General features: G+C 48.9%; 12 protein-coding genes and 1 non-coding gene across 13 annotated transcripts; 7 read left to right on the forward strand and 6 right to left on the reverse strand.

Moving 5' to 3' along the window:
• Positions 1–12,923: 12,923 nt before the first annotated feature.
• On the reverse strand, positions 12,924–14,751 carry EI90DRAFT_3226658 (uncharacterized protein; the record flags this gene model as incomplete). Its single annotated transcript, XM_039066488.1, has 3 exons — positions 12,924–13,610; positions 13,662–14,532; positions 14,563–14,751. 3 exons carry the CDS (start codon positions 14,749–14,751, stop codon positions 13,111–13,113), a joined length of 1,560 nt encoding a protein of 519 aa, XP_038913261.1. The 3' UTR covers positions 12,924–13,110.
• Positions 14,752–22,910: 8,159 nt separating this feature from the next.
• Positions 22,911–22,983, forward strand: EI90DRAFT_t179. Its single transcript has one exon. It is a non-coding gene; the product is annotated as a tRNA-Thr (tRNA).
• A 27,127-nt stretch (positions 22,984–50,110) lies between these two features.
• EI90DRAFT_3068796 (uncharacterized protein) lies at positions 50,111–50,688 on the reverse strand (the record flags this gene model as incomplete). Its single annotated transcript, XM_039061115.1, has 1 exon — positions 50,111–50,688. A coding segment is annotated over exon 1 (272 nt), but the record flags the coding sequence as incomplete, so codon positions are not given.
• A 707-nt stretch (positions 50,689–51,395) lies between these two features.
• EI90DRAFT_1856131 (uncharacterized protein) lies at positions 51,396–52,167 on the forward strand. The gene is made up of 3 exons (XM_039052270.1): positions 51,396–51,813; positions 51,872–52,042; positions 52,124–52,167. Exons 1-3 carry the CDS (start codon positions 51,657–51,659, stop codon positions 52,129–52,131), a joined length of 336 nt encoding a protein of 111 aa, XP_038913263.1. The 5' UTR covers positions 51,396–51,656; the 3' UTR covers positions 52,132–52,167.
• Positions 52,168–54,388: 2,221 nt separating this feature from the next.
• EI90DRAFT_1856435 (uncharacterized protein) lies at positions 54,389–55,562 on the forward strand. Its single transcript, XM_039052271.1, has one exon. The coding sequence runs from the start codon at positions 54,622–54,624 to the stop codon at positions 55,516–55,518; it is 897 nt and encodes a 298-aa protein (XP_038913264.1). The 5' UTR covers positions 54,389–54,621; the 3' UTR covers positions 55,519–55,562.
• Positions 55,563–55,704: 142 nt separating this feature from the next.
• EI90DRAFT_3127456 (uncharacterized protein) lies at positions 55,705–57,153 on the reverse strand (the record flags this gene model as incomplete). Its single annotated transcript, XM_039064015.1, has 8 exons — positions 55,705–55,898; positions 55,972–56,173; positions 56,234–56,248; positions 56,319–56,327; positions 56,388–56,555; positions 56,612–56,696; positions 56,747–56,898; positions 56,962–57,153. 8 exons carry the CDS (start codon positions 57,151–57,153, stop codon positions 55,705–55,707), a joined length of 1,017 nt encoding a protein of 338 aa, XP_038913265.1.
• Positions 57,154–57,740: 587 nt separating this feature from the next.
• On the reverse strand, positions 57,741–58,556 carry EI90DRAFT_3068811 (uncharacterized protein). The gene is made up of 2 exons (XM_039061116.1): positions 58,302–58,556; positions 57,741–58,207 (listed from the first exon to the last, which is right to left on the reverse strand). Exons 1-2 carry the CDS (start codon positions 58,341–58,343, stop codon positions 57,863–57,865), a joined length of 387 nt encoding a protein of 128 aa, XP_038913266.1. The 5' UTR covers positions 58,344–58,556; the 3' UTR covers positions 57,741–57,862.
• An 827-nt stretch (positions 58,557–59,383) lies between these two features.
• EI90DRAFT_1856685 (uncharacterized protein) lies at positions 59,384–61,167 on the reverse strand. The gene is made up of 17 exons (XM_039052272.1): positions 61,166–61,167; positions 60,963–61,109; positions 60,885–60,912; positions 60,782–60,814; positions 60,699–60,730; positions 60,617–60,641; positions 60,543–60,554; positions 60,465–60,480; positions 60,339–60,408; positions 60,210–60,280; positions 60,096–60,155; positions 60,009–60,036; positions 59,909–59,959; positions 59,812–59,849; positions 59,673–59,760; positions 59,550–59,625; positions 59,384–59,493 (listed from the first exon to the last, which is right to left on the reverse strand). Exons 2-17 carry the CDS (start codon positions 60,963–60,965, stop codon positions 59,444–59,446), a joined length of 681 nt encoding a protein of 226 aa, XP_038913267.1. The 5' UTR covers positions 60,966–61,109; positions 61,166–61,167; the 3' UTR covers positions 59,384–59,443.
• A 3,440-nt stretch (positions 61,168–64,607) lies between these two features.
• EI90DRAFT_3068823 (50S ribosomal protein L33) lies at positions 64,608–65,227 on the forward strand. Its single transcript, XM_039061117.1, has 4 exons — positions 64,608–64,676; positions 64,755–64,785; positions 64,876–64,982; positions 65,056–65,227. Exons 2-4 carry the CDS (start codon positions 64,763–64,765, stop codon positions 65,094–65,096), a joined length of 171 nt encoding a protein of 56 aa, XP_038913268.1. The 5' UTR covers positions 64,608–64,676; positions 64,755–64,762; the 3' UTR covers positions 65,097–65,227.
• A 78-nt stretch (positions 65,228–65,305) lies between these two features.
• EI90DRAFT_3068824 (uncharacterized protein) lies at positions 65,306–66,985 on the reverse strand. The gene is given in 8 exon segments (XM_039061118.1): positions 65,306–65,620; positions 65,698–65,831; positions 65,941–66,076; positions 66,156–66,255; positions 66,326–66,423; positions 66,528–66,589; positions 66,650–66,905; positions 66,916–66,985. The coding sequence occupies 7 exon segments, from the start codon at positions 66,675–66,677 to the stop codon at positions 65,411–65,413; spliced, it is 768 nt and encodes a 255-aa protein (XP_038913269.1). The 5' UTR covers positions 66,678–66,905; positions 66,916–66,985; the 3' UTR covers positions 65,306–65,410.
• Positions 66,914–68,780, forward strand: EI90DRAFT_3068826 (armadillo-type protein). Its single transcript, XM_039061119.1, has 4 exons — positions 66,914–67,716; positions 67,791–67,994; positions 68,087–68,336; positions 68,412–68,780. Exons 1-4 carry the CDS (start codon positions 67,085–67,087, stop codon positions 68,454–68,456), a joined length of 1,131 nt encoding a protein of 376 aa, XP_038913270.1. The 5' UTR covers positions 66,914–67,084; the 3' UTR covers positions 68,457–68,780.
• Positions 68,781–69,191: 411 nt separating this feature from the next.
• Positions 69,192–70,787, forward strand: EI90DRAFT_1857188 (uncharacterized protein). Its single transcript, XM_039052273.1, has 3 exons — positions 69,192–69,380; positions 69,443–69,738; positions 69,915–70,787. Exons 1-3 carry the CDS (start codon positions 69,363–69,365, stop codon positions 70,726–70,728), a joined length of 1,128 nt encoding a protein of 375 aa, XP_038913271.1. The 5' UTR covers positions 69,192–69,362; the 3' UTR covers positions 70,729–70,787.
• Positions 70,788–100,694: 29,907 nt separating this feature from the next.
• Positions 100,695–105,607, forward strand: EI90DRAFT_3018382 (uncharacterized protein; the record flags this gene model as incomplete). The annotated part of the gene is made up of 16 exons (XM_039057225.1): positions 100,695–100,914; positions 100,971–101,331; positions 101,385–101,518; positions 101,570–101,761; positions 101,934–102,011; positions 102,062–102,893; positions 102,948–102,990; positions 103,046–103,382; positions 103,444–103,531; positions 103,652–103,807; positions 103,857–103,992; positions 104,175–104,208; positions 104,253–104,435; positions 104,487–105,249; positions 105,305–105,368; positions 105,419–105,607. 16 exons carry the CDS (start codon positions 100,695–100,697, stop codon positions 105,605–105,607), a joined length of 3,810 nt encoding a protein of 1,269 aa, XP_038913272.1.
• Between the last annotated feature and the right edge of the window lie 35,618 nt (positions 105,608–141,225).

Below are 141,225 nucleotides of genomic sequence, written 5' to 3' on the forward strand. Positions count from 1 at the left end.
GATCGAGTTTGCCAGCAAGGAGCCATTGTGTCTCCTCATCGGTCCCTTCATAACCTAGCCACTTGACCAGGTAGAGCAACTTGTTGCGTCTACGTCGGTCGATCTTGGAGTCAAGTATCTCCTCCATCTTGAACTCCATCTCGCCTTTGATTTCTATGGGAGGCGGAGGTGGCTGGTGGTGGTTCAGAATGACGTTTGGGATGGAGGGTTCGATCTGCGAGACATGGAATACTGGGTGAATGGTTCACATGTTTTCCGGCAGGTGGAGAGTGAGGGAGTGAGTTCCAACGCGGGCAATGATCTCGAATGGGCCGAGGTTTTTCTTGGAGAGCTTCTTGGAAGGTCGGGTGGAGCGGAAATACTTGGCCTTTACATAGACTGAGGTTCCTACCTCGAAAGCTGGGGCAGGACTCCGACAGGAGTCTGCCAGGCCCTGATAACGGATCTGAGTGAGGTGCATTTCCTCGCGAAGGAAGTGATGGAGGGAGTCGAGATCTACAGAGTACTCCTGGGCACGCACTGATGTTAGGTCTCACTCCAGGTGAACGGTGATGTTCGGATGGTAGCCTTTGTTGGCGAAGAACGGAGAGACGCCTGTGGTGGCATTCGGAGCGTTGTTGTATGCGAACTCTGTGAGAGGTAGGAGTTCGGACCAATTGTCCTGCTGGTAGTTACTGTAGATGCACAGGTACTGCTCGAGCATCTGGTTCATCTGTTCGGTCTGACCGTCTCCTTCCGGATGATAACCGGAGGTGAAGTGGAGGTGGATGTCAAGTGTCAGAGACCAGATTCGAGACGAAGGAATGTCTCCGTAACGGAGGGCTTTGGCCTCAGCGACTTCTGCCAAGAGCGCTGTGCCTAGTGACACGTCCGTGCCCTAACTTACTGACTGGCAATTAGAACCTAGGGGGGTAACTCTAGTTGATTTTACTACTGGGGTGTAACCTATGTACAAGTGGGATATATATATATGGTTACAGCGGAGACGAGTCCGCAATTGGCGGAGCCGAACAGAGCGGAGCTAATGGGGTTTAACATTAGCCGACTGAATATTACTGACGAGTCGGTTCGTGGGGTTAGCAGAAAGGCAGGCGATAACCCAGAAACGGAAAGGAGGGATAGGCCCGAAGGTGGGCTCTGCAGGGCAGGCAAGTGTATTGCCCAGCGGAGGTGGGGGTGCGCTAGCGGACGTTGGAGCTGTCCGGAAGTCTTCGGGGCTCCGTACTTAGGGAGGCGTAGGTAATAAATTGAAATGAGGGGGTGGTGACCATCGAGGGGTACCGAGAGGATTGCGGAATACGGGGGCTCCGAGGTTGGTGAGGGAGGAGCGGAGTTAGAACGGAGGGATCGGAGGGACCGGAAGTCGATGGCCGGGGATGGATATGACATCGAGGGCCTTACCAAGTGAACGGAAAAAATGAGAGACAAACTCCGGACCCCTGTCGGAGGTGACGTGGGAAGGGACTCCATGCTTGGAGAACACATGGAGGAGGAAGAGCTTGGCCAGTTCTGGAGAGGTGATGGTATCATGGGTAGGAATGAAAATGCACTGTTTGGACAGGCGGTCCATGATGACCAAGATGGAAGTGAATCTGGAAGAGGAGGGTAGCTGTTCGATGAAATCCATGGAGATGGAGTTCCAAGGACGTTCAGGGATGGGGAGTTGTTTGAGCAAGCCATAAGGCTTATGATGGGGTGTTAGAACCGGGCGGAACAGACGACTCCGGAGTGGAATCGGAGATTTAGCGTGGAGGGACCTTGGCCTCAGCGACTCAAGCGGAGCGCTGTGCCATTGCTGTTTGTCCATTTGGTCCTTAATTTCACAGTAGGTGAGCAGGAAGTCTCTAGGGGGCATTTCAGGTCGATTTCGGACTAAACCAAAACGAGTATGTACAAGCGCCGATATATATAATGGAAGGGGCAAAAGCACAAGGAGAACAAAGGGTAACCGAATCGGAACGAAGGCGTCCGAACAGGAACAAAGGGTAGAAGGAGCGGAGTGGTACCGAAGGTCATAAGACAGGACCTGTGATATGTCCGAAAGGAGGTAGGGGGGCGAGGCCCAGAGGGGCAGGAGGATGAGGGGAAGTGGGGATGATGACTAACTGGCTAGAATAGGAAGAAGCAGTAGTCCAAATAGGGATGAGGGGAAAACGCGAGAAATACATTACAAGCGGTGAGAGTGCTGAAGGCGATCTGCGAAGCTCGGGGGTTGCGGAGCTTATGGAGGTTACGGAGGCGGGGTTGAAAGTCCGAGGGATATTGGCAATGGTGTTTACGTAGTATGAGGTCACCAATGCAATGGACTAAGACCGAGGTGGAGTCAAAGTCCGAGGTAGGGACTATGACGGAGGCTCGGAGCAAGGTACGAGTGGTGTCTGAGTGCGAAGTACGGAACAGCGATGGAAGGTCATAACTTGGCGGAAGGGTGGCGCGAGGGGTGGTGTTCGGTCCGAGATGAGTATCGGAGCGGACAGAGATGGGGTCGAAGAGGTAAGGAGGAGGTGTGTTGCCAGGACCGAGGTGAGTATCGGAACGGCAGCGGTAGGTTATGACTCCGGAGGTGAAGAGGGTGGAGGTCCGGAAGTCGGGTCGGGGTCGGGTATGCACGGATATGACAGGGGGACTTTGGCACAGGCACAAGAAGTGCAGGAGGACACATAGCTCTTGACAAAGTTACGGATGCCTGGCCAGGTATACTCATGACGTACTAGATCCAGAGTCCGGTTTTGACCGAAGTGTCCAGAAAGTTGGTGGTCGTGTTTGTCTCGCAAAACATGGAGACGGAGATCGTTGGAATCCGGAACGTAAATGCAGTTGTCCAGCCTTAACAGGCCTTCAGCATCAACGGACCAGTGGGAATTGGGGAGGTTGGGGGAAGCGAGATGAGAAGAGATTGTGGTATCGGAGGAGAGGGAGGCTAGAATGTCTCGATGGAGAGCCTCTGTGTCGATGAGTATGGCTGCTTGGATTACTGTGGCAGCTAGGAACGTGGCTCGTAAGGATGCAGTGAGCTGCTCCAAAGTGAAGACCGGTCAGAAGTTCTGTGGATTGACGCAAGCGTAGTCCATATCCCCTTCTTTGGGAGAGATGTCCCAGCGTCTAGTCAACGCATCTGGTTTTACTCCGAGTCTTCTGGGATGGAATCGGACAGTCATGTGGAACTGGGAGAGGAACTCTGACTAGCAGGCTTGCCGCCGGGTCAAGAGTTTGGTGGTGGAAAAATACTCGAGGTTCTTGTGGTCAGTGACGACGTCGATTGGAGTTCCTGAACCTTCAAGGTAGTGACGCCACGATCAGAACGCATCGTGGATGGCGAGCAGTTCCTTATCGTGGGTATCATAATTGAGCTCCGGCACCAAGAGTGTTCTAGAGTGGAAAGCGATGGGGCGAATCTCTCTGTCATCACAACGGATGGACAGGATTCCGGAGATTGTGTAATTGGAGGCATCGGTTTCTACAATGAGGGGGGCATCGGGTACCCAATGTGTCAGGATGGGAGCAGAAGTGAAGGCTTCTTTCAAGGTGTTGAAAGCAGAGCGACAGTCATCAGAGAATAACCAGGGGGTTCCTTTACGCGTAAGGCATGTCAAGGGGACCACAATGTCGGAGTATTGGTGGATGAAACGCCAATAGAAGTTAGCGAAGCCAAGGAAGGACTGGACATCCTTGACTTTACGGGGCTCAGGCCAATCTTGGATGGCTTTAACCTTCTCGATGGACATGGTGAGTCCAGAGGGAGAAAGGCAGTATCCGAGATATTCCATAGTGTCCGTATGAAATTCGCATTTCTGTGGATTGGCATATAGGCTGTGTTTGCGGAGTCTCCTAAGAACTTCTTGGACATGCTCCTGGTGTGAAGCCATGTCTTCCGAGTAGGTAAGGATGTCGTCTAGGTAGACTACCACAGAAACATCCAAGAGGTCAGCAAAGATCATGTTGACAAATCGCTGGAAGGCTGTGGGTGCATTCGTGAGACCGAATGGCATGACAAGCCACTCGTAGGAGCCATAGTGCGTGTGGAAGGAAGTCTTCCATTCGTCGCCTGCTGCAATGCGAACCAGGTGGTAAGCATGCCGGAGGTTGAGTCTGGTATAGACTGTGGCACGGCTAGGGGCGTCAAGGAGGTCTGAGATGTGGGGAAGTGGGTAGTGATCCTTTTTGGTGATCTTGTTCAGCCCTCGGAAGTCAACACAAAGACGGAGGGATCCGTCCTTCTTGTGGACGAAGAGGACCGGTGCCACGTGAGCGGAAGTTGCAGGATGAATGAACCCGGAGGCTAGGTGTTCGTCTAAGAATGCCTGGAGAGCCTCGAGTTCCAAAGTAGAGAGAGAGTACATAGTACCTGTCAGGGGACGACTCCCAGGTCCCCATGACCCTCCCCTATGGTCCACAGTCTCTGGTCTGGCCAGCCCTGTCCAGGGCACAATCCTACTGTGGGTCAGAGATGGTATATAGAAGAGAGGCAAGTATATACAACTTGCCTACTGTGGGTCAGAGATGAGAAGGAAGTTAACTTCTCATCTTCCCACAGTGGCCACAATAGATCGAAAACTTCCGGAGATATCCGGAAATCACATGAGACCTGAGACCCGAGGTCTGGGCCATCCGGCCGCACTGAGTGTCCGGCACAGGGCATGCATGGGAAGTGCAACAGCCAGGTGCGGGCGCGGGTGCAGGTGTGAGTGCAGGTGTGGATGCGGGTATGGGCTAGGTCAGGGTGTATGCCCTGACACTACCCAAGGGTGGTGAAGTGCCTTCCTCAAGGTTGATCTTCAGGTCATGCTCACAGTGCAGTGCCAGCGTCAAGGCTTTGCTCTTACTGAACACATCTGCGAACTCGTGATACTCCTTCGGAACAGCCGAGAGGTCAACGGAATCGGTGTGGGATGAGGCAGCCCTCAAGCAGCTGTCCTCGGAAGGGATGGTTAGGCTGAAGGATACCAATCCTTCAAGTCGACAAGCCTTCACGAATGCAGAACAGCTGATGAACTTGATAGATGGTAATGGAGGAATGGGAGCCTGTGACCGAGGTGCCGGCAAAACACCAGATGGTTGGACGCTGGATGACAGCAATGGTACCGGAGAAGATGGGGGAGAGCTCGGAGTAACTGTCTTGGTAGGTTCGGAAGTTCGGAATGTAATACTGCTTGAGACCCAGTCAATCAACAGATTGTAGCAGGTAAGCCAGTTGTGTCCTAGGATTAGGGAACATGATCCATCCAGCGATGTTGTCATATCCGTGCATATCTGATCCCGACCCGACTCCCAGACCTCCTCCTTCACCACCTCCGGAGTCCTACCCTACCGCTGTCCATTCCAATATTCACCTTCGGTCCTGACACCACACCTCCTCTCACCCCCCATGCCACCTCCACTCCTCCGTCCCTCTCCTGTCCTATCTCCATCCACTCCAATACTCACCTCGGACCGAACACCACTCCTCTCGCCACCCTCCTCCTACTCCTCCTCCCACTCCTCCGCTTCCTCCCCACAATACCTCCACCCTTCTGTCACCCTCCTACTCTTCTCCCATCCGCTCTGATACTCACCTTCGGACCTGACACCTTTTCCTCTCCTCCACACCTTTCCTCCTTCCTCCTTCCTCTCTCTCCCCTCTGGCCCCTCTTCCATTGACCCCCCGCCAAGTTATGACCTTCTGCCGCTGTCCCGTACTTCGTACTCAGACACCGCTCGTACCTTTGCTCCAAGCCTCCATCATAGCTCCTACCTCGGACTTTGACTCCACCTTGGCCTTAGTCCATTGCATTGGTGACCTCATACTACGTAAACACCATTGCCAATATTCCTCAGACTTTCAACCCTGCCTCCATAAGCTCCGTAAGCTCCGCAACCTCCGAGCTCCACGGATCACCTTCAGCACTTTCACCACTTGTAATGTATCTCTCGCGTTTTCCCCTCATCCCTATTTGGACTGCTGCTTCTTCCCATTCTAGCCAGTTAGTCATCATCCCCACTTCCCCTCATCCTCCTGCCCCACTGGGCCTCGCCCTCCTTACCTCCTTTCGGACGTACCACAGGTTCTGCCTTATGACCTTCGGTACCGCTCCGCTTTGGTCTTCCCTTTGTTCCCATTCGGACACCTTCATTCCGATTTGGATCCCCTTTGTTTCCTTGTGCTTTTGCCCTCCCATTATATATATCGGCGCCTGTACATACTTGTTTTAGGCCTTAGTCTAAAATCGACCTGAAATGCCCCCTAGAGACTTCCTGCTCACCTCCTATGAAATTAAGGACCAAATGGACAAACAGCAATGGCACAGCACTCCGCTTGAGTCGCTGAGGCCAAGGTCCCTCCTTGCTAAGTCTCCAGTTCCCCTCCGGAATCGTCTGCCCTCGCCCAGTTCTAACAGATGTGACAAAGAAAGTCATGGGGGTGATGTTTCTGGAAGCGAAGCGGAGGGGAATATCAACGGCACAGGTTATGATTGAGTTGGTGCTACCATTGAATAGGCATAGTTGTAGGGGTTTTATCTGATATGTCTTCAAGGCCAACTTCTTTATGAATGTGTCATTGATGAAGCAGTCTGAAGACCCAGAGTCTATGAGTGTGGGTACGTTCTCATAGGTGTGGAAGAGTTTATTATGTGTCCTATCATTGGACGGAGGAGAAGAGAAAGAAGAGAAACAGAAAGAGGTGGATCGATCTACGGAAGTAGTCGGAGGGGGCAGAGGAGAGAGTGGTACATCAGCAACACTATCTACAATGGGTAGAACATTAACTGAAGGGTCAACATTGAGAGGAGAAAATAGACCATTTGAAAGAGAAAACAAAACAGGAATATGGAGGGAGGATAAGTCGGAGATGGAAGACGCATTTAAACGCACTTCTTTGAGTGCACGGAGGGAAGAATCGCAACCCCCGGTCTGTGCGGAGTCCACAGGGGTGCGGACTAATTTTTTGCTTCTGCAGAAGCGGATCCTTGCTCCTCAGTCTGGGCCAAATGGGCCTTAGATGCGCAAGAAGAAGACTTGGGACAGTCCTTGACCATGTGGCCAGACTGACTGCAGAACATACAAAGTTTCTCGTTGAGATGACGCTTACACTCTTGTGGCGTGAGCTTGCCGTTGTCTCCGAGTTTTGATGAAAGGTCCGGTTTAGCGGAGCTGGCCTCGGACTTCTTATTGTCCTTCAGAGGCTTGCTACCGGAAGCAGAGTTGAAAGAGGAGGAGGAAGGAATGGGGTTGGAACGAGAAGCGGTGGTGGACTTGTTGAAAATGTTAGAGGAGGAGGGTTTCACATGACATGTCACTTCGGATTTATGCTCCCAATAGTGCACATCGAAAGTTTGTGACAAGGTGCGAAGTTCCGAAAGAGTAGAAGGTTTACCTACTCTGGCAATATCATCCTTGATACGTTCCGGCAATCCGTTATAGAAAAAACAATGAAGCATGGCTTCTCCGTAACCATGAAGTTGAGAGGTGTGTCGGTTGAACTCGACGATGTACTTATTGATGTGGTGCCCATCCTTCATGTCCAGGGTCATTAGTTGAACTTCGGCATCGCCCACAGGATTGTGAGGACCGAAGTTCGTTTGGCTCGAACCAATCGAGGGCCGTTCCCTTGAGGTAGGACTGCATGAAGATGACCTTGGCGCAGTTGCTAGCAAAAGCGAGGGATGGTCCTGGAAATTCAGTTTGCATTGGACCAGAAATACTCGGAGTTCTCGGGATCTTTTCCGTCGAACTGTTCAGGCTCACGGACCTTGGTCCGGAGAGCGGAGGATGGTGGACGTGGTGGACGTTCGGTGTGACGAGCCAAACTGGCGATGGCTTGGGCTAGTTGTGCAATAGCCACATTGGGGATGGGTTCGGCATCGTCGGCAGTTGGGACAGTGGGGATGGGAGGATCAGCAGGAGGAGGATCAATGAAGTTGGGGACCTCGGAACCGAGTCCAAAGAAGTGAATGGGGTCTATGGGTTGTTCTGTGGTGTCTCCGAAATCGGAATCTGCAACTGGTGATCGATTCCTAACGGGACGCATGATCGGAGTCGACAGGAGAGGAGTTTCTAGATTAGAAAAGCTGCGAAACTCAACTGGGTTTCTCACCAATTGACTAGGACCAGGCTGTGAGGGTTCTGGGGACGGTGAGGCAGAGTTGGGAACTAATGTGCATAGTTGCAAACGAGTGCAGGGGGCTTTTGGTGCCATACAAGATGTGTACTAGTCAGGGAGTAATAAAATACTGTCAGAGACCAGATCGAGACGAAGGAATGTCTCTGTGGCAGAGGGCTTCGGCCTCAGCGACTTATGCCAGGAGTGCTGTGCCAAGTAACATGTCCATGCCCTAACTTACTAACTGGCAACCAGAACTAAAAGGGGGTAAACTCTAGTCGATTTTATTACTGAGGTGTAACCTATGTACAAGTTGAGTATATATAGTTACAACGAGGGCGGGCCCGTAAATGGCGGGGCCAAGTGGAGTGGAGCTAACGGAGTTAAACATTAGCCGATTGAATATTACCGATGAGTCGGGTTATGGGGTTAGCAGGATGGTAGGCGATAACCCAGAAACGGAAAGGGGGGATAGGCCCGAAAGGTGGACTTGCAGGGCAAGCGAGTGTATTGCCCAGCGGAGGTGGGAGTGTGCTAGTGGACATCGGAGCTGTCCAGAAGCCTTCAGGGCTCCGTACTTAGGGAGGTGTAGGTAATAAATTGAAAAGAGGGGGTGGTGACCATCGAGGGATACTGAGGTGATTGTGGAATATGGGAGCTCCAAGGTTAGTGAAGAAGGAGTGGAGGTAGTCCGGAGAGATCGGAGGGTCCGGAGGTCGATGGCCGTGGATGGATATGACAATTGGGTTCAAAAGCTGGCTTTTGCTTGTAAGGAACAAACTCTTCAGAATGTTGAAAATATCCACCTTTTTATATGTGAAATCTTGCTGCTTCAGGCTGTACTCTGGAAGACAAAGACGTGGTGGTATGTCTCTTCGTGGTTCATGGAGGTGGCATGGATCTGGCTCAAGCTCAAGGTGACCTTGTATCAGCTACTTGGGAGATTTAGCAAAATCAACTGATGGCTGTGATTTATTGTAAGGCCAGTTGGGGTGCTGGCCTGGGTTGACTCAATCCTCAGAATGTCGAGATCTAGGCTGTATGGAGCTTATGATTCAACATCGGGGTGAGGGTAAAGAGTGAAGAACCCTTTACCTGAGCCCGAGCCATACATATGTAAATACAGTTATTTTACATTGTATACAAAGAATAAAGAACAAATAAAGAAAGTGCGCAAAGCACACATCACCACTCTACCACCCATCCTGTTATAGAGATGGACTAGATTCTTATGGTCCGTGACTGCAAGTAGGTAGGTTGTCTCTGCCCTCCTTCATTATATTTCTCTGTCAAACTCCATGCCAAGCTTTCCCACTGGGTTTTGGTGCTGGCTGGGGGAATTGTTAAGTTTCAAGGGACTTCCCTTGACCATTGAGACTTTGATATTAGATAGAAACCAGTCATATGACATGTAAAGGCAAATGCCGAGGATGTTGATCATTATCGAATACATAACCCACAAACCTTGTACCGCAATTGTAACATCCTCACCATTGTGCCACCACTGTAAACTCAACCTGTAACCTCAGAACCATGTCCACCTCCCTATTCATCCTCTCCATGACAAAACCACAACGAGGAGGGCATTCCCACACCCAACCTCCTGCTGCCTGCTCCCACCAGTCCACCAGGTGGTTGAGCAGTCACTCCCATCCAACCAGAAGTTCCCTATCAGGAACTGTAGCCTATCCCACCTCCTTAGGAGAGGGATATGGTCCAGGCAGCTCCAGGATGCCTGGCCACACACCTGCGGGTCCCACTTCCCACGGTCACTCACTACCGTGCACTGGTCCACCAGCCCGCTTTCCCCAACAACTCCTGCTACCAGTACGCTCCCATGAGTGCCAAGTCACCGATAGCCACCAACTGGGTGACTCCCTTTGGGAGTCCCAGTATCCCATGCTACCAGTATGCTCCATTGAGCACCAAGTCACCGCTAGCCAACCACTCCCAGCACACCCGCTACCGGCACGCTCCCAGGAGCGCCAAGTCCCCGTTAGCAGACAGCCAGGTGGCTCCCTCAAGGAGCCCATGTCATACTCGCTACCGGTACGCTCCCAGGAGCGCCAAGTTACTGTTGGCCAACCCACAGGTTGTACTTCCAGACACTCATCCCATTCCACTCTCCCTCCGATGGCTACGCAGCCACCTCCATTAGTGAGCCGAATGGCTCAGGTTGGGTTCCCCAGAACCCATTCCTGTAACACATCCCTTACAATTTATCCTGCTCACACCCAGATCCCAGTTGTTAAATTTTCAAGTGCCCCTGCGGTTTCCAGTTTCTCAAAGGGGATTCCTTGAGTATGAGCTGAGATGACACAGTAAACCACGCACTCACTGAGTTGGGCAGCCATTTGGTAGAGGGTTTGGGACATTAGGGTGATGTGGTGCTTCACCTCTGGAGTAGTATGTTTGGTAATGAGTTGATGCATGGAGGTCCAGAGCCAAGCAGTATGTTTATGTGGTTCATCAGTGCTGCAGTCTTCATCAATGAACACCAACAGGGAACGCAGAATGGCAGTGCAGCGCTAGTGTGCTATGTTGCAATACAATCCTAACTGTATTGAAAATAAAAAATCCCCAAAATTTGATCATTTTCGAGCTGATTTCTGACAAACATATTGATACCCCATTCACTTGGAAATTGACAGATTCCCTCAAAAACGCAGTATTGTATATTACCTTACAGCTATTGTCTGTTGGAGTTACAACGATGCGTGACTCACTAACCAAACTCACATGATCTTACTTTTCGTTTCCGTTGTATTGATACCGTGACTGCATTGTATATAGGTAATTGTTTGGGTCTACTTTCCTTTTCTCCTCAGTTCTTCATTAACGGAGACTGAGGTTAGTATCATTGTTTTTAGTTAGTTGTTACATTACTTACTCTGTACTCTTCTGTACTATAGCTCCCGCTTTAGGTTAGTATTAACCGTAGTAATTCAGTTCTTCATTAACGGAGACTGAGCTCCCGCTTTAGCCCTCCTATTATTGTCACTAGGTAATATATTAGTTCTCGCGCATATTGCTTGAGACTGAGCTATTGTCACTAGAGCAAGCGGTTATTCCGTTAGTCCCTTGGTCCTGCCATGCGTCATGAATACAAATCCAGAGGGTAGTACACTACCTACCCCGACTTCATGTTATTTGGAGGTCCGAGGAGTGATGTGAACTGGAATCTGACATGAAGTTCAATTTTAAGCGCCGAGTTCCGCTTTGTCTGGCAACTTCCGACTGAATGAGTCGGTGCCGCCACTCTCCTTTGGGGAACCACGCTTACGATGTTTCTGACGCACATAGGGAAGAATGCAACATAACAGTATCACTCACAAAGGTGCAAGACGGACGCGGAGAGAAAAACAGCGAATCCCAGCACGAATCTGAGCGGTGAATCGTGCTCCCGAGTGTCTCACACACGCCTTTTCGCTCCTTCAGTCTTTTCTGACGCACTGGTTCCCCCACCAGGGTGTTAGGGAGAATACTCCTGAGGGATCGTTATACAAGAAAGCTATGGATTGACTTCCAACCGCCAGAATTGCCAACACGTTCCACATACAATTCCTTGCGTACAAATTCCAACATACACCCCTCATCCCGCTCTCAGGCACCGTCGGTAAATTCCACATTAACCATACAATGGAGTTTCTACGCGTCAGTTACTAGACTGTTACTACTTCTCCTACTCAGCTGTTCAGTATTGAGGAGGCCTTCGCCGGAAGACACGCCGAGGAACATTTGAAAGAGCGTTTTTCTCGTAGGTTCTGGGGCAACATGACTGTATTCGTTAGTTCCGATTTATGGATTCCTATGGTCGAATTGTATGTCCGTGACGAAAGGTAAGATCAGGCCTCAGAATTTGGGTAAACTTATCGCAACTTGAGATTGCATTGTGAGCCCTGGTGGAAAATCGGAGATTTCTTGGAGGCTTCTCGGAGAATTCCGTTTGCGGGTAGACAAGGATTCTCAGAGCTAAGAATATGCTGTGCGCTTGCAATCCCTCTTGGTGCCATTGGTAGCTTCCGTGAGAGGGGTATTTGATTGCCATCAGACCAACGTTGCAGTTGCAGCCTTGGCCTGTTGGACCTATATGGCTATAGATGCTGCGGGTGGCGTCGATACGCAAAAGTCCGAGCTTCCCCTGAGATACTCGTAACCTGACGGACGCCCTTGACTCGCTCATCTCCAGTACTACGAAATGAGGCAAATGGACCCTTCATCTTGTGGTCACATAACCGCATAAGGAACATCCTGAAGATTCCCCATTGATAAGTTGCTTGGTGAACTCGTGCCCGTTCCTCTGCCTTTCCATCGTGCAGACCATGGGTTGGTCGGAAGTCAGTTCATCCTCTGATTTGTGTCGACAAATGATTATAACTTGGCCCGCTTACTAGGATCGATTTGTGTCGCCTCCTCCAGCATTCCTAGTTTGCAGGGCCTGCATAGAAATCCTTTGCGACCCTGTATTCGTACGTGCATTGGTCAACATCTGTCACCAACGTTTAGAGTGTCCATTGAACTCCTATAGATCTGCTCTGAGTTCCACCTCATCTGTTGTGGATGCTTCCATGCTCCCCACCACTGTCCAATTTGCCGTCGAGTCATTCACCACAATGATCGTCCTCAGATGGACATCAAGATTTCAAGACTTATCGACTCGCTTGTTATTCGATGTTCCAGCTGGAAAGAAGGATGCGACTGGACCGGCAGCATCCGTGTCGAGAGCTGTCACCCTCCTAACGTCGGTTTTATACGTACACTGTGTTAACACCTCCCTTTCCCTATTGTAGTGTGGTTTTCGGGGAATAAAGTGCCAAAACCAGGTAGGTAAGGGGATCCATAGACACTGCCAATGCGATAAGCCTGCATGAGGAAGAGGCAAACCTAAACAGCGGTCCACCAGTCAAGGCACCCATAGAGAAAGGAGCGTGACGGGAGAAGAAGTCGCATAAGAAGAAAAAGGAACGAGACATCTCCGCCTTTGACCGCCTGGCCTGCATCCCCAATGTCGTTCTGGATTGATGTCATGATGCCTAGGCCCTGACCGGGTAGAGGTAGGCATTGGGAAAGTGCGCCTTGATACGCTCATCAAAGAGCCAGTAGAAGGGCGTCGCATACGTGACGTCAGTGGTCTCTGTCAGGCCGGTTCCGCCGGTGAGAATGCCGCCGATACGTCCCTGGCCATCAAATATGATGGCGCCAGAATCGCCAGGGGCGGAGAATGCGCCGGACTTGTCGTACGGAAGGATTGCCCACTCCATGGATGTCTGGTGAGGGCCGTTCTCGAAGTACTCGCGCACACAGGACATGATGCCGGTAGCACGGCCAGTGGTCACGCCGGTGGCGCAACCGCTCTTGATGACGAGGAGGCAAGGCTCGTTGTCTGCGTCTAGCATTTGCGGGTGGCGCAGCTCGTCTTCCCCGATGATGCCCTGAAGCGGCAAGAGGCGGTTAGACGGGTATTTGAAGGTGGTGTTGGCCGAGGGGTTGGGGTACATCCGTGAGGTAAAGTTGTGCACCGGAATCTCTGTGCCTAGGTATAGCAGTTAGACAGACGGCCCTAGTGAGATAGATCAAAACGTGCCTAGATCTACAACATTGCCTTTAAAGTTGTCCCAGTCGATCTTGTTGCAGTCAAGCTCGATGAGAGCCCAATCCTCGGTGTAACGTTTGGCACCTGCACCAACGGTAATAGGAGGCGAGTAGGCGACGTGTCCTAAAACGCGCAGGCTCTCTTCGCTCCAGTACTTTGTGGCCTTGTCGTGGAAATGGTTAAGGGCTTCGATCGTCGCTTCCGCTTCCTTCAACTTGCCCTGAATCACCTCCTCCTCCTGCTCCTCGTCGCCGCCACCTTGCAAGTCCTGAAGCTGCTGGTTGTAATAGTCGACCATGATCTTGTGTTCCCCTATCTTGACCATGGTGGACTTGAGCATCGTCTGGAAGGCCTTGGGGCCGGGGAGGATGACTTCGCGACGAGGCTGGCTGGTCCACTTGCGGTTGTACAGCTCGTTAAACCCTGCATTTGGTGGGAAGACGACGTGGCGGGTGGTGAGAATGTAGACCTTCTCGCTGTCACGGCCTTGGGAGATGTAGAGAGCTCCAGTGCCCTCGGCGTACGAGGTGGCTCGGGCAGCGAGCGGCAGACCGAGTGCAGGGGTGATGAGACCGCAAACGCTGGTGGTTGGGTTTGTGGAGGAGACGTATTTGAGGAGTTTAGGACCGACCGACCTGATGAGAATGGATTCCCTAAACTCAACTTCGACGTCGGTGAGCTGGGACGACTCGAGGAGTTGCAGGCAACCGACGGCGGCGGTGTGGGCGTCCTCGCCGGAGAGAGACTGGGGCACCACCCCGATCCATAGAACGACGGGACCGGGGGTCTCCCCGACCTTGGCGAAGCGCACGACGTCGACGCTCGTCCACGTGATCTGCTCGGAATCGAGATAGTCGCAGACCTTTGGGCCCAAGTCGCCCCAGACGTGTACAATCCCGTGATTGAAGACTGGCTTGAGCTCCTTTAGCTCGCGGTACGCCTCAGGACCGGTGGGCGGTTTCCAGGGTGTGGTGCTCGTACGGTAGACTAAGACGGGGCTAGAGAGCAAGCCTGCGTAGTAGAATCTGGCCTCCAGCTTGGAGACAGAGTAAGGGGGCGAAGAGGAGGAAGTGGTGTCCATGGAGTCATCGGCGAAGCTCTGGTCGTAAAAGAGGGTCTTGGATGTTGGAGTAACAACGACCCGTGACTTACCCTCTTACATCCGTATTCACCTCGTGACACAATGTATATAATTACCTTGTCACTTTCCAGCCTGGTATTCCTTAGCGTTTTTCCCACCCTCTTTATATTCCCGCTACTCTGCAGGGGGTCTTGTAAATTTCTCGGTGCCGAACTGAATGCAAAATACGACGGGGTCCTCTATTATTGCTAATGGCTTCATAACTTAGGGTCCTTGTGAGGTCTCAGTGGGGTAGCTCAGCACACAGAGCCATAAGTGATACAAAGGTGTGTATTTTACGGTGTGTGTAAGCAGTTAACAGAAGTTACCGCCTACTCACGTGACTGTATATCATTTAAATGCCTGGGAAACGTTTCATGGCGTTTTTTTACAACAACTACCCAACAGCCGATGAGAATACATTGGTCAGATGTGGTGGTACTTTATGTGTTATATGAGACAGATTTTTGACGATTTTGATGCTGTAGGAAGCATTTATGACACATTTATTAAGTTATTAAAAACATATTCAGAGCATTTGAGGGGTATAAAAATGCATTCAATAATATCAAAAAATGCCATAAACAATTTATCACAATGTTTAGATGCCAAATTTCACATTTAAACGTCAAATTTTGGTGTTTTAAATGTCAAGTCTCATGTTTTTGATCGATCTCGCGATTTTCCAACGTGTAATTACATATGGCTCGGGGTTCAGGGCTATTGCCCTGACATTCTCCCCCCTTGCATTGCATTTGCAATGCATACATGGTCATGGTTAATGATGAAGAGAATAGAATTAAAAAAAAGAGTTACATTGAGTTTGGGAATATCAATGAGTGTTTTATTGTTGCCACTTTAAAGTGGACGATTTATACATGTTGGTGAGAGAAATTGAGAGAATAAATGGGTGTGGGGCCATCACTTTGAAGTGAACAGCGATACATGGGTATCGCAAAGGGGAAAGTAGGGCTCCTAGTGGATTGGATAACACTCGGATATCTGCAGATTTATCTGAAAATCGGCAGATGCAGATTTGGCTTTTGACAGGATAATATCTGCAGTTTCTAATCTGCGGATGGGTGGATTATCAACGGATCTATTGTTGCTACTGTTCTAGATACCCCTCCCATGTTTCTATATTTTCTTCCAATTTTTTCAAGTCTTATTTGACCACCCAGGCCTGTTATTCCCAAATTAGGCATTTGACCTCCAAGTTTTCCACCATTCTCCCCATATTTCCATCAGTTCTCCACCAATATGGACAAATTTGGGATTGTTAGAAAGCTCTCGTCAAGGACAATTCTGACAAAATGCAACTTTGGAACATTTTATCTACAATCCACAGTTGATCCACAGTTGATCCACATATCCGCGGATTCCGGATACGGATTTTATTTCAAACCTCTAAAAATCCGTGGATTCTGATCCGGATCCGATCTGATCTGATCTGCTAGGAGCCATAGGGGAAAGTGATGAAGAGAAGGAGTTTTTTGAAAGTAAATTTCGACCCAAAGATTATATGTCTTTGGTGTTCCTCCTCACTTGTTCTGTGAGGGTTTGTGTGTAAATGGTGTTTACACACGAGCAGTGGTGGATGTGGGCTTGACGAAGTGTCAGGGTTCAGCACCCTGCCTTAGGGTGCCCTGGACTCCCCACCTACTTTACTCCCTTTATTCTTTGATTGTTGCCTTGTTGTTGCCTTTGTGTGTTGTGTACATGCACATACAGGATAGCATGGGAACTTTCTGAGCGAGCAGCTCACCCAGAATGTTCCCACAGGTCACAGCCACAATTTTGGGCAAGCAACTTGCCCAGAACATTCCCATGCTTACTGGGCACTGCCACCTGGATGTTCCCTCTGGGTCACACTACACAACTCTAGGAGCTGTATAGTTGTGGGCATGTGACCCATTCCTTTATATAGCAACCATGCGGGGAGATGAGACCTTTACCCTTCTTCTCATCTCATGCCCCACATAGGCAAGTGTACATATTCTCTTCCTTTTACCATACATCTCATGCCCCGCATAGTGTGAGGACAGGTTAGATGGGGGTTGAGGTCAGGGAGCCTCCGAGTCCAAGGCCGGGCCCTGACATGAAGTAGAGATTTCCGCAATTGTTACTTGTGGTTCCTTGCATACAATATTGTGTGTGAGGCCTTGAGTTGGGGGAAGGTGTTTTCACAGTGAAGGAGAGAACTGTCATATCTGTGCATATCCAATCCCGACCCGACTCCCGGACCTCCTTCCTTCACCACCTCCGGAGTCCTACCCTACCGCTGTTCGTTCCGATATTCACCTTCGGTCCTGACACCACACCTCCTCTCACCCCCCCATGCCACCTCCACTCCTCTGTCCCTCTCCTGCCCTATCTCCATCCGCTCCGACACTCACCTCGGACTGAACACCACTCCTCTCGCCACCCTCCTACTTGTCAGGGTTCAGCACCCTGCCTTAGGGTGCCCCGGACTCCCCACCTACTTTACCCCCTTTTATTCTTTGACTGTTGCCTTGTTGTTGCCTTTGTGTGTTGTGTACACACGCGCGCACGGGATAGCGTGGGAACTTTCTGAGCGAGCAGCTCGCCCAGAATGTTCCCACGGGTCACAGCCACAGTTCTGGGCAAGCAACTCGCCCAGAACGTTCCCACGCTTACTGGGCACTGCCACCTGGATGTTCCCTCTGGGTCACACTACACAACTCTAGGAGCTGTATAGTTGTGGGCATGTGACCCATTCCTTTATATAGCAACCATGCGGGGAGATGAGACCTTTACCCTTCTTCTCATCTCATGCCCCGCATAGGCAAGTGTATATATTATCCTTCCTTTTACTATACATCTCATGCCCCGCATAGTGCAAGGACAGGTTAGATGGGGGCTGAGGTCAGGGAGCCTCCGAGTCCGAGGCCGGGCCCTGACACTACTCTCCTCCTGTCCGCTCCGATACTCACCTTTGGACCTGACACCTTTCCTCTCCTCCACACCTTACCTCCTTCCTCCTTCCTCTCTCTTCCCTCTGGCCCTCTTCCATCGACCCCCCACCAAGTTATGACCTTCCACCACTGTCCCGTACTTCGTACTCGAACACCGCTTGTACCTTTGCTCCAAGCCTCCATCATAGCTCCTACCTTGGACTTTGACTCCACCTCAGCCTTAGTCCATTGCATTGGTGACCTCATACTATGTAAACACCATTGCCAATATCCCTTGGACTTTCAACCCTGCCTCCGCAACCTCCATAAGCTCCGCAACCTCCGAGCTCCATGGATCACCTTTGGCACTTTTGCCGCTTGTAATTGTCAGGGCACACCCACCTGACCCAGCTCCACCCGGCCCAACCTGACCCGGTACCCCGCCGCTCCACCCTCCCTTACCTCCTCCCCCTTTCCCTTCTTCCCCCTCATCCTCCCCTCCTCAGTTTCTCCTTATCTTACTTCTTCTTTATTCTCCCTTTATTCTACATGGACGACTTTCTCTGTATCAATGTACAATTGACCCATCTGCAGCGCGCCCACCATGTACCCGGCCCGGGCACCTCGGGCGACCTCCTGCTGTGCCCAGCACGCGTGCCTGCACTGGATACCCTCGGGATCTCCCACGGAGACACCCGGATGGTTACGGCTGTGTGCGAGGGTGACGTGGCACCCGTCATGTGATCCAAGCCGCATGTATATAAACGAACCTGAAGTGGGAACCGAAGAAGTAGCCTTCTTCTCAACCTTCCACTTCAGTCTAAGTGGCCAGGGACCACTGTCCCGCATCGGGCCTGTCAGTACGCATGCCCAATCCGCCCCCCGCCAGGCTCTCGGTCCCGGACGCTATACCTGGACCCCCTCGACCCCGGACGAGTCCCTGACAGTAATGTATCTCTCGCGTTTTCCCCTCATCCCTATTTGGACTGCTGCTTCTTCCCATTCTAGCCAGTTAGTCATCATCCCCACTTCCCCTCATCCTCCTGCCCCTCTGGGCCTTGCCCTCCTTACCTCCTTTCAGACGTACCACAGGTTCTGCCTTATGACCTTCGGTACCACTCCGCTTTGGTCTTCCCTTTGTTCCTGTTTGGATGCCTTCGTTCCGATTCAGATCCCCTTTGTTTCCTTGTGCTTTTGCCCTCTTGTTATATATATATCAGTGCCTGTACATACTCGTTTTAGGCCTTAGTCTAAAATCGACCTGAAATGCCCCCTAGAGACTTCCTGCTCGCCCCCTATGAAATTAAGGACCAAATGGACAAACAGCAATGGCACAGTGCTCCACTTGAGTTGCTGAGGCCAAGGTCCCTCCTTGCTAAGTCTCCGGTTCCCCTCCAGAATTGTCCACCCTCACCCAGTTCTAACAAGAACAAAGGAAGGTCAGTTGGGAGGTTCAAATGAGACCACCACCAAGCTGTTCCCTGGTTCTTTAGTTAGGATGGGGAAGTGTACTAGTAATATTTGTTGTATTTATAGTACCGATCCGAGTGTTTTGGCTAATTCTATTTTATGGGTTAGTCTAAAAGTTTCTGAGAATTGACTTACAGATAAACAAAGCCCTGTGGAGCTGTTCCTCTATTGTAATTTCTCAATTTGTCTGGGTGTAATTCTGTGTAGGATTGTTTAATTTGGATTTTAACTTGAATTAAATCTTCTACTTGGTGAATTTTCAAAGATTCTACTCAGTTAATGGGTTTAGATTGTGTCTGAAGTGTCCCTTGAGTTTGTTTTATTTTTGTCTTATTTTATTGCTTGTTTTAACAGTAGCAAAATAACTGTTTTGTGTTTACACTTTGAAATCTGGAGTGTTAACCAGCTCTCCTGTTGAAATATTTACTTAATATTTCTCTCCCTAATTGCTGCCTTTTACTACAGTGGCAATCTTAACTGTATATCACTTTTTTGTGCTGGAGTGACAACCAGAAATGCTTGAGAAAAATAATACTCTATTTTGTTACTTCTCTGAGGGGGGGCGAAAAGTTGCAGAAAGGGTCTCCCTTTTATACTCCTTGGGTTGCCTTCCTTTTTCACACTCTACCTTGTATTTACAGGATTTATTTACAGTGTATTTTCCTCAAACTGAATAAAAATGAATTTCTCATGCTATAGTTCTACTGTGCTCAGCTGTGCTGAACTGCGGCTCTACTGTGGTCAGACTGTGCCTAGAATCCTTATTGTCCTTCCTCACCTAAGCTATTTTAATGGTTCAATTAGAACTTGACTGCACTGCATTTGTCGCAGTTTTCTATTTCAAATTCCTCCTATTTACCATTAAGTTCGCTATGACTCGGTCATTCTGAATTCAAACTTCACATTACTATGCGTATGGCTGCACTGAGACCTTCAGCTGATTTATTCTATTTTTATCCAGTAACATTTAGTTGAAATGAGACTTGAAATGATAAATGAGTGAATTATTCAGGTTTAGAACTGAAAGAAAAAGTTGCTGGTAGTAAAGAATTGTTCAAACGAATGTGTTATAGCTCTCTGCTTCATTAGTATACCGTTCCCTAAAATTCCTGCCATGGTCTGTCATAGTTTAATGGTTTTCATGGATTTCGTCCATCTCCCCTGATTCCCCTTTGTATTATTGCATCCTAGTCCTTCATATGTATTGTTCGTTGTTATAATAGGTCGTCCTCGAAGATATCATATTTTTATGTATTTTATTTGGGGCTCTGGACATCTAGAAGCTGTCTTCCCACGTGTTTTCAGGTTTCTAACTTCATGTCCTTGTATCTCATTCATTTCTGAATGGTTTTTCACGTTCTCGGCATCATAAATTTTCATTTATTCCCACCTTTCCAATGGTACCAAAGTTGTACTCTATTTCTCGGTATTCGTCGAGTTAGCAAAAGTTCACATGCACATTCAGTATTCACATGTGTTGTTCCCATACTCGTTTGTATGTGGGCGCTGTTTCTGTTTAATTTTTCGGAATTTATTGTATGTGTGGGTGTTTGTATCCTTAATATGGGCTTCCATGATTTATTTCAGATTTTTCCCTCATGATCTAAGGTTGTTTTGTACTTTCCATGCTTTGTTTTGACCGGGGTCTTCCTTATTTGGACAGAAATTGGTCTTCACGATCTGCTGAAGTGCAGATCTCAGTTCCGACAGCTGGTTCCCTTTGCATCGCCACCCTCACATGTCTTTAAGCATGATGCGGATTTCTATATTCCCATCGTTGGTGTAACTTCACAACAGCTGGACCGTTTGAAACTTTGCATAACTATTTCCATGTAAATTTCGTTGTGTGTTTTAAACATGGATCCTACGTGAACTTCATCTTTTCCCTGAGCCATGACTTTGATGTTGCTCATCCCGTTATTGAATATCTCATTGATGCGTGAACCTTTTATTATGAAAATTTGGGTGGATTAAGATTAGATCCCTTCCTTTCTAATGGGCTATCAAGCTCGTCTCAGTCGTTACTGCTTGTTCTTTGCACTTGCCTTTTAAATGTTGTCCTCATTTTCTGAGAGTTTCAGTCATATCTCCATCGTTTATGGGTAGTTTTCCCTGTAATTACTTTCATTGGGTCCGTTTGGAAGACATCTACATTTCCTATTATAAACACAAACTGAATTTTGCATTGGTTCCTAAGGAATCCTTGTTCCGTGGTACTTCCATCCTCAGCTACATGTGCGGGCGTGGGAAGGTAGTTTCCATGGAGGTTCTCTGGTTGGTTTTATAGTCAAATCTTGCCTGATTGTCCTAGTTCCTTGTTTAATATTTGCTATAAACTCCCCCAAGCATTCTGTCTTGTTGGTGCTAAGCTTGAAGTATTTTTACTAATTTTCTTTCTTCCAATTTATCATATGTAGTCATAATAATTCGTTAAAATTTGTTAAAATTCAGGTTCTTCTATTTTCTCATATCTACTTGTCATATGGGGTTTTTGTGATTTATCTGGCATATTTCCATAATGAGTTTTCATAGGGTGACCATTATTTCTCCTACAACGGGCGCCTCAATGGTGTATTACTGTGTCACTTTCCCTTTCCTCAAGGGTAGAGTTATTGCCCCGGAGGAGGGTTTCCTCCAGGTTGTTCATCTGGACATCTGATTGCTGCGTCGGATGCGATGGCATAGCCTGAGCTACATTGTCAAACTGTGGGCTTGACGAAGTGGGTGCTTCCTGGGTGGGAGTGGGTTGTTGCATTCCTGAGCTACTTGGCTCAGGTGTAGAGTACGGTAAGTTTACCGTTCTTCCCATGGGGAAGGGTGGTCACTGGCCTGTTTGTCCAGCACAGAGACTTGCATCTCTTTCCCAGTATTTGGAAGCTTTCGCTTCCCGCTCTGCAGTTCTTGTGGCGCATTCCTCAGGGGTCCTGAGTGGTTTGAACTGGGACTTGATATAGGCAGCTTTGCCTAGACTTTCCCAGGAGATTTTTCCCTTATTCTCTGGGGAATTGTACTCCTCCATGAGTCTTGCAATACTTGGGAGTCCCAAGAAGTATTTCTCAGTTTCCTTTGCTTTTTCATGAAGGACTCTGTGTACCTTGCTGCTTTTAAAGGCGGCTTCAGCCTGTTCGTACCAGTGTATGAATTCTTTCCCACTCACACTTGTCCACCAAGCGTATGCAGCGTTGTGCACCGCTTCTGACCCCACTATTCTCCTCATGGGGAAGTTGGGGTCGATTGTTACGTTGACTGGGGCTTTGACTTTACCGAACTTGTTGAGTTCAGTGGTCTCATATAGCATGTGGACACTTCCCTGCAGGGTAGCTTGCCAATAGGGTGCTGAGGTACTCAGCAGCCTGCTGCCTCTGGCAGTGGTCCCCATTTTGGGGTCTGCTGTTGGTTGCCCACCGCTCTCCCTCTTCCCCTTGACATGGGTTTGCCCTTCTGAGGGTGGGCCCTTATGCAACCCAGACAGGGTTGCCTGCCCACGGGGTGGTGGGATATTTGATGCCCTGGCACCATATCCCCTCCCCCTGACCTGGGAGGCCCCCATCATGATGGGTTTGGCAGTGAGGTCTGCCAGTGCATGTGCCTCTTTGAGCTCGTGTTTTAGTAATTCGATCTCCCTCTTTTGGAGATTGACTTCTCTCTGTGTCTTTCAGAGAGGTGAAGATGCCCTTGGCATCTCTTCGTGCTCTATTGTACTTGCACCTGTTAGAAACCACCTCCGCCTAATGTGGGCATTTAGTGTAATGGTAACACACTCTTGGTACCTATGCAGGGTTCTGCGGTTCAACTCCCAGAATGTCCATATTTTAGCATTTAGGTTCCCAAGACCATGTGTACAAATTCCAACAGCACCTCCAATGGGCGCAATTATCACAGGCATCATCTGACACCCTCAAGTTATCAGACCATGCCCGTTTGGATGGCCTGGACGAGGAGCTGCTGTTGCTCCCTCGTCTCCCTCCTATTGTCATATCCATGCATACCTGACCCCGACCTGACTTCCGGACCTCCACCCTCTTCACCTCCGGAGTCATAACCTACCGCTGCCGTTCCGATACTCACCTTCGGTCTTGGCAACACACCCCTCCTCTTACCTCTCCGACCCTTTCTCCGTCCGTTCCGATACTCATCTCGGACCGAACATCACCCCACTCGCCACCCTTCCTACAACTCCGCTCCCCCCTCACAACACCTCCACCCTCCCGTCATCCCCCTACGCTTCCCCCGTCCGTTCCGATACTCACCTTCGGACCTGACTACTCTCCTTTCCGCCACTCCCTCTTCCTTACCTGTCCCCTCTCTCCTCCTTCCGTTACCCTTCCGCCAAGTTATGACCGTCCACCGCTGCTCCGTACTTCACACTCGGACACCGTTCGTACCTTACTCCGAGCCTCCGTCATAGTCCCTACCTCGGACTTTGACTCCACCTCGGTCTTAGTCCATTGCATTGGTGACCTCATACTACGTAAACACCATTGCCAATATTCCTCGGACTTCCAACCCCGCCTCCGTAAGCTCCGTAAGCTCCGCAACCCCCGAGCTTCGCGGACCGCCTCCGGCACTCTCGCCGTTTTGTAATGTATTTCTCGCAATTCCCCCTCATCCCTATTTGGACTACTGCTTCCTTCTATTCTAGCCAGTTAGTCATCACCCCCACTTCCCCTCATCCTCCTGCCCCTCTGGGCCTCGCCCTCTCTACCTCCTTTCGGACGTATCACAGGTCTTGCCCTGTGACCTTCGGTACCGCTCCGCTCCCTTCACCCTTTGTTCCCCTTGTGCTTTTGCCCCTTCTTTATATATATCGGCGCTTGTACATACTTGTCTGGTTTCAGTCCGAAATCGACCTGAAATGCCCCCAAGAGACTTCCTGCTCACCTACTGTGAAATTAAGGACCAAATGGACAAACAGCAATGGCACAGCGCTCCGCTTGAGTCGCTGAGGCCAAGGTCCCTCCACGCTAAGTCTCCGATTCCACTCCGGAGTCGTCCGTTTCCGCCCCGTTCTAACACCTATGAGGGACTTCATCTCTTTCAGCTCCTGACAGAGTTGACCTGTCTGAGCACTACTGCTGATGCGATGGCTGATTCCCAGCCTGCATTTGGCTGAGGTGTTGTTGGACCTGGGCCAAATTGGCCGATCCAGGGGGTGATCTGGCCAGGGAAGTTCCCTGGGGAGTATGCCTGGGGCTGCAGCAGCAAATGCTGCCCCTGGAATGGCGCTTGTTGTGCCATTGGTGCAGTTTGCACCACATGTGGTTGTTGATTTGCGGCACTCATTTATACTGTGTGCATCGTATGTATAGTCCATGGTGCTTATCTGCACCTGGTGTTGTTGTTGTTCCGGGGAGCCTTGCTCCCTGGGTTGTCGTATCTCGATGTCCAGTGGTTTGTTCAGATCAAATCGAGGGTTGCCTCCCCCAGAGAACGACATTTTCGTTGTTTTGTTTCTCATGGTGGTGGGAGGGGTTTAGGTTTTTGCGTGCATGGGATTTGCTGCAAGTGTGTGTGGTTTTACACGTGAGCCTGTGGTTCATGTGATCTAGGTAAGTTACTCCTAGCCCATGTGATGTCCAGCACATGGTGTGGCTGTCCGGGCGAGTTGCTCGCCCAGAATCTTCCCACGCTCTTGGCTGTGGGCAATCGCCCTTCAGCTTCACTTCTTCTGCCTCCGTTTTTGGGGGTGTAGTGATGCTGAGAGTTCCCTATCTTCTTTGATAGGGAGATTTTCTGGTTCCCTCACATTTTGTAGTGTGAGGTACTTGTCCAAGTGTTGCAATTTCCTAGGGGTTCCCATGTGGTGTCCCCTAGCTCCCATTTGACCTTAAACCAGAGTTTGTCATGAACCCATGCATGGTTTAGGATTTCACAAACTACTGCTTTGCGATCGGGGTCTTCCCCAAAATCGTAAAATATGTTTACTTCCCTATTTGGGAAGATTTCTTGGTCATTTGGCTTGTGAGGCACAAGCCAGGATACGTGGAATCTTGGGTGGACTCCACATTGTTCAAGTTGTGGTGGCAACTTGAGGACGTAGTTTGACATCTCTGGAAATGTTTCCAGAATTTCATAAGGCCCTATGTACAGGGGCTTTAGTTTACCTGCCCTCCCTTTGGGTAGGTTCAACTTATCCATGGATAAGTATGCAAGCTCACCTTTTCTCAAAGGTGGGTCTGGGCATCTTTTCTTATTCACCTGGATTGTTTGGGCAGCATGATTGTGTATTATCGCATCGTGTGCTGCCATGAGGTTTTCCTTCGCCTTTTGGGCAAAGTCATTCACTCCTGGGTAGTCTGAGGGTGGTGCTGTTAGGCACATCTTTGGCATGTGGCCATAGATTAATTTGAACAGGGTGAATCCTGTCAATGTGTTCGAGCTTGCATTGATTGCAAATTCTGCCATTGACAGCTTCGCTGCCCAGTCGCGTTGATCTGGTCTGACCATCGCATGTAGTATCTGTACTACTTTTTGTACCATTCTTTCCCCTTGGCCATCGCCTTGCAGGTGGAATGCAGTTGTGTATTTCAATTGCACACCGAGTATTCAGTGTAATTTGCACCAAAATTTTGATGTGAATTTCGAGTCTCGATCTGATATGATTGAGTGTGGTAGACCATGAAGTCTTACAACTTCACAAAGGAATATGAATGCTAGTTCCAACGTGTTCATTGTTGTTTTTATTGGAATCAGGTGGACATTGGACGTCAACCTGCAGATGACTACCCAGAGGTAATTATATCCCAGGCTTGTTGGGAATGGACCTGTGAAGTCCATGGCTATTGACGACCACGGTGTTTCCAGGGTTGTGTTAGACACTGGTCCGGGGTCGGCACCGAAGGTTGCCATTGCGGGCCACTATAGGCCGCGATGGCCGTGATGCCTCAGACAAGGCCCAAGGGTAGGGCATTTGGCCTCAGCGACTCTAAAGGAGCGCTGTGCCCCCTAGTTGTCTCTTGGCCCTCATTTCAGACTTACTGGGGTTGCCTTGTTGGGGTCAGGACTTAGAGGTCGTGGTCACATCGATATTAGAGCTAAAGTACTATAATGTAGTATACAGGATATATATAGGAGGAAGAAATGAATGGAAGCGGACCCGGGCCGAAGGCCGAAGGGTCCGGAAGCAAACAAGGATAAGGAGCGGGGTTGGCCGCATAGCGGCCGGCAATGACCGAGGGTCAAAACAAACAATAACAGATAAATAAAGGAAAGAGCATAGGGCCGCGATAGCGGCGATGGTATCGTAGCGGTGCTGGACTCGGAGTTGGGCCAGAGTCGGGTGCAGGGATGATAGTGGCCCTGTAGGGGCCGAGTGGGCAGGGTAGAGGAGTCGCACTGGGCACGGTGCCGGAGGCGGACTCAGGGTGGGGAGGTTGGTGCAGCAGCGGGGGAGTCGGCCAAGTGTAGGGGAGCCTAGGGGCAAGCAGGGAAGTGAGCAGGGAGTCCTCAGGGAGGATAGGGCTGAGGTTGGGGCTCGCGCTCACGCTCGCATAGCGGTAACGGGCTCGGGCGGCATCGGGACGGTGTAAGGGGGCAAGGGATCTACCACCCTAACGAGAAAGAGAGGGGGCCACAGAGTTGGGAATGCTCAGGGGAGGTTCGGATTATGAGGAAGGGGGGAGGAGAAATGGTCCGGGTGCGATGTGATAAAAATGATAATCTCGTAAATCTCACTAGAAATCAAACAGATGGGAACTCTGTCCCTGCACTATGTCTTGAGCCTCTTTGGCTTCGTATTCGCCACTGTGGGTGCTGGTAACGTCTGCTAGAACTTCATGTTCTTGTTGGGAGCACCTCTCTGTTTTTGGGGGAGTCCTCTTTGTAAATACAGGGAAGAGGCAGTTATAAATATGAAAAAGGTATGCGTGGAAATCCGAATGATCCGACGGGTTTAGGACGGCAACAGATCCACAAGGAACAAGTAAGAAAAAAAGTAATATCAAAGAAATATTGATGTTGTTAAGGAAATAAAGAACCATGGCGATCGCCTCAACCGCTGAACCAAATCCGTCGCTAGTAACATCGTTCGACTCGTGTTAACAAGGGCTTTCCAACGATACCAAATTCGTCCGGATCGGTGGAGAATTGATGGAGATACAGAGGCAGCGGTGGAATATGCGGGTGACAGTCGCCCAATTTGGAAACTGATGGTTGTCGTGGTCAGGAATGGTTTGAAAAAATCATAAAAAATATGTAAAATGTGGAAGGGGTATTTGGAACAGTGGTAGATGTGTTTTGGAAGTGGGGTGCTTGATGAGAGTGGTAGAATCGCGATAATCGGCTCGTTTGCGTGGTACTGGCTGTGCCCGCCTACAACGGGTGGGGAGCGGGCCGGAATGCACAGCCGTGACAGGTTGGGAGTGGGTGAAGCAGTCCAGGATTTCTCCTGGTGCTTTCTTTGTTGTCTGACAGGTTCCACAAGACCTGCAGAACTTGTGGGTGTCCTTCCTTTCGTAGTTCCCTTTTGGGACTACTATTTGAGTTGTCCCTCCTTCTCCAAGTCAGGTTATTAGCCCATCTTTTATGGAGAAGTTTTTGAAATTCCCAGGGTTCTCTAGGATTTCCCAGTGGATCTGGCTTTGGGTGTATCCAGATTTTATTGCCTCAATGAGGTCTTTTCCTTCAAATTGTTTTCGAAGGTTCTCTTCTGGAATTATTATTTCTTCCAGGTTTTGGGCATTCCCCCCTAGAGTTTCCTCTAGGTTGTCACTCCCCCCTAGAGCTTCCTCTAGGGCATTTCTCATGCATATTGCTGCAAGTCTCTTTTTCTCTAAGTTTTTACTCAGAGTACTGCTTAGCAGCAGTTCTTCATATTCCTCAACTCTGTCAGGGATAATGTCTTCTGCATTTTTATCCAGATGGATATCCGCTGACATGTAGTCATTGAAATGCAGATCCTCGTCAGTTGACGAGTTGTAGTACCATGAAAGTGCATCTGCCACTTTGTTTTTGTGGCCTTCCACATATTTTATTTCGCAATTGAAGCTTGCGAAGAAGGCTTGCCATCTCAGGTGTCTACCTGAGTTGTGGTTTTTGGCTTTGAAATATTTCAAAGCTTTGTGATCCATGATTACTGTGAATTCACAGCCTCCCATGAGATCATCTTGCCATCTCATGAGTGCCTTGAGGATGCCCAGGGCCTCGAGTTCGTAGGCAAAGTACCTACGTTGTGTGTTGGTGAACTTCTTGGACATGAATGCAGCTGGGCGGCAGGTCTGCCACTTTTTGCCTTGTCCAATTAGTGCACCCATGCCTGCTGGGCATGTGTCTGTTATGACCCAGACATGGAGTTTACTCCTCTCTTCTTCCAAGAGGTTTTCTGGTGGATTCCACTGGACAGGCTTCAGAATCAGAGCCCTGCAAGTGAGATGTTTAATCTCATCAAAGCATTTCTGGTGGAGTGGTGTACACCTGAATGTCTGCTTGTTTGAGCAGATTGTTTGCAGTGGCCCTGTGTAGCCACTGACATTTGGCATGAATATTGATAGATATTCTACCATTCAGGAATCTTAGGACTCCTGTGTGGTCTACTGGCTCTCGCCAGTTGCAGATTTTTCTGCTTGAGCGTGGATGCCTTGTTCGTCCATGCAGCTTCCTAGAACGTCTAGGATTGGAGTGAATGGCTGGAATTTTTTCTGGCTTATATAAAACTTTGCCCCCTTGAGGTGAGTAAACAACCACAATAATGCTTTATTGTGGTTCTCCACTGAGCTTGTGCTAGTGAATATATCATCGAACCAGACGTGTAGGCATATGCCTACTTCTCCTCGTAGTTCCCAGGTCAATGTGTGCTGGAAAGTACAGGGAGCATTGCAGTCTCCTTGCTGCATCGTGTTTGAGTTGTACATCCCATGGGGCGTAGAGAACATTGTCTGGATCCACACATATTTGTTCATATGCTGAAAGAGGGCTCGCAGCTCTCTATGCCAACACAGCTTGTGGGGGACAACTCTCCCTAAACTCTACTTTCTCCACTAAACTCGCTACGTTCTTGATCCTTAACTCCAGTGTGGGTTCTCTGGGATTTTGTCAGGGTTCAGCACCCTGCCTTAGGGTGCCCCAGACTCCCCACCTACTTTACCCCCTTTTATTCTTTGACTGTTGCCTTGTTGTTGCCTTTGTGTGTTGTGTACACGCGCGCGCACGGGATAGCGTGGGAACTTTCTGAGCGAGCAGCTTGCCCAGAATGTTCCCACGGGTCACAGCCACAGTTCTGGGTGAGCAACTCGCCCAGAACATTCCCACGCTTACTGGGCACTGCCACCTGGATGTTCCCTCTGGGTCACACTACACAACTCTAGGAGCTGTATAGTTGTGGGCATGTGACCCATTCCTTTATATAGCAACCATGCAGGGAGATGAGACCTTTACCCTTCTTCTCATCTCATGCCCCGCATAGGCAAGTGTATATATTATCTTTCCTTTTACTATACATCTCATGCCCCGCATAGTGTGAGGACAGGTTAGATGGGGGTTGAGGTCAGGGAGCCTCCGAGTCCGAGGCCGGGCCCTGACAGATTTCCGCAAGGTCCAGGCTCAACAAATCCACTACCCACTTGTTGCAGGCTAGATTGTTGCCCTTATTCCTACTGTTGGAATTCCACTCACTCACACCCACTCTAGTGCATCCTAGCACCTTAGAGAAATTGGGGGAGGGGAGAACTTCTTTTCAAAAACCCAGTATGTACAAGATTATATCTAATAATTATTTTTAGAAAGAATAGATGGCGAATATTGGTTCCATATGGCACCTGGATACCTTATTAGGCAAATAATAAAAAGGGTAACAGCAGCAATAAAAGAATATCAATCAATGATGGCAAAATATGAAAATATAAGAAAATAAGCGATTTCTCAATGGATTTACAGAATTAAGAGCTGAAATTGGAAATGTGACTGAATAGAACTATTATGCGGCCAATGAGCATTTTTACCGATTTATTAGACGCCGTGGGAACGAGTGAGGCTGGAATTTTGGGTTGCCGCTTGAGATTCCCATGCCTGCACATGCTTGTGACCTGCTGTGCCTAACCTGTCCAATGCAGAACTCCATCAATTATCCACCGTTTGGGACGTTCTTGATATCATCGGAACCGTACGAATTAGCACTATTTTTAGGTACCAAATCCGTACCAAGTCATCGTGTGAATGAAAGTAGATTTCTGAATGTTGGAAGCGGGTATCTGAGCCGGCTCTGTGCATGGGCGATTATCCCACCTGCAACACATCCGACATATTGATCTTGGATCAGTTGCATGTCTGGCATTGGTGTGACATTGAGGATCGTGTTCGAATTACAATTTCTTGTGTCAATTACCATGCACAAAGATCCATCTGCTTTGCAGATGCATAGTAGCAGGCATGCTTGCTCACTGCTCACAGGATACCACCATCCTGCTTTTACATAGCGATCTATTTTGGTCGCTAGTGCTTCCTGCAGTGCTGCAGGACATCTCAGGGTGTTTTCCCAAAATTTCTTGTTTGGATCCTTTAACAGGATTCGATGGTTCACCTCCCTCAAGGGAGGCATTTCTAATGGCACTGGTGCCATTATGGTTTCAAATTTCTCTCTCCACCACTCCCTGAGTGTTTCAAATTCATGGAGAGTCCTTCCAGATGTGGTACGTCTGGAAGTTCTAGTCCTTCTGGACTAGGATTGGGCCAACCTTCAGGGTACTTTCTTTCGATTACCCTGAGGTGTGTTTTAGTCTCGCCTCCCTGTCAGGGGGCTTCTTTTTTGGCTGTTCTTGAGCCCTTGCTCGAGTTTTCCACCCATGTGATCTCATCACATGGTCTTCACTGGTTCCAAGGGTGTCTATGTTACCCTTGTTCACCGTTCTCACTTTGTGGGACCGGAAGTCTAAACTTACCTGGTTGTTGTTTAACCAGGGGGTGTCGAATATGGCATCATATCTATCAATGTTAATTACATCAAAGTAGTGTTTTTCTACGTGGCTGTTGATCTCAACCTCCACATTTGTTCCGAACAGGATCTGTGATCTTGTTCCTTTCATCCCTTGAAGGATGACTGGGTTCTCCAATTGGAGAATTGGGATATGGACCGCATGGATGAAGTCCGGCAATATAGCATCCATTTCAGTTCCACTGTTAAATAGCGTGTAGGCTTTTACACCTGCTATTTTTATGTGAGCTGTCAGCATTCTCTTTGTTGAGAGCAGTCTGTTTGCAGGGTATTTTCCCACGTCTTTTGAGATGTGGAATTTTGCATCAAACAAGGGGGTTTGGGTTTCGTTGGACTTTTGGTCCTTCTTCCCTTTCTCCTTGTTTTCCTTGGGTACTTTGGTGTATTTCCCCAAGGCATCTTTTCTTGGTGCTTCCACCAAGGCTTCAGCAACTTTCTCATCTGCTGTGTTTTCTAACTGGCACGCTACGGCCAGTTTGATTGTATAATTTATGTCATCATGATCAATGACTGACATTGGGCCCATCCTTATGGTCCCGACATTAACTTCCTCACCCTCTGAGTTGGGTGAGTATTGAGGTCCCTTGTATGGGTCCTCTACTTCGAAGCTTGATGCTCCAGAGTCACCAGAGTTGTTCTCTGGTTTTTCATCTGATGAGTCTTCTGACTCTTCTTCTGATGCATTTACAATCTCCATGGTGGCTATGCGCCTTGGTTTTTCATCGCTCATTGCATTATGTTTTGGGCAATCTTTTGTTTGCCCTATTTTGCCACATTTGCCACAAATTGGGACTGACTTTTGGTCAGTTTTCCTTGAATTTTTCGAGGATATATCCTCTTTCCATCTGGATTTTGGCTCTTCAGCCTTCTTTCCTGATGGGAGAGCTCTACTGCAGCCCATGGTTGCCGTGGTGGTTGTTCGGGTATAATATCCCGATTTGTAGGCTGAAGACATCTTCAGCCCATCGATTATCTTGTCTACACAAGATATTGCTTTTAACATCTCCTCATTTGAGGAGAAGTCTGCTCTGATTCTGTCATGAGCAATCATTTCCCTCTTCCATTCGAGGGGAATGTTGTTTAAAAACCTGGTGTTGAAGGATGCCTGGTCTGGCAGCATCACCATCTGGGACGCTGCTTCAGACAGTTCTAAGTAGAACTGTTTTAGGCCTTTTTCCACTTCATATTTAACGTTGCAGTATTTCTTTGTCACATTCAATGCAGCAGAGGCTTTGATGAAAGTTCTCATCAGTATGTTGATAACTTCGAGGAACATGCCCTCGTCTCCTCTGAGGAGAGTTTTGTCTCAGAGTCCTATTCCAAGGTCAAATGCAGGTCCCCCTAATCCGCAAATCAAGCAGTCCAGATTGTTAGAACTAGTGGATTCGGACAACTCCGGAGTGGAATCGGAGACTTAGTGTGGAAGGACCTCGGCCTCAGCGACTCAGGTGGAGCGCTGTGCCATTGCTGGTTGTCCTAGGGGTCCTAATTTCGGATCTAGCAGAGGGAAAGTCTCTTGGGGGGAATTCAGGTTGATTTTGGACTGAGGTTACAAGTTACTAGGTACATTGTATATAAGGAGGGGTCCAGAATCAAAAGGAACAAGGGTAGGATGAAAGGAGACAAAGGGAGATGGAAAGAGGAACAACACTGAGGGTCAAGTGTTTGACTCAATGGTGTTTCCCAAAGGAGGAATGAAGGGCCAAGGCCCAAGGAGGAAGGAAGGAGGATGGGAGTGGGGAATGGCCAGCTGACTGAATAGAAAGGAAGCAGCAGCCCAAATAGGAATGAGGGAGAATAGCGGAATTGAATAGGACAGTGCAATAGTTGCAAGGTCCGAGGTAAGTCCAGAAAGTCCGAACTTGGAAGTTAAACTCCGGAATATTGGCAAACATAATTAAATGAAATGAGCTAACCAATACAATGGGTATAAGCAGAGGTGGGGTCAAAGTCCGAGGTCGGAGCTAAGACCAGAGGTTCCAGAGACAGAGACGTGAAATGGGATTCCGGAGCGGAGGTCCGGAGTCAGGGGCATAGGTGTTGCGTGCTTGTCTGGGAGGTGTCGAGGTTGAGGTCGGACCCGGAATGTTCCGGAGTCGGACTGAAGGTGGTGTTGGAGCCGGAGGTGGGATAACCTCTTGGAAGTCAGCAAGGAGGAGGTGGCAGAAGGGAAGTAGGACTCTGGAAGTCAGGTTCGGAGTTCCGGGAGCCCGGAGTGGAGGTTGGGATTGTATGGATATGACACAGATGAACTTTGTCAAATTGGGAACCTTTGCATCCTCATGAGGCAAGGAATCCCAGTAGTTCTGTGAACCACTGCCAGAATGACTCCATGTCATTCTCCCCTGACCATTTCTTGTCAGGGAAAGCCGGCCCATTCTTTAGAGCTTCAGGCTTCACTCCCTCTGGGTAGGGAGTGAGTATTCTCACTTCAGCCATTCTTATGGCCTTTTCTCCAGGTACTCCTCTTGCTCCCCTGCCTTCATGGGGTCACTATCCAATGGAGATCTCTCCTTTGGGGGGGTTTTCGCTGGAGGGATTTTCCTTGCAGTGTTTCTTTAGTTTCGGGCGATCTCGCCTGGAGTTGTATCTGGATTCTCTCATTGTTTTGAGAGTGTGTGGTTGTGTTACCTCTCTGTTCGAGAGGTTCATCGAAGGTGGATGTTTGGCCAAACCTTTGGTATGTGCCGATTCTCCTCCTGATTTCTGAACAGTGCCTTCTTTCAGCATTGTCTTCTCCTATCCTTGGGAGAAGGATCTCCTTAGTGTCTCTGTTGAGTTGCTGATGATACTCCAGTGTACTTTCACTGGTTGTTCTTTTCATGAATTTTTCACGAGTTCTGGTTTTGTCCTGGCCCGTGGCCCAGGGATATTTTTTTGTTTCCTCACTATTTTGTGAGAAGTTTATTTCCTTCAGCAAGTCTGTCTGCTCGCTGATTTTGTCAGTCAACCTGTCAATTGTGTTGGCCATTCTTTCTAGAGTTATCTCTAGACAAGCCATGCTATTATGGCTCATTTCCTTGATCTTTTTTTGGATCGAGTTTATCACGTTTATTATGTGCAATTCCTGGTTTTCCAGGAGGAAATTTGGCTGGGCAAGCAGTGACTCTCCCCAGTTGACATTGCCGCTTCTGGGGGTTCCAGAAGGGGTTCTTGGAGTAAAAACTCCATGCTCACTTTGTTTAGGCAAGGCCATTGTGGAGGGTCCTTCCCTTTCATAGAGGGGTCTGTTCGCTGGTTTTTCCTTACTTTTCTGTAAGGCTTCCTCAGCGAACTCCCTCATTCCGGTTCGCCTCCTCTTCATGATCTTGGAGACCTCCTCCGAGGTTGGCAACCTTGCCTTGTCTGGCATGGCATGGGGTAGTGTAAACAGCGGAAATTCTTTTGGAGCTTCCATGCTCTGGGAGATCCTGCTCTCAGGGCATTTCTTTGCACCTTCCCAGGCTTTTAGCCTGAGAAGAAGTTGGTCTTCATTTTCCGTCCTCCATTCAGATGGAACCTGGAACAAGTCCAGTAGTTTTTCAGATAGCCGATGCAGAGGTTCTTGTCAGGGCACACCTGCCTGACCCAGCTCCACCTGGGCCCACCTGGGCCCACCTCACCCACTCCCCCATTACCCATCCTTCTCCCTCCTCCTTCCTCCCTCTTCTCCTTCTTCTCTTTCTCTCTTTCCTCTTTCTCTTCTGTTTCATTCTCCCTTTCTGTTTATTCTTTCTATTTACATGGACCACTTTCCTTTGTATCATTGTACTGTTAACCCGTCCGGCTCAGACACCCCAGATGGCTTCCTGCTATGCCCAGCATGTGCACCTGCAGCAGACGCTCTCAGGATCCCCTGTGGGGACACCTGGATGGCTGCGGCTCTCTCCAAGGATGACGTGGCACCCATCATGTGACCCAAGCTGCATGTACATAAATGTACCTGAAGTGGGAACTGAAGAAGTGTCAGGGGACGACTCCCGGGTCCCCATGACCCTCCCCTATGGTCCACAGCCCTGAGGTGTAACCAGCCCTATCCAGGGCACAACCTACTGTGGGTAAGAAGATGAGAAGGAAGCTAACTTCTCATCTTCCCACAGTGGCCACAATATCAGCAAAACTTCCGGGGATACCCGGAAGTCACATGAAGGGGTAGGAACCGGGCCTGGAGCATGCGGCGTGCGGAGCGTGCGCACATGTGGGAAGTGCGGCAGGTGGAAGCGGGTCCAGATGCGGGTCCGGGTCCGGGCTAGTCAGGGTGTGTGCCCTGACAAGAAGTAACCTTCTTCTCACATTTTCCACTTCAGTCTAAGTGGCCAGGGACTGCAGTCCCGCGTCGGGCCTGTCAGCATGCATGCCCACTTTGCTCCCTGAGAGGGTCCTTCTGCCAGGCGTTACATCTGGGCCCCCTCCACCCTGGACGCGTCCCTGACAGTTCTTCCCTCTGTTTCCCTTTGTCTGCCTTTGGGGCTTGACTTGGGGACATGGGGGAGGACTCCAGGGGATAGTGGGGCCCTGGAGTTTCCTGCAACTCTATCCAATCAGCTTTTCAGGCTGATTGTTCAGTGCTTACACATTTGTCGTGCAAGTCAATCACCTCCTGAGGAGGTGAGAGATCTTCCCCAGCTTGGGTGAGATCAATGTGATGTGGAGTTCTAGGGGTATTGGGCCCCGCACTTACTCCACGTAAGTTTTCAAAACCTTCAGGGACCAGCCCTGAGGTGGTTGCTCTCTCTGGATTGTTAATGGGCCCCACTGAGATGTCGGATACCATTGATTAGTTGGGTATCCGCATCTGCAGGCTTCACCCTTAAATACATGCGTGAGTGGCAACAGTGATACGTGAGAGAGACAAAAGGAAATGAACTACAAAGGTAACTGGACGCTTTGTGGTCCAGTACCAAGTTGCAGGAGCGCTCCGACGCCTCTCCCAAAGCTCAATTTGTCCGGTCCGAGCTCTTCCAATCTGGCAGTGACGTACCGGGTGGATTACTGCCCCTGACCGCTTGTGGCGTTGGACTGCTAACTTCAACACGGATTGTGTTGATCCTCATCATCGTCTGATGATGGCTGTTGATTTGAATCTCCCATGATGGGAGATTGCAGTTTCTTTATAAACTGCTCGTTTTTCTTTATCATTGCTGCAGATGCGACCTTGCCCTTGTGGGCATGTTTAGGCACCATCAGCGCTTGTCAGGGCCCGGCCCTCGTTCCGTGATGGGCCCAAGGGGATCCTCCGAGTCGCTGGGGTATCTAGTCCCAGTCCGAGGTCTTCGAACTCACTGAGGGGGCTAGCCCCAGCCTTCACAGGAAATGAGTTGAGAAGAAGGGTAACCTTCTCAACCTCCTGTGAAGCCGCTACAACTGGGAGCCGGGAACTATACAGTTTTTGGCTCTTTGCCGACTTTCCATAATTGGCACCCCCCCGTGGGAAGATTCTGGGCGAGCTGCTCGCCCAGAATCTTCCCACGGTTGTGGCTGTGATGGTTTCTGGGCGAGTAACTCGCCCAGAACGTTCCCATGGTTTGCATGCATGCGGGATTGTGGAACAGTGAAGGGAAAAATAGGAGAAAATGGCGGAAGGGTACCTGAGGGTGTGTGGGGTCAGGGGCTGTGCCCTGACAGCGCTACCAAGTCAAGTTGCTAAGATTTGATAGATTTGGTGGGTTGTGTTGTAAAACACACCTCATACACTTAAAAAAGTGTGAGGTCTCAGTGGGGTAGCTCAGCACACAGAGCCATAAGTGATACAAAGGTGTGTATTTTACAGTGTGTGTAAGCAGTTAATGGAAGTTACCGCTTACTCACGTGACTATTATGTACCTTGTAATTACTGTACATATGGCTCAGGGTTCAGGGCTATTGCCCTGACAGATGCTCCATGTTGATCGAAAGTGCTGATGTCGACCAGGTATCTTCTTGAGTCATGGGGGAGGGAATGGTGTGACAGAAATGTCCTTCTGGATCCCAATGTGGATGGGAGAAGATTGTGGGACTGACTTCATGAAAGGTATCTTACTAGTTTGGGGATGGTAACGTTCCGTTCCCCCGTTCGCCTCAGGCCTCAGAAGTCCGTCTAAGTATATGCTTGATTTGGCTGTATATTAATGGGGTAGAAGTAAAGGCTGATCCGCCTTTTACAGCTACCCCGAGGGTTTATATACAATCTTATACATTCTCAGCACAAATAAATAGAGAAGCTTCCGCGACGCTAAATTAGCGTTGCAACATAATTATTACACAACACAACATCAACTGATGTTGTGGGCGGAATATAGACATGGGCCGGGGCCTCACATCCTCCTCCCTTGCAATACTAGATCGCAGACAGGGTACTAGCATATATACACAAGGGGAAAGCAAGCATTTTAAAGAAATAAATTTTTAACGTTCTACATACAAAGGATGTATGCAAACGGGGGCACACTCATTGCAGGAGGCTATAATAGTAGTTTGTAGGCGAAGCCCACTTAGAGTTTCTCCTGGAACATATGCACCCAGATCTCAACGACAGTGTTGTTGACGATGGAACGACTTTCTCGTCGTTGTGAGTTTATTAAATACCATTGTCCACCGTGACGATGTTGACAGTGCAGGTCGTCGATGGCAGAGTTGTCGCCAACGAAGAAAATGAATAATCAACGACATTGCTGTTGACGAAGGACGAAGGGTACAGAATATACAATCAATGACAGCATTGTCGTTGACGAAGGTAAGAAGTTATTAATCAACAACAGCCTTGTCGTTGACGAAAGTGAGTAATCAACAATGGCATTGTTGTTGACGAAGGTATGGATATGAGGGGGTCAGTTCCTCATTTGTTTACGCGGTGCGGACCCGGATGGGCCAGAGCCGGATGGGCGATTCGATGTAGTCCTACGAGTCGTCGTGGACCTAGCTGCGTCAACAGCAACATCATCGCTCAGATAGTTGTCGTCGTAGTGACGAGTCTCGACGTCAGCGTCGTTCATGGACGAATCCTCGTCTTGATGATGGTGCGAGTAATGGACATGGTGCGCGGGATGGCCGCATCCATGAGAAGAGGGAGCATGCCCTCGCACTGGTGGTGCGTGGGTGGATTCGTACACTGACGAGTGTGCATACGTCGGAGGGGGGTATTGCGGCGGAGGTGGGGCGTTTGAATACGCCACAGGGTGTGGGCTCACGTACATCATAGGTGGGTTTGAGTACGACGTTGGGGGAGGGTTCGAGTACATGAGTGCTCGTTCCTGACGTTGAATTTTACGATGCTCGCGAGCGTCGTCAGTCATTGGTTTTATCCATCGACACGCGAGGATGTACATCCGTGCAATACGAGCCGGGGGGTACTGGTCGGGAAGTCTTTTCGCCTCCGTCTCAATGTCGTCACGCGACATATGCATTCGTGAGGCGCAGTTGTTTGTAGCCACCCTGTACCAGTCGGTACAGGTGTCGACATCCTCTTGCGAGGGCTTGCCCGTCTTGAACGACCAGGCAAGATGGTACATTGTGGCATAGAACCTCACACCTTCTTCGGTGTGTATGTAGTTATGAACCAACTCGAACCACTTAGGTTCTTTGTTGTGGACAAGTGCAGCTGCGTCTGGGAATTCGATTCTATCGACATGGTCGATGTCGTAGAAGCGGGTAGGAAGGGCCACCGATCAACAATATGTTGGTGGGGGTAGGGGTTCGCCATGCACTTCAGTGAGTTTGGCGTCGTAGTACTCATAGTAATGGTAGCCGGGTGGACGGTTCACGACGAATTCTTCAAATGGGGCATCAGGGTCGACGACCCATTTGCCTTCCATCTCGTCATTGTCGGACGTGGGAGCCCATCTCTTGGAAGAGGTGGTTTTTTTTCGACGGTGCAGACTTGGCCGATGCAGGATCCACCAGGCCAACCCTGGGGATAACGATGGTTTGGGGAACAGTGGGCCGTGACGACGAGGGAGCAGAAGATTGGATCGGGGCGGGTTTGGGAGACGCAGGGCGTCCCCTTGCCATGCGTGCGACTCTAAAGACGTCCTCGTTGAGTTCGTCGTTGGCCTTTCGGAGGGATTCGACCCGTCGATGAAGATGGTCGTTTTCAGAATGCAGGTCGTTGGCCTTGTTCTGCAGCATCTCATACTTATTCCTGAGCTCATCGAGCTCATCATTCCTACGTTCGTCTTCGAACATAGTCTCTTTACGTTTCTCGAGTTTCTTCTCGATACGGGCCCACATGACTTCTGTAATCATTTCGAGTTGATCGAGCCCTGTCTGCGTGGAACGCGGCAGGTGGGGGTACTTCTCACTCGCACTTACGTGAGTGGGCAGGACCAAATGGTCCTGTTTTGGGGATAAAACGCCCGTGCTGGGCACTTCAGGGGTGACAGTCTGAGCGACTGTGGAGTTGTCGTCCATCGATGACATGGCAGCATCTGTGGTGGGGCTTACAGGTGGGAGTTTGGACTGGAGTCTACAAGGGCCTCCTTGATGGGGGAAAGGTCGAGGGAAGAATCAGCGAGGGGGGATTCAGTCACGTTCATTTGAGCGATTTCAAATTTGATGGTAGGAAGCAGGATTTGATCCCGCTTTCGTCGCATTTATCCGATATTATTCGGATATTCCCGGACTTGCCAGTTTAGGCAACTCATGGCTTCAACGCCATAGTTGGCCGTGATAAGGCATTGATATCCGCTGGTATCGGACCGGTAGGCGACGTTCATGCCATGGTCATGATGGTCTGCTGGATCTATTGTCCAGCATCTGATCCCATCGTTGACGGTTCAGTTCCTCGACGTTCTCTACCCCTTGTACTGTTAGGTAGTCATCCAACGCAATTAGATCGTTTACGTTGGCCAAGGGTTCCCAAGTAAGGTCACCAAGTCCCCATCGGACACGGAACCATAAAGACTTATCGTCATCCCATCGATGGTCGACGATTTCCTTAACCTGGTATTCCCATTCTGGGTCATCGCCAAAGTCATAAAATACTTCTACGGCACACCCAGGGAACAGCACAGAATCATTCAGCTCATGAGGTGCGAGCCATGAGACGTGGAACTTCGCAAAGATATTTCTTTGCATCAATACTGGGGGAAGCCTGAGGACGTAGTTTGATGAGTCCTCAAATACCTCCAGTATTTCGTAGGGGCCAATATAAGTTGGCAACAACTTATGCGCCCTCCCCTTGGGGAGGTTCAGATCTTTCGTTGAAAGATATGTGTAGTCCCCTTTCTTCAGTTTTGGGGAATCAGGGCGCCGATGTCGGTTCGCCTGGATAGCCTGTTCTACATGACTCTTAATAATAGCATCGTGAGCGGCCTGGATGTTGTCCAGGGCCCGCTGGGCAAAGGATTTTACCCCTGGCAATTTGGATGATGGCAGAGACACAGTCATCTGTGGGAGGTATCTGTATATCAACTCAAACGGGGCGAATCCCGTTGATTTATTTGCACTTGAGTTCAATGCGAATTCTACCATGGGTATATGCACGGCCCAATCTCGCTGATCAGGTCGGACGAATGACCGAAGGATCTGGACCACCATCTGGATCGCTCGTTCTGCTTGGCCATCCCCTTGAGGATGGAACGCAGTAGTTAACTTGAGTTTAACACCCATGAGTCAGTGTAACTCAGTCCAAAATTGAGACGTAAACTTCATGTCGTGGTCTGACATGATGGATGTTGGCATGCCATGCAAGCGCATGACATGTTGCAGGAACAGATGCGCCAGCTCAATAGTCTTGACCTGGGTCGTCACAGGCACTAGGTGAACCTGGCACGTTAGTCGGCACAGAACTACCCAAAGGTAGTTATAACTCAGGCTCGTCGGGAATGGTCCAACGAAATCCATGGCGATTGACTCCCAAGGTTTCTCAGGGACCGGGAGCTGGTGAAGCAGTCCCGGATATCTGAGTTTGCTTTTCTTGGTCATCTGGCACGTCCCGCAGGACATGCAGAATTTCTCGATGTCTTTTGACATCGAAGACCACCAGTAGTGTTTGCATATGTACTTGAGCATCTTCTTGGCGCCGAGGTGACCAAGGATTCGGTGTGTGTGCTCGATCGCGATGCCCGTAATCCTCTCCCCTTTATGAATAGATTCAGGGAGGACAAGTCGTGGCTCGCCTGAATCATTCAGACGGAAAATTAGGCCATCGACGATCGAGAACTTAGGGAAATCCCTAGGTTTTGCGAGGATCCCTCTCCAAGCAGTGTGCTTGGAGTAGCCATCTTTCACACTTGCGATGAAAGCTTTGTCCTCCACATGAGGACGTAGTTCTGCCAATGGCGGCAGTACATCTTCGAGGGAAAGCTCCCTCCTCCCTTGACGATCGTCAGGGGGATCGAGCACGGATGCCTCGAGATCTTGTGGCTCCTGAGCGTCTCCGATAGAGTGGGACGCACCCAGGCATATGCACTGCAGTCTTAACCTGTGCAGGTGTAATAATTCTCGTGCTTCCTCAGCACGCGCCAAGGGCAGGTCGTCACCCTCTTTATCAATATGTATATCCGCGGATACGTAATCGTCGTAGTGGACATCCTCGTCTGACGAGGATTCATAGTATCGCGACAGGGCGTCAGCCACTTTGTTCGTGTGGCCCTGTACATACACGATGTCACAATTGAAACCGTGAAAGAAATTTTGCCAATGAATGTGTTGCGGTGCAGTGTGATTCTTCTCTTTGAAGTAAGTAAGCGCCTTGTGGTCAGTGACCACAGTGAATTTCCACCCACCAGTCAGCTCGTCGAGCCATTTGGTGAGCGCTTCCAGAACGCCTAGAGCTTCTAGCTCATAGGTGAAATACGCCCATTGAGTCGGGGTGAATTTCTTCGACATAAATGCAGCAGGGTTAGAGGTTTGCCATTCTGCACCCTGTGTGTTACGGATATGGAGTCTCCAACAACCATATCCGTCGCATGGTCAAAGACTTCCCCTCTCTATCGCTCCTCCCCTCTTTCTCCTTTCCATCCTCTATCCCGCTACCCTATCCTCCTTACCCGTTCTACCCCTTTCCCCCCCCTCGTGCAAAGCTTTCCCCATTGGGGTTTTGGTGCTGGCCGAGGTTGTTTGTGTTTCACGGGATTTCCTGCGACCTTACCATTTGTAGATAGTCATGCGTCTTGTACGGAAACCGCCAAAGGCGGTTCCCGCTAACTAACAACTGCTCTACAACTGTCTCGTGTACCGTCTTCTGTAACAACCCTCCCTGTGACTCAACTGAACCCGTGTGACTGTACAACTCTCAATATGTCTTATAAGTCTGGTTATATCGAGTCCTCTAATGGCCCTTGCCGCGAGAACTCGAGGTCAAGAGTCGAAGACTCTCAACATGTGTATTGTCCTACTGAATCTGTACCCTATGGGTCTTCATCACTCCGCTCTCCCCCCAGTACTCAACATACGACGTCACCTCACGATCTTGGAGATCGTGAATACTTTGAGGCCCATCTTCCCGTGATGCCGGCACGTTCGCTACACGAACGCCAAGTCGCCGCCCATCCACCGTCTGTTCCCTCCTTCGCCAGTCATCATGTTTCCCCGCCAACGGTACGTTCCCTTTGGGAACGCCAAGTCACCGAAGGCCCTACTAGTCAGTCCTCATTGCACGCTTATGACATCAACCCGCTACCGGTACATTTGCACTGCAAACGCCAAGTACCCGATGGCAACTATATGAAGTTCTCACCCATCTCACAAGTCGCGACCTCGCACATGGTACGCTCCATTGAGGAGCGCCAAGTACCCGTGGCTGACCCGTCCGTCCTGGCATCTCTGACTACCTACCATCAATCCCTTAATAGCTCACTACATCACCAATCGCGATCGATGGGAATTCGATCGTCCACCCCCAGGCAAGACTGGGATCACTCATCGATTACATATCCTGTTATGGTACAGACCAAATATGACCTCACTCATCCCTCTATAAGAACGGATCGAGGAATGGGGAATTTCCCCCATCCCCGTAACACTGTGCGAGCATGGCCCCGATGCCAGTGGGGCAGGCGTCGGTGATCACCCAGACACGGTACTTGTCTTGGTCTTCTGAATCCGGTATATCCCAGATTATGGGCTTTAGAATCGGCATCTTGCATGCGATTACTTTGATCTGCGCGAAACATTTTTCGTGTAGGGTGCTCCAGCGGAACGGCATATGGCTGGTGCATATGGATTGCAACGGTCCAGTGTATGCACTGACATTGGGCAGGAATTTCGCTAGGTACTCAATGAGCCCTAGGAATCGCAGAACCTCGGTGTGGTTCTCTGGCGTTCGCCAGTTCCTTATTTTGTCTAGTTTGTCAGAATCTGCGTGGATTCCGTTTGAGTCCACTTTACACCCCAGTATGTCGAGTACAGGGGCGAATGGCTCAAATTTCCTTGGGCTCACATAGAGCTTCTCGTCCCTTAGACGAGTATATATCCACAAGAATTTCTCGTTGTGTTGCTTCACTGTCATAGTTCCAGTGAAGATGTCGTCGAACCATACGTGGACGGCTCGACCGATTTGGTCTCTTAGGATCCAAGTCAAAACACGCTGGAACGTGGAAGGGCCGTTACAGTCCCCTTGTTGCAGCACATTCGATATGAAAGTACCGTACAGGGTACTCATCCCCGTGTATTGTACGCAGTCCAGTTCGATACGAATCTGTTCGTACATGTCTGTCATATCGATCTTTGATCGATAAGTTACCCAAGCCATACTATCCATGATGAAACGCATGTCAGGCATGGGCGTGACATCGAGAATTGAGTTCACGTTGCGATTTCTCGCATCGATTACAGTCCGTAAAGAACCGTCCTTCTTTGCAAGACAAAGAAGTGGAGCCACCGTCGCGACTGCCTTGCGTTCCCACCACTTGGCTCGCTCATAATGAGCGATCTTTTCTCGAAGCTGCAGTTCGAGGGCCTGAGGGCACATAGCCCTTCTTTCTATATATTTTTTATTCGGATCAATCAAGTTGATCCGGTGGTTAACCTCCCTGAACGGAGGTAGGACTTCAGGAGCTGGCGCCATGACATCCTTGAAACGTTCACGCCACCAATTCCTGAGTGGCACGAATTCAGGGTCTGTCATTGGCAGCCCTTCTAAATGGGAACAGTCGGGAAGCCTGAGGTCTTTCGACCTCGGGCTTGGCCAGTGATTGGGCCACTGGGAGGTATCCGCGTCTTTTTGAGCGGAGATGGCAAGGACACGTGGCGAAGGGTTTCCAGCCTTTGCCATATTGCATCATGCCGTCTGTTTAGATGGCAGTTCGGATCTCGGTGCACAGGGAATTTTGGGGTGACTGCGTGCAGCAGCCCCCACAGAGGTTTTACCCCGTTCCGTTAGGACATCAAACGTTTTGATGTTGCCCGTCTTTATGTGGACGGTGTGAGTTTCGAAATTGAGGGACGCTCCATTGGCACTCAGCCAAGGAGCTCTGAGAATGGCGTCGTAGCGGTCAATGTTCACGACGTCAAAATAGTGAGTAGACGTAACCCCGTGAATGGTTACGGGAGTATTCATGCCGTACATTATGCACGAACGACTGTTTTTGGTCCCCATCTGGAGAACCAAGGGGTTTGGCAACTCGAGCAGTGGAATATGTACTGCTCGGACAAAATCTGGAGATAGGGCATCTGTTTCAGCGCCACTATCAAATAGGACAAAAGCCTTTACCCCGGCGATGTTAACCTCGCCGGTGAGCATCTGCCTTAAGTCGGCGCTGCGGTTTTCAGGGTATTTACCTGCCTCTTGCGAGATTCTAAACTTTGCGTCGAATATTGGCGGCATTTTTTTCAGAAGCTTGTTAGGCACTGAAGAACTCATCACACTTTGTGTTGACGGTTTGCTGTATGAAGATTTTGGGACCGGTATAACACTGTCCCTCTTGTAGGTCTTTACTGCATCGTCGACAAGCTCAGCTACTATCTGCTCATCAGATGGCAGTTTGTCTGCTTGCCGAGCAGATGCTAATTTAATGGAGAAGTTTTCGTCCGTGGGATCCACCAACGTCATAGCACCAACGAACATGTCGGCATCCACTTCTACATACTCCTCCTCCACCTCAGCGAGGAGGTTGGGGTCGTACGGGTCATCCACGAGTCTATCGTTGAACGCCTCATCGTCGGCCATATAGTCCTGCACCTCTGCAGGATCTTCAACTCCTTCCGGATCTTCTACAGGCTCCGAGTCCTGTAGGTCCCGCTCGTCAGACTCAACCGCTATGTTGTACATGCGCGGTTTGGGCTTATTGTGATTTGGGCAATCACGTTGATACCCTACTTTCCCGCATTTATAACAACGCGGTTTCCCATCCTTATCCAAGGATGGCGTCGATTTCGCTGCTGTAGACAACGTCGACTTCTCTGTTTTTGGAGCCGGCGAATAGCTCGCACGGAAGGTCGAGTGTTGTCCGCTCTTCAGAGTTGACGTGTTCCCCCTGAATGTGTTTTTGTACACTTTCTTGGTGGACGAGGAGTCAGCAGCCTTTTTGGGTGCTGCTGCAGCATTGGTATTATGTTTTTGCATCGATTTCGATGCGGTTGGCACCTGCAAGTCATTACGATATGCAGAGATCACCTTAATAGAATCGTACGTGTGGTCCAGGCAGAGCACGGCGGTCCACAACTCGTCTTTTGTTGTGTAGTCCACGGAAATTTCGTGGTGCATAACCATCTCCCAACGCATTTCGCCAGGGATGGCGTTCAGGAAACGTTCATTGAACGTTGCCTGGTCAGGAGGCGTGATCATCTCCTTAGCTGCACGATACAGCTGGTTATAGAAGTGTTTGATTCCCTTCGTGGAATCGTATGAAAGCGTTTTGAACGCTTTCGTGGATGCTACTGCTGCAGACTTCTTGATGAAGGTGTAGATAAGGATCTCTAGTAGATCCCAGAATGGGGGAGTTACCCCGTTCTGCACTCCAATGCGTATATAGTGCATCAGGAGGTCTTGCACCTCGCCTTCAACAGCGGTTGTCAAAGTGTGGACGTGGAACTCGTTATAAGCTTCACCCTTCCACCCACACGACGACATATAGGCTAGCCATGAGTGCAGCCAGTTGTGGAATATTTTCGAGTTATTCTCTCCAGACCATTTGATGGTCGGAGTCAGTCCCTGCATCTTTTTGAGCAGTTCTGGGCGTACATCTGCAGGCAGTGGCTGCAGGATTCGAACCTCCACACTTCGGCATGCAGACTCAAGAAGCTGAGTCATGAACTCAGATGGATCAGGCACTACTCGTGCCGCAGGTGCTGCGTATGAATGCATGGTTGAGTCAAACAAACCGGGTCATACAGACGAGCGGTTTGGAAAGTTGGATGAAGGCTCCCGTTTTGCTTCGGTGCCAAATGGGGCAGGAAATGGTGGGTTGGGCCAGGACGAGCCACCCTTGCCACCATCCTCATCATCACCATCCCCACTTGGACGGCGGGGCCTTCTTCCCGAGTTAGACCTAACTTGGTCTACACGCCTCTTGCTCCCTTCTGGAGCTGCAGGCGGTTGTGAGAATCGGTGGTAGTTATCCAGCACCCGTCTGAGTGCTGTGCCGTGGGACAGTCTTTCAGGGTCTTCACCGTTTGCCCCACGACCCACGTTGTATACGAATGCTGCGTCTGCATCCAGACAGGCGTTAAAGTCGAAAGTAGATTCGCTGAGACTACGCTTAGCAAAGATAGGTCTGACCTTGGTGGGCTGTCCGCCAATGTCATCTACACAATCCTGGACGTAGATCAGGCATTTTTTCCATGTGTAATAATCGTACGGAACACTGGTGACTTCTGCGTCACCATCTTCCTCCTGTATCGTCTCCACAGTGGCCTTCATCGGCACTGCTTTCTTTCTCCCGTGGTCGGGAGGGAAATTACGCATTTGAGTAGCATCAACGCATGGTATTTTCACCCCACCGTTCGTGGGTTGGGACGACAGAATGAACGGCACGGGCACAAAGCCTGGTCTGAGATGGAATGGAGAAGTTCCACTCTCCCCCGCAGTCGACGATCCAGCCAGTTGTCCTGGGTTGATCTCCCTACCTTTTCCCTTGGTGTCAGTGGTTACTGGCGCCGTCGGCAGGGTAGGTGGCTTAGTTCCACTAAAGATGGGAACAAAACGTCCATCAGATTCTTGTACCTCGATGGACAGGCGTGAACTTGTCGCCTCTGTGTTACAGGAATGGGTTCCGGGGAACCCAACCTGAGCCGTTCGGCTCACTAATGGAGGTGGCTGCGTAGCCATCGGAGGGAGAACGGAATGGGATGAGTGTCTGGCAGTGTAACCTGTGTGTCGGCCAACGGTAACTTGGCGCTCCTGGGAGCGTACCGGTAGCGAGTATGATGTGGGCTCCTTGAGGGAGCCACCTGGCTGTCTGCTAACGGGGACTTGGCGCTCCTGGGAGCATGCCGGTAGCGGGTGTGCTGGGAGTGTGTGGCTAGCAGTGACTTGGCGCTCAATGGAGCGTACCGGTAGTGAGGGATACTGGGACTCCCAAAGGGAGTCACCCAGTTGGTGGCTATCGGTGACTTGGCGCTCATGGGAGCGTACCGGTAGCGGGAGTTGTTGGGGAAAGCGGGCTGGCGGACCAGTGCACGGTAGTGGGTGACCGTGGGAAGTGGGACCTGCGGGTGCGTGGCCAGGCATCCTGGAGCTGCCTGGACCATATCCTTCTCCTGAGGAGGTGGGATAGGTTACAGTTCCTGATAGGGAACTTCTGGTTGGATGGGAGTAACCACTCGACCACCCGGTGGACTGGTGGGAGTGGGCAGCAGGAGGTTGGGCGTGGGAATGCCCACCTCGTTGCGGTTTTGTCATGGAGAGGAGGAATAGGGAGGTGGACATGGTTCCAGGGTTACAGGTTGAGTTTACAGTGGTGGCACAATGGTGAGGATGTTACAATTGCGGTACAAGGTTTTAGGGTTATGTATTCGATAATGAGAACAGTTCCGGCATCTGCCTTATACATCATATGACTTCTAACTATCTAATATAAAAATCATAATGGTCAAAGAAAGTCCCTTGAAACTCAACAAATCCCCCAGCCAGCACCAAAACCCAGTGGGAAAGCTTGGCATGGGGTTTGACAAAGAAATAAAGTTGAAGGGGCTAAGGTTTGATTGTCTATAGTCACGGACCATAAGATTCTAGGTCCATTCCCATAACACTCTGTGATGATGGCAGAGACAGTGGGGATCCCTCCAGGTATGGGGACCCCACTGATTGGTTGACCCGTTGGATTAACGGGGACTACAGGGACCTCCTGGGGTGCTTGCACCTCCACAGCGGGTTTAGTGATTGGTTGACCCGTTTGATTAACGGGGACTACAGGGACCTCTTGGGGCGCCTGCGCCTCAACAGCGGTTTTTTTTGTCTGGTCAGAGACGACGACAGGGTCTCCACCCATTGTTGGGTTCACTGGAGGGTTTGCAGGTGGGTTATCCACCGTTGCTGCGGGTGGCTTTGGCTCATCGCGTCGAGAGAGCACGAGGAGAATTTCGTTTAGTTTCTCATTAAGTCTTTCCTCCACCTTAATGATGTTACGATCTAGACGAGCGATGTTATCGCTATTCTCAGAGATTTGGGTATTCATGTTATGGACATCGCCTCTCAAGTCAGCGATGTCGTCGTCGACTTGGTCGACGCGATTTCTTAGTACTCGCGCCGTTTCAGATGCGAGGGAGTGGGTTGGGGATGGAGGACGCGACGCGCGCATTGGGACGAATGCCGCAAGGGTCTCCACTGCGAGGGCTTCAGACGTTGTGACCTCGTCAACGTCTCTCATATAGGTGGGACGCGTCTGAGACGCGTCCCTGGGCCCTTGCAGGCCCAGATCACCACCATCACTTGAGGTGGTGTCGTCTTCCACCCTACAGCCAGTGGAGGGGCCGACCGTGTTGGCAGGAGCGTTGGACGTGCTCCTGGTGTTGTACCTCCACGACATCCAGAAGAGGTGTCGAGTCGTTCAACAAGTTCGTGTGAGAACTTGATCGAAGTCGCGTGTTGTCAGGGGCTGACGATGCGCGCGTTGCCAAATGGGGTTTCGGTGCCGGTAACGCGGTGCCGAGAATGGAAAGAGAATAAGAGTGAAAGGTATCTTACTAGTTTGGGGACGGTAATGTTCTGTTCCCCCGTTCGCCTCAGGCCTCAGAAGTCCGTCTAAGTATACGCTTGATTTGGCTGTATATTAACGGGGTAGAAGTAAAGGCTGATCCGCCTTTTACAGCTACCCCGAGGGTTTATATACAATCTTATACATTCTCGGCACAAATAAATAGAGAAGCTTCCGCGACGCTAAATTAGCGTCGCGACATAATTATTACACAACACAACATCAACTGATGTTGTGGGCGGAATATAGACATGGGCCGGGGCCTCACACTTCGGCATGCACAGAGGAAGATGGAGGTCAAAGGTTCTGTGCTCAAGTGAAGTGAATGATGGCCACAAAGGATAACCATCGGCACTTGTGCTTACTTTGGAATGCCTCGACAACACTGATCTTTTTGCAATCCTTAACAGATGGTGTGTGGATTTCTTTGAACATTGCGTGAACAAGATGGCAAGTTGCTGGGTAACGATCGAGAAGTAGAAAGAATGCCGGGGGAAGATAAGAGTATAACTGAGAATGGATAATAATGGGAGGACCCTGGGTTATCCCGAATTGGCAATAATAGAGGACCTTGTCATCAAACGCATTCAATCAAGGTCGAAAATTCTACAAGACCTGCTACAGAGTAGCGGGAATTTCCGCTGCATGACTTGTATGATGCATAGATGTCTGACAGAAAGCCAATCACATAAATGGATTGGACCATATGAACCGTTCCTATAATCCACAACCTGGGATCCGGTTGAGGTGATTGCAAAACGAGCCTAACCAGTGAACTCAGACCAACCATCCCAACCAACCAAAGATTTCTGAAAAATCCCGTGGATTCCGGTTGATTGAGATCGAGGGACCTGGTTGGCGTGATCCCAGAGCGATTGACATTCAGATGATCTCAACCGGCAGGATCAACCTCGGAGGTTTCCTGATGAGTGCGCGTACAGTATATCGCGAAAGCTACTGCTAAAAAAAAACAAAACCATGTCCTCATTACTGTCTGTGCTTATCGGTTTCGGAAAGCAGTTCAACTAATTATTTACAATATTTATACACTTCTCTGATCCGAGACTGAGCATACACGACATAGCCCTTAACTTGAAGAGTTGGTCGCTCCCCAGACCCAACCTTCGCACACGTATGAGGGGCACCGGCGCACTTCGAAGTAAATCGCCGCCCAAGGTGTGACACATGTCGCAAAATGCGCAAACCAGACACCTGAAGGTCCTGAATAAACTGGGTGGCACTCTCCGCTTGTTCCATTATCGTCGAACCACCTGTCAAGCCGATAGGAAATCGTAACGGAAACATTGCAAATTACAGCGCTCAGGGGTGAACCGAGGGGGATGTCCGTCACGGGGAACCCGCCCACCTGGTCATTTGCCTCCAGGCAACCAGCTGTTAGGAAAAATATTCATTAAACTGGAGAAGATTTCATTTCTGACTTCGGTTCACCATTCTGCGCTGGGAGGATAACCCAATGCAATGAAGCGTGGCCGGATGATGCAGCAAGGCCCATTATTTTACTTGAGTAAGCAGCTAGTCCAAAGTGGAGCTCAGCCATGACAATCGGAAGTAGAGTGATTAGAACCAAGGTATTCCAGAATCGCATTGTGAAGGTCGGCCGACTGCTACAGGTAATGTCTGTTGCGTGAATAGATATATCAGCCACATGAATCAAGAAGTTCTAACCTCGATCTCGAGCGAAACGCCTAGAGGACTAAGGAGAAACAGGGGGGGCATCCTTCAGAGGCTTTATAGGAGATTCCGCTATCTTCTCAGTCTTTGAAGAGTGAAAAACAATCCTCCGAACTGTTCTTGTTCACTGCCACATCATTAATATTGCCGAAATACCTGCCAGTTAGGACATGTACATAGTGGCCCCACATGTGGAGGTGCTTATAATAGGCCCAATACATTCTTGGCTCCTGTACATCGGTACCCAGGAATAAGGTGTTTTTAACGAAATTTCCTGCTAGATTTCGGGGCGCGCAATCATTATACAACATTGCTCAATTCCGGCAGGAAAATCGTTCCTAATGTAGCGTGCATGTGGTTAGAATCCGGACGCAGGCCCTTGGCAGAGCGGCCATTGATGCATCCTAAATCCTACTCAGCAGTACGGAGAGTAGCAGGGTAAGCAGTTGTCTAGCAGTTATCAGGGTGGGATTTAAAATGGGGAGCATCGCAGAGGGGAGTGATCGAACTCTCCCATGCGGACTGTATCCGGTTAGATGATGGCAAATGTACGTCGCTTACGGTCGCAAACACGCAGGACCGAGCACATGTGTCTTCATTTCTTATTTAACTGCAATAATCATACCTGTTTGCAATATATCTCGATAATTATTTTTCGCTCTTCCAAGATTGAGTACCGGAATCTCGTATAAAGCCTGTTGAAGAATGGTTCCCCCGGTTTTCTCCTCAGCCCTCTAGGTGTTCTACTCGAGACCGAGGTTCGAACTTCTTGGCCAACATACTTATCACGCCACATACATTACCTGTATAAGTAGCAGTTGGCCGACCTTCACAATGCGATTCTGGAATGCCTTAGTTCTCATCACCCTACTTCCGATTGCCATAGTGGCTGATTTCCACCTTGGAATAGGCGCTTGGACAGAGCACATAGGCAGCTTTACCGGTGCCGGCAAGGCTTCACTGCATTGGGTTTTCCTCCCATCGGACCATGGTAAACCGGAGCCGGGAATGAACATTTCTCGGGTTTAACAAATGTGTTTCCCCAACAGATGGTTGCCGCCAGGCAAATCACCTGGGCTCTGACTTCCCCATGGTCAGCCTCGGGTCACCACTGATCGTTACGCTTTGCGGTGTGGTGATCACAGTTCCCGATGAACTTGGCCACTGGAACTCCTCGGACGGAGAAAGTGGATATTGTTACCCAACTGCAGATGGCATCAGTACGCATTTTATGACGTGCGGACAATCTACGATGGCTATTTACTTCGATTGTCGCTGGTGTGCGGGATCCGTGTGCAAAGGCAATTGACCAAGAAAACTTCATCGCTCCAACCTGACACTTGGTTATGTAAGTCAAAAAAATGTTGTAAAAATACGCTTGAAATGACCATTACCATTTCCAACAGACTTCCGGATTTGACCAGACTCGTACTCAATCGTCATTGCTCGTGGACGCGCGACACACAACGTCTAAGCACTTTTTGTATTATAAATGTGGAGTCACGTTCTATTTCCAATATAAATAAAAAGGCCATATGCTACACGGAGGTAAAGTCTAAATCCGACCGCCTACTACGAAAAAATGCAACGAGACCACAGTCAGCCTCTCTCAGAAAAGAAGTCAATTACTTGCTTTAAAATTTTTTGATGTCCCTAATTATACATAGAAGAAAGTCACCACTGCATCGCATATGCGTATGGAAATGCCAAAAAAATTGCCAACCGAACCCACACATTCAAATGGATACCAAAACGTGACTCTGGGCCAATATATAAAGTTTTAACCCCAATGCACGCTTGGGCTTCGACTTGATAGCAAAGTAACTGGGCTAGATATTATCAGTCTACAAGTGTCCTAACTACATTCCCACCGAGTAACTTCTTGAGAGAGGATCGCGTCGAATTCGGCAAATGCCTAACTGTACTGTACTGGCATGACCAACAACCTGTAACGCGTAACGCCGAACCCTCCCGGTCGGCACTTTTTTGAAATTTGTAACGCGTAACGCAGGTCCAATGTCCAGGTGTCACGCACTTCGAGCAAAATAAATGGTTGTACAAATTTTCAATTCAAATCTCCCAAATTTGGCAACTACACTGTCAAAAGCGGTACCTCGCCATTTCCTTCTCCAGATTTCTCACCCGTTTAGCGCGTCTACCCCGTCCCAACTCACCACTATCCACTTCAGACCCCGCAGCGATTTCTCCAATGGATTCCGCATCAGCCTCTTCAGCACCAATCCAATCCAACTGAAGGCCACCATTCACGTCGGCAAGGCCATCAGGCAGAGTCCCACTGAAAATCCGTCACCCAAACATACCCAGAGTGTTTTGTGTCACGCAGTCCTGGCCTCGGCCGGTCGGTTGTCACGCACCACTCAGGCTTGCCGGTTGGATGTCCGGTGTCACGCTCCAACCCTAGCCGGTTGTTGGTCGTGCCAGCACAATACTCCCACTGCCAGTGTGTAAATTCAGTATCGGAATGGCTACACATTCTAGCGAATTAAGTTGATGATCCGGCAGTGTCCCTTTGGACCCCCAGCGTCTTTGATGAGGCTTCGAGCTTGCACTCCTCTGGAGGTGCTCAATGACTGATACATGACGAATTTGAGTCGTCGCGAAACACTCTTATAGCTTATTCTCCTCCGATTTCTGTATCGTCTCTCGATCTTGCGATCTGGTGTCAAGAGCCAAGTTTTTAGATAGCTGCTCAGTTCTCCACGCACCAACCAGATAAGTGCTCATAGATCAACAATCGTTTGCTCTCCTCTCCCCGTTCCCGTTCTGGTATCCGGATAGTCTCTTTCCACTCCTCCGCTGACTCGTACTTGCGCTCCGAACGGGCGGCTCAGCGATTTATCATCCCCACTTCCTCCTGAGCTCATACTCGGACCGCCTCTCGATACGCCACGACCTGTGCCCTCTCAATCATCGCAGTGTGGAATACTCTTCGTCAGTGCTCGTCCACTAGAATCTTTCCACTTTAAACCCCAACGCTGACAACGCCGTACGACGCACTCCGAGTCATATATGGTTTGATTGGGACGTGATGAACGGTCTTGACGTCCCCTACTTGGCATGTCACCAGAACAAAAGAACTACAATTCCAAAGTGATACATTTCAAATCGTCCATCCAACAACCTCGAACCCATCATGACTGCATCCCTTCTTCTCCTCTCCTTCCCACCCATACTCGTCAGGATGTCTCGAGGCCAACACCTCCACTGTCATATCAACGAACACGAACCCAACTATTCCCTCCCCCACCCTTATTAACCCTCTCCAACAATTCAAATCCTACTTCGATACCCGGTCGGCAGAGCGGCTGCTAGAGCAGGGATGACTGTGGCCAGGGCGGGTAGTCTCGTCTTTGGACGACTGACTCAATACGATGTGCAGCTACTGTGTGGACCATCGATAGAGAGGAGGCGACCGTTGCGATGGGACCAGAGCTATCGTTGGGCGTAGCAATAAGGGTATTGATAACGTGTGCGTCTAAAAAGGGGCACACTGTTCGAATAGTCGTGCAACCCTTGCCTGCGCCCACTTTTACGTTCTGGGGGGATACCCTCCGGCAATGTGGAAGATGGATTGGACGGCGAGGAGAGAGAAGAATGTTGGTTTTGGGAACAGAAACAAAAATAAGCAGAGAGAGGTCCTCTAGAAAGGGGAGGGGATATTGGCAGCGCTAGCCACCAAAGTTCCCCTCGGTAGCATTCGCGATGCACGGTCGGGCAGGAGTAGCGTCGATTCGTACACGACCAATTCGATAATGGTCATCGCGATCATACAATTCAAATGGCTCACCTACGTTCCGCCCCCCCCTCCGTCTCTACCATTTATGGGCCACTAGCGACTTTAAAAATCCAACAAGAACGACAAGACGCGACGAAAACAACGAGAATGAGAACACCAACGCCGAATAACGCTCAATCCCGCGCCCGTTCTGGTTCAACAAGGTCCCAATTGGCCAGTGGCTTACGCACTCCTCCACTACCGCCACGCTCTCAAGTTGACATCTCCTTCTTTCACCCACATACCAGGGCACCACAACATAACAAAAGCACCAGCAACAACAATGGCACGGGTACTCTATCACACAACAACCACCACTATCACGATCCTAATCCAGGCTTCACGCCCGTGTTCGTGACGACATGCACTTGCCATCGAATTCGGCGTCCCATCCTCATCCACCACCCTAAACTCGTGATGTCAACGGCGCACTGGGCAGATGTTGAGACTAAGGCCGAACTTACGCTGGACACTCATTTGCGCTTGCAGAGGAGGCGCGCCCCACGGATGGGTAGTGCACCGCGAATCGCACTGAGTGCAACTGAGGAAAGAAGAAGAGGACATGATTCAACCTTAGGCCTCAAGACGTCCACCCTATCCCCAACCACCTTTCACGAACACACCTCTCAATTTTATTCTCCACGTGAGAACACACCTTTTTTTTCGAGTGCTTGCAGCAACAACCCCCGCGGAGTTTTCGTTCTGAGGCGAGCGAAGCAGAGTAGTATTCCCTTGCGAAAGGTCGGACGAGACACAACCAGTAGCCAAAATCATTGTAACCTTAGATCGTCAGTGCTTAATACTTTCGCCGACATGCTGGCATTCTGCATTACTCGATCGTGCACTCTGTGTTCATTCGAAACCGTTTACCTTCCAGTCTTTGGTGTACAAGTCACATGAATAAGGTGCCCATCTAACTAATAAATCCTCTTTTCCACTGAGAAGTATCCAAATTCAGACCTAAATTGTGGCTCATAGACCTATTGATTTACATGTGGGGTGGTACAAGCGGTTCGGGGTACATGACACCGCGGTCTTTTGAAATCTTTTCCGTTACATCGGTTCCAAGAAGGATGATCTGATCGCTCAAGGGAATGATTCCGGGAATCGCCCCTGCAACTCTGCATAGGTATCCACGGACGTCTCTTTGATATCTCGATAATTGATTCCCAAGATTTTCTTCGACTTCGCGTTGTTCGCTATAGCCGCATGTGGAACCGAAGTGTCCTCCCATGGCTCACGAAGAGGGATGTTATATCCGGCCGCAACCAGTGCGTCGACTGGTGGGTGGAGAGAATTTTTTCAATATCAAACCTTCCATATGAGCAACAATAAGTGAAAGCAATAACTTACTCGCTTGCTGGTAGAAGAAAGGCGCGCTGGATGTAATAATGCGTTCCCCACCTGCCTCTGGCACCTCTAGGGCTAAAACATGCGCAAGAGCGACATCTCGGACGTCCACGAAATTGTTAGAAAAGGCGCCCAGGGGAGCGCCTTTGAACACGCTGTAACGGAACAGCGCGATAGTAGCATTCAAGGCAGATACGTCCTTGACCTTTGAATCGAATTAACCAGGAAAAGGCATCGGGTAAACACCATAAGGGTTTTTTCTCACCTCGTGTAGGATCGGCTACAAGTGAATATAGATATAGGAGTAGATCAACGCCAGAGAACGTCGATATGCACCGCCACCAACTTACCCCAAAGACCTGATGCAGCAAAACCCCAAGTTAACTCCAGCCGATGATTTATAGAAACGAAAAGCATACCACACTAGGCAAGATAGTAGTCAGATCAAAGTGCAAGCCCTTATTTTCGTCGATGAACTTCCAGGCAGCTTGTTCGGCCTTGGTCTTGCTTGCTCGATACGTGTGCCCTGCTGGTGCATTCGTTCCCTCTCGCTCAACGATTTTCTCGGACTCCGAGTTCCAGTCGTCCTGTTGAAGCAAAACCCTCAGTATCGCTAACATGAATCTTTGGTCGTCGTGCTTACCTCCGTGAAGGTGTATGAGGGGACATCCTTGGATTCCAATATAGATGCTATAGATGATGTAATCACTATTCGCTTGACGTTGTGCCTGATCTCCATTTGATTAGAAGTGCGCCCTAAAGACAAGTTACTCCGTACCCAAATTGCCGAGCACTTTGAAGAATCCCAAGAGTCCCCTCTACAGCCAGCCTAATGATAGATTGAGGATCACCGGAGACATTGATGGGTGTCGCAGTGTGGATGATGGCATCGGGGTTTGTGGACTTGACGGCTTCGTCGAATGCATTCCCCTGTAACACCATCATTTTTCACTGTTTGTTGGGCCCTAAATGAGCGAACTTGAACCAACGCACTTCAAGATTTTCAACGATAACGAAATCAAATTTATCTCCGAACTTCTTCTTTAGAAAATCCCCCTTCGGCGCTGACCTCACCGTTCCGATGACGTTGTAGCCTCGATTGATGAGGACGAAGACGATCCATGTCGCAATAAAGCCATTTGCAGCAGTTACTAGGACCTTTGCTGGGGACGCGAGGGAAGGCATAGTTCCAGACACAGAGCACAAAAGGTAGTAGTAGTGGATGAGGTTAGTGGGGAGTCGATGGCGAGCACAATCGTCATCTTATATACCGAGTTGGAGCTTATCGGGTCGTGAATGAATGGGAACCGGCTATTAGTCATCCTCCACACAAATCCAGGAAGACTTGAGTAAGCCTTCTGATAATACGTTCGTCTTCGCACCCGGGTCCGGGGAAGACCATACCCACTGTTCAAGATGAGTGCGCACTTTCCTAAACCGCAATAGGTCTAAGAAATCGTGCCCCCCCACAGTTTGCAGCGGTCCCATGACCGGAACCCGTATGCTCACGATGTCTAGGGTAGTGCCGCCGTCATTATTCACGGACGATCGATCACTCCGAAGCCAGGGAATTACACTTGCAGGTTTACAGCACATTGTGAACATATCATTAAGTGAGCGGCAACTGGGGAGAGAGAGGATTTTATGGCCACGAAGAAGCGCGATACATAGCAACGCCAATGAATTAAAAAACGAGCTTCAGAACACATGAGAGCCCCGTAGCAACGGTGTCGGATACACAGGTGGATTCGATGCTTCCCCCGATTCGATTTCTGGAGTGGCTCCAGCAGAGACCATCCTCCTTGACCACACGGAAATGATATAATGTGCATTGGGAACCGTATGCACCTTGCTTAAGCGGCTTCCCGTTAAAGAGAGGCTGGTCACCTGCCTACTACAGCAGAAGAATCTTGTGGCACCAAGAAGGCATCGAGAAAAGATGAGTCTCCCTTTTTTTGTTTGAACTATGGCCCGATACGGCGCAACGGGAGCGGGAAAGGCTGCGGGTACGAATTTTGAACAAATGGACGTTGACCTCGGTCAACATTTGACGCCGGAGCGTGGGAACCAATTGGACATCAATCATGTCTTCATCCAACAGCCGTGAAGCCCAATTCGAGCACATCGTTTCAGCGCTCAGAAACAGTTTGGGAGCCGCCTCTGGACGGGTGCGGCGTGTTTTTTTGGATGCTATTCGCAAAACGGCGGTAGAATTCCAGTTCGTTGCGATTGGTTTAAGGTACTTACCCGTTGAAACTTAAGACCGTCGCTTGCGCTTGATTTCGTGTCTGGCTCGATCCCCTCACTCATATGCTTCTCGCTCCCCGGAAAAGACAGGCATGCCTAGTGGACTCCCTTTCGGCTGATAGGCTCATTCTTGATGATGTGGTGGGACAGCTTCGGAAAGTACGATTTGATCATTACATGTATCCCTTGTGTGCGGACCCTCCTCTCTTCCTTTCAGTAGATTTCGAGCGGATTTGAAGGTACCTTTGTGCTTCAAGAACCATCTTCTTCGCAAGTGTTTCTCGTGAACGCCAACATTTTACTGGCCGGGTTAAGGAACGGTCGTCCCACTGAAACACACTTCATCACTGCATCTGACGTACCGAAGCGCATCCCTTGCCCCAGAGGGGTCAGGAGCGCACTATCTTCTCTAGAAGAGCGCTTTCGGGACATGGCAGCTAGTGATTGCATCATTGGCGTGGATCTTCCACCAATGTCAACGTCAGACGCGATCGCACTCGCCGGTTATCTTCTGGAGTATCCGGTATCTTACGCGCCTGTACTCGACACGGCTCAATCCCAAGTCTTCTTATCAAACGTACCTTTGAAATTGGTAAACGTTTCACTAGAATTGGCAGGTAGACGGTTAGTTTTTGCAGGATTTCTATGCCATTCCAACCCTGTTCAATTCCTCGCACAGGGAATCGGCTACCATCATACAGTTCTCTTTCCCCAGTTCTCTTGCCAATGTGATGGCTTTAGGTGATGATCAGATTGCATCACATTGCCGTGCGCTATTCGAGAGTCGCCTACAAAACCCTTCCGCTCTGTGGCTTCGCAAGGCTCTCATCAATATTAATATCGATACGATTTCTCTTGATAGGCTTGCCCTGTAGATATATTCCCCTGTTGTGTATATGTTCACTCTCAAGCACTACGCATGTGCACTGGCAGACCAACGCCAATATTACGGTACAGCCCCCAAATTAATATACGAGAACCTCGCCCCCGTGCACGCTCGGGTCACACCCTTTCACAGCCTTCTGGTATATGTCGGATGATACTTGGAACTGACACCAAAAAATGCATTGAGCAGTTGTGCAGCTGCGCTCGACTCTCTGCGGCATGAAAGTCATGATCATAATGAATGCATGAATATAACATTGAGCAAAACGTGGGTATTCTTTTGGCATAATGATAATAGCCGGCTGATTAGAATACCTTTCCCCTCAGGTTCTTGAAACAGGGTTTATGCGGTAACAACATCACCCATCGGTATATCATCACTTGAAACCACTGCTAATGAGACACAGCATCAGAAAGTTTAACCACACAGCAGGAATTGGGCTGCCCACCGTAACGCTCATTGGTATATTGGACGCCGGGAGCATCGCCGCTCAAATGTGGTGGACTTGGTCCGATCCGCAGGCTCTGAATGCGGTAAGCAACAATGACATTTAGGACATCGCAACTCCCACCTGTGGAGGAATGAAGATAGACTCATTATTGATCGCTTCACCCTTTTTCGGGCGGAGGCACGACCGCATGCGAATTCGTGCATTTAAGCTGAAAAGTTCAAGTGAATAGATGCTCGACAACCGAGGTTGACAACTCAACTTTGCAAGGAGAGTGAAGGTGTACACCCCTCCTAAAGACTATACAACGGCAGCTAAAACAATGCATTCCAACCGGTAGTAGAACATGGTATCCTTACTGTATTGAAGAGGACGTAAATAAAATGGACCGATCTCGTGTAAGACAGAAACTGGAAGGCCAATTAGCAAGGAACTGTCTCATCCGTGAGCCTCGCTCACGATAATTTCCATTACGATGGCCATGATGCTAACAAAGGAGATCATTGAATTCAGGTGCGAAGAGGAAACTGAGGGAGTGGTAGTTACCATGGTACTAAGCCGGTGTTCACGGCGTATATTCCCATCAAGGTGAGAACCCGATCCGTTCTAAAGTTGGAGTCAGACTGAAATACGAAGTCAGGTCCACAATTTCCTACGTGCCGTCGAAACCCAGTGCGACTACGCCATAGCAGCGCCACCATACTCCCTGCCACCAGTATGTCAGTTACCGCCTAACATGATGGCATCAGCAGTGAGTACGAAACTGCATCGACCTGAATTTCAACTTACTTGGGACGTACACCATCCAATAATGTCATCACGACGCCCATGCACCAGAACAACATTTTGGATTCTTGCCCTAACGAGGTATCGGGGCATCATCTTAGATAGCTTAGCGATATATACCTAACTTACGATGACACTGCAACATCTAATCGCCGAGCTGTTTCCTCAGCGCTCACGACCAGAGAAGTCAAATTGATTTTGGTTTACCTAAGCCACAGCCTTGAACGTTAGGCCAGAATGTCAGTTCGCAGAACAGCCGCTCCCAACCCGTAAGAACGCACCTAACGTGGTTAATGCTGTCATTAGCTGTTACAGAGAGTTGGTAAGTATGCCTGAAAGCACATATTTGACACAGAAACGTACAATTACCAGGGGCAGCCAAGGGGGTCTGGTCACTACAGAAGATTAATCAATCCACGAAGTAACGAGGTCGAGACAGCACATGCTTTTTCTGATTCGCCCGATGAAGAAGAAATGAACTAAGGAGGATGAGATAACCTTGAGAGGGATCAACTTCGAACTGGAGCGTTGTCTAAACTTGGGACGGACCGTCGTGAACGAAAAAAAGCTGCCCTGCCTTTGGAACAGGATCAGTTCTGAACTTACCGATCGGATGTAGAGAAATACCATGGATTACGGGCGAGAACTGGGCGTTCGGAAACTACCAGAACCCAAACTGTTTCTGTCATACAGCCTCTAGGAATGGTTGCACTAGGCGAGCATCCAAATGACACCAATCAGGGCAGGGCTTACAGGTTGAAGAATTGCAATGCACTATAGAGTCGTCAGCGAGTCTGGCGTAAATTTTGGGTAATAATAAGACTATGTACGTTAGAAATGCAACCTGCCGTGGGATGGGCAGCATAGTAGGTCGTTGAGAAGCGTTAGCATCAGAGTCCAGAAAGGGTTTCTCCAATACTTACTAGAAGCTTTGTCAACGGCGGATCATCAGCGTACGCTGAAAAGTATGTGGATACTTGGATCGTTGTTGCACCAAGCAGCCTGGGTGACAACGGTGGGATGGTGACAAGCTCTATTGGTGATTTGACTGTGCGTGCGGTGCTTCTTACGTTGCATTAAGGAACATTCCAGAGACATAGCCCCCAAATAAATTGTCTATAGGCGTCATGGGGCGGTGAGTTTAACTGAGCAGTCTAGGGCTGGGCTTCTGGGGGGTCCGGATGGTCGGTCATTCGCCATATGAAAGGCTAAAGCATGTATCGCAATCCTCACGTAGTTTTCCAGCGTCCTAGCTTTTGAAGACACCTTTCTAAGGAGAGGGTTAGAATGGTCTTGCTTGAATCGTGAAATAACGTGTGGGATATTACTTTGTGGAACAGTGCTCAGACTTGAGGGGAGGATCTTCAAGAGGCGTAGATTTCTGGAAGAATCACCCATTCCATCTATACTTATCGATATCAGACCCGTAATTCCGGGGCAATGGTCTCGATTGATTGGCGGTCAGGGACAGACCGCAATGCATCTGAGAGTCTATCCAAGATGAACCGGAAATCCACATGGGGTTACGTAGAATATATTCAAACAACTGGCCGGCGGCCGGCGGCTCTGAAGGTCACAGTCACTTCCCCGCCACTTCATAGCGGGTCCTACAAATATTCCATCCTGGCAACGTTCGGTAGGTGGAGTGTCCATTATTAAACTGGACGTACGGGCACTGTTGTGGACGCCCCCAAGCACAAGGTCCTCTACCACTCGAACTGAGATACCTTCCACGATTTGGCTTACTACGATACCTTTTGGGCCCTGCTTACTGTACGTTCTTCCATCAATAGTATCCCTCCAAGAACGGAAGCACCATTTTGGCCTAAAATCAGGAACAAGTGGCCGGGGTTTGCTGCAATAGGCAAACTGCTACCACCGAAGAGGTACACAAACTTATTGCAGTATGTAATTCGATTGTACGTAGTGCGAAATTGAAGGGAGCATTAGTCGCATAATCGTTGTCGGGGACATGGTTTTGCCCCATCGGCAATCTGACCGACCGCATGACAAGGTTGTTTGGACGGTGCTATACCCGTCCCCCTGAACTGTGCTGGGTGGCCCTCACCCTCTCTTACCTTGTTAATTCTTACCTGGAAATGTTGTCACTATATATCCATGACACCCTGCACCAACGATACGCGCGGTGTAAATCCAATTCAGGTACACCACCATGGTGCCAAAAGATGCACATGAAATGCCTTGTGCCCAATGTTCCAAGATCTGACCTGCTCTATTCCTAACCAAGCGGCATAGTAGGAATGAGAGAACTTTCGTTGATTGGGGATGACGACTGTCATGGCGATCGTCAGGGCTTGATCCGTTGTTGAAATGATATGTTACACGGTTATTGTGAGTGTATGATGCTGATGATCTTCACGGACACTCCTAACCATATTGCAGATTCCTTATTTGCTGCGTGGTGTAAGCAAATCGCTTGCATAAGCTCTGATCTTGTGCGCACTTACATCAGTGTCGTATCACATCCAATCACGCACATTCTCCCGCCGGATCCATATCAGGCGTATCAATAACCCGTATACGACTGAGGGGAGGGGAAAAAGGACTACAGCCATTCTGCATCATATTCGTTGCAAGCTGTCTCCTATCCGCCGTCACAAGGACACTCGGCTTCTTGGGATACCCGTGACCGTTTGAAAGCTCCTTCGTGAGGATCAACTCTCAGAAACGTTGGACAGCTTCGGAATAATCTCGCACGGTCAAGGTATTATAATTGTCTGGAGGCGAGGAAATCGCATCAGAGCTCTGTACCCCTTGGTTTGTCAAGGTCCCCCGCGTGGATGAGAAGATGGAACGCTTACCTCCTCACGGGAAAGTTAACCTCATTGCCTCCCATTTCACCCCATTTCAACACGGGGATCGTATCATTCATTCCAATGAGATATGACCTCTTGCAACACTTAGCTCAATACAGCGGAGATTAGGCAGAGGCCTCCGTGTTTCAAAGAGACCTGCAGGCTCCCGGTCTGTCGAAATGAACACTGTTTTCCGAGGCCGACTAGGAGGCATTGTAACCGGCGCTCTCACTCGTTGAGGAAAATTCGGGAGAGTCTCAAATGGGTGCTTATCGTGTTATGAGCCTTCAAGAAGAGGGAAAAAGATATCGGGGTCGCATTAAACATTTCGAAAACGGAGGACGCGCAGCTTCTCTTCCAGCGTGCTCGTGAAAAGAGGCCAACAAAAGGTTGAGGCTACCAGTTGTGTGGTTCGGTCCACTCGAGCGGTATCCCGAGTTCTAAATGCCTATCAACAGTTCGAAAGGAAACAGACTGTCTGATGTTCGATATCCGGATATTGTCCCAAGAGGAATTCCTTCAGCCTCTCTATATATAACATTCTTCGTAACCAAGTAGTCGACTCAAGAGCTAGCACAATAGCTCTGACAATTCCACCGATGGAGGGAGCGAAGAAACCTGCAATGTCCGAGGGGAGACCCTACGTGTCTAAACACGGTAGCCTCATTAGGACTTGAAGAGCCAGAGGCACTAGCCAAGTGAAAAACGCAAGATTCGACATATTCTCCAGGGCGGCGGCGGCAACTCCTCACAATATCTCTTCCTCGCCAGTAGTCCAAAAGTGGTTCTGGACGCAAGCCAGGAAGGGAAGGGGACATTGGAATATGGATCGAGAAGGAACACATATCAGAATAGTTGTGCCTCGCCAATATGGCTTATATTTTGTGGAAGACGACAAGAAGACGGGTGTTCCTAGCCAGGGTTTTCACCTTCTGGGTAGTGAGTCATGCGGAATGACAAGTTGGTAGAAGCACATAATCAAGAACTTGTTTTGTTCAATTCCCAAGCTATCCCAGAAATTTTTGTGCGATTTTTTGTGTATCTAGCTCAGCGCTTTGGCAAGAATGAGAGATTTTGTGGTCGATGAGGACAGTCTGTGGCATGGGTGTGCCGTGGCAATCCTTCGGACTCGGCGCGCGCGATATCCATTTGTCGTATGGGACTGAATCGAAATAACACACCGCTCTTAAGCAGTACAGTTAGTGTGTGATGTTGAAGACAAGTGTACTCCCAGCCATATCACCCGCAGAGTCAGTGGGACTGAAAAGATATTGCTCCTTCCAACAGCAACGGGCGGAATAATAATATGCTGAGCAGAGGTACCCAGCATGCACAGCTTTAACAGGAATAGACGTACTACTCCAATCTGATTGGAAGGAGGCTGAAGTCCTGCGTACATTGCTTTTCTGCTACATACTGCTACATACGTGGGAACTTCATCAGTCTCAACACATGACTCAGACAACACAAATTCTTTGAAATCTACGACCCACCTTGCCTCATCGTTTGCGTCACGACCGGCGACGTACGTATTTCGACTTATCGCTGAACGAGTTCGTTGTCGTTTCTCCAACATCATCTGAGGTCGTGACATTATTATTAGCTTATAATATGGCAGCGAAGGCGAAGGCCCGGTAAAGTTCCCACAATACTTTTCATGCAGATTTTAATACTGAAGTGATACCTTGTCTCTCCCCTTGTTTCTCAATCCTGCTATATTTAAGGATGGTATTAATACGGCTGGTCTCCACCGCGCGTACGGGGTATACCTACACCACACAAAAGAATAGGAAATATCCTACGTTCAGTATCAAGAAATACGATCCCATGAGTATGTGTTAACTTCTTATACATACCATCCACACCCTTTTCTATTTTGAACTGACTATAATAACGTTATGCAGTAAAGCGTCATGTCTTGTTTGTTGAGCAGAAAATGAAATAGGACGTTTATCCTTTTTTTCGCAGTACTTTTCGTTCCCACTTTATTGTTTGTGCTTCCGGCGTACGATTATCACCTTCCTCGGTCTACTGTATATCGCAAAATATATACTACAAGCTGAAGCTAACCCGGTGTTCATTGCGCACTCATGCACTTCAAGATGAGAGAAGTGCTCGACCACGCAAAGTCCTTCCGCGGGAAGAATCAAGCAGTACTGAGGCAAATTATCAATGGTAGAAAATTAAAACGTACACTAGCAAACCAAACGAAAAATGATATGACAGGAATCAGGCACATAATTATTTGGTTTTTTTTTTTTACTCTTCGTCCTCACTTGCACTTCCTCCTGAATCCGCCTTGTCGTCTTCGTTGTTACCGCTACTAGAGTCAGAAGCGTCATGATTCCCTATCCGGGAATAACCTTTTTCTTCGCTCCACCACCCAACGGGCATAACTTTGAACTCGACCATCTGAATTCCAACGAGTTTGAGGAGCTGTGCCTGTTCTGCTGTGAGAACATCTCCCTTCTGAAAAATCATACGGCGCAATCGAGGGGGAATGATCAGATGAGGCAGCATTTGCCAAGAGTTAACTGAGAGCGTACCTTGCAAATGACGTGCTCGTAGTCTAAGCTTGGTACCCCACGTTTCATGACTGTCGTCAGTCCGAGTTTTCTAAATTGAGGTTCCATAGATGAAGGGAACGTTGCCGTATCGTCACCGTGTATTGTGATTGGACCTGAGACATTGATTGGGGAGGCAAGAAAAAGTGGTACGTCGAGAAATGAAGTAGGCAAGATCATTTGATCCCTTCGTGCGCACAAGTATCATAGATAAATATGGCTTACCGACTGGAAGTGTTATGGTATCTTTGGCCGTGTTCCCTGACCGTGCAAAATCTGGCTTTGCAAAGTGGTCGAACCAAGCTTCGACTTCATCGGGTGGGTAATCAGTGAAGAAAAGGCCGTCTCCGCCTTGTAGATGCTAAATGGATTCACAAGAACATCAGTCATCGTAGGTGTTATTGATGAGAGTAAAAATAGGGTGCCTATGGCATACTCACTTTTGATACAGCATGAATCCCATCGCGACATTCGTTATCTTCCGACGTCCCGAGTGCTACAGCCATGACACGGATCCGTCCAAAGAACAATCTTGCAGTTCTATGATTTCCAACCACCAGGAAAGTTGGTAACGCAGACCCAGCAAAAAATGGGGCAAGCATAGGCGTACCCCTTCCATTTCTCCCTCACGATTTTTAGTGCCGAGTTTCTTATGTTCCCGACACGCAACACATAGACGTATTTCCACTTTGCCACATGTTCTCGAACCTAAAATTGTTACCCGACCCATAAATATATCATTCCGTCAGCGTTGCCAACACGTGAAAAAAAAAGAGTACAGCGTTACGGCGGTACTAGTGAGATGTTCTCACATCAGCAACGAAATTCTCTTTATGCGCTTTGGTTATCTTCTTCTCTGTCTTCGTGAGACTCACTAAGCCAAAGACGTGCAGTGAAAAAAAGATTTCAACGGTTGAAGGCGCGAGTCCCTTACCGAGCTTCGGACGTCTTGCGCGAGGCATCTAAGTAGACAAGCAGGGCCACGAGGGGGGGAGGTTCTGGGAAAGGGTGTGGAGCGTGTCGATTAATTATGAGCAAGGTGGGAAGTCCGTAGAGGTTCTCAGAAAGCCGAAAGGTTAAACGTCTCCAGCAAGTCTAGTGAAGCGAAATCTATCTGACTTCAATTTTTCCTCGGCACGGAAATTTTTGGAGATCACATGTCCATATGTGCACAGCCGCTACACCACCTTTGCTTTAATTCAAATTGATTCAATTGCCCGTTAGCACTTTAGATAGATCCTTTGACAGTTCTCGTTCGCGGAGATCGATCGGTCTCTTACTTCCACGTAAGGTACAAGAGAAGCCGGTACTAATTAGTGAAGCCGATCGATTCCTTTACATCCGATCATTTACGTTTCCGGAGGTCAGCATGACAGATTCCGATTCAGCAAAATTCAACGTTGTAACAGAGGAGCATCTTCGAGTGTTAGGGGATAGGCTCATAAATGCTTCCGGGGAATGCTCACTCTCATCCTCATATCGAACACTCTTCACGCTAAAATCTCTATGTCAACGCGCAATAGCGGCAGCCAACTCTCACTCCATATCCACTAGCCCAAGATCAACAACGTCGCTCCTCAACAACGGCACGTCCAATTCCGAATCGCCATCCACCCAAACACCAATAATAAGTCTCCCACCGAATGCTGAGCAAGTGATAATATCGCTCCTCGGAAAGGCGCTCCACGCGCCGACGGTCCGTTCTCTCCTTCGACACGAACTTGCCTATGTCCTAGGTCAAATCGGCTCACCGGTAGCCATCCCAATCCTAGAAGAAGTACTCAGTGATGTTGAGGGGCAGGAGGAGATGGTCAGGCATGAATCTGCTGAGGCTTTGGCTGCGTTGGACAGTAAAGGGAGTGTGGAGATTCTTAGACGGTTTGTCGATGAGGGAGGGAAAGGGGAGAAAGGGAAGGTGGTTAGGGAGACTTGTCAGATTGCATTGAGGAAGATTGAGTGGAATGAGAGCGAAGAGGGGAAGGATAATGGGGCTATCGATAGGTGCCGTCATTTTTCCTTTATCCGATTTCGTGAGCTTATACTCTTCGAATGGGTTTTTCACATTGGTCGACCAGGAAGTTCACGTCCATTGACCCTGCACCCCCTTTCACCACACCTTCCACGTCCACAGAAATCGATTCACTAAAGAGGACGCTCCTAGATGTTACCCACTCTTTATTCGATCGTTACAGAGCTATGTTCTCCCTGCGAAACATCGGTACGCCAGAGGCGATTGATGCTCTGTCAGCAGGGTTCTTGGATGACAACGCTCTATTCAAGTAAGGCCACTTTCTCTCATCTTCGCAACAAGATTGGCTTTTCCTCACGCGCTTGAATGTTTCTCTCTCTCTCTCTCCTATCCTATGTCAAGACACGAAATAGCATTCATCATGGGTCAGTTGTCACACCCCCATTCGATCCCCGCTCTTGTCAAAGTTCTCGAACGGCCCGATGAATCGCCGATGGTCAGACACGAAGCGGCTGAAGCCCTCGGGGGTATTGCTGAAGAGGAAGGATCGAGTGGGCAGGGCACTTTGAGGATATTAAGAGAATGGAGGGATAAACCTGAGGCTCCGGAGGTGGTTAGGGAGAGCTGTATCGTGGCGGTTGATATGTGGGAGGTGCGTGCCCTTTGAGATTTCCGATCATTTGATGTCTGGATTTTGTGATACTGATTGATCGTTCTGGTCTGCTAGTATGAGAACAGCAAGGAATTCGAGTATGCCAATGGATTGTTGTAGATGCTGTTAACATGGGAACAAGCCGTGCGTAAAGGAAGAAATTGGCCAATTGGCGTACAGATTATGATTCTGCCAGGTTGCGACGCGACTCCTTTGTGATCGATTGCAGAGTGAATCACCGGGTCCATAGGCTTTCTCGTGTCATTGACGCATCTGCATGCTTTGGCCTTGGATGCTTGCTTTTCGATGCACAAATTGAGCTCAACCCAAATGAAGATCCCATTTTATGTTGGCCTGATTACCCGAGTACTGTGTTGTCACCTGTACATCTAATCATTTGCGCGAGGCTCTGGGTCATGTAACGGCCGCGGTTGCGAGGAAATAGGAAAACACCAGTTAGCTTAATGGCTGAGTCCGGCGCTTGCACTGCGACCCTTTGAGGTGTTATGGGTGGGCCCCGCGCGTCGCGTTGGCGGCGCGTAACCTTCCGTTACGGTTTTTTTTCCCGAGCATGCGACAAAAACGCATAGTTCGTGTGTGTCTTAAGAGATGAATTGATCATCATTTTGGGAACGGTCAATTTCCCTTCTTATGCTGGGAGTGACGACCTTCGCAACCTCGAATCCTGCCACTGCCTCTGAAGAAAGGATGTTGAAGGACAGCGTCGGTATCTGTCCCTAATTGAGGTCGAAGGATCATGGATGACTCCATCGCGGGATCGCGGGATCGTGGCAAGAGCAATGAATTATGCCTGGGATCAATAAGATCCGGGGGCTGGTACAATGTTCACACATTCTCGTGATGATGAAACTTTAATTCATTCAAGAACGGATGTTATTCCTCGCCTCCTTCCCCCCTTTCCTTCCTTCATCCTCGTTACAACTACCACTAGCACCAAGGCCCAGCTAGGCTCACGCGGAACCACTTGTTTGTCTTATTAGCCGCGCCTTCATCTACTGCTCAGCGATGTCGCACGTAGCCGCCGTGAGTGCCATGTGTTCCCCGGCTCACAGAATAACCGTCATGCTCAAACTCCCTCCAAAAAGCAAACCGCTAGTCCAACAGACGGGAAAAAGGCCAATGAAACTACCACTCCAAACGTTCTCCCTCCAATGAGCCAACAACAAACCTTCACGCTTCCCTCGTCGCCCTCCAGCCCACCTTCCTTCAAGTTACCTCCGGATCTGGATCTAACCAGACCGATTTCGCAACTATTGAGGGAGGGTACGGCAGATGTTCATACAGCTGTTGAGGATTCCGAAGGTGCACAATTACTTACAAAGGGTCAACTTGGCAATCGGGAATATACGAGGGTTTTGTTTATGCTTTGGCATATTTACGAGTGAGTTGTGGCTCCTCCTGTCTCATTGTATTTTCTATCGGAGGGTTGGATAGGAGATAGGGGGCACCTGTGTTTTGGATTCGTACTGACTATTATTTATTTTCTTGACGCCATGACGCCAATTATATGCTCGCAAACCAACTGTGATGTCTACGCCGCACCTGACCGACCGGCAGTGAACTGGAACGAGGACTGTACGAACATCGTGAACATCCGGTCCTATACCATATCTACCACCCACGAGTCTTCTCTCGCGCATCAGCTCTCTCCTTCGACATATGTCATCATCTCGGAACCGTGACATGGCAAACCGATCCTTTCTACGTCTCCTTCTACAACAACATTCCCAAACCCGTTCAAGCTTACATCGATCGTCTTTCCTATCTGGGTCGTTCTGAAGCTACGAGCGAAGAGGTATCCTGTCTTGCAGCGCATGCGTACGTACGGTATTTAGGGGACTTGAGTGGAGGGCAGATGATCAGGAGGAAGCTCATCAAGTCGTATGGATTGTATGAGGATGGTGAAGGGAGTGCGTTTTATAATTTTAGGACGTTGGATTATAGGACGGGCGATCGGCCTGCGGAGATGCATGAGATTAGAAAGATTAAGGCTTGGTTCAAGGAAGGGCTTGATGAGGCTGTCACAGATCCTAAGCTAAAAGGTGTGTTGTTTGTTTGTTTTTTTGCTTCTGTAGCCACCCCTCTCCCATCTCTTTCCTTTCCCTTCCAAAACGGAACTTGTCCATTTCATTTCTACTATTTTCACATGGTAACCAATTCACCGTATTTCACTTTATTGGTCCTACCCACTTCCATCCCATCCCCATCGTGTATCGGATCGTCCGCTATCATCAACACGATACTGACGAGCGCGCCACTTTTCACCACCTCACACAGAACTCGTCATCGCAGAAGCACATGCTGCTTTCCTTTACAATGGGGGTCTGTTCTCCTGCATAGACACCACGCAAACGCTAGAGAAAGAGAATGAATTAAAGGCTCAATCTGCTTCGGCGTACCCAGGCGCTCATATCACTCAGACGTTGCTTAGAGCCGGGAATGGTGGCGGGGTGATGAGTAGTGTGGGGGCGTTTGCTGCGTTGGTGGTGTTAGCTGCATGTGGGGCCCATTTGGTGCTGACGATGGGTGGGGTGACGGGTGAGGGTGGGAAGAAAGGGTTGGAGGGTGTTTATGGGTGGTTGGTTTCGGGTTCTGCTAGGGCAAACGGAAGTGGCCAGGAGCAGGCGGGCGTTGTGTAGGATCGGCCAGATGGGTCTGCTCGTCATTGATAGCCACGAGTTCGCTGCAATCAGGTCCTTCCCATTCCATTCTAACATTTGCTTAATTGACTGGACGGTCACTTCCATACAGGAAATTCATTCTTCTTGGTTCCATGGTTTACATTTCGCAAATTTTGTATACTACCTGCCTAACGTGTTTCCTCTCCGTGTAAGGGGGGAATTCAATGTCAAGAACTCATATTGTCTGAGTGGAAGATGACTCGGAAGGGTTTGTGGGTGTGGGGTATCAGTCATCATCGAAGAAGTGTTTGGTTTCCTCTGCTGCCCTTGCAGGCCCAGCATCGAACGCTTCTGGATACTATCCCATTGGAATGTTGCTCCTTTGATGACAGTGTTGCCAATTGAGTGTCCTGTTACTCTGTAATATCACATGCAGTGTCTTCCTTCTCCTGGCCAATGTGCCTACTCATCGCGAGCTATCGGATGCGCATGTGGAGGTTTCCAGGTGCATGCATGAAGTCATAGGATTGGGCTGGTGGTGATGATGACGGGTTATATTATGTAAGTTGTCGGGATCTTCGAAACGTCGTCGCACCCCAGCTGCACCAGCACTTGTTGGCCGTCGGAGTTTTTTTTATTTGCATTCGTTTGTGCAGGGAATGCGGCAGGAGTTTTGATACCCACTTGTGGATTGATTGGAACATCGCAAACTCGTGCTTACGGAGCTCACAGTTTTAGCTACAAAAGTTAATGTGATTTTGTGGGATCGGGCTACTGTACTCACACGACCAACTACCAGTTGCATCCGGAGCGTGACAAAAAGTACTGAACCGGCAGCTCATGTTGATGCGTGACACCCAACCGGCGAACTTACCATAAAAGGAATGCAATACTATCGGGTATTGCCATAATAAGTAACTAAATGCAAAAGAATTTGAAAATGTGCTTAGAGCGCCTTTCTGAAAAATTTCCTGCACCCGGATATCACATATGGATGGTTTTGCACTTGCACAACAAATTTGTTCTTGCACAAATGAACCTATTTCATACAGAAATAATATCCCAAGCCACCAGGTAGTTTTTACCCATAGTAGGCCTATTGGGCCTGGATCCTGGCTGATTAGGCTGCAATGGCACCTTACAAGTTGCATCAACCTGTGCTGAGGATACCCCCCTCAAGCCCACAGAAGTGTGACTTTGGCCGCAGAAAGCGGGCCAGACAGGTGCGCCATTTGGACAAGGAAATGGTCATTTTTTGAATGTATTTACTTCCGAAAAAGGGAAATTTGAATTACAGTTTGCACAGCCACCCCGAAACCAGGTTTACAGCATGACACAACTAACTCAACCTTTTTCCCAGCGTGACACGTGACAAAACCTTGATTTGGGCCGGACCTCGAGGCCAGCATGACGCGTGACAGGTTGTTGGTCATGTTAGTACAGTATGTTATGTAAGCTGGATGACAACCTCGGGATCAACCATGTCGGGATCTACCTCATATGGACAAACCATTGACTACTTATGGGCAGACATCAGGATGCCTCTGAAAGGAAGCCTAACACTGTTCAATGTATATGTGACATTATTGAGGGCACAAGGCTGATCAAATGTACAAATTGCTGCAAGACTTCAAAGACAGCCTCTTCATGACCACACCATGTGAGGTGTTAGAACAAGAAGATGAACAATTAATGAATCTCAATAGAGAAACTAAGCAAGAACACAAGGACAAAGAGGACAGAGGATGGATGTTGTCCCACATTTTTCAGATTTTATTTTATATGGAACACCTTGGTTTTATTTTTGGATGTTTTTACTTCATGTTGTTCCATGTTGCCATGAATTTTTCGAATTTTACCTTGGAACCTTTGCACATGTTTGGAATCTCTGGATTCTAATATCAATTCAATTCATATTTATCTATGTATTTATTGTACATTCTAATAGGAAAAGCATACCAAAAAAATGACTAATACCAAAGTATTGCTGCTACTATTGAAATTTATGGTCCACACCAATTAATGAAAACAATAAAAAATTACTAATACAGTGTGTCATATCCATACATACCCAATCCTGATTTGACTCCTGGACCCCCTTTCCACCACCTCCAGAGTCCTACCCTACTCCCATCCACTCTGATCCCCACCTTTGGATCTGACTGTCAGGGGACGTCCGGCTATCCAGCCCCCCTTTACTCTAAGCAATATCAATGATGTAATCATTAGCCAAGATTGTGTGAGATAATTACGTAGTTAGAATGCAGATATAACTCATTGTGCTATATTCGCTATCACGTCACCTGTCATATCCATACAATCCCGACCTCCGCTCCGGGCTCCTGGAACTCTGAACTCCGACTTCCGGAGCCCTACTTCCCTTCCATCACTTTCTCCTTGCCGACTCCCAAGAGGTTATCCCACCTCCGGCTCAGACACCACCTTCGGTCTGACTCCGGAACATTCCGGGTCCGACCCCAACCTCGACACCTTCCAGACGAGTACACAAAACCTATGCTCCCGACTCCGGACCTCTGCTCCGGTATCCCATTCACGTCTCGTCTCCGGAACCTCCGGTCTTAGCTCCGACCTCGGACTTTGACCCCACCTCTGCTTATACCCATTGTATTGGTTAGCTCATTCCATTTAATTACCTTTGCCAATATTCCGGAGTTTAACCTCCGAGTTCGGACTTTCCGGACTTACTCCGGACCTTGCAACTATTGCATTGTCCATTTCAATTCCGCTATTCTCCCTCATTCCTATTTGGGCTGCTGCTTCCTTCTATTCAGTCAGCTAGCCATTCCCAACTCCCATCCTCCTTCCTTCCTCCTTGGGCCTTGGCCCTTCATTCCTCCTTTGGGAAACACCATTGAGTCAAACACTTGACCCTCGGTGTTGTTCCTCTTTCCATCTCCCTTTGTCTCCTTTTGCCCTACCCTTGTTCCTTTTGATTCCGGACCCCTCCTTATATACAATGTACCTAGTAACTTGTAACCTCAGTCCGAAATCGACATGAATTCCCCCAAGAGACTTTCCCTCTGCTAGATCCGAAATTAGGGACCCCTAGGACAACCAGCAATGGCACAGCACTCCACCTGAGTCGCTGAGGCTGAGGTCCTTCCATGCTAAGTCTCCGATTCCACTCCGGAGTCGTCCGAATCCGCACGTTCTAACATCACCCCTTACCCAATATTCCCTCATTTCCCACATCATCTATCTTCCTATCTGATGTCGTGTTTCTATCGGTTACCATCTATTCCCAATGTAACCACGCTCTCGTGAGTTAGCAGAACTCATGTATATAAGGCTACTATGCCAGCTGGGCTAGCTCCCCAGCTTTGATATCGATTAGTTTCCCAGGGATATCCTTACGCCACGAATAGACGTGTGGACTCTGACACTGACCCCACCTTCCTCTCCTCCTGACTCTCTCCCAACCAATCTCTGCCAAGGTATGACCTCCCACTCCCATCCCATACCCTGAACCCAGACACTGATCGTACCTCCACCCTGAGATCCCATCCTGGTCCTGACCTTGGACTTTGACTCCACTCTGGCTTAAGTCCATTGCATTGGTGACCTCATTTCATGTAAATGCCATTGCCAATATTCCTTGGACTTCCAATCCCACCTCCATAAGCTCCACTACCTCCTGTCAGAGACCAGATCGAGATGAGGGATTGTCTCCATGGCGGAGGGCTTTGGCCTCAGCAACTCAAGCCAGGAGTGCTGTGCCAAGTTACACATCTGTGCCCTAATTTACTTATTGGCAACAAGAACTAAAAGGGGGTCAACTCTAGTCGATTTTATTACTGAAGTGTAACCTATGTACAAGTTGAGTATATATATAGTTACAGCGAGGGCGGGCCTGTAAATGGCAGGGCCGAGCGGAGTGGAGCTAACAGAGTTAAACATTAGCCGATTGAATATTACTGACAAGTTGGGTTATGGGGTTAGCGGAATGGTAGGCGATAACCCAGAAATGGAAAGGAGGGATAGGCCCAAAGGTGGGCTTGCAGGGCAAGTGAGTGAATTGCCCAGTGGAGGCAGGAGTGCGCTAGCGGACGTCGGAGCTGTCCGGAAGCCTTCAGGGCTCCGTACTTAGGGAGGCATAGGTAATATATTGAAAAGAGGGGGTGGTGACCATTGAGGGAAGTGGAGGTGATTGTGGAATATGGGAGCTCCGAGGTTAGTGAAGAAGGAGTGGAGGTAGTCTGGAGAGATCAGAGGTAGTGGAAGTTGATGGCTGTGGATGGATATGACACCTCTGAGTTTTGTGGACCTCCCTTGGCACTTTCTCCATTTGTAGTCTATACTTTGCATTTCTCCCTCACCCTTATTTGGACTACTTGTCAGAGACTGGATTTAGGATGAATCTATGTTTGGAGGGCTATGGCCTCAGCGACTCTACCAGGAGTGCCGTGCTGTCAGGGGATGGACCCCGGGTCCCCATGACCCCTCTCTCTATAACCCAGAGCCTGACCTGTAACAGCCCATCTCAGGGCACAATGCTACTGTGGGTAAGAAAGCGAGAAGAAGGTTAACTTCTCACTTTCCCACAGTGGCCCAATATGGCGAAAACTTCCGGGGATACCCGGAAGTCACATGAGAAGTGGGAACCGGGCCCGGAGCATGCAGCGCGTGGAGCATGTGGGGCAGAGCATGCATGCGGGTCCGGATGCGGGTCCGGGTCTGGGCTAGTCAGGGTGTGTGCCCTGACACGTGCCCAGTATCACATTGGTGCCCTAATTTATGGACTGAGGAGTCTTCTAGAAGAGGGGGGTTAACTCTAGTCAATTTGTTCACTGAGGTGTATGGTAACTACAAGTTATGTATATATAGATACAGAGGGAGTCTAGGTGGTGGGCCCATAAATGGCAGGGGCTGGATGGAGCTGACTGTCAGGGCACACCCACCTGACCCGGGTCCACCCGGACCCACCCAACCACACCTCACCTGCTGCCCCACTGCCCATCCCTCTCCTTCCTCCCTCCTCCCTCTTTCCTTCTTTCCTTTCTCTCTTTCTTCTCTTTTCTTTATTTCATTCTTCCCATCATTCTCTTCCTGTTTATTCCTTCTATCTACATGGGCCACTTTCCTTTGTATCAATGTACTATTGACCTGTCTGGCCCAGACACCCTGGATGGCTTCCCACTGTGCCCAGCATGCACGCCTGCAGCAGACACTCTCAGGATCCCCTGTGGGGACACCTGGATGGCTGCGGCTGTCTCCAAGGATGATGTGGCACCTGGCATATCTGTCATATCCATACAATCCCGACCTCCATTCCGGGCTCCCGGAACTCCAAACCTGACTTCCAGAGTCCTGCTTCCCTTCTGCCACCTCCTCCTTGCCGACTTCCAAGAGGTTATCCCACCTCCGGCTCCAACACCACCTTCGGTCTGACTCCGGACCTCCGCTCCGGAATCCTGTTTGCATCTCCGTCTCCAGAACCTCCGGTCTTAGCTCCGACCTTGGACTTTGACCCCACCTCCGCTTATACCCATTGTATTGGTTAGCTCATTCCATTTAATTACCTTTGCCAATATTCCGGAGTTTAACCTCCGAGTTCGGACTTTCCGGACTTACTCTGGACCTTGCAACTATTGCATTGTCCATTTCAATTCCGCTATTCTCCCTCATTCCTATTTGGGCTGCTGCTTCCTTTCTATTCAGTCAGCTAGCCATTCCCGACTCCCAACCTCCTTCCTTCCTCCTTGGGCCTTGGCCCTTCATTCCTCCTTTGAGAAACACCATTGAGTCAAACCCTTGACCCTCAGTGTTGTTCCTCTTTCCATCTCCCTTTGTCTCCTTTCGTCCTACCCTCACTCCTTTTGATTCCGGACCCCTCCTTATATACAATGTACATAGTAACTTGTAACCTCAGTCCGAAATCGACTTGAATTCCCCCAAGAGACTTTCCCTCTGCTAGATCCAAAATTAGGGACCCCTAGGACAACCAGCAATGGCACAGCGCTCCGCCTGAGTCGCTGAGGCCGAGGTCCTTCCATGCTAAGTCTCCGATTCCACTCCGGAGTCGTCCGAATCCGCAAGTTCTAACAATATCCATACAACTCCGGACCTCCACTCCTGTTTCTGAACTTCCATCTCCTCCTCCAGAACTCCACATTCTCCACCTCCCCTGTTGGTTGTTGAGAGCCCACTCTACCTCTGGCTCCAACACAACGTCCAACACTATCTCCAATCCGACTCCGGTTTACTCCAGGTCCAATCCCCAACCTCATACCTTCCAGACCAGAGTTTGCGATGCTCCTCACCTCCGGCTCTGGACTCCTGTACCGGAACCCCATCACACTTCCACCTCCGGAACTCTGGTCACATCTCCACCTCCGGACTTTGACCTCCTCCTCCGTCTTATCTCCTTGTATTCCTTATTACATTTCATTTATTATGTCTAGCCAATATTCCGGACTTTGACTTCCGACTCCGGACCCTGCAGTCTCTACTGTATGGTGTCATTTAATCCTCTTGTTGCCTCTTCCTTATTTAGACAGCTGCTTCCTTTCCATATTAGTCAGCTGTCATTCCCCACAACCCCCTCTACTCCTTCCCCTCTTGGCCTTGCCCTTTTGGGAAGCACCATAGAGTTCCAACCCTTGGCCCTTGGGGTTGTTCCCTCATCCAGTCCCCCTTTGTCCTCCTTCCAGTCCCCTTTGTTCCCTTTGGGTCCTCTGACTCCACTCCTGTATTATATATACACTCTGTACATAGTTTCCTGTACCCCCAGCCTGAAATTGACAAGAATAACAACTGGATTGTCCCCCAAAGAGACTCCCCCTGCTAACCTGAAATTAAGGACCCCCTTAGACATCAAGCAGTGGCACAGCACTCCGTTCCGAGTCACTGAGGCCAAGGTCCCTCCATTCCTGAGTCCCTTCTCTGCTTCCGGACATTCCGCCTGCTCATCTCTAACAGCACCCATCATGTGACTCAAGCTGCATGTACATAAATGTACCTGAAGTGGGAACCGAAGAAGTAACCTTCTTCTCACCTTTTCCACTTCAGTCTGAGTGGCCAGGGACTGCTGTCCCTTTCCAGACCTGTGTCAGAACCGTGCAAAGCTTCACCGATGGTAGCCATAGGCGACCGAACGTTGCCTGCTAGTGATACAGGCGTCCTACACACGACCGAACTTCAGCGAGGAATAACCTCACCAATCTCGAGGCTGGGGCTACTTAGGCAAGTGAGCCTGGATTTCGGCTTCAACGACTTGAGGAGGAGCGTTGCACCTCGTTCTCGATGTGGTCCCAATACTTCAGAAGGTTGGAGGTCTTACAGGGAACAGAAGTAAGTTTAGGGGTGAATTTTTAGTTGATTTCGAACTACAGTACAAGCATTAGTTACAAGCTGTATATAAGCACTAGGGAACTGAATAGGGAATAAGTCGCCAGATCTCATGGAGATTGCAGGCAGAGAAAAGAAGAAGGAAAACAAACAAGAAGCATGTGTTTAAGACAGCGAAGGTCAAACGTGACCTTCGCCATGAGATAACAAGGTGTGGTGAAACATGGGACAAGAGGTCACAGCACTCTGTGCCACTAGGTCGTTCAACGACAATTAGGAGAGGGGTTGTGGAGAGGTGGCAGGAAGTGGTTAGACAGCGATGGGCGGTGAGTGGAGTGTGTGGGGAGTGTTCAGGCATGGGAGAAGGCGTGGGAGGAGGTTGTCTGACCCCGGGGAATGCTGGGTCGTGACAACCTGTTAGAATGGGTGGATTTGGATGACTCCAGAGTGGAATCGGAGACTTAGCATGGAAGGACCTCGGCCTCAGCAATTCAGGCAGAGCGCTGTGCCATTGCTGGTTATCCTGGGGGTCCCTAATTTCGGATCTAGCAGAGGGAAAGTCTCTTGGGGGCATTTCAGGTCGATTTCAGACTGAGGTTACAAGTTACTATGTACATTGTATATAAGGAGGGGTCCGGAATCAAAAGGAGCAAGGGTACTCCAAAAGGAGACAAAGGGAGCTGAAAGGAGGAACAACACCGAGGGTCAAGGGTTTGACTCAATGGTGTTTCCCAAAGGAGGAGTGAAGGGCCAAGGCCCAAGGAGGAAGGAAGGAGGATGGGAGTGGGGAATGGCCAGCTGACTGAATAGAAAGGAAGCAGCAGCCCAAATAGGAATGAGGGAGAATAGCGGAATTGAATAGGACAATGCAATAGTTGCAAGGTCCGAGGTAAGTCCGGAAAGTCTGAACTCGGAAGTTAAACTCCGGAATATTGGCAAAGGCAATTAAATGGAATGAGCTAACCAATACAATGGGTATAAGTGGAGGTGGGGTCAAAGTCCGAGGTCGGAGCTAAGACTGGAGGTTCCGGAGACAGAGACACAAATGGGATTCCAGAGTGGAGGTCCGGAGTCAGGAGCATAGGTGTTGCATGCTCGTCTGGGAGGTGTCAAGGTTGAGGTCAGACCCGGAATGTTCCAGAGTCGGACCGAAGGTGGTGTCAGAGCCGGAGGTGGGATAACCTCTTGGAAGTCGGCAAGGAGAAGGTGATGGAAGGGAAGTAGGGCTCTGGAGTAAGTTTCGGAGTTCCGGGAGCCTGGAGCGGAGGTTGGGATTGTATGAATATGACAAGACCCATCAGTATGCATGCCTGGTTCACACCCCGCAAGGGCCCCTCTGCTGGGCGCTACATCTGGACCCCCTCTACCCCAGATGCATCCCTGACACTGACCTAACAGGGTCAAGGGTTAGCTGACTGAATACTACCGACAACTTGGGTTATGGGGTTATAGCATTAGGGGGTTTCATGGTAGGCAAGATTGGTCAAAACTGAATGACTAAACTGAGTCTAGATTGGGTAAGATTGGTCCAAGTTTTGAGGTGGACTTTAGTTGCAGTTTAGACCAAATCAAAAGCATTCACAGTGAAGGGGTCTAAACTGAAGTCTAAACTGGATTCCTGTCGCATTTCCTTATGTCCATTGATAGGTCAGGTGATATTTCTTAGTCATCTCAGCTGCTCTGGACCATGTCTTCATGTCCGGTACCAACAGCAACAACATGAAATACAGGAATTAACCCATCATCCTGTTAGGATCCATAGTCCCACACCACAGGTGGTTAGGGACTGAAGGCCTGCTAGGTGCTTAATCGCTGACATGGTGTGTCCATGCCACACAAGTGAGTGCCCACAACTAACCTCATGTTGTCCTTTGTGTTTCACTTGCTTTTTTGTGATTTGATTATTATGTCTTGCAACAGTCCCCAATTTTACAATGCCCTTTTGGTCCTCCCTCATTCTTACACTTACAGCATGTTGTTACATATGTAACTCCGTTGGGACACTTGGATAACAGAAAGGATGGTGATAATGTGTAACTGCACAGCGGTATAAGTAGTCGAACTAATAACAAGACATCAGACATAAGTAATGGAAGGTAAAACATGAAAGCATTGCATGGAGATAAGACAAAGGAAGAATACAAGGTAGAAAGGGGTATGATATCTACTGAAAATATGGGCATGAAGTGCATACTGGTATCGTCATGGCTCGTTGTCAGGGCAATAGCCCCAAACCCCGAGTCACATGTAAATTAGATACATATAGTCACGTGGGCAAGCGGGAACCTCCGGGTAACCGCTTACACACCACCGTAAAATACACTATCTTGTATCACTTACGGCCTTGTGTGCTGAGCCACCCTAAGACCTCACACTCATCCAACATGGCCCCTTGGTGGCATGTCTGTGACTGGGTCTGGTGGACAAAAGGGTGTGGTGGAAGGATAACTGTATGGAGAATGGAACTGTACAGTAGCGTGCTGGCGGAGTTTACAAATGGTATATCTAAATCCACAGTCCAGTCTTGAGTTGAGTCTTGGGTCAGTTTAGACCATTTGGGGCATGTGAGCCCCAATGGCTAGATTGACAAGATTGACCAGTTTTGATCAATCTTGGGTCAGTTTAGGATTTCAGTCTAGACACCTGTCATATCCTGGAATCCTGACCCTGCACTCTCCCACCTCACTACACCTTCCTCACAACCTCACCATCCCCTACACCATACCCCCCCACTTCCCAATGTCACCTTCCTTCCCAACTGTCTCAGCTCTGGCCTGGATCTCAGCACACTCGACCTTGGCCACTCCCATCCCAGAAGCTTGGCCCCGAGTTGGAACATTCGGAGACTCCGGATTTGCTCTGACCTCCCAACGGATCTCCAGCATCGTGTGACATACCTCTAAACCATTCCTCCTCCCATTTCATTTAGTGGAGTCACCCAACATCCTTTGGATATGTAACTCCAGCTTCGGAGCTAACCGCATCCTCCAGTGATCCTGCTCACATCATCATAAATTAGTCACCTTCCATTTGTAGTATGACTGTTGTCTTCTTTCCATTCAGTCGGCTAACTTCCCCTTACCCATTTCTCGTTCCCATTCACCCTCCGGCCTTCTACTCTGCCCTCCTTGGCCTGACACCTTGGTTCCCCGTTAAGGATATCGTTCAGGACCTTTTGGGACCTTTCGGTATCATTTGGCACTTTTCAGTGTTTGTCAGTATCACTCGGACTTTGACTAAAGTCCTTCTCTTCCTCCCTCTATATATACCTGTAGATTAGAACCCTTTGTACCTCAGTTCTAATCTCGACTAAAAGTTACCCCAAGTCCCTCTATGAGTGAATCCCAACCTCTTCCTACAAGATACCTCAGACACATGAAATAAAAGGACTAACTGAGACGTAACAGAGGCACAGCACTCCCTCTGAGTCGCTGAGGCCGCATCCTTCTTAGAGCCTCTTGTACCACCCAGCAGACTTGGGCTTCCTGGAGAAGCTTCAGTTCACTACTGGAGCTCTTGGATCCCCTCTAGTTGAGCCCTGCCTGCATTCGGACTCATGCACTTTACCCTCATTCGGGGTTTTTGACAACACCTGTTTAGACCAATCTTGCCTACCATGAAACCCCCTATTATGTAAACACATTCTAAAATTCCGGTAAAGTTATTTAATTTACAAGGCACCCATGTCATCGAAACAGTTTTTTGGAGTTGATTTTTGGGAGAAGAAAATAGCATTTATTAATATTTGGTATAGCCACCCTTTGCCTTAATCACTGCCTCAATTTTCCTAGGCATACTTTCAATCAAATTCTGACAAATCCTTGGTTCTATCTTGTCCCATTCCTCCTGAAACTGATCCCACAGCTCATGAACACTATTTGGAGGTTCTTTCACATGATTCCATAAGTGTTCGGTTGGATTGAGGTCTGGGGACTGGGAGGGCCACTCCATGATCCTAATACCATGATTGTTGAACCAGTTATGGGCCCTTTTGCTGGTATGTTTGGGATCATTGTCCTGTTGGAAGAGGACATGGGCAGGGTTCTTGCCATAATATGATAGGGTTTGTTGGAGTTCATCATCCAGGATTTGGCAGTAAAGCTCCCCATCCATCCTCCCATCAATCTTGCATGCCATCCCAACCCCATCCCACATCATACATCCCCACACCATGACTGATCCACCACCAAACTTTTTGGTCCCTTGCACCAGCCTGTCACTGAGAGGCTCACCCACCCTCTTCCACACCCATTTCCTCCCCTCTGAGCCCAGGTGATTAACCTTGGTCTCATCTGACCACACCACTCTCTTCCAGTCCTCCAGAGTCCACTCTTTGTGGTTGATTGCAAAGTTCATTCTGTTTTTCCTATGCTTCCTGCTGAGCATAGGCTGCTTCTTCTTCACCACTGCTTTCCAACCAGCTTCCTTCAAGTGCAGGTGGACAGTCTCAGGTGAGAGGCTCTTGTTGGTGATTTTCCGGAGCATTTGGGTGACTTGGGAAGAGTTGTCAGCCTTGCCAGAGTTAATGAGGCATTGGGTGTGGCGAATGTCAGTCCCTGACAGCTTGTGTGGAACCCACCACTGGGCTTAGGGACATCAGGACAGTGTTGAGACCAGAGCCGAGTGATGGTGGAAGCTCCATGGCCAGTAGTAGATGCAATCTGGCAAGCACTGTGACCAGAATCAATGAGGGAAAGGACTTGGGCAGTTTGTGAAGCAGATAAGGGTCACATTTTAGATTTGGGGGCATTATAATGCAATGTCCTTTGGTATTTATGCTCCAGCGACGTCAGTCTGTTTACTAGTTTGTACAGTAAACAATGTCACATGACTTGACATGTGATATCTTGTTTTTTAGGTTGTGCCAGGTGCACTCCAAAAAACCATTTTGATGACATGGGTGCCTTGTAAATTAAATAACTTTACCAAAAATGGACGTATTGCTTAGATAATTTTCAGATCTGTAAATGAGATAGTAAGTAATATCCCATGAATTTATGAGAATTTTAGAATGTGTTTCCATAATGTTGTAAGCCCATCAAGTGAAAAGTGCCAAACATCAAAACGGTTTTTTGGACAACTGTATAACCCAGAAGTGGAATGGAGGGATCAGTCTGAAGGTGGACTTGCAGGGTAGGCAACTAAATGACCCAGCAGAGGTGGGGGTGTGCTTGCAGATGTTGGAGCTGTCTGGAGACCTTCAGGTGTCATATCCATACATACCCGATCCCAAACCGACTCCCGGACCCACATCCTCGTCTCCTCCAGAGTCCTACCCTACTGCTGTCCATTCAGATATTCACCTTCGGACCTGACACCACTCCTCCTCTTACTCCTCATGTCACCTCCACCCTTCTGTCCTTCTCCTACCCTATCTCTGTCCACTCCAATACTCGCCTTCGGACTGAACATCACTCCTCTCGCCACCCTCCTCTTCTTACTCCTCATGTGTGAGGTCTTTGGGTAGCTCAGCACACAAAGCCGTAAGTGATACAAGTATGTGTATTTTATGGTGGTGTGTAAGCAGTTACCCGGAGGTTCCCGCTTACCCACGTGACTATATGTATCTAATTTACATATGACTCGGGGTTCAGGGCTATTGCCCTGACATTTTCCCCCCTTGCGTTGCATTTGCGATGCATACAAGGTTGATAGTGAAAATAAAACAAATTTTTAATAATTGATTTACATTGAGTTTGGAATTGTCAATGAGTGTTTTTTGTTGTCACCACTTTAAAGTGGGCGATTTTATACATGTCGGTGAAGGAGGGAGGGAGGGTTTAAGAAATAAATGAGTGTGGGCCATTACTTTGAGGTGAACGGCGATACATGGGTATCGCAGGGAGAAAAATAGTGGAGTTTATCGAAAATGAATTTCGACCCAAAGATTGTATGTCTTTGGTGTTCCTCACTTGTTCCGTGAGGGTTCATGTGTAAGTGGTGTTTACACACGAGCGGTGGTGGATGTGGGTTTTTTGGCGGAGTGGAGATTTCCACAATTGTTACTTGCGGTTCCTCGCATACAGTATTGTGTGCAGGGCCTCGAGTTGGGGGAAGGTGTTTTCATGGGTGCCTCGATGGCATATTACCGTGTCACTTTCCCTTTTCTCAAGGGTGGAGTCATTGCCCCGGAGGAGGGTTTTCCTCCGGGTTGTTCATCTGGACATCCGATTGCTGCGTCGGATGTGATGACATAGCCTGGGCTACATTGTCGGGCTGTGGGCTCGACGAAGTGGGTGCTCCCTGGGTGGGAGCAGGTTGTTGTGTTCCTGAGCTACTTGGCTCAGGTGTGGAGTACGGTAGGTCTACCATTCTTCCCATGGGGAAGGGTGGTCGTTGGGCTGGTTGTCCAGCGTGGAGACTTGCATCTCTTTCCCGGTATTTGGAAGCTTTCGCTTCCTGTTCTGCAGTTCTTGCGGCACGTTCCTCAGGAGTCCTGAGTGGTTTGAACTGCGACTTTAGATAGGTGGCTTTGCCTAGACTTTCCCAGGAGATTTTTCCTTTATTCTCCGGGGAATTATACTCCTCTGCGAGTCTTGCAATACTCGGGAGTCCCAAGAAGTATTTCTCGGTTTCCTTTGCTTTATCGCGAAGGGTTCTGTGTACCTTGCCACTTTTGAAGGCGGCTTCGGCCTGTTCGTACCAGTGTACGAATTCTTTCCCACTCACGCTTGTCCACCAAGTGTATGTGGCGTCGTGCACCGCTTCTGACCCCACTATTCTCCTCATGGGGAAGTTGGGGTCGAATGTTACGTCGACTGGAGCTTCGACTTTGCTGAACTCGTTGAGTTCGGCGGTCTCGTATGGCATGTGGACACTTCCCTGCAGGGTAGCTTGCCCATAGGGTGCTGAGGTACTCAGTGGCCCACTGCCTCTGGCAGTGGTCCCCGTTTTAGGGTCTGCCGTCAGTTGCCTACTGCTCTCCCTCTTCCCCTCGACATGGGTTTGCCCTTCTGAGGGCGGGCCCTTATGCAACCCGGACAGGGTCGCCTGCCCACGGGGTGGCAGGATAGTCGGTGCCCCAGCACCGTATCCCCTCCCCCTGACCTGGGAGGCCCCCGTCATGATGGGTTTGGCAGCGAGGTCTGCCAGTGCGCGTGCCTCTCTGAGCTTGCGTTTCAGTAATTCGATCTCCCTTTTTTGGAGATCGACTTCTCTCTCTGTGTCTTTCAGAGAGTCAAAGATGCCCTCAGCATCTCTTCGTGCTCTGTTGTATTTGCGCCTCCAGTGGGCGCAATGGTCGCAGGCGTCTTCTGACGCCCTCGAGTTATCAGACCGTGCCCGCTTGGACGGTCTGGACGAGGAGCCGCTGTCGCTCCCTCATCTCCCTCCTACGAGGGACTTCATTTCTTTCAGCTCCTCGCAGAGCTGACCTGTCTGAGCAGCTACCGCTGACGCGATGGCTGATTCCCAGCCTGTATTTGGCTGGGGTGTTGTTGGACCTGGGCCGAATTGGCCGATCCAGGGGTTAATCTGGCCAGGGAAGTTCCCTGGGGAGTATGCCTGGGGCTGCAGCAGCAAATGCTGCCCCTGGAATGGCGCTTGTTGCGCCATCGGTGCAGTTTGCACCGCATATGGTTGGAAGCCCCTCTGAGGAGGCTGAGGGTATGCGGTGCCTGTTAGCAACGTGGATGGTTGTTGGTTCGCGGCACTCATTTGTGCTGCATGCATCGTGTAGTCCATGGCGCTTATCTGCACCTGGTGTTGTTGTTGTTCTGGGGAGCCTTGCTCCCCGGGTTGTCGTATTTCGATGTCCAGTGGCTTGTTTGGATCGAACTGAGGGTTGCCTCCCCCAGAGAACGACATTTCGTCGTTATGTTTCTCATGGTGGTGGGAGGGGTTTTCGTTCTTGCATGTGTGGGATTCGCCGCAGTTGTGTGTTCTTTTGCACGTGAGCCTGTGGTTCATGTGGTCTAGGCGAGTTACTTGCCTAGCCCATGTGATCTCTAGTACATGGTGTGGCTGTCTGGGCGAGTTACTCGCCCAGAACTTTCCCACGCTCTTGGCTGTGGGCCATCGTCCCTCGGCTTTACTTCCTCTGCCTCCGTTTTTGGGGGCGTAGTGATGCCGAGAGTTCCCTGTCTTCTTTGATAGGGAGTTTTTCTGGTTCCCTTACATTTTGTAAGGTGAGGTACTCGTCCAGGTGGACGAGGTCGTTGGAATTTCCTAGGGGTTCCCATGTGGTGTCCCCTAGTTCCCATTTGACCTTAAACCAGAGTTTGTTGTGAACCCACCTGTGGTTTAGGATTTTGCAAACTACTGCTTCGCGATCGGGGTCTTCCCCAAAATCGTAGAATATGTTTACTTCCCTATTTGGGAAGATTTCCTGGTCATTTGGCTCGTGAGGTATGAGCCGGGATACGTGGAATCTTGGGTGGATTCCACGTTGTTCAAGTTGTGGTGGCAACTTGAGGATGTAGTTTGACGTCTCTGGAAATGTTTCCAGAATTTCGTAAGGCCCTATGTATAAGGGTTTTAGTTTTCCTGCCCTCCCTTTGGGTAGGTTCAGCTTATCTGTGGATAAGTATGCAAGCTCGCCTTTTCTCAAAGGTGGGTCTGGGCGTCTTTTCTTATTCACCTGGATTGTTTGAGCAGTGTGATTGTGTATTATTGCGTCATGTGCTGCCATGAGGTTTTCCTTCGCTTTTTGGGCGAAGTCATTTACTCCCGGGTAGTCCGAGAGTGGTGCTGTTAGGCACATCTTTGGCATATGGCCGTAGATTAATTTGAATGGGGAAAATCCTGTCGATGTGTTCGAGCTCACATTGATCGCGAATTCTGCCATCGACAGTTTCGCTGCCCAGTCGCGTTGATCTGGTCTAACCATCGTGCATAGTATTTGTACTACTTTTTGTATCATTCTTTCCACTTGGCCGTCGCCTTGTGGGTGGAATGCAGTTGTGAATTTCAACTGCACACCGAGTATTCGGTGTAATTCACGCCAAAATTTTGACGTGAATTTCGAGTCTCGATCTGATATGATTGAGTGTGGTAGACCATGGAGTCTTACAACTTCACGAAGAAATATGAATGCTAGTTCTAGTGCATTCGTTGTTGTCTTTATTGGAATTAGGTGGATGTTGGACGTCAACCTACAAATGATTACCCAGAGGTAATCATATCCCAAGCTTGTTGGGAATGGACCTGTGAAGTCCATGGCTATTGACGACCATGGTGTCTCCGGGGTCGGGAGTGGGTGAAGCATTCCGGGATTTCTCCTGGTGCTTTTCTTTGTCGTTTGACAAGTTCCGCAAGACCTACAGAACTTGTGGGTATCCTTCCTCATCGACTTCCACCAGAAGTGTCGATGGAGGGTTTCCACTGTTTTCTTGGATCCTATGTTTCGTGGATGTTCTCGAGGATTATTCCTCGAATGGACTTCCTTTCGTAGTTCCCTTTTGGGACTACTATTTGGGTCGTTCCTCCTTCTCCAAGTCGGGTTATCAGCCCATCTTTTACAGAGAAGTTTTTGAAATTTCCCGGGTTCTCTAGGATTTCCCGGTGGATCTGGCTTTTCGAGTATCCAGATTTTATTGCCTCAATGAGGTCTTTCTCTTCGAAGTGTTTTCGAAGGTTCTCTTCTGGAATTATGATTTCTTCCAGATTTTGGGCGCTCCCCCCTAGAGCTTCCTCTAGGGTATTTCTCGCGCGTATCGCTGCGAGTCTCTTTATCTCTGAGTTTTTACTCAGGGTACTGCTTAGTAGCAGTTCTTCGTATTCCTCGATTCTGTTGGGGATAATGTCTTCTGCATTTTTGTCCAGGTGGATGTCCGCCGACACATAGTTGTCGAAGTGCAGATCCTTGTCCATTGATGAATTGTAGTATCGTGAGAGTGCATCTGCCACTTTGTTCTTGTGGCCTTCCATGTATTTTATTTCGCAATTGAAGCTTGCAAAAAAAAAGGCTTGCCATCTCAGGTGTCTACCTGAGTTGTGGTTTTTCGCTTTGAAATATTCCAAAGCTTTGTGGTCCGTGATTACTGTGAATTCACAGCCTCCCATGAGGTCGTCTTGCCATCTCATGAGTGCTTCGAGGACACCCAGTGCCTCGAGCTTGTAGGCGAAGTACCTACATTGTGTGTTGGTGAACCTTTTGGACATGAATGCGGCCAGGCGGCAAGTCTGCCACCTTTTGCCTTGTCCAATTAATGCACCCATGCCCGCTGGGCATGCGTCTGTTATGACCCAGATGTGGAGTTTGGTCCTCTCTTCTTCTGAGAGGCTTTCCGGTGGGTTCCACTGGACGGGCTTCAGGATCGGAGCCCTGCATGCTAGACGTTTGATCTTGTCAAAGCATTTCTGGTGAAGTGGTGTCAGGGCACGCCCACCTGACCCGGCCCCACCTAACCCGGTGCCCCACCATCCACTCCTCCCGACCTCCCCCCTCTTCCCCTTTTCTCCCTCCCCTTTCTTCTTCTCCTTCTTTTCTATTCTCTCTCCTCTTTATTCCTTTCTTATCACACGGACGACTTCCTTTGTATCAATGTACCATTGACCCGGCTGCAGTGCAACGCGCCCGAACCCGGACACACTGGATGACCCCCCACACACCGGACGCTCCTAGGACCTCTTACGGAGGTACCCAGATGGAGGTGGCTGTGTGCTCGGATGACGTGGCGCTTCCCACGTGGCCTTCAACCACATGTATATAAACACAGCCTAAGTGGGAACTGAGAAGCAACCTTCTTCTCACATTTCCCACTTTAGGCAAGTAGCTTACACTTCCTTTGATAATGACAATAACACATTTCCCACTTTAGTCTTAGTGGCCAGGGACCCTTGTCCACTTTGGGCCCATTGCTACGCGCGCCCGCGTCATACCTACCAGACCCTCAGCCTCGGGCGATACACCCGGGCGCTCTCGACCCCGGGTCGGTCCCTGACAAGTGGTGTCCACCTGAATGTCTGCTTGTTTGAGCAGATTGTTTGCAGTGGTCCTGTGTAACTGCTGACGTTTGGCATGAATATCGATAGATATTCTACCATTCCCAGGAATCTTAGGACTCCTGTGTGGTCTACTGGCTCTCGCCAGTTGCGGATTTTTTTCCATTTTATCTGCTTGAGCGTGGATGCCCTGTTCATCCACACGGCTTCCTAGAACGTCTAAGATTGGGGCAAATGGCTGGAATTTTTTCTGGCTTATGTAGAATTTCGCCCCTTTTAGGTGAGTGAACAACCACAATAGTGCTTTATTGTGGTTTTCCACTGAGCTTGTGCTGGTGAATATATCGTTGAACCAGACGTGTAGGCATCTGCCTACTTCTCCTCATAGTTCCCAGGTCAGTGCGTGCTGGAAGGTGCAGGGAGCGTTGCAGTCTCCTTGCTGCATCGTGTTTGAGTTGTACATCCCGTGGGGCATAGAGAATGTCGTCCTATGGACGTCATCTGGGTCCACGCGTATTTGTTTGTACGCGTCCGACATATCAATCTTGGATCGGTATGTTGCTCTGGTGACTGATTCTTGGATCAGTCACATGTCTGGCATTGGTGTGACGTCGAGGATCGTGTTTGAGTTACGATTCCTCGCATCTATTACCGTGCGCAAAGATCCATCTGCTTTGCGGATGCACAATAGCAGGCATGCTCGCTCGCTGTTCGCGGGATACCACCATCCTGCTTTTACATAGTGATCTATTTTGGTCGCTAGTGCTTCCTGCAGTGCTGCAGGACATCTTGGGGTGTTTTCCCGAAATTTCTTGTTCGGATCCTTCAACGGGATTCGATGGTTCACCTCCCTCAAGGGAGGCATTTCTAATGGCGCTGGCACCATTACGGTTTTGAATTTTTCTCTCCACCACTCCCTGAGTGTTTCGAACTCGGGGTTGTTCATGGAGAGACCTTCCAGGTGTGGTACGTCTGGAAGTTCTAGTCCTTCCGGACTAGGATTGGGCCAACCTTCAGGGTATTTTCTTTTGATTACCCTGAGGTGTGTTTCAATCCTGCCTCCCTGTCAGGGGGGCTTCTTTTTTGGTTGTTCTCGAGCTCTTGCTCGAGTTTTCCATCCGTGTGATCTCATCACACGGTCTTCGCTTATTCCAAGGGTGTCTATGTTGCCCTTGTTCACCGTTCTCACTTTGTGGGACCGGAAGTCTAAGCTTACCTGGTTTTTGTTTAACCAGGGGGTGCTGAAGATGGCGTCGTATCTGTCAATGTTGATTACATCGAAGTAGTGTTTTTCTACCTGGCCATTGATCTCAACGTCCACGTTTGTTCCAAACAGGATCTGTGATCTTGTTCCTTTCGTCCCCATTTGAAGGACGACTGGGTTCTCCAATTGGAGAATTGGGATGTGGACCGCACAGACAAAGTCCGGTGATAAAGCATCCGTTTCGGCTCCACTATCGAATAGCGCATAGGCTTTTATGCCTGCTATTTTTATGTGAGCCGTTAGCGTTCTCTTCGTTGAGAGCGGTCTGTTTGCAGGGTATTTTCCTGCATCTTTTGAGATGCGGAATTTCGCATCAAACAAGGGGGACTGGGTTTCGATGGACTTTTGGTCCTTCTTCCCTTTGTCCTTGTTTTCCTTGGGTACTTTGGTGTATTTCCCCAAGGCATCTTTTCTTGGTGCTTCCACCAAGGCTTTGGCGACTTTTTCGTCTGCCGTGTTTTCTAGCTGGCATGCTACAGCCAGTTTGATTTTGTAATTTATGTTGTCATGGTCGACGACTGACATTGGGCCCATCCTTATGGTCCCAACGTTGACTTCCTCACCCTCTGAGTCGGGTGAGTATTGAGGTCCTTCGTATGGGTCCTCTACTTCGAAGCTTGATGCTTTGGAGTTACCACAGTTGTTCTCTGGTTTCTCATCTGATGAGCCTTTCGACTCTTCATCCGTTGAGGTCGTGATCTCCATGGCAGCTATGTGCCTTGGTTTTTCATCGCCCGTTACATTGTGTCTTGGGCAATCTTTCGTTTGCCCTATTTTGCCACATTTGCCGCAAATTGGAACTGACTTTTGGTCAGTTTTCCTCGAGTTTTTCGAGGATGTATCCTCTTTCCATCTGGGTTTCAGCTCTTCAGCCTTCTTTCCTGATGGGAGGGCTCTACCGTGGCTCATGGTTGCCATGGTAGTTGTTTGGGTATAGTAACCTGATTTGTAGGCTGAAGACATCTTCAGCCCAGTGATTATCTCGTCTACACGAGATATTGCTTTTAACATCTCCTCGTTTGAGGAGAAGTCTGCTCTGATTCTATCATGAGCAATCATTTCCCTCTTCCATTCGAGGGGAATGTAGTTTAGGAACCTGGCATTGAAGGACGCCTGGTCTGGCGGCATCACCATCTGGGATGCTGCTTTGGACAGTTCTAGGTAGAACTGTTTTAGGCCTTTTTCCACTTCGTATTTGACATTGCGGTACTTCTTTGTCATGTTCAGCGCAGCAGAGGCTTTAATGAAAGTTCTCATCAATATGTTGAGAACTTCGAGGAACATGCCCTCGTCTCCTCTGAGGAGAGTTTCGTCTCGGAGTCTAATTCCGAGGTCGAATGCGGGCCCCCCTAATCCACAAATCAAGCAGTCCAGGTGGACTTCATCGAATTGGGGACCTTTGCATCCTTGCGAGGCGAGGAATCCCAGTAGTTCTGTGAACCACTGCCAGAACGATTCCATGTCGTTCTCCCCTGACCATTTCTTGTCAGGGAATGCCAGCCCATTCTTTAGGGCTTCAGGCTTCACTCCTTCTGGGTAGGGAGTGAGTATTCTCACTTCGGCCATTCTTATGGCCTTTTCGTACCATTTCTCCAGGTACTCTTCTTGCTCCCCTGCCTTCGCAGGGTCGCTATCCAATGGAGATCTCTCCTTTGGGGGGGTTTTTGCTGGGGGAAATCTTCCTCGCAGCATTTCTTTGGTTTCAGGCGAATTCGCCTGAAGTTGTATTTGTATTCTCTCATTGTTTTGAGAGGGTGTGATTGAGTTACCTCTCTGTTCGAGAGGTCCATCATAAGTGGATGTTTGGCCGAACCTTTGGTACGTGCCAATTCTCCTCCTAATCTCTGAATGATGCCTTCTTTCGGCATCGTCTTCTCCTATCCTTGGGAGAAGGATCTCCTTAGTGTCTCTGTCGAGTCGCTGATGATATTCCAGTGTGCTTTCACTGGTGGTTCTTTTCGTGAATTTTTCACGAGTTCTATTTATATCCAGGGGTGTTTATTTGTTTCCTCACTCTTCTGTGAGAAATTTATTTCCTTCAGCAAGTTTGTTTGTTCGCTGATTTTTTCAGTCAATGCATCGATTGCATTGGCCATTCTTTCTAGAGTTATCTCTAGACGAGCCATACTATTATGGTTCGTTTCCTCGATCTTTTTTTGGATCGAGTTTATCGCGTTTATTATGTGCGATTCCTGGTTTTCCAGGAGGAAGTTTGGTTGGGCAAGCAGAGACTCTCCCCAGTTGACATTTCCGCTTCTGGGGGTTCCAGAATGGGTTCTTGGAGTGAACACTCCACGCTCGCTTTGTTTAGGCAAGGCCGTTGCGGAGGGTGCTTCCCTTTCATAGAGGGGTCTGTTCGCTGGTTTTTCCTTACTTTTGCGTAAGGCTTCCTCAGCGAACTCCCTCATTTCAGTTCGCCTCCTCTTCATTATCTCGGAGACCTCCTCCGAGGTTGGCGACCTTGCCTTGTCTGGCATGGTGTGTGGGAGTGTAAACAGCAGAAGTTCTTTTGGAGCTTCCGCACTCTGGGAGATCCTGCTCTCAGGGCATATCTTTGCGCCTTCTCGGGCTTTTAGCCTGAGAAGAAGTTGGTCTTCACTTTCCATCCTCCATTCAGACGGAACCTGGAACAAGTCCAGTAGTTTTTCGGATAGCCGACACGGGGGCTCTTCCCTTTGTTTCCCTTTGTCTGCCTTTGGGGCTTGACTTGGGGACGTGAGGGGGGACTCCAGGGGATAGTGGGGCCCTGGAGTTTCCTGCGACTCTATCTGATCAGCTTTTTGGGCTGATCGTTCAGCGCTTACGCATTTTTCGTGCAAGTCAATCACCTTGTGAGGAGGTGAGGGATCTTCCCCAGCTTGGGTTAGATCGGTATGTCATGGAGTTCTGGGGGTATTTGGCCCCGCACTTACTCCACGTAAGTTTCTAAAACCTTCAGGGACCAGCCCTGAGGTGGTTGCTAATGCCAGATCATGTTGATCCTTGTCGTCATCTGACGACAGCTTTTGGTTTGAATCTCCCATGATGGGAGATTGCGGTTTCTTAATAAACCACTCGTTTCTTTTTAGTGTCGCTGCAGATGCGACTTTGCCCTTGCGGGCATGTTTAGGCGCCATAGGCGCTTCTGAGTCAGATGTTAAGATTATGTAGTTGTTGTGGGTTGTGTTGTAAAACACACCTCTTGCACTTAAAAAAGTGTGAGGTCTTTGGGTAGCTCAGCACACAAAGCCGTAAGTGATACAAGTATGTGTATTTTACGGTGGTGTGTAAGCAGTTACCTGGAGGTTCCCGCTTACCCACGTGACTATATGTATCTAATTTACATATGACTTGGGGTTCGGGGCTATTGCCCTGACATCATGACACCTCCACCCTTCTGTCACTCTCCTACCCTACCTCTGTCTGTTCCGATACTTACCTTTGGACCTGACACCATTCCTTCCCCACTCCTCTCATCACTCCCCTTCCTCCGACCCTCTTCTGCCAAACCTCCACCAAGTTATGACCTTCCACTGCTGTCCTGTACCCTGTACTCGGACACCGCTTGTACCTTCGCTCCGAGATTCCATCATAGTTCCAACCTCAGACTTTGACTCCACCTCGGCTTAAGTCCATTGCATTGGTGACCTCATACTACATAAGCACCATTGCTAACATTCCTCGGACTTTCAACCCTGCCTCTGTAACCTCCATAAGCTCTGCAACCTCCAAGCTCCACAGATCATACTCGGTACTTTCGCCAATTGTAATGTATCTTTTGCACTTTCCCCTCATCCTTATTTGGACTGCTGCTTCTCTCTGTCATATCCATGCATACCCAATCCCGACCCGACTCCCAGACCTCCATCTTCACCACCTCCGGAGTCTTACCCTACTGCTGTCTGTTCCGATATTCACCTTCGGTCCTGACACCACACCTGACACCACACCTCCTCTCACCCCTCTTGCCACCTCCACTTCTCCATCCTTCCCCTGCCCTATCTCCATCCACTCCGATACTCACCTCAGACCGAACACCACTCCTCTCACCACCCCCCTCCTACTCCTCCTCCCACTCCTCCTCTTCCTCCTCACAACACCTCCACCCTTCCATCACTCTCCTACCCTTCTCCCATCCACTCCGACACTCACCTTCGGACCTGACACCTTTCCTCTCCTCCACTCCTCTCCCCTTTCCTCTCTCCTCTCTCTTCCCTCTGGCCCTCTTCCGCTGACCTTCCACCAAGTTACAACCTTCCACCGCTGTTCCGTACCTCATACTCGGACACCGCTCGTACCTTTACTCTGAGACTCTGTCATAGTTCCTACCTTGGACTTTGACTCCACCTCGGCTTTAGTCCATTGCATTGGTGACCTCATACTACGTAAACACCATTGCCAATATTCCTCGGACTTTCAACCCTGCCTCCATAAGCTCTGTAAGCTCCATAACCCCCGAGCTCCACGGATCACCTTTGGCACTTTCGCCGCTTGTAATGTATCTTTCACATTTTCCCCTCATCCCTATTTGGACTGCTGCTTCTTCCCATTCTAGCCAGTTAGTCATCATCCCCACTTCCCCTCATCCTCCTGCCCCTCTGGGCTTCGCCCTCCTTACCTCCTTTCGGATGTACCACAGGTTCTGCCCTATGACCTTCGGTACCACTCCACTTCTGTCATCCCTTTGTTCCTGTTCAGACACCTTCATTCTGATTCAGACCCCCTTTGTTTCCTTGTGCTTTCACCCTCTCCATTATATATATCGGTGCTTGTACATACTCGTTTTAGGCCTTTAGTCTAAAATCGACCTGAAATGCCCCCTAGAGACTTCCTGCTCGCCTCCTATGAAATTAAGGACCAAATGGACAAACAGCAATGGCACAGCGCTCTGCTTGAGTCGCTGAGGCCAAGGTCCCTCCTTGCTAAGTCTCCGGTTCCCCTCTGGAATCGTCCGCCCTCACCCAGTTCTAACACTCTCCATTCCAGCCAGTTAGTCATCATCCCCACTTCACCTCATCTTCCTGCCCCTCTGGGCTTCGCCCTCCCTATCTCCTTTCGGATGTACCACCAGTTCTAACCTATGACCTTTCGGTGCTGCTCCGCTTCTGTCATCCCTTTGTTCCCATCCAGACACCTTTGTTCCGTTTCGGACCCCCTTTGATTTCCTTGTGCTCTCGTCTCCCTATTATACAGTATATAGGCACTTGTACATACTCGTTTTGGACCTTCAGTCTGAAATCGACCTGAAATGCCCCCTAGAGACTTCCTGCTCACTGCCTCTGAAATTAAGGACCAAATGGACAAACAGCAATGGCACGGTGCTCCACTTGAGTCGCTGAGGCCAAGGTCCCTCCTTGCTAATTCTCTGGTTCCCCTCTGGAATCGTCCACCCTCGCCCAGTTCTAACATAAGTCTCCAGTTCCCCTCTGGAATCGTCTGCCCTTGCCCAGTTCTAACATCAGGGTTCCATACTTAGGGAGGTGTAGGTAATATATTGAAATGGGTGGGTGGTGACCATTGGGGGAGTCAGAGGATACTGCAGGATCTGGGGGCTCTGAGGTTGGGGACGAAGGAGTGGAGGCAATCTGGGATGGCTGGAGGTGACAGAAGGTGGTGATGTCAGGGCATACTGTTATAGGAATGGACTTAGAATCTTATGGTCCATGACTGAACATTCAAACCTTCGGTCCCTCCACCTTTATTTCATTGTCAAACCCCATGCCAAGCTTTCCCACTGGGTTTTGGTGCTGGCTGGGGGATTTGTTGATCTCCAAGGGACTTCCCTTGGCCATTAAACCTTTGTATTAGATAGATACAAGTCATATGGCATGTATGGCAAATGCCGAGATGTTTTTCATTATCAAATACATAACCCACAAACCTTGTACTGCGATTGTAACATCCTCACCATTGTGCCACCACTGTAAACTCAACCTGTAACCCTGGAACCATGTCCACCTCCCTATTCATCCTCTCCATGACAAAACCGCAATGAGGAGGGCATTCCCATGCCCAACCTCCTGCTGCCCACTCCCACCAGTCCACCAGGTGGTTGAGCGGTCACTCCCATCAAACCAGAAGTTCCCTATCAGGAACTGTAACCTATCCCACCTCCTTAGGAGAGGGATATGGTCCAGGCAGCTCCAGGATGCCTGGCCCCACACCCACAGGTCCCACTTCCCACGGTCACCCACTACCGTGCACTGGTCCACCAGCCCACTTTCCCCAACAACTCCCACTACTGGTACACTCCCATGAGTGCCAAGTCACCGATAGCCACCAACTGGGTGACTCCCTTTGGGAGTCCCAGTATCCCACACTACCGGTATGCTCCATTGAGTGCCAAGTCACCGCTAGCTGACCACTCCCAGCACACCCGCTACCGGCATGCTCCCAGGAGCGCCAAGTCACCGTTGGCCAACCCACAGGTTGTACTTCCAGACACTCATCCCATTCTGCTCTCCCTCCGATGGCTACGCAGCCACCTCCATTAGTGAGCTGAACAGTTCAGGTTGGGTTCCCCGGAACCCATTCCTGTAACACATACCCTGCCTGACCCTGTGCCGCATCCTGTGCCACCCTGCTCTACCCTGCTCCCCCCAATGAATTGCGTGATGAATGATTGACCCTCGCTAACGCCTCCTCCATTAAAGTAGTGAGGGGGGGGGCCTCTGGCCCCCTTCTGCTGGTGGCCTTGGTTCCTCTGTCACCAGCTCCCCTGACAAATGGGGACAACAAGAATGTACTGGGTGTAGCGCTCCGTTCTGAGTCACTGAAGCCGAGTCCCTTCAACACCCCATCACCCTTGGAGCTCTGCCCCACCTCCGGTCTGTCTCCAACCCACTGGCAGGCAACCCGAAACATCAAGCTCCACCTGACAGCATTGCCTGGATAGCAATTGACCTATCCTTTAAGGAAAGACGTTCATGACAGAAAGGGAAATAAGGGATGGGGTTACCACTCCTTACAAACAGGTAGTGTTGCAATGGGATTTTTGGTAGTTGTCAGGGCACACACCCTGACTAGCCTGGATCCGGACCCACATCCGGACCCACTACACTTCCCATGTGCACTTCCTGTGCCGCACACTCCATGTGCCACATGATCCTGCCCTCATGTGACTTCCAGGTGTCATATCCATACAATCCTGACCTCCGCTCCGGGCTCCCGGAACTCCGAACCTGACTTCCAGAGTCCTGCTTCCCTTCTGCCACCTCCTCTTTGCCGACTTCCAAGAGGTTATCCCACCTCCGGCTCCAACACCACCTTTGGTCCGACTCCAGAACATTCCAGGTCCAACCTCATCCTCAACACCTTCCAGACAAGCATGCAACACCTATGTTCCCGACTCCGGACCTCCACTCTGGAATCCTGTTTGCGTCTCCATCTCCGGAACCTCCGGTCTTAGCTCCGACCTCGGACTTTGACCCCACCTCCGCTTATACCCATTGTATTGGTTAGCTCATTCCATTTAATTATGTTTGCCAATATTCCGGAGTTTAACCTCCGAGTTCGGACTTTCCGGACTTACTCCGGACCTTGCAACTATTGCATTGTCCATTTCAATTCCGCTATTCTCCCTCATTCCTATTTGGGCTGCTGCTTCCTTCTATTCAGTCAGCTAGCCATTCCCGACTCCCATCCTCCTTCCTTCCTCCTTGGGCCTTGGCCCTTCATTCCTCCTTTGGGAAACACCATTGAGTCAAACACTTGACCCTCGGTGTTGTTCCTCTTTCCATCTCCCTTTGTCTCCTTTCATCTTACCCTTGTTCCTTTTGATTCCGGACCCCTCCTTATATACAATGTACCTAGTAACTTGTAACCTCAGTCCGAAATCGACTTGAATTCCCCCAAGAGACTTTCCCTCTGCTAGATCCGAAATTAGGGACCCCCAGGACAACCAGCAATGGCACAGCGCTCCACCTGAGTCGCTGAGGCCGAGGTCCTTCCATGCTAAGTCTCCGATTCCACTCCGGAGTCGTCCGAATCTGCAAGTTCTAACACCAGGTATCCCTGGAAGTTTTCGCCATATTGGGGCCACTGTGAGAAAGTGAGATGTTAACCTTCTTCTCACTTTCTTACCCACAGTAGGCAAGTGTAGATACTTGCTTCTTGTTTATACCACTTTCTTACCCACAGTAGAGTTATGCCCTGAGATGGGCTGTGTTTACAGGTTAGGCTGTGGGCCATAGAGAGGGGTCATGGGGACCCAGGGTTTGTCCCCTGACAGTAGTTTATTGATTGGTTAGAACTAATTATTTTACAAATCATGTGATATGGCTGTGCACAGAGCCCATAAGAGTCTAAAATGGGAATTTCCCATTTCTATAACACTGGTCTCACTAGGATGCACTTAAAAAGTGTAAGGTCTGTAGGGTCACTCAGGCTGTAAGTGTCACAAATAGTGTTATTTTGGTGCAGTAGAATAATGATCAACATCATTCTCTCATGTGACTACTATCTCTACATATACATACTGTGAAGGCTCACACTTGGGCCTCGACGATGGATGTCAGTCAAGGGGGAGTTCTGCTACCACAGTGAACACCCGGCACGGGCCTAAACCTTCATGCAGTGCCCCTGTTTAAAACTAATTAGGCCTCTAACATCTGAAGGGAGGATGATGTGGCCACCATGGTAATGCCAATCAACTGCAACCCCATAAGCCCAGAGCCGCACTGGCTGGAGAGATGCAAGAGCGCAGGTGCATGTCCCGCTGTCAAGCCAACCCTTCCTTTTTCTTCTCACCACTACCTTTTTGGGATGATGAGTGCGATAGTGGCAATGCCAATGGTGACCTCCATAAGCCCAGACGGGACTGGCCAGAGGACTGTGGGTTCAAGTCCCACCGTCACCCCAACCCTTCCTTCTTTTTCTCTTCTCCACTACCTTTTGGGATGGTGAGGTGCAATAGTGGTAGCGCCAATGGTAGCCTCCATAAGTCCATGGGCAGGCCAGAGGAGTGCAGGTTCAAGTCCTGCCATCACCCCAACACCCTTCCGATTCATCTTTCCCTCCACTACCTCTTTGTGACGAGGTGCGATAGTGGTAGCGCCAATGATAGCCCCATATGCTGACAAAAAGTTGACTGCAAGGAATGCAGGTTCAAGTCCTGCCGTCACCCCAACACTTTCATTTCTCTCCACTACCCCTTCTACCAAAGGCCTATCTGCCACATGCCTTTATTCAACAAGCATGAGCAAGATGCCACCAACACCCATCGCCTTTCACTGCCACTGGAACATTCACCAGCCTACCGTGACATAAACCCGTGAAAGCACCCTCCAACTCACCCACCCGCAAGAACTGCACACTCAAACATTGACTTAACCATAGGCACACAGCAGCAAAACATGCAACCCCAACACTGGGGGTTGCGTGTCCTTTTCTCTATCCAACCTCTTTCCACCTCCATTCTCCCTCACCCATTGTTCAATCTCAGTGCAGGGGTCGCATGCCCCTTTATGTGTTATTGCTTCATCTCACTTTATTCTCCTTCACACCATTGATTACTCGATGTCTCATACTTCCTAGGTCAAACAAATTCCTTTCTTCACATCCTTATGTTCTCCAAACTTTTTTCACCTGAGTCACTATAGTACAGCATATGCCGATAGGCATGGTTACGTACTCTAAAATGAATCCATCCATCCATCCAAGGCTCACACTCACACCCTTACAAATTGGCAACATCAGGATCAATTGGGATGATCAAGTCAGCTCTGGATCAAGATGGATGCTAAATCAGCAAGGGGCTATGCTATTACCATGGTGCAGCCAGGAGGGAAACTCTGACATCAAGAAAAATCTCTTTCATCACCAGCCCATGCCATATGATCCAAAAGAGGCTGTAGCCTGGCTTCACACCAAAATACACCTTGTGTAGGATAACATCATCCAGAACAGCTGGATTCAAGGTGTAATTCTTGATTCAGGATGCCATACCAATTAGCATGATGATTGGGGGTCTTCAAATGATCCAGCTGATGTATGGCCTGCATTCTCAGATCCACTATTGACTGATCACTCTGGCCAACAGGATACATTCTAGGGTTCTGAGACTGAAGCAACTATTCATCAGCGGCAATTGATGTGAACAACCATATAATTAAGCCACCTCATGAATACCTATTGTATGTTACTATCACCTCACCATCAGCAGATGGACTGTCATCATTGTGATGGTGCTCCTCCCACACAGGATTGGGACCCTTATAAGACATGTCTCCACAATGCATATCACCAAAAATGCTCATTCCTAAGTCTCTACAACTTCATGTCATGGCATGCACTTTTGCATCCAGTGGCTTATTGGCCTTTCTTGGGGTCCTTGACTTCTTGATGGGTTCATCCTTTCTGGAACAACAAAAATTTGACATTGCACAGATCAGGTTTGCAACACAGATCTTGTCACTTGTCCCACAGGCTATCATTGTGGTGCTCCTTGCACTGCTTTCATATGGGATCCAAACAATAGCAGTCAATTCCACAATACGACGATGTGAGTTTCAGATGTTGTGATGTGCAGGCCATTATGCAAACAAGGATATGATGTAGGTCAAGCAGTTGTTGTGCTTCATGACAGTGTTGAAGCCTGGCGAGGCCTTGGGTCATCGGTTCGTGCTGTCTGGTACAGCAAGAACTATGCCTTCCCTGTCTGTTATCAGTTATTCCCTGCACTCATTTTTTACAGCTCTATCTTTGTGTTACACATTGTGACACCTTCCTTGTTCTCAGTGGATGTGGTGGACACACAACAACAGATACAACTCACCATAAACACTATGCCAGGTAACATCACCCTAAGTGATCAGGCAGTTCCAACCGTGTTAGAAATTAGAGCATACAGTGCAGCTGACTATCTATACCAGCAGAGGAGCTATGCTATTGCTGGTGGACCCACTGGAGTGAACAATACGTATGCTCATCCTTGCTATTTCTGGGGTCAGCATCTGTTGAGGTTTATATCAGAATCCTTTTTGGTACAATGGATCAAAATTTGGAAGGTGTAGAGTTTGAGGATCCCACAGCTCTGAAATTGAGTGCCAAATGTGGAATCATTCCTCGCACTCCTGGTGATGCCTTTGATTTTGATTACTACAGAGGTGCATCACACTCATTGGCACTACATTTGATTTACAAACATTGATTTGCAGGGCCTAGAAAACATGATCCAAATGGTGCATTCATACTCTTCCAGCTCAACCCCAAGTTCACCCCCATTCCTGGAACCCCACTAATCTATGGGAACTATCCACCATTCATGGTAACTATAATGAATCACAACTCAGGAAGTTTTGTGCTTGGTGGTGAGAAGCCTAGTCCAGCTTCACCACCACCATTCTGGTGTATGTAATACACAAACAATTCTCCATTACATGTGCTGATTTCATGTCAAACATACATGCTTGACTCTTCAAGTCAATGATACATTATTCATTCTTTCCCCACATACGGATAACATTATGGAAACTGGCAGTTTAGCAATGGCACTTGTTACTACAAGAAACTACACTTTAGGTGATGACAGGCAAGGCTCTCCCATTCATCTCACAAAAGAGGTCCAAGTTTATACATCTGTGTCAACTGCTCATTCAAGTATGTCTTCCAATACTATGACTAATTCCATGTTAACTAGTTCTTTCAAGCCAGGAAAAAGGTTGCCTTGGAGTCTGTCAACATTACATTCAATATATGGCCAATTGGATGTGCAATGTATACACAAAATCTAACTGCACATGTATCAGGATCTGATCAGAAACTGCTTGGGATTTCTGACATACATGGATACAACTCCCAGCCAAAGCACCCTGAGATTCCCTTTGAGCAGAAGTTGGATCCAACCAACATGGTGGAAAAATCTTTTGGCTTCTTACTGATGTTGATCAATGTTGATGAATTACTCTTGGAAACCCCAGCTCAAACTCTTGAGCTACATGATACGACAAATGGAGAGGTCTACACTGTACTGACAGCAATGCCACCTTTCACACAAACCACCCTTTCAGCTCTCACTTCCACCTCACTGAACTCCACATCCCCATCTTTGGATTTTCTGGGACTAGAAGAACAACTTGGCTCATATGCTGCCCTTTCATTGGGTCTTGTCCGAATGAGTTGGCAATACCAACAGTACTTCAATCAGACTTACCTGTTGGAGAAAGGCAATTGGATGCCTGTTTACACCAATACCACTGGAGTTTATCATTCTATTCAAGCCATTGCCCAGGTCTCCTATGTTCCCCTAATCATTGTCAATGTGTTCTCTGCATGTGCCATTGTTATCTCCTTCTTCATTGTTTGGGATGCATTCATTGTGGTGGGGGCAGTGGATAAGCCACACTTGGAGCAGATTGTCCATGATGGTGGCCTCTTTGACATGATCACCCTGCTTGCTGGTTCTGAGTCCAATTCTGGTGTCATGTTGCATCACTGCTCCAATATGTTGGACTACAGACAAATATGTAATGCTATTGCTCAGTGAGTGCTGGAGTCCTGCGTGTGAAACATTGTAACTTGACCACTCATTGGCAGATATTCAGGAGGAAGTCTTTCCTTCCAATCTCAATCCATGTTGGTAAGAAAAATTTTCAGCCTGATGCTACAATCAGCCCTGAATAGCTCTTGCACAGCAACCATTGGAATCACATACTGTGTGTGAGCCACTTGACAGAGTTTGGACCCAACAGCACCTATCCAAGTTGGGGACTCCTGAGGTGCTTCACTCTACTCACCTGATGGATCTGTGGGTGATGGGTGCAGGAGGCATGTCTGCACTAATAATCTTTCATGTAGCCCTGGTGATATTGTCCAGAACCCATGTTTTGGATCATCTGTACTTTAACATCAACCACCTGGGCCTAATGAACCAGATCTTGCTGATCTCTGAGCAGGGTTTCTCAGTTATAGTGTTGGGATTAGTCACCCTATCCATCTCATCACTTGCCTGCAATGGATCACTACAGAAAAGTACATTCCTTTCTCACACTTTGCTTGCATTGAACCGATCACCTAATCACCTTAATTTCAGGGATGTCCTTAGGAGCACTACATTACAGACTAGGAGCCTGGCGTCAAGGGCTTGGTTTTTGTTTCTTCTCCCTCTCAAAGGTCTCAATGTCAGTTTTCAATCAACTCCACCTGATCTGGATATTTGTTTTCCTGTCTGGGGTCATGGTCACACACATCACAATACCAGCCATTGTAACAACTGACGCATTTAATGTTTCAATCCCCAGACAACAACTTATGGCTGATAAAATCCCAGGTCTCTGGAACAACATCTCATTCTCTTCACACTGGTTCAGTGATGACATAGCAGATGTCCTTTCAGCTGCACCATATGTGCTAATTAATGCCTTATTTGACCCAAATCCTCTTGGCTGGAAACAAAGGTAAGGACTTTATCTTTTCACAAAGCCTTTTCACTCATGTTTCATTCAGTATCCTCTTTAGCAAACTCAGTGCTCCAGAATCTCAAAGGGGAACCTTCATTGACCCATATGCAACAAAGTACACTGCATCATGCAAAACAATACCTCAGCCAACAGAAAACCCATATACTGGATACTCTTTTCTTGTGAAGTAAAATTATGGTCTCTATCTGAAATTGGCTTACAAGGCACTCAGAACAATTATACAACAAATTATCATTTTTTCCTGAATTTAACTACTCATGTTTACCCATATCCGGGTTTGGTCACAACCTATGCTTGGCCAGTTGGGGTCACTTGTGATCATTTAGTTTCTCCCATATCACAGAAACAGAATGAGTCATCACCCCCAGAAATCCCTTGTAAGTATCAATGCTGCCACTGGCCAGGATGGTCCTTGAAATAGACTTAGTTGAAGATCTACTTGTATTGCTTGAGCCTCTGGAACTTGATCACACTGGGGTGCTTTCTATGGTTCACATATCATCAAGTCCATATGCACTTGTGGAGAGAGGAGTGCCATTGATAGGTTCTTATAATCTCACCATGCCTGTGCAAATGTGGACATATATTCAAAATGATAGTGTTTGTGAGTCCAATCCAGGACTAGAATGCACTCATTACTCACTTCCTAAACCAGCTCCAAGTGAACTTGACCACTACATCAATGCAACAAAGAAGCTGGAGACTCTGAATTTCACACTGTATCTTTGGCCTGTGGCATGTGCACTCCACATCCTCAATGGCACTGCTGTTGTGACTTTAGATAATAAGTTGGAGGCATTTGTCCCTGCTGTGGCAGAAACACATGATCCCTCACCAGGATACATTCGGGCTCAAGAACCAACACACATCATTGAAAAAACTTGGGATGGCCTAATATACCTATTGTTGAATACCCAAATATCTGCTTCAAGGCAATATTGCAATTCAAATGACTGGGTAGGGGACTTAATTTATAATGGAGTTGCTGCTGCTGGTGGCGAAATATCTGCACTTGGTAATCAGCTTGGTCTGTTCACTGCAACTTATGTGGCAATGCTTGACCAACATTGGCATACAAAATATGAGAATCAGGACCCCATCAATGGTCTTTCTTGGCAACCACTCCAAGGCATAGTCCATGGTTCAAATCAGGTGCTCTCTGCACGATTCACCATCCACAGTACCCAACTTTACTTTGGCTGTTTTTCCATGCTCCTTCTCAGCATAACTTCTGTCATCACACTGCAGGGGGGCTTCAACATGAAAGATACCATGACCAAAGAGGCTGGAGTACTCCATTGCATTCAGATGCTCCAATGGTCTTCTTTGACACATCTGTTCAACAAGTGTCATCTATCCCCAGATTGGAGTTCAAATGGACCTAAAGCTAGTAAGGACCTACTATGCATGGATGTTCAGTGAGTAATCTGCCTTGTGGGTTTTCACATGCTAATCCTCAGGGTGGAACATTAGATGCAAAGATTTCACACTGGATGTTGTTCATGAGGAAAATGATAGCACATTAGACTCACTGCCTGTATGTTGCTGTTGTTCACCTCAATATCCCCTTTTAATTGTTAGGAGTAGGATTTTCCTAGAACACCCATGGCCACTCAGTCAGTTGCTGGGGGACACACTTCCATCCATAGTCCTGTCCTCCCCACATTTGATCCATTGATGAACTCAGGCAGCAGCTCAAGGAATGGATGCTTACATGCTACATCACTGTTTCCAGATGATTTCCAGCCAGCAGTATCTATACCCACTCCAATGTAATTATCAGAACTTGACAATGTAGATGTCAACCAAGTAGCAAGTCATCCTCCCTTATAAAATGTGCAAGAGTATTGGGATTTGTGATTGCCTGACAGACAATATTGAAGAGGCTCGGGATGGTGGAACAAGTGGGGGCAAACATGAGGGGTGTCAGAGACCTGGTCAAGACGAGGGAGTGTCTCCATGACGGAGGGCTTCGGCCTCAGTGACTTATGCCAGGAGCGCTGTGCCTAGTAAACATGTCCGTGCCCTAACTTACTAACTGGCCACCAGAACTGAAGAGGGTAAACTCTAGTCGATTTTATTACTGGAGTGTAACCTATGTACAAGTTAAGTATATATAGTTACAGCGAGGGCGGGTCCACAAATGGCGGAGCCGAGCGGAGCGGAGCCAACGGGGTTTAGACATTAGCCAATTGAATATTACCGACGAGTTGGGTTATGGGGTTAGCGGAAAGGCAGGCGATAACCCAGAAATGGAAAGGAGGGATAGGCCCGAAGGTGGGCTTTGCAGGGCAAGCAAGTGTATTGTCCAGCAGAGGCAGGAGTGCGCTAGCGGACGTCGGAGCTGTCCAGAAGCCTTTGGGGCTCCGTACTTAGGGAGGCATAGGTAATAAAGGAGGGGGTGGTGACCATCAAGGGGTTCTGAGGGGGTTGCGGAATACGGGAGCTCCAAGGTTAGTGAGGAAGGAGCGGAAGTAGACCAGAGGAATCGGAGGGATCGGAAGTCGATGGCCAGGGATGGATATGACAAGGGGGGTGCTTGTTAGGGCACAAGCCCTGTGCCCCTTAGTCACATGTAACAATGATGTATATAGAGTCATGTGACTAAGCAATAGTTTTAACTATTGCTTATCATCACCATAATACTACACCATTGTGACACTTCATGTTACAAAAATGGGGCTGGAGGTGCCCATTTTCATCCATTCAAGGCACAGGAAAGGGGAAAGGTTGGGGAAGAGGGTTCATAAGAAGTTACAGATGTTGTTATAGATGTTGTAACATGAAGTTTAACAGATAGTTTAACAAACAGGTTTTCAGATGGTAATAGTTGGATAAACTCTATTTATTTACATATCATGTGATTTGGGTGTTTGCAGGGCCCATAAGAGTCTAAATTGGGAAATTTCCCATTTCCATAACACTTCAGCCTGGTGACCTGAGTGAGCCCTAAGGACCTCACAATGCTCCAGCGTACTCCTGACAAAACAGGAAAGCAGGGGGAGGTCCACTAGTCCAAAAGCTCAGTAACTTGTGAAAAGTCATAGATGCTCCATGGGATTTTTTGAAATTTCGTGGATTTTCATGGATTTTCTGACAAATTGCATGACTTTTACAGCCTCCCATGGGTGGTCATGGGCTTCTGTGGATGTTCAGGGACACCCATGGATGTTCATGCAATCTTATGTTTCAGAGGTCTGGATTCTCATGGGTAGTCACAGGTTTCCTTGGCATCCATGGATACCCATGGGCATTCCTGGACTCTCATGGGTGCTCATGGGTGCTCATGGGTGCTCATGGACACCCATGGATGCTCATGATAATATTGAATGTTAGCCAATCAATTACCAACCAAAACACCTGCTTGTTACAACAAATGTCAAACCACCTGTGCTAACATCTGTAAAACATTATGAACCACTTTCCCTCTCTTCCTGTCATATCCATGTCAACTCCACTTGACCTCCAACCTCCTCTGCCACCGTTCCGGTTCACTTCCAGTCCACCTCCAGTTTGTCTCTGGTACACCTCTGCCTCCTATCTCCGGTACCCTCTCTGGTACCCCCTCCCCTCATCTTACAATAATATTAATATTTCTACCCACACAATATTACTATGGACCTCCAAGGACCTCTGCCACACCTGCAAAGGGTTTTCCACCATTCTAGTAGCTGTCGCTAATGCTACCCTTTGTGTACCCACTCCACAAGTCTCAATAAGGTGATTCTCTCACGAATGCTTTGGTCCAGCTTGTGGGTAACACCCACCTTGGGTTTCCCTTTGTCCTCCATTTGTCCTCCTATTTGTTATACATTCTGTATATAATCATGTACCATAGTTGATGGCACTTCAGTGAAAAATCGACCACCCAGGATCCCCCCCAAAGTTTGCATGTACCCATTCTGAAATTAAGGGCCAAATGCCAGCATGAAGTGAATGTAGGCACAGGGCTCCCTTCTGAGTCGCTAAGGCCAAGGCCCCTCCACATGTTGTAACCAGGAAGAATGGCTGCCCAGGCAAGAGAGTAGGGCCCTGGGGGTAGAGTCTGAGTTGGGTTGGAAGGAGGGAAATGGTGACAGTGCCAATACTGTGCTGTGGTCTGGGTGCTAGACAACAATCAATAAAAAAGTACTCACCCCTGGTCCTTCTTGGACAGTCATCAGGGAGTCACACTGAACTTCCTCAGCATATGGATGGATTGCTCAACACCACATTCTTTGTAGCACAGAAGGGGGGTCCAACAACTGTAAGTACAAGGTAAACTGGGTGTATGTATAGAAAAAAAGATGAATCAGAACAAAAAAAAAACAAGGAAAATAAGCGATAGATGGTGGCAATGGAAACAGGAAGAATGTTAGCAGCTCGGCTAAAGAACAATAAGGCAAAAAGGTAGACCATAAGGTGACAATGAAACTAATAACTAAACCCATGAAGTCAATATCAACCATCAATCTCACTTTTCCACTGCATATCCGTCATCCGAACTCCCATACCATTACTCTTTCTCCTGATCTGTCGCTGTCCATCGAGCTCAAAATCATGTGAATCAGTGGGAATTTGGTGGAGATATGGGGAAAATGGTAGATAACCGTGAAATTTGGGGGAGTGGCAACAGAAGTCATGAGCAAAAAAGGATGGAAAAAATGGAAAAAATGTGAAAGTGTGTCGTGGGTGTTGGGACTGTGTCGGAGGCTTGAGGGTGCTCATTGGAGCCTTGAAAAACGCGATTCTGGCCTTGTTTGTGTAGTACTTGCTGTGCCCTACAACATCCTCTCACTCCACTCCCACTTCCAGGGTTAAGGTTTGGGCACACCTGTCATGTGTTCCATCATAACACTTCCCCCTTGTCCTGCACCTAGAATGGACAAAAATGGGTGCCTCAGGCCCCATTTTTGTAACACATGAACTCCAAAGGCCATTTATGTAACAGCTTCTGTGTGCTTGTTATTTTGCTCTGTTACAAGAATTTGACACTCAATGCTGCCACACTGATGTAGGGTTATCAGTTGAATATGATGTGCAGATGGTCAGAGCAGAGGGGGGATTTCCATTGTTCAATCAAGTGTTACAAGCATTCATGGATTCCTAGCGCTATGAGCAAGCAGGCAGTCATGAACTCGATCACAATTATTACAGGAATTGATACAATACTATGTCCAGTAACCTAGTTGATAACAAAAGCAAGGGACATGCCACTTGCTACAGCTGTCATGTTATAGGAATGGACCTAGAATCTTATGGTCCGTGACTATGAACAATCAAACCTTTGATCCCTGCACCTTTATTTCATTGTCAAAGCCCATGCCAAGCTTTCCCACTGGGTTTTGGTGCTGGCTGGGGAATTTGTTGAGTTTCAAGGGACTTCCCTTGACCATTGTGACTTTTATATTAGATAGTTAGAAGTCATATGATGTGTAAGGCAGATGCCGAAAAATGTCTTTCCTTATCTAATACATAACCCACAAAACCTTGTACCATGATTGTAACTGCCACACCATTGTGCCACCACTGTAAGCCTTCTCTGTAACATCTGACTTGGTCCATATCGATGTCTACATTGATACTCTTACAATCTGTGAGAAAACCTCAATGGCCCAGTGAGTGCTCAGACACTGGACCTCACTCTTCCTGCTCCCACCCCCCCACTCGGTGGCCGAGCCCCCATTCCTATCCTTCCTGTAGTACCCTACTGGGTCCTATGACCCTTCCTCCCTTCTTGGGAGGGAGAAGTGACTCAGGCAGTCCCAGGATGCCTGGCTACGTACCCATGGGCCCAAATTCCCATGGTCACTCACTACCATGCACTGGTCAACCAACCTGCCTGTCCCAACAAATCCTGCTACTGGTACGCTCCCTTGAGTGCCAAGTAACCGATAGACAACCACTGGGCTACTCCCTCAAGGAGTGCCAACTACCCACGCTACTGGTATGCTCACATGAGCGCCAAGTCACTGCTAGCCAACTGTTAGATGGCTCCCTCAAGGAGCCCCCATTATACCCACTGCTGGTACACTCCTCAGAGCGCCAAGTTGCCACTAGCCAACTGTTAGGTGGCTCCCTCAAGGAGCCCCCATTATACCCACTGCCGGTACGCTCCTCAGAGTGCCAAGTTACCGCTAGCATGTCACCACACCCACTGCCAGTATGCTCCTCGGAGCGTCAAGTTACCATTAGCACACCCGGCCTCAGATCTCCTCCTGCTCTCCCTTCAACGGCTATGCAGTCACCTCTGTCCATGAGCAGAACGGCTCAGGTTGGGTTCCCTGGAACCCATTCCTGTAACATGTCAGATACTACCCCCAACTTCAGACTACTATGTACCTCCTCTGACATTAACTCTGATGCCACTCCAGTACCACCACCTTGATATTTCAGTGTTTTATCCTTGCCTCCCTAGTTTACAATTCTCAGCACAAACAAATAAATAAATGAACACAAGTATCACTATCATTAGAATTGTGAGGTAACTAAGGTTCATCCCTTACTATCATATCCTGGACCTTCCATTGCTATCCACCCTAGCTCTAATTGACACACACTATGACCATCAGCCTTTTAGTGTTAGAACTGGGCAAGGGCAGATGATTCTGGAGGGGAACCAAAGACTTAGCAAGGAGGGACCTTGGCCTCAGCGACTCATGCGGAGCGCTGTGCCATTGCTGTTTGTCCATTTGGTCCTTAATTTCAGAGGCAGTGAGCAGGAAGTCTCTAGGGGGCATTTCAGGTCGATTTTAGACTGAAGGTCCAAAACGAGTATGTACAAGTGCCTGTATATATGTAATAGGGAGATGAGAGCACATGGAAATCAAAGGGGGTCCGAAACGGAACAAAGGCATCTGGACAGGAACAAAGGGATGACAGAAGTGGAGCAGCACTGAAAGGTCATAGGTTAGAACTGGTGGTACATCTGAAAGGAGATAGGGAGAGCGAAGCCCAGAGGGGCAGGAAGATGAGGTGAAGTGGGGATGATGACTAACTGGCTAGAATGGAGAGAAGCAGCAGTCCAAATAAGGATGAGGGGAAAGTGCGAAAGATACATTACAATCGGTGAAAGTACCAAGTATGATCCATGGAGCTCGGAGGTTGCAGAGCTTACGGAGGTTACGGAGGCAGGGTTGATAGTCCAAGGAATGTTGGCAATGGTGTTTACATAGTATGAGGTCACCAATGCAATGGACTTAAGCCGAGGTGGAGTCAAAGTCCGAGGTCGGAACTATGACAGAATCTCAGAGCAAAGGTATGAGCGGTGTCTGAGTACAGGGTACAGGACAGTGGCAGAAGGTCATAACTTGGCGGAGGTTTGGCAGAAGAGGGTCAGAGGAAGGGGAGTGATGAGAGGAGTGGGGAAGGAATGGTGTCAGGTCTGAAGGTAAGTATTGGAACAGATGGAGGTAGGGTAGGAGAGTGACAGAAGGGTGGAGGTGTCGTGAGGAGTAAGAAGAGGAGGGTGGCGAGAGGAGTGATGTTCGGTCCAAAGGCGAGTATCAGAGTGGATGGAGATAGGGTAGGAGAGTGACAGAAGTAGGGTAGGAGAAGGATGGAAGGGTGGAGGTGACCTGAGGAGTAAGAGGAGGAGTGGTGTTGGGTCCAAAGGTGAATATTGGAACGGACGGCGGTAGGGTAGGACTCCGGAGGAGATGAGGATGAGGGTCTGGGAGTCGGTTCGGGATCAGGTATGTATGGATATGACATTTAGACTCATCTCTGCTGTAGGAGAAATAACAGTCACTCTATGAAACCACATTATGGGAAAATACAGAAACACCATATGACAAGCAATGATGAAAGATAGAAGATCTTGAATTTTTACAAATTTTTACAACCTTACATGACAAATACAAACATAGAAAATCAACAAAAACACCTAGAGCTTGCTGTTAATAGGATGGAATGCTTGCAACCGCACCTGACCATACAACCCCGGAACCACCTTTCCTGACTTCCCCCACTTCCCTCATCTTCCCATCTTTACATATCTCTCACAACTACAGCCCACATGTGAACCCATGTGATGCCTTTTCCGAGTCATGGGAACATGCTCAGCTGCTACCCATAGTCACATTATGAACTGTACAGTACATTTCCCTTTTATAGCAGCCAAGCAGGGAATAGGGAAACTTACCCCTCAATCCCCACTTAGTCCCTTCAGTGAGTTTGAGGAGCTGAGGACAGGGTCTAGCACCCAGGCACCCAGAACATTGCACACACCCAGCCCTGAGGCTGGGCTGTCCTTGAGCAAGGACCGAGCCCTGACAGCTTGAGGGAATTTAAAACAAATTATAAAGCAAGAACGAAGTCATTTGGATAAGATTTGACCAAGTATTTGTCAGAGCACATACCCTGACCTAGCCTGGACCTGGACCCGGATCCGGACCCACTGCACTTCCCACATGCACTTCCGGTGCCGCATGCTCCAGTCCCTGGATCCTGTTCCCATGTCACTTCCGGATATCTCTGGAAGTTTTCCTGATATTGTGGCCACTGTGGGAAGATGAGAAGTTAGCTTCCTTCTCATCTCCTTACCCACAGTAGGTTGTGCCTCAGGATAGGCTGTTTACACATAGGGCTGTGGACCATAGGGGAGGGTCATGGGGACCCGGGAGTCGTCCCCTGGCGGTATTCGGCCTCTGCGCCATCACAGAAACCACTTTCCCATGCCCACACACTCAAGCAAGGCCAAAACCTAGGAAATGTACCATGAAACAAAGGTTTTGAGGAAACTAATGCAAAAACCGGTGTTGGGTTTATAATAAGGAGTATAGATGACTTAGAAATAAACTCAATAAAGGAAAAACCAGAGAAATATATGGATAGATGACAGAGAAAAAGCTGATATTCATTGAAGATGTGGACAACATTCAAAACAAGCTCAAAAAACAACCAGTAACGACTGAGACGAGTTTAAGCTTCCATTGGACAGGGGGAGATCGGTTCTTAACGGAAGCAAAATTTCACAGAAAAACATTCCCACATTATCGAGTTATTCACCAAACAGTTAAATAGCCTTAAAGTCAAAGTGCAGGGCAAGTTGACATTCACGCAACATCCATATTGAAAACACATGTAATGAAATTGACATGGAAAATATATAAAAATAGGATCTAGTGATCTGCAAAGTTTCAGGCCAATTGGCCCAGCCATTATTAATAAGGGTAGTCATGTTTTTCTAACCTACTGCAGCATTCTGCACTATGTTGAAGAACATGTGAGATGTGGCAGTACAAGTAAACTGGCCAATGGAACCGAGATCCATGCCCTTGGGAGATCGTGAAAACTGATTTCCACCCAAAAATGGAAGCAAAGCACAATAAAGTGAAAACACCTTAGAACACACTGGAAAATTCTATATTAAATCATGTGAGACCCAATTAAAGTTAAGAACACCCATGCATGCATTGAAACTGGAAAGAACAACTCCTCAGCACTGCCTGCACATGGATACTAGAGAACCAAACACGTGATTACCAATGGAATGTGTGAAGTTATGCTATCTTGGTGAATAATGAGAACTGATAAACAACCTTAGTATCAATGGAAAGGTTGAAATAAATTAAAATTATTGGTGAAAAGAACGTGAGACTCCATTCAGAAATGAGCAAGATATAGGGAAATGACACTAATAACCCGGAAAATGAGTGGCAAGTCATCTCTAGAAGCTCAAAATCTCCAAATAAATTCCGAAAAATATGTTATCAATGTGGACAACTTAGAATAACAACAAATATTATCCATGAGCGATTAGAATGCAAGAAATTGAATGGCAATACAGGGAAATGGATAAAAAACTGTGAAAACACAAATCCATGATGGACCATGCCAAGAAAAATCAGGAAAAATATACCAACGAAGCAGAGAACTCTAAGACATTCTTTTGTTCAATGTTTAGCTTTTACATGAACTCTTTTGTTCTAAACTTGAACTGTTCCATTCATTTTGATTTTATATCACATTTTTACTAAATGTCACAAAATAAGAATAGAATGATCAGCTGAAAGTCTCAGTGCAGTCATATGCACAGTTCTGCACAGCCTGAATTCAGTTTAGCTGCAGAAGAGCAAACTTAATTGTTGACAAGTCAAATTTGAATTGAAAACTGCGGAAATTATCACACAGTCAAGTTCTATTTGAGGACAATAAGATGTCTCAGATGAGGTGAAACAATAGAAAGGTGTCATATCCATCCATGGCCATCGTCCTCCACTACCTCCAACCCTTCCAGATTACCTCTGCTCCTTCGTCACTAACCTTGGAGCCTCCATATTCCACAATCACCTCTGACTCCCTCGATGTTCACCACCCCCTCAATCCAATATATTACCTATGCCTCCCTAAGTATGGATTCCCGAAGGCCTCCAGACAGCTCCGACATCCACTAGCGCACTCCCACCTCTGCTGGGCAATTCACTTGTGTCATATCCATCCATGGCCATCATCCTCCACTACCTCCGATCCTCCCAGACTACCTCCACTCCTTCTTCACTAACCTCGGAGCCCCTGTATTCTGCATTCACCTTGACTCCCTCGATGGTCACCACCCCCTCTTTTCAATATATTCCCTATGCCTCCCTAAGTATGGAGCCCCAAAGGCCTCTGGACAGCTCCGACGTCTGCTGGTGCACTCCCGCCCCCGCTGGGCAATTCACTTGCTTGCCCTGCAAGTCTACCTTCAGGCCTATCCCTCCTTTCCATTTCTGGGTTATAGCCTGCCACTCCACTAAACCTGTAACCCGACTCGTTGGTAATATTCAATCGGCTGATGTTTAACTCCGTTAGCTCTGCTCCACTTGGTCCTGCCATTCATGGGCCTGCCCTCGCTGTAACTATATATACTTAACTTGTACATAGGTTACACCCTAGTGATAAAATCAACTAGAGTTGATCCCCCTTTTTAGTTCTTGTTGCCAGTAAGTAAATTAGGGCACAGACATGTAACTTGGCACAGCACTCCTGGTCTGAGTTGCTGAGGCCGAAGCCCTCCGCCATGGAGACAACTCCTTTGTCTCGCTCCGGTCTCTAACAGTATTTTATCACTCCCTGACAGTACATGTCTTGTATGGCACCCAAAGCCCCTTGCACTTGTTCGCAACTACACACATTGGTTCCTAACTCTGCCTCACTGTCCCCTGAACCCTCTCAGCCTGGTCCTAGTCGTCTGGCAAGAAACCCAGTTGAGTTTCGCAGCTTCTCTAATTTAGAAACTCCTCTCCCATCGACTCCAATCATGCGTCCCATTAGAAATCGATCACCAGTTGCAGATTCCGACTTTGGAGACACCATGGAACAGCCCATAGATCCAGTTCACTTCTTTGGACTCGGTTCTGAGGTCCCCGATTTCGTCAACCCTCCTCCTGCTGATCCTCCCATCCCCACTGTCCCAGCCACTGACAATGCCGAGCCCATCCCCAACGTAGCTATTACACAGCTAGCCCAAGCCATTGCCAGTTTGGCTCATCACACTGGACATCCACCTCCTCCACCATCCTCCACCATCCTCTGCTCTCCAGGCCAAGGTCCATGAGCCCAAACAGTTCAACAGAAAAGATCCCCATGAACTCCGAGTATTTCTGGTCCAGTGGGAACTGAACTTCCAGGACTGCCCCCTTGCTTTTGCTAGTGACCGTGCCAAGGTCATCTTCACGCAGTCCTACCTCAAAGGGATGGCTCTTGATTGGTTTGAACTGGACCTGCTCTTCGATCAAAATTCTCTACTTCGTCCTCAATGGATGAATAACTACCAGGAGTTCGTCAACGAACTTCAGACTAACTTCAGTCCCCACGATCCTGTGGGTGATGCTGAAGTCCAACTTATGAACCTGGATATGAAGGATGGGCACCACATCAATAAGTATGTCATCGAGTTCAATTGACACGCTTCTCAACTTCATGGTTATGGAGAAGCCGCACTCCATCATTTTTTCTACAACGGATTGCCGGAACATATTAAGGATGACATTGCCAGGGTAGGGAAATGTCAGGGCACACACCCTGACTAGCCCGGACCCGGACCTGCATCCGGACCCACTTCCACCTGCTGCACTTCCCACACGCACACATGCTCTGTGCGCCACATGCTCCGGGCCCGGTTCCTACCCCTTCATGTGACTTCCGGGTATCCCCGGAAGTTTTCCTGATATGGTGGCCACTGTGGGAAGATGAGAAGTTAGCTTCCTTCTCATCTTCTTACCCACAGTAGGCAAGTGTACATACTTGCCCCTTGTTTTATATCATCTTCTTACCCACAGTAGGTTGTGCCCTGGATAGGGCTGGTTACACCAGTAGGCTGTGGACCATAGGGGAGGGTCATGGGGACCCAGGAGTCATCCCCTGACAGGAAACCTTCTACCCTTTTGGAACTTCGCACCCTTTCACAGACCATTGATGCATGCTATTGGGAGCATAAAACTGAAGTAACTCGTCATGCAAAACCCTCCTCCTCCAATGTCTTCGACAAGACCACTACCGCTTCTTGCTCCAACCCCGTTCCTTCCTCCTCGTTCAACTCCGCTTCCGGTAGCAGGCCTCCGAAGGACAACAAGAAGTCCAAGGCCAGCTCTGCTAAGCCGGACCTTTCGTCAAAACTCAGAGACAATGGCAAGCTCACGCCACAAGAGCATAAGCGTTGTCTCGACGAGAAACTTTGCATGTTCTTGTCAGGGACAGCTCCGAAAGCGGCGAAGTCCCGGTGCGAGGGACCCGATGGGACAGATGTTGGCTGTGCGTAGCAGCGATCCTGTCATGGGGGAGCATCCCTGACCACTTAGTCTGAAGTGGGAAGTTGAGAAGAAGGCTGCTTCTTCTGTTCCCACCCCAGGTGCTATTATATACATGTGGTCAGGGTCACGTGGGGGGAGCCACGTCATCTCCACACACAGCCAGGCCTCTCTGGGTGTCTCCACAGGAGATCCTGAAAGTGTGCCGCTCTGTAGGCAGGGATGCATGTGGCGGGTGCAGTGATCAGGGGAGCGGTATTAGGTGTGTGATGATACATAGAGAAAAGGGAAGTCAACTGTGGAATAGAAATAGAGACAAAGAAGAAAAAGGGAGAGGAGGAACGAGGAGTGGTAGTGGGGGGAGCGGAGTAGGGCAGGGTGGCGCTGGGTGTGGCGCTGGGTCAGGTGGGGTGTGCCCTGACAGTTCTGTGGTCAGTCTGGCCACATGGTCAAGGACTGCCCTAAGTCTTCTTCTCATGCATCTAAGGCCCATACGGCCCAGACCGAGGAGCAAGGATCTGCTTCTGCAGAGGCAAAAAATTAGTCCACACCCCCATGGACTCTGCATGGACCGGGGGTTGCGATTCTTCCCTCCATCCGCTCAAAGAAGTGCACCTAAACGCATCTTCCATTTCCGACTTGTCCTCCCTCCACATTCCCATTTCTTTTTCTCTTTCTGATGGTCTATTTCCTCCTTTTAATGTTGACCCTTCGGTTGATGTTCTACCCATTGTAGATAGTGTTGCTGATGTACCACTCTCTCCTCCTCCCCCACCTCTGACTACTTCTGTAGATCGTTCCACCTCTCTTCTCTTCTCTTCTCTCTCTTCTCCTGTTTCTTCTTCTCAGTCCGATGTAAGGACAAAAAATAAACTCTTCCACACCTATGAGAACGTTCCTGCAGTCATAGACTCTGGGTCTTCGGACTGCTTCATCAATGACACATTCATGAAGAAGCTGGCCCTGAAGACATATCAGATTAAACCTCTACAACTATGCCTTTTTGATGGTAGCACTAACTCAATCATAACCCATGCCATTGATATCCCCCTCCACTTTGCTTCCGGAAACATCACCCCCATGACTTTCTTTGTCACATTGCTGGATTGCTGGATGGATCTTGTTCTCTAGTCCTAGGACACAACTGGCTTACCCGCTACAATCCGTTGATTGACTGGGTCTCAAGCAGTATTATGTTCCAAACTTCCGAACCTACCAAGACAGTTACTCCGAGCTCTCCCCCATCGTCTCCAGCACCACTGCTGTCATCCGACATCCAACCATCTGATGTTCCACTAGCACCTCAGCCCCAGGCTCCCATTCCTCCGATACCATCTATCGAGTTCATCAGCTGTTCTGCATTCGCAAAGGCTTGTTGACTTGAAGGATCGGTATCCTTCAGCCTAACCATCCCTTCCGAGGACAGCCACTTGAGGGCTGCCTCATCCCACACCAATTCCGTTGACCTTTTGGCCATTCCGAAGGAGTACCACGAGTTCGCAGATGTGTTTAGTAAGAGCAAAGCCTTGATGCTAGCACCACACCGTGAGCATGACCTGAAGATCGACCTTGAGGAAGGCACTTCACCACCCTTGGGAACTATGTATTCCCTCTCTACTTCAGAACTCGAGGCTCTCCAGGCATTCTTAGATGAACACCTTGTCATATCCATCCACGGCCATCGACTTCCACTACCTCCAAACTCTCCAGACTACCTCCACTCCTTCTTCACTAACCTCGGAGCTCCCATATTCCGCAATCACCTCCACTTCCCTCAATGGTCACCACCCCCTCTTTTCAATATATTACCTACACCTCCCTAAGTACGGAGCCCTGAAGGTTTCCAGACAGCTCCAACATCCACTAGCGCACTCCCGCCTCTGCTGGGCAATTCACTCACTTGCCCTACAAGCCCACCTTCAGGCCTATCCCTCCTTTCCGTTTCTGGGTTATCGCCTGCCATTCCGCTAACCCCATAACCCGACTTGTCGGTAATATTCAATCAGCTAATGTTTAACTCCGTTAGCCCTGCTCTGCTCGGCCCCACCATTTACAGGCCTGCCACGTTGTAACTATATATACTAAACTTGTACATAGGTTACACCCCAGTAATAAAATCGACTAGAGTTGACCCCCTTTAGTTCTTGTTGCCAGTAAGTTAAATTAGGGCACGGACGTGTAACTTGGCACAGCGCTCCTGGCATAAGTCGCTGAGGCCGAAGCCCTCCACCATGGAGACATTCCTTCGTCTTGATCTGGTCTCTGACACACCTAGCCTCCGGGTTCATTCGTCCTGCTACTTCCGCTCATGCGGCACTGGTACTCTTCGTCTGCAAAAAGGATGGATCCCTCCGTCTTTGCGTTGACTTCTGAGGGCTGAACAAGATCACCAAGAAAGATCACTATCCACTTCCCCGCATCTCAGACCTCCTTGGTGCACCTAGCCGTGCCACTGTCTATACCCGACTTGACCTCCAGCATGCTTACCACCTGGTTCGCATTGCGGCAGATGACAAGTGGAAGACTTCCTTCTGCATGCGCTATGGTTCCTACGAGTGGCTCGTCATGCCATTCGGTCTTACAAATGCACCTGCGGCCTTCCAGCGATTCGTCAACACAATCTTTGCTGACCTCTTGGACATTTCTGTGGTAGTCTACCTAGATGACATCCTTACCTACTCGGAAGACATGGCTTCACATCAGGAGCATGTCCGAGAAGTTCTTAGGAGACTCCGCAAACATGGCCTATATGCCAATCCGAAGAAATGCGAATTTCATATGGACACTATGGAATATCTTGGATACTGCCTTTCGCCCTCCGGACTCACCATGTCCATCAAGAAGGTTAAAGCCATCCAAGATTGGCCCAAGCCCCGTAAAGTCAAGGATGTCCAGTCCTTCCTTGGCTTTGCTAACTTCTATCGGCATTTCATCCACCAATACTCTGACATTGTGGTCCCTTTGATGCACCTCACATGTAAAGGAGCCCCCTGGTTATTCTCCGATGACTGTTGTTCTGCTTTCAACACCCTGAAAGAAGCCTTCATGTCCGCTTCCCATCCTGACGCATTGGGTACCTGATGCCCCCCTCATTGTAGAAACCGACACCTCCAATTACACGATCTCCGAAATCCTGTCCATCCGTTGCGATGATGGAGAGATTCGCCCTGTCACTTTCCGCTCTAGAACACTCTCGGTGCTGGAGCTCAATTACGACACCCATGATAAGGAACTGCTTGCCATTCACGATGCATTCCGATTGTGGCATCACTACCTTGAAGGTTCAGGAACCCCAATCGACATTGTCACTGACCACAAGAACCTCAAGTATTTCTCTACCACCAAACTCTTGACCCAGTGGCAAGCCCGCTGGTCAGAGTTCCTCTCCCAGTTCCACATGACTGTCCGATTCCATCCCGGAAGACTTGGAGTAAAACCAGATGTGTTGACTAGATGCTGGGACATCTATCCCAAAGAAGGGGATATGGACTATGCTTGCATCAATCCGCAGAACTTCTGACCAGTCTTCACTTTGGAGCAGCTCACTGCATCCTTATGAGCCATGTTCCTAGCTGCCACAGTAATCTGGGCAGCCGTACTCATCGACACAGAGGCTCTCCATCAAGACATTCTAGCCTCTCTCTCCTCCAATACCACAATCTCTTCTCATCTCGCTTCCCCCAACCTCCCCAATTCCCGCTGGTCCGTTGATGCTGAAGGCCTGTTAAGGCTGGACAACCGCATCTACATTCTGGATTCTAATGATCTTTGTCTCCGCGTTTTGCGAGACAAACACAACCACCAGCTCTCCAGACACTTCGGTCAAAACCGGACTCTGGACATAGTCCATCATGATGATACCTGGCCGGGCATCCGTAACTTTGTCAAGAGCTACGTGTCCTCCTGTACTTCTTGTGCCTGTGCCAAAGTTCCCCGTCACAAGCCTTATGGCTTACTCAAACAACTCCCCATCCCCGAACGTCCTTGAAATTCCATCTCAATGGACTTCATCAAACAGCTACCCTCCTCTTCCGGATTCACTTCCATCTTGGTCATCATGGACTGCCTGTCCAAACAGTGCATCTTCATTCCTACTCATGATACCATCACCTCTCCGGAACTGGCCAAGCTATTCCTCCTCCATGTGTTCTCCAAGCATGGAGTTCCTTCCCACATCACCTCTGACAGGGGTCCGGAGTTTGTTTCTCATTTTTTCCATTCACTTGGTAAAGCTCTCAACATCCACCTCCACTTCACCTCCGGTTATCACCTGGAAGGAGATGGACAGACCAAATGGATGAACCAGACACTTGAGCAGTACCTGCACATCTATAGTAACTACCAGCAGGATAATTGGTCCGAACTCCTACCTCTCGTGGAGTTTGCATACAATAATGCTCTGAATGCCACCACAGGCATCTCTCCGTTCTTTGCCAATAAGGGCTACCATCCGAACATCACTGTTCACCCGGAGCGAGACCTAACTTCAGTACATGCCCAAGAGTACTCGGTAGATCTCGACTCCCTCCATCACTTCCTTTGCGAGGAAATGCACCTTGCTCAGATCTGTTGCCAGGGCCCAGCAGACTCCCATCGGAGTCCTGCCCCAGCTTTCGAGGTAGGAACTTTGGTCTATGTAAAGGCCAAGTACTTCCACTCCACCCGACCCTCCAAGAAGCTCTCTGAGAAAAACCTTGGCCCCTTCGAGATCATCGCCCACATTGGAACCCACTCCCTCACTCTCTGCCTGCCAGAAAACATGCAAGCCATTCACCCAGTATTCCATGTCTCACAGATCGAACCCTCCATCCTGAATGTCATTCTGAACCGCCACCAGCCACCTCCACCTCCAATAGAAATTGAAGGCGAAATGGAGTTCGAGATCGAGGAGATCCTCAACTCCAAGATTGACCAATGTAGATGCAATAAGTTGCTCTACCTGGTCAAGTGGCTTGGCTATGAAGGGACCGACAAGGAGACACAATGGCTCCTTGCCAGCAAACTCGATCATGCCTCCGACCTCATCGAAGCTTTCCACTCTCAGTACCCAGACAAGCCTGGCCCCAAAGCTCCTTAGGAACCTTGACTCCTCCCCCATCTCTCCTCTCTCTCAACTCCTCATTCTCGTTTTCATTTTTCTGTAAGTACAGCTCCCCTCACCTTACTAATTCTGGGCCTTCAAGGGTTCAGGCCTAAGAAGGGGATACTGTCACATCCATCCATGGCCATCGTCCTCCACTACCTCCGATCCTCCTGGACTACCTCTGCTCCTTCTTCACTAACCTTGGAGCCCCCATATTCTGCATTCACCTCTGACTCCCTTGATGGTCACCACCCCCTCTTTTCAATATATTATCTACACCTCCCTAAGTATGGAGCCCTGAAGGCCTCCAGACAGCTCTGACGTCTGCTGGCACACTCCTGCCCCTGCTGGGCAATTCACTTGCTTGCCCTGCAAGTCTACCTTTGGGCCTATCCCTCCTTTCCGTTTCTGGGTTATAGCCCACCACTCTGCTAAACCCGTAACCTGACTTGTCAGCTAACATGTAACTCCGTTAGCTCTGCTCCAGTCAGCCCCGCCATTCATGGGCCTGCCCTCTATGTAACTATATATACATAACTTGTAGATAGGTTACACCCTAGTGATAAAATCGACTAGAGTTTCCCCCTTCTAAGTTCTCATTGCCAGTTAGTAAATTAGGGCACAGACATGTAACTAGGCACAGCGCTCCTGGTCTAAGTTGCTGAGGCCAAAGCCCTCTGCCATGGGGACTTCTCCTTTGTCCCACATCCGATCTCTGACATGCACCCCACCATGTGTATGACCTGAAGATCAACCTCAAGGAAGGCACTTCACCCCCACTGGGAACTATGTATTCCCTCTCTACTCTTCAGAACTTGAGGCCCTCTGGGCATTCTTAGATGAACACCTAGCCTCCAGTTCTATCCACTCTGCTACTTCTGCTCATGCAGCACCAGTCCTCTTTGTCTGCAAAAAGGATGGATCCTTCCATCTTTGTGTGGACTTCAGGTGGCTGAACAAGATCACCAAGAAAGATTGCTATCTGCTTCCCTGCATCTCAGACCTCCTCAATGTGCCCAGCCATGCCACTGTCTATACCAGACTCAAACTCTGTCATGCATACCATCTGGTCCATATTGCTGAGGGCAACAAATGGAAGACTTCCTTCTGCATGCACTCCAGTTCTTACATGTAGCTAGTTATGCCATTCAACCTCACGAATGCCCCTGTGGCTTTCCAGCAATGTGTGAACATGATCTTCACTTACCTTCTGGACATTGCTGTGGTAGTCTACCTAGATGACATTCTTACCTACTCAGAAGGCGTGGCTTCACACCAGGAGCATGTCCGAGAAGTACTTAGGAGACTCCACAAACACAGCCTCCATGCCAATCCAAAGAAATGCGAGTTCCATATGGATACTATGGAATACCTTGCCTTTCTCCCTCCGGACTCTATGTCCATCCAGAAGGTTAAAGCCATCCAAGATTGGCCCAAGCCCTGTAAAGTAAAGGATGTTCAGTCCTTCCTTGGTTTCACTAACTTCTACTGGCATTTCATCCACCAATACTCTGACATTGTGGTTCCCTTGATGCATCTCATGCATAAAGGGGCCCCTTGGGTTTTCTCCAACAACTGTTGCTCTGCTTTCAACTTCTTGAAAGAGGCCTTCACTTCCACCCCCATTTTGACACATTGGGTACCCAATGCCCCACTCATTGTGGAAACTGACACTTCTGACTACACAATCTCCAGAATACTTTCCATCTGTTGTGATGATGGAGAGACTTGCCCTGTCGCTTTCCACTCAAGAACCCTTTCAGCACCGGAGCTGAATTATGACACCCACAATAAGGAACTGCTAGCTATCCACAATGCGTTCCATTATTGGTGTCATTACCTTGAAGGTTCCAGAACCTCAATCAACATCGTCACTGATCACAAAAACCTTGAGTATTTTGCCACCACCAAACTCCTGACTCAGCACCAAGCCTGCTGGTCAGAGTTCCTCTTTTCCATATGATTGTCCAATCCTGCCCTGGAAGACTCGCAGTTAAACTGGATGTGTTGACTAGATGCTGGGATGTCTATCCCAAAGAAGGGGATATGGACTATGCTTGCATTGTAATGGGTCTATCGCCACTAGACTCAAGACAGAAGAGAGGGGGAGGGTTGTAGTGGACATGTGCATGGGTTTGTGGATGTCTGTGTTCAGAACTGTCTAGCTAAACTGTACAGCTGGTCACGGTATCACAGAAAGACAAATAAGGAAAGAACATCACATCACAATAAGAAAGGGAAACATCAAGCACTAGACACTGGAATGGAATCAGAAAATAAGGAACAGATAAGGAGTGTGTATGTGAGGTGGGTGAGAGCATGGGCTATGTGTCTTGGTTGTGGAGAGCTTGTTAAGTGTGGTAGAATCGCAGGATTTGGCTTGTTTATGGTGCACCAGAAAATCCCTGTTACAGTGTCAACCCACAGAACTTCCACCCAGTCTTCACCTTGGAACAGCTCACTGCATCCTTACAAGCCACGTATCTAGCTGCCATGGTCATCCAGGCAGCCATACTCATCAACAGAAGCCCTCCATTGAGACATTCTACCCTCTCTCCCTTCTGATCCCACCATCTCTTCTCACTGCTCCTCTCTGATCCCACCCAATTCCCACTGGTCCATCAATACCAAAGGCCTGTTAAGGCTAGACAACCACATCTATGTCCCGGACTCTAATGACCTTCATCTCCACTTCCTAAGAGACAAGCATGATCACACCCTCTCCAGACACTAGATCTGGTCCATCATGAATATACCTGGCCAGGTATCCACAGATTTGTCAAGGACTATGTGTCCTCCTGCACCTCCTGTGCCTGCACCAAGGTCCCTTGCCACAAGCCTTATGGCTTGCTCCAACAACTCCCAATCCCTGATCACCCATGGAACTCCATATCTATGGATTTCATAGAGCAACTTCCCTCCTCCTCCAGCTTCACCTCCATCTTGGTCATCATGGACTGCCTGTCCAAACAGTGCATCTTCATTCCTACCCATGATACCATCACCTCGCTGGAGCTGGCCAAGCTCTTTCTCCTCCATGTGTTTTCCAAACATGGAGTTCCCTCTCACCTCCGACAGGGGCCTGGAGTTTGTCTCCCATTTTTTCTGTTCCCTTGGTAAGGCTCTTGACATCCACCTCCACTTCACTTCCAGCTGTCATCCAGAAGGAGACAGACAAACCAAGTGGATGAACCAGACACTTGAGCAGTACCTGCTGATTGTCAGGGTTCAGCACCCTGCCTTAGGGTGCCCCAGACTCCCCACCTACTTTACCCCCTTTTATTCTTTGACTGTTGCCTTGTTGTTGCCTTTGTGTGTTGTGTACACGCACGCGCACGGGATAGCGTGGGAACTTTCTGAGCGAGCAGCTCGCCCAGAATGGTCCCATGGGTCACAGCCACAGTTCTGGGCTGTCATATCCATACAATCCCAACCTCCGCTCCGGGCTCCTGGAACTCCGAACTCCGACTTCCGGAGCCCTACTTCCCTTCCATCACTTTCTCCTTGCCGACTCCCAAGAGGTTATCCCACCTCCGGCTCGGACACCACCTTCGGTCCGACTCCGGAACATTCCGGGTCCAACCCCAACCTTGACACCTTCCAGACGAGTACGCAAAACCTATGCTCCCGACTCCGGACCTCCGCTCCGGTATCCCGTTCACGTCTCGTCTCCAGAACCTCTGGTCTTAGCTCCGACCTCGGACTTTGACCCCACCTCCGCTTATACCCATTGTATTGGTTAGCTCATTCCATTTAATTATGTTTGCCAATATTCCGGAGTTTAACCTCCGAGTTCGGACTTTCCGGACTTACTCCGGACCTTGCAACTATTGCATTGTCCATTTCAATTCCACTATTCTCCCTCATTCCTATTTGGGCTGCTGCTTCCTTTCTATTCAGTCAGCTAGCCATTCCCGACTCCCATCCTCCTTCCTTCCTTCTTGGGCCTTGGCCCTTCATTCCTCCTTTGGGAAACACCATTGAGTCAAACACTTGACCCTCGGTGTTGTTCCTCTTTCCATCTCCCTTTGTCTCCTTTTGTCCTACCCTTGTTCCTTTTGATTCCGGACCCCTCCTTATATACAATGTACCTAGTAACTTGTATCCTCAGTCCGAAATCGACATGAATTCCCCCAAGAGACTTTCCCTCTGCTAGATCCGAAATTAGGGACCCCTAGGACAACCAGCAATGGCACAGCGCTCCGCCTGAGTTGCTGAGGCCAAGGTCCTTCCATGATAAGTCTCCGATTCCATTCCGGAGTCGTCCGAATCCCCGCATTTTAACATGGGCGAGCAACTCGCCCAGAATGTTCCCACACTTACTGGGCACTGCCACCTGGATGTTCCCTCTGGGTCACACTACACAACTCTAGGAGCTGTATAGTTGTGGGCATGTGACCCATTCCTTTATATAGCAACCATGCAGGGAGATGAGACCTTTACCCTTCTTCTCATCTCATGCCCCACATAGGCAAGTGTATATATTATCTTTCCTTTTACTATACATCTCATGCCCCACATAGTGTGAGGACAGGTCAGATGGGGGTTGAGGTCAGGGAGCCTCCGAGTCCGAGGCCGGGCCCTGACACTGATTTATAGTAATTATGAGCAGGACAATTGGTCTGAATTTCTGCCTCTCACAGAGTTCACATACAACAACACTCCAAATGCCACCACAGGCATCTCCCCATTCTTCGCCAATAAGGGCAACCATCTGAACATTGTTGTCCACCTGGAGCGAGATCTACCCTCAGTACAAGCACAAGAGTACTTGGTTGACCTCAACTCCACCAGTTCCTCTGTGAGGAAATGCAGAACGCACAGATCCATTCTCAGGGCCCGGCAGACTCCTGGCAGAGTCCTGCCCTGTTAGATCAGGCAGATTCAGATGACTCCGGAGTGGAATCAGAGACTTAGCATGGAAGGACCTCAGCCTCAGTGACTCATGTGGAGCGCTGTGCCATTGCTGGTTGTCCTGGTGTCAGGGCAATAGCCCCGAACCCCGAGTCATATGTAAATTAGATACATATAGTCACGTGGGTAAGCGGGAACCTCCGGGTAACTGCTTACACACCACCGTAAAATACACATACTTGTATCACTTACGGTTTTGTGTGCTGAGCTACCCAAAGACCTCACACTTTTTTAAGTGTATGAGGTGTGTTTTACAACACAACCCACAACAACTACATAATCTTAACATCTGACTCGGAAGCACCTATGGTGCCTAAACACACCCGCAAGGGCAAAGTCGCATCTGCAGCGACACTAAAAAGAAACGAGCGGTTTATTAAGAAACCGCAATCTCCCATCATGGGAGATTCAAACCAAAAGCCGTTGTCAGACGATGACGAGGATCAACATGATCCGGCATTAGCAACCACCTCAGGGCTGGTCCCTGAAGGTTTTAGAAACTTATGTGGAGTAAGTGTGGGGCCAAATACCCCCAGAACTCCACGAAATACTGATCTAACCCAAGCTGGGGAAGATCCCTCACCTCCTCATGAGGTGATCGACTTGCGTGAAAAATGCGTAAGCACCAAACGATCAGCCCAAAAAGCTGATCAGATAGAGTCACAGGAAACTCCAGGGCCCCACTATCCCCTGGAGTCCCCCCTCACGTCCCCAAGTCAAGCCCCAAAGGCAGACAAAGGGAAACAAAGGGAAGAGCCCCCGTGTCGGCTATCCGAAAAACTACTGGACTTGTTCCAGGTTCCATCTGAATGGAGGACAGAAAGTGAAGACCAACTTCTTCTCAGGCTAAAAGCCCGAGAAGGCGTGAAGATATGCCCTGAGAGCAGGATCTCCCAGAGCGCGGAAGCTCCAAAAGAACTTCCGCTGTTTACACTCCCACACACCATGCCAGACAAGGCAAGGTCGCCAACCTCGGAGGAGGTCTCCGAGATAATGAAGAGGAGGCGAACTGAAATGAGGGAGTTCGCTGAGGAAGCCTTACGCAAAAGTAAGGAAAAACCAGCGAACAGACCCCTCTATGAAAGGGAAGCACCCTCCGCAACGGCCTCGCCTAAACAAAGCAAGCGTGGAGTGTTCACTCCAAGAACCCATTCTGGAACCCCCAGAAGCGGAAATGTCAACTGGGGAGAGTCTCTGCTCGCCCAACCAAATCACACATAATAAATGCGATAAACTCGATCCAAAAAAAGATCGAGGAAACGAACCATAATAGTACAGCTTGTCTAGAGATAACTCTAGAAAGAATGGCCAATGCAATCGATGTGTTGACTGAAAAAATCAGCGAACAAACAAACTTGCTGAAGGAAATAAATTTCTCACAGAAGAGTGAGGAAACAAATAAACACCCCTGGACCATGGTCCAGGACATAAATAGAACTCGTGAAAAATTCACGAAAAGAACCACCAGTGAAAGCACACTGGAATATCATCAGTGACTTGACAGAGACGCTAAGGAGATCCTTCTCCCAAGGATAGGAGAAGACGATGCCGAAAGAAGGCATTGTTCAGAGATTAGGAGGAGAATTGGCACGTACCAAAGGTTCGGCCAAACATCCACTTATGATGGACCTCTCAAACAGAGAGGTAACTCAATCACACCCTCTCAAAACAAGGAGAGAATACAAATACAACTTCAGGTGAATTCACCTGAAACCAAAGAAATGCTGCGAGGAAGATTTCCCCCAGCAAAAACCCCCCCAAAGGAGAGATCTCCATTGGATAGCGACCCTGCGAAGGCAGGGGAGCAAGAAGAGTACCAGGAGAAATGGTACGAAAAGGTCATAAGAATGGCCGAAGTGAGAATACTCACTCCCTACCCAGAAGGAGTGAAGCCTGAAGCCCTAAAGAATGGGCCGGCATTCCCTGACAAGAAATGGTCAGGGGAGAACGACATGGAATCGTTCTGGCAGTGGTTCACAGAACTACTGGGATTGTTAAAGAAATGGGTTAAGGGCAATCCATTTCTTTCCGTCCTTATAGACGACTTAGAATCGTCCACCTCATGTATGTAGGGCGGTTTAGTCGTGTAATTAGAATTGTCCGATGGCTGTGGAGCTTTTGACAGAAAGCTGAGGCCTCGCAGTGAATGGGAGTCTGTTACAACGGATACTTGGCGCTCGTTACGTGAGCGTACCATGTGTGGGTGTATAGGATCACAGGTTGAGAGAATGTCCAGAGCGGGACTAGTCGAGGACATGGGGCTAGCGGGTACTTGGCGCTCGAGAGAGCGCACCAGTAGCGAGTGAGATAACGACTCCTTGAGGGAGCTTCCTGAGAATTGGTTGACAGGTACTTGGCACCCAATTGGGTGTACCGGCAACGAGTGAAATTCTAGCTCCTTGGGGGAGCTGCCAGAGGCTGGGTTGACAGGTACTTGGTGCCCAGACGGGCGTACTGGCAACAAGGTATGAGACCGTTCAACTGGCAGACGGTCTGTATATGTGTCAATGGGTACTTGGCGCTTGTAAGAGCGTACCGGTGATGGAGGGGTTAGTCGATCGTAGGTTGAACGACACGTGGTGGGTTCGACAGCTACTTGGCGCTCGCGAGAGTGTGCCGGTGATGAAGGGAACGGGCTTGTATCGAATATCCATCCATCCGTAGAATTAACCAGATGCTCACTGTAAGGTGAGACAGACGTGAACCCAGTACCTGGGTGAACAACGTGAGTCGTAACAAAAGGTGATCGTGCATACCTGAGTTGAGTCACACGCAAACTCACTGATCCGTGGCTAGAGTCGTCAACCTCGGCAGGGATGACCCATATAGACAGTGACTGAGACATACACAATCTTACACAGATGATACAGTGTTGGCACAAGGAGGTTTACAGTTGTTGCACAGAAGAGGATGGTGTGTTATTCGTTAGGTTCCGTCTTTTCGGCTCTTGCCGTACATAAACGTGACGCTAACTATTGAATAAGAAATGATCGCAAGAAATCTCGCGAAATAGAATAAATATTCCGGCCAGCACCAAAACCCAATAAGGGAAAGCTTAGCACGGAGTGAATGTGTAAGAAAGGGGGGTAGCAGGGAGAAGGTAACAAAGAGAAGGGAGGATATGGAGAAGGAGGACCCACCATGGTGGACGTTCAGTCGACACGGTCACGAGAGACTCCATTCCTGTAACAGGGATTCCTCGCCTCATGAGGATGCAAAGGTCCCCAATTCGACGAAGTCCACCTGGACTGCTTAATTTGTGGATTAGGGGGGTCCGCGTTCGACCTCGGAATTAGACTCCGAGACGAAACTCTCCTCAGAGGAGACGAGGGCATGTTCCTCGAAGTTCTCAACATATTGATGAGAACTTTCATTAAAGCCTCTGCTGTGCTGAACATGACAAAGAAGTACCGCAATGTCAAATACGAAGCGGAAAAAGGCCTAAAACAGTTCTACCTAGAACTGTCCAAAGCAGCGTCCCAGATGGTGACGCCGCCAGACCAGGTGTCCTTCAATGCCAGGTTCCTAAACTACATTCCCCTCGAATGGAAGAGGGAAATGATTGCTCATGATAGAATCAGAGCAGACTTCTCCTCAAACGAGGAGATGTTAAAAGCAATATCTCGTGTAGACGAGATAATCAATGGGCTGAGATGTCTTCAGCCTACAAATCAGGTTACTATACCCAAACAACTACCACGGCAATGTCAGGGCTCGGTCCTCGATCAGGGACAGCCTGACCTCAGTCCTAGGTGTGTGTGGTGTCCCGGGTGGTTGGGCGCTAGACCCTGTCCTCAGCTCCTCAGACTCACTGAAGGGACTAAGCGGGGATTGAGTTGTCATGTATTACAGAGGGTAACTACAACTTGCCTAAGTGGGGATTGAGTTGAGAAGAAGGGTAAGTTTCCCTATTCCCCGCTTGGCTACTATAAAAAGGAAGTGTACTGTACAGTTCATAACGTGACTCCGGGTAGAAGCCGAGCATGTTCCCGCGACTCGGAAAAGGTGTCACATGGGTTAAGGCGAGTTGCTCGCCTTAACCCACGTGATTTTTCCCGCGGGCTCACATGCGGGCTGAAGTTGTGAGAGGTATGTAGGGATGGGGAGGTCTGGGAAGGTGGTTCTGGGGTGTGGTTGGGTGCCCTGACAGCGGGGTCAGGGGTCGATCCCTGACAGGCAACCACAAGCCGCAGTAGAGCCCTCCCATCAGGAAAGAAGGCTGAAGAGCTGAAACCCAGATGGAAAGAGGATACATCCTCAAAAAACTCGAGGAAAACTGACCAAAAGTCAATTCCAATTTGCGGCAAATGCGGCAAAATAGGGCAAATGAAAGATTGCCCAAGACACAATGTAACAAGTGATGAAAAACCAAGGCACATAGCTGCCATGGAGATCACGACCTCAACGGATGAAGAGTCGAAAAGCTCATCAGATGAGAAACCAGAGAACAACCCTGGTAACTCCGAAGCATCAAGCTTCAAAGTAGAGGACCCATACAAAGGACCTCAATACTCACCCGACTCAGAGGGTGAGGAAGTCAATGTTGGGACCATAAGGATGGGCCCAATGTCAGTCGTCAACCACGATGACATAAATTACAAAATCAAACTGGCTGTAGCATGCCAGCTAGAAAACACGGCAGACGAAAAAGTCGCCAAAGCCTTGGTGGAAGCACCAAGAAAAGATGCCTTGGGGAAATACACCAAAGTACCCAAGGAAAACAAGGACAAAGGGAAGAAGGACCAAAAGTCCATCGAAACCCAGTCCCCCTTGTTTGATGCGAAATTCCGCATCTCAAAAGATGCAGGAAAATACCCTGCAAACAGACCGCTCTCAACGAAGAGAACGCTAACGGCTCACATAAAAATAGCAGGCATAAAAGCCTATGCGCTATTCGATAGTGGAGCCGAAACGGATGCTTTATCACCGGACTTTGTCTGCACGGTCCACATCCCAATTCTCCAATTGGAGAACCCAGTCGTCCTTCAAATGGGGACGAAAGGAACAAGATCACAGATCCTGTTTGGAACAAACGTGGACGTTGAGATCAATGGCCAGGTAGAAAAACACTACTTCGATGTAATCAACATCGACAGATACGACGCCATCTTCGGCACCCCCTGGTTAAACAAAAACCAGGTAAGCTTAGACTTCCGGTCCCACAAAGTGAGAACGGTGAACAAGGGCAACATAGACACCCTTGGAATAAGCGAAGACCGTGTGACGAGATCACACGGATGGAAAACTCGAGCAAGAGCTCGAGAACAACCAAAAAAGAAGCCCCCCTGACAGGGAGGCAGGATTGAAACACACCTCAGGGTAATCAAAAGAAAATACCCTGAAGGTTGGCCCAATCCTAGTCCGGAAGGACTAGAACTTCCAGACGTACCACACCTGGAAGGTCTCTCCATGAACAACCCCGAGTTCGAAACACTCAGGGAGTGGTGGAGAGAAAAATTCAAAACCGTAATGGTGCCAGCGCCATTAGAAATGCCTCCCTTGAGGGAGGTGAACCATCGAATCCCGTTGAAGGATCCGAACAAGAAATTTTGGGAAAACACCCCAAGATGTCCTGCAGCACTGCAGGAAGCACTAGCGACCAAAATAGATCACTATGTAAAAGCAGGATGGTGGTATCCCGCGAACAGCGAGCAAGCATGCCTGCTACTGTGCATCCGCAAAGCAGATGGATCTTTGCGCACGGTAATAGATGCGAGGAATCGTAACTCAAACACGATCCTTGACGTCACACCAATGCCAGACATGTGACTGATCCAAGAATCAGTCACCAGAGCAACATACCGATCCAAGATTGATATGTCGGACGCGTACAAACAAATACGCGTGGACCCAGACGACGTCCATAGGACGACATTCTCTATGCCCCATGGGATGTACAACTCGAACACGATGCAGCAAGGAGACTGCAACGCTCCCTGCACCTTCCAGCACGCACTGACCTGGGAACTATGAGGAGAAGTAGGCAGACGCCTACACGTCTGGTTCAATGATATATTCACCAGCACAAGCTCAGTGGAAAACCACAATAAAGCACTATTGTGGTTGTTCACTCACCTAAAAGGGGCGAAATTCTACATAAGCCGGAAAAAATTCCAGCCATTTGCCCCAATCTTAGACGTTCTAGGAAGCCGTGTGGATGAACAGGGCATCCACGCTCAAGCGGATAAAATGGAAAAAAATCCGCAACTGGCGAGAGCCAGTAGACCACACAGGAGTCCTAAGATTCCTGGGAATGGTAGAATATCTATCGATATTCATGCCAAACGTCAGCGGTTACACAGGACCACTGCAAACAATCTGCTCAAACAAGCAGACATTCAGGTGGACACCACTCCACCAGAAATGCTTTGACGAAATCAAACGTCTAGCATGCAGGGCTCCGATCCTGAAGCCTGTCCAGTGGAACCCACCGGAAAGCCTCTCAGGAGAAGAGAGGACCAAACTCCACATCTGGGTCATAACAGATGCATGCCCAGTGGGCATGGGTGCATTAATTGGACAAGGCAAAAGGTGGCAGACTTGCCGCCTGGCCGCATTCATGTCCAAAAAGTTCACCAACACACAATGTAGGTACTTTGCCTACGAGCTCGAGGCACTGGGTGTCCTCGAAGCACTCATGAGATGGCAAGACGACCTCATGGGAGGCCGTGAATTCACAGTAATCACGGACCACAAAGCTTTGGAATATTTCAAAGCGAAAAACCACAACTCAGGTAGACACCTGAGATGGCAAGCCTTTTTCGCAAGCTTCAATTGCGAAATAAAATACATGGAAGGCCACAAGAACAAAGTGGCAGATGCACTCTCACGATACTACGATTCATCAATGGACGAGGATCTGCACTTCGATGACTATGTGTCAGCGGACATCCACCTGGACAAAAATGCAGAAGACATTATCCCCAACAGAATCGAGGAATACAAAGAACTGCTACTAAGCAGTACCCTGAGTAAAAACTCAGAGAGAAAGAGACTCGCAGCGATACGCGCGAGAAATACCCTAGAGGAAGCTCTAGGGGGAGCGCCCAAAATCTGGAAGAAATCATAATTCCAGAAGAGAACCTTCGAAAACAATTCGAAGAGAAAGACCTCATTGAGGCAATAAAATCTGGATACTCGAAAAGCCAGATCCACCAGGAAATCCTAGAGAACCCGGGAAATTTCAAAAACTTCTCTGTAAAAGATGGGCTGATAACCCGACTTGGAGAAGGAGGAACGACCCAAATAGTAGTCCCAAAAGGGAACTACGAAAGGAAGTCCATTCGAGGAATAATCCTCGAGAACATCCACGAAACACTTGGACACCTAGGATCCAAGAAAACAGTGGAAACCCTCTGTCGACACTTCTGGTGGAAGTCGATGAGGAAGGATACCCACAAGTTCTGTAGGTCTTGCGGAACTTGTCAAACGACAAAGAAAAGCACCAGGAGAAATCCCGGAATGCTTCACCCACTCCCGACCCCAGAGACACCATGGTCGTCAATAGCCATGGACTTCACAGGTCCATTCCCAACAAGCTTGGGATATGATTACCTCTGGGTAATCATTTGTAGGTTGACGTCCAACATCCACCTAATTCCAATAAAGACAACAACGAATGCACTAGAACTAGCATTCGTATTTCTTTGTGAAGTTGTAAGACTCCACAGTCTACCACACTCGATCATATCAGATCGAGACTTGAAATTCACGTCAAAACTTTGGCGTGAATTACACTGAATGACCAGGAAATCTTCCCAAATAGGGAAGTAAACATATTCTATGATTTTGGGGAAGACCCCAATCGCGAAGCAGTAGTTCGCAAAATCCTAAACCATGCGTGGGTTCACAATGAACTCTGGTTTAAGGTCAAATGGGAACTAGGGGACACCACATGGGAACCCCTAGGAAATTGCAATGACCTTGTCCACCTGGACGAGTACCTCACCTTACAAAATGTAAGGGAACCAGAAAAACTCCCTATCAAAGAAGACAGGGAACTCTCAGCATCACTATGCCCCCAAAAACGGAGGCGGAGGAAGTAAAGCCAAGGGACGATGGCCCACAGCCAAGAGCGTGGGAAAGTTCTGGGCGAGTAACTCGCCTGGACAGCCACACCATGTACTAGAGATCACATGGGCTAGGCGAGTAACTCGCCTAGACCACATGAACCACAGGCTCACATGCAAAAGAACACACAACTGCGGCGAATCCCATGCATGCAAGAACGAAAACCCCTCCCACCACCACGAGAAACATAACAATGAAATGTCGTTCTCTGGGGGAGGCAACCCTCGGTTCAATCCAAACAAGCCGCCGGACATCGAAATATGACAACCTGTCAGGATACCGAGCTGCTCGGAGCTAAGGTTAAGAGATCCAGTGGAAGTGGAGGTAAGACTAGGAAGGTCTGGGTCGGTCTCAATAGGAGAACCGCGAGGTGTGCTAGGTGACACAGGCTCCAGCTGAGCAGCAAGGGGAAATGAGTCGTATTCCAGCCACTATGTTACTATGTACAACATACCTGAGCAGCGAGGGGAAATGAGAGAAGAAAGCTGGTCTTCCTGCTCGCTACTCAGGGTGTAATATACTGTAGCCTACACACACAGCTAATCTACGAGGCACTGTACATACCAACAATCAATGATCCAGGTTTGTCTGGCTGTGTTGGATCATGGATCATGGAACATGGATCTTGGAGTGGGATCAGATCATAAGGCTGTACAGGGATCATGGATCATGGAATCTGGGTGATCATAGATCATGGAATCAGATCATGATGGTAAGTAGGCTGGAAGTGGCTGGAAGTGGCTGGAAGTGGGTGTACTCTGACACGCAGATAAGTGCCATGGACTACACGGCGCATGCAGCACAAATGAGTGCCACGAACCAACAACCATCCGCTGAAGGAGCGGAGCTGGATCGCCTTATGTAACCAGTTTCCTACGTCCAATAACGATATTAGAGTTTGTGCTGATTTGCGTACTGACCGTGTTTTGGTTGCCAAATATATAATTGTTCACTGTCTAAACAACAATAAACACCCCCCAACGATCTCACCTGACGTATAGATTGTCTATGGATAAAATTCTATATTGACTTTACTATGATTTCTAGTCAATATTACACCTGGATATACCACTTTTCAGTAGGACGTGATTTTCCTGATAATTTACTGAAGGAAAACTACTAATAAAATAATTCCGCAATAAATGTTACTCAATACAGGAGTGACCAAACTGCTCTTTCTATCGCTTAGAGTGCGTGCTAGTCATCTAGCAGGTTCAGGATCGCTCACTTTTCTCCTGTGGTGTGATAACCAAGTATTGCTGAGAGATTATTCAATTAAGAAGTCCCTCCACCAAATTCTCACTAATTCTCACTATGACACTTTTGTTCAGCTGTGTCTAACTGACCCTAACTCACGCTTAGAGTGACGTATTAGTTTTATATTAGCTAACAACTAATATTTGCTTTTATCTTTTGGAGCAAACAAACCAACCACTGGTGAGGAGAATTAAACTTTTATTTCTACCTGAGGTTTGAGAGGGGGCAGAAGCGGCGGCCTTTTATGCTTTTCAGAGGCCTCTCTACTCCCACGCCTTGCACTAGTTACATGTGCTACATTTGTATTATAGATAGTTCTAGAATGATATAGGGGCTTGGGCTGTGTAAGCTTAATAATGGACTTAGGACATGACTCAGCAATAAGTAATTCATTTCTTTGTCTTTTGGGCCGATCTTAGCGGGATCTTGTAGCGCTGAAGCTATGCTCTACACCGCCTTAATTACGAACGGTTATCTTTAGAAATGACTCGGCTATAAAGGAACTTTCTAGACTGTTCTCTAATTGACCCCTTTTTGTGAAGCTGCATCATTACTAATGTTCTAGAGCCTTCCCAATTAATTAACTGATCCGCGGACTTCTGAATCACTTCATGCTTATGATCCGAGATCCAGATCATCAATCATTCCTTTGTTCCGATTTATTTGAGCTTAAAATCAAAAAGTTTTGATGAATCATGGGAAAATATACAAGATCCGGTTTTTTAGCATTTTCTCCTCTTCTGATGCGATCAAAAACTGTCCGCCCGCGGCGGGGAATACTCTATCATATGGTATTCGGTCCGCCAGACTTCCGGGCGCCAATATATTTCCCTTGAGTCACATTACTTTTTGTAAGAATTAGCAAATAAATATATATGAATTATAAGGTGTTTCGCCGTTTGAGCAATATCTCCGTCGGTTTTGAAGCTTTTAGAATGAAACAAAACCGTGGATAAAGTTAAGAAACAGTCCTTTCAGATGGTAAAAAGATTACAGTCAAAGGCTTACTGGTTCCCGAGATATTTACATTTCTTTCCCAATGTTCCTTCTTATTCTGCCGTCTATGTGCTATTTTCTTGTTGTAGGGATATATTCTTTGAATATTACACCTATGCCAGGTTCTAGGCATGATTGTAGTAGATTAAATCTCATGCTACATGGGTGTAGATAATTTATCATGATCTTCTAATGTCTGTCCAGTCTCATAAAGATCATGAGATCTGTTAAACGTCTGAACTTGTCACCTGTTTGTTGACTATTCTGATAGATCATTGTTTTATTCTTTGAATATTATTTCTCCTACACCACGTTGCTAACAGGCACTCCATACCCTCAGCCTCCTCAGAGGGGCTTCCAACCATACGCAGTGCAAACTGCACCGATGGCGCAACAAGCGCCATTCCAGGGGCAGCATTTGCTGCTGCAGCCCCAGGCATACTCCCCAGGGAACTTCCCTGGCCAGATTAACCCCTGGATCAGCCAATTCGGCCCAGGTCCAACAACACCCCAGCCAAATGCAGGCTGGGAATCAGCCATCGTGTCAGCGGTAGCTGCTCAGACAGGTCAGCTCCACGAGGAGCTGAAAGAAATGAAGTCCCTCATAGGAGGGAGATGAGGGAGCGACAGCAGCTCCTCATCCAGACCGTCCAAATGGGCACGGTCTGATAACTTGAGGGCATCAGAAGACACCTGCGACCATTGCGCCCACTGGAGGCACGAATACAACAGAGCACGAAGAGACGCCAAGGGCATCTTCGACTCTCTGAAAGACACAGAGAGAGAGGTCGATCTCCAAAAAAGGGAGATCGAATTACTGAAACGCGAGCTCAGAGAGGCACGTGCACTGGCAGACCTCGCTGCCAAACCCATTATGACGGGGGCCTCCCAGGTCAGGGGGAGGGGATATGGTGCCAGGGCACTGACTATCCCGCCACCCCATGGGCAGGCGACCCTGTCTGGGTTCCATAAGGGCCCGCCCTCAGAAGGGCAAATCCATGTCGAGGGGAAGAGGGAGAGCGGTAGGCAACCAATAGCAGACCCTAAAATGGGGACCACTGCCAGAGGCGGTGGGCCGCTGAGTACCTCAGCACCCTATGGGCAAGCTACCCTGCAGGGAAGTGTCCACATGCTATACGAGACCGCCAAACTCAACGAGTTCAGCAAAGTCGAAGCTCCAGTCGACGTAACATTCGACCCCAACTTCCCCATGAGGAGAATAGCGGGGTCAGAAGCGGTGCACGACGCCACATACGCTTGGTGGACAAGCGTGAGTGGGAAAGAATTCATACACTGGCACGAACAGGCCGAAGCTGCCTTCAAAAGCGGCAAGGTACACAGAACCCTTCACGATAAAGCGAAGGAAACCGAGAAATACTTCTTGGGACTCCCGAGTATTGCAAGACTCGTGGAGGAGTATAATTCCCTGGAGAATAAGGGAAAAATCTCCTGGGAAAGTCTAGGCAAAGCCGCCTATCTAAAGTCCCAGTTCAAACCACTCAGGACTCCTGAGGAATGTGCCGCAAGAACTGCAGAACGGGAAGCGAAAGCTTCCAAATACCGGGAAAGAGACGCAAGTCTCCGCACTGGACAACCAGCCCAACGACCACCCTTCCCCATGGGAAGAACGGTAGACCTACTGTACTCCACACCTGAGCCAAGTAGCTCAGGAACACAACAACACGCTCCCACCCAGGGAGCACCCACTTCGTCGAGCTGTCAGGAACGTGCCAGAAGCGTATCTGGGTGACCCGTGAGGCGCGCAAGGTCGTCTGGGCTCGTAAGGTCGGAGGGGCGGGACTTTAGCTTCAGCGACTCAGGTGGAGCGCTGCGCTTCGTTCTTACGTTGGTGTCCCAATTTCAGACAGAAGCCTTACGATGAGGATAAGAGTTTAGAGGGGGAATCCAAGTCGATATACGAACTAAGGTACATCTGGTGTAACCTACACGTGTTATAAACACAAGCAACTAAATGAGACCGGCCCGGAAGGAGTGGCGGATCAAGCACGATATTAATGAATGAAGAAAGGAACAAATAATCAATATTGGCAAACTTGGTCAACAAAAGGCAAGCAAGGAACAATAGGAGGAACAATAGTCCGTAAGCGGACAAAAGAGAAAAGGCCATCCAGCCGTCTAGCAAGCCATCTGGCTGGGGGCGGACAACAATGAAGCGGGCAACCTAGGTTGGTAGGTACGCGTGCGAGGGAGGAAGTGCGGATGAGGGTGACGGGTGGACGGATGGGTGGACGGATGATGATGATAGCGGGAGGGACGGACCAAGTGGCACTAGGGCGCATAGAAGGAAGTGACGGATATGTCGGGTCGTGACACGAGCCCACAGCCTGACAATGTAGCCCAGGCTATGTCATCGCATCCGATGCAGCAATCAGATGTCCAGATGAACAACCTGGAGGAAAACCCTCCTCCAGGGCAATGACTCCACCCTTGAGAAAAGGGAAAGTGACACGGTAATACGCCATCGAGGCGCCCGTGAAAACACCTTCCCCCAACTCAAGGCCCCGCACACAATACTGTATGCGAGGAACTGCAAGTAACAATTGCAGAAATCTCCACATCCACCACCGCTCGTGTGTAAACACCACTTACACACGAACCCTCATGGAACAAGTGAGGAACACCAAAGACATACAACCTTTGGGTCGAAATTCACTTTCAACAAACTTCACTATTTTTCTCCCTGCGATACCCATGTATCGCCGTTCACTTCAAAGTAACGGCCCACACTCATTTATTTCTTAAACCCTCCCTCTCTCCTTCACCGACATGTATAAAATCGCCCACTTTAAAGTGGCGACAACAAAAAACACTCATTGACAATTCCAAACTCAATGTAAATCAATTATTAAAAATTTGTTTTATTTCACTATCAACCTTGTATGTGTCGCAAATGCAATGCAAGGGGGGAGAATGTCAGGGCAATAGCCCCAAACCCCGAGTCATATGTAAATTAGATACATATAGTCACGTGGGTAAGCGGGAACCTCCGGGTAACTGCTTACACACCACTGTAAAATACACATACTTGTATCACTTACGGCTTTGTGTGCTGAGCTACCCAAAGACCTCACACATGGGTACATGGCCAGGCATCCTGGGGCTGCCTGAGTCACTTCTCCCTCCCAAGGGAGGAAGGGTTGTAGGACCCAGTAGGGTACTACAGGAAGGGTAGGAACGGAAGCTCAACCACCCAGTGGGGGGTGGGAGCAGGAAGAGTGAGGTCCAGTGTCTGAGCACTCACCGGGCCGTTGAGGTTTTCTCACGGATTGTATGAATATCGATGTAGACATCGATATGGGTCAAGTCAGATGTTACAGGGAAGGTTCACAGTGGTGGCACAATGGTAGCAGTTACAATCGTGGTACAAGGTTTTGGGGGTTATGTATTTGATAAAGAGAACAATTCCGGCATCTGCCTTATACATCATATGACTTCTAACTATCTAATATCAAAATCACAATGGTCAAAGGAAGTCCCTTGAAACTCAACAAATCCCCCAGCCAGCACCAAAACCCAGTGGGAAAGCTTGGCATGGGGTTTGACAAAGAAATAAAGTTGGAGGGGCTAAGGTTTGATTGTCTATAGTCATGGACCATAAGATTCTAGGTCCATTCCCATAACAGCGAGTGTCAAGCAGATCAGCAAAGATGGTATTGACGAACTGCTGGAAGGCTGTGGGTGCGTTGGTCAGACCGAATGGCATGACAAGCCACTCGTAGGATCCATAGCATGTGCGGAACAAAGTCTTCCACTCATCGCCTGCTGCTATCTGCACCAAGTGGTACACATGGTGGAGGTCGAGCTTGGTGTAGTGTCAGGGCACACCTGCCTGACCCAGCTCCACCCAGCCCAACCTGACCTGGTACCCCACTGTCCACCCTTCCTTACCTCCTCCCCCTTTCCCTTCCTCCCTCCTCATTCTTCCCTCCTCACTTTCTCCCTATCTTACTTCTTCTTTATTCTCTCTTTATTCTACATGGACAACTTTCTTTGTATCAATGTACCATTGACCCATCTGCAGCATGCCCACCATGTACCCAGCCTGGGCACCTTGGGCGACTCCCCGCTGTGCCCAGTACACGCGCCTGCACCAGATGCCCTTGGGATCTCCCACGGAGATACCCGGGTGGTTACGGCTATGTGCAAGGGTGACGTGGCACCCGTCATGTGATCTAAGCCGCATGTATATAAACAAACCGAAGTGGGAACTGGAGAAGTAGCCTTCTTCTCAACTTTCCCTTTCAGTCTAAGTGGCCAGGGACCACTGTCCCGCATCGGGCCTGTCAGTACGCATGCCCGATCCACCCCCTGCCAGGCTCTCAGCCCCGGACACTACACCCAGG

This window comes from Cantharellus anzutake (genome assembly GCF_015039405.1).
Source record: "Cantharellus anzutake strain C23 chromosome Unknown EI90scaffold_43, whole genome shotgun sequence".
NCBI lineage: Eukaryota > Fungi > Basidiomycota > Agaricomycetes > Cantharellales > Hydnaceae > Cantharellus > Cantharellus anzutake.

What these genes read in the sequence shown, in the direction of transcription:
- EI90DRAFT_1856131 (XM_039052270.1), top strand. Translation starts at nt 51,657, where the DNA reads ATGCGATTCTGGAATGCCTTAGTTCTCATCACCCTACTTCCGATTGCC. An exon ending in TTTCCTCCCATCGGACCATG is followed by an intron (nt 51,814 to 51,871) that starts GTAAACCGGAGC and finishes TTTCCCCAACAG; the next exon opens with ATGGTTGCCGCCAGGCAAAT.
- EI90DRAFT_1856435 (XM_039052271.1), top strand. Translation starts at nt 54,622, where the DNA reads ATGGCTCACCTACGTTCCGCCCCCCCCTCCGTCTCTACCATTTATGGG.
- EI90DRAFT_3068811 (XM_039061116.1), bottom strand. Translation starts at nt 58,343, where the DNA reads ATGAGCCTATCAGCCGAAAGGGAGTCCACTAGGCATGCCTGT. An exon ending in AGTCCACTAGGCATGCCTGT is followed by an intron (nt 58,208 to 58,301) that starts CTTTTCCGGGGA and finishes ACGGGTAAGTAC; the next exon opens with CTTAAACCAATCGCAACGAA.
- EI90DRAFT_1856685 (XM_039052272.1), bottom strand. An exon ending in CCATCGTAATGGAAATTATC is followed by an intron (nt 59,960 to 60,008) that starts GTGAGCGAGGCT and finishes TTGGCCTTCCAG; the next exon opens with TTTCTGTCTTACACGAGATC. An exon ending in ATATACCAATGAGCGTTACG is followed by an intron (nt 59,494 to 59,549) that starts GTGGGCAGCCCA and finishes GTGTCTCATTAG; the next exon opens with CAGTGGTTTCAAGTGATGAT.
- EI90DRAFT_3068823 (XM_039061117.1), top strand. Translation starts at nt 64,763, where the DNA reads ATGGCAGCGAAGGCGAAGGCCCG. An exon ending in GCAGCGAAGGCGAAGGCCCG is followed by an intron (nt 64,786 to 64,875) that starts GTAAAGTTCCCA and finishes GCTATATTTAAG; the next exon opens with GATGGTATTAATACGGCTGG. An exon ending in CAAGAAATACGATCCCATGA is followed by an intron (nt 64,983 to 65,055) that starts GTATGTGTTAAC and finishes AACGTTATGCAG; the next exon opens with TAAAGCGTCATGTCTTGTTT.
- EI90DRAFT_3068824 (XM_039061118.1), bottom strand. Translation starts at nt 66,677, where the DNA reads ATGCCTCGCGCAAGACGTCCGAAGCTCG. An exon ending in AAGAGAATTTCGTTGCTGAT is followed by an intron (nt 66,424 to 66,527) that starts GTGAGAACATCT and finishes TAACAATTTTAG; the next exon opens with GTTCGAGAACATGTGGCAAA. An exon ending in TACCATAACACTTCCAGTCG is followed by an intron (nt 65,832 to 65,940) that starts GTAAGCCATATT and finishes TCAATGTCTCAG; the next exon opens with GTCCAATCACAATACACGGT.
- EI90DRAFT_3068826 (XM_039061119.1), top strand. Translation starts at nt 67,085, where the DNA reads ATGACAGATTCCGATTCAGCAAAATTCAACGTTGTAACAGAGGAGCAT. An exon ending in GATAATGGGGCTATCGATAG is followed by an intron (nt 67,717 to 67,790) that starts GTGCCGTCATTT and finishes TTGGTCGACCAG; the next exon opens with GAAGTTCACGTCCATTGACC. An exon ending in TGGCGGTTGATATGTGGGAG is followed by an intron (nt 68,337 to 68,411) that starts GTGCGTGCCCTT and finishes CTGGTCTGCTAG; the next exon opens with TATGAGAACAGCAAGGAATT.
- EI90DRAFT_1857188 (XM_039052273.1), top strand. An exon ending in ATGCTTTGGCATATTTACGA is followed by an intron (nt 69,739 to 69,914) that starts GTGAGTTGTGGC and finishes ACCGACCGGCAG; the next exon opens with TGAACTGGAACGAGGACTGT.